Source organism: Furipterus horrens, unplaced genomic scaffold, assembly GCF_987537825.1.
Source record: "Furipterus horrens unplaced genomic scaffold, mFurHor1.1.pri manual_scaffold_12, whole genome shotgun sequence".
NCBI lineage: Eukaryota > Metazoa > Chordata > Mammalia > Chiroptera > Furipteridae > Furipterus > Furipterus horrens.
This window is the reverse complement of record NW_028327182.1, coordinates 91,765,645-91,909,823: the sequence shown is the minus strand read 5'-3', so window position 1 is coordinate 91,909,823 and position 144,179 is coordinate 91,765,645. Positions and strand designations below refer to the sequence as shown.

At 47.1% G+C, this 144,179-nt stretch overlaps 1 protein-coding gene and 1 long non-coding RNA gene across 7 annotated transcripts; one reads left to right on the top strand and one right to left on the bottom strand.

The window, feature by feature from the left end:
- Positions 1-48,944: 48,944 nt before the first annotated feature.
- IRF2 (interferon regulatory factor 2) lies at positions 48,945-122,469 on the bottom strand. Of its 2 annotated transcripts, none has more exons than XM_090258007.1 (9): positions 122,280-122,469; positions 86,529-86,624; positions 78,863-78,962; positions 77,419-77,595; positions 77,088-77,134; positions 68,780-68,897; positions 58,111-58,281; positions 51,552-51,598; positions 48,945-50,282 (listed from the first exon to the last, which is right to left on the bottom strand). In XM_090258007.1, exons 2-9 carry the CDS (start codon positions 86,613-86,615, stop codon positions 49,974-49,976), a joined length of 1,056 nt encoding a protein of 351 aa, XP_090114133.1. In that variant the 5' UTR covers positions 86,616-86,624; positions 122,280-122,469; the 3' UTR covers positions 48,945-49,973. The 2 variants fall into 2 exon arrangements, with proteins under 2 accessions (XP_090114133.1, XP_090114134.1); XM_090258008.1 differs by lacking the exon at positions 122,280-122,469 and adding an exon at positions 121,880-121,934.
- A 168-nt stretch (positions 122,470-122,637) lies between these two features.
- Positions 122,638-127,574, top strand: LOC149996594 (uncharacterized). 5 transcript variants are annotated; one of them, XR_016507461.1, is made up of 4 exons: positions 122,638-122,714; positions 123,034-123,278; positions 124,248-124,388; positions 124,968-127,574. It is a non-coding gene; the product is annotated as an uncharacterized LOC149996594 (long non-coding RNA). The 5 variants fall into 5 exon arrangements; XR_016507458.1 differs by having other exon boundaries at positions 124,124-124,388; XR_016507460.1 differs by lacking the exons at positions 122,638-122,714; positions 123,034-123,278 and having other exon boundaries at positions 124,066-124,388; positions 124,968-125,053; positions 125,547-127,574.
- The last annotated feature ends 16,605 nt before the right edge of the window (positions 127,575-144,179 follow it).

Sequence of the window (144,179 nt, the reverse complement as noted above, 5' to 3'; positions counted from 1 at the left end):
ACTCACGAAAGGACAAAAATTGTACAATTCCATTTAAAGGAGGTACCTAGAGCAGGCGAACTTAAACAGAGACAGAAAGTAGAACAGACGTTACCTGGGGCTGACGGGAGGAGGGATGGGGAGCCATTGCTTGATGGGGACAGAGTTTCTGTTTGGGATGATAAAGAGTTTTGGAAATAGTGGTGATGGTTGCACAACACAGCGAATATAGTTAATGCCACTGTATTGAAAGCTTAAAAGTGGTTAAAATGATAAATGTTATGTTATTTATATTTTACTACAGTAAAAAATACAAAACATAAAAATGAATGAATGTTGGGATGCCTTGGGCCATCGAGTTTCACAGGATTCTTTTGCTGCCAGGACAGATAAGACTGTGTTTCCAAAGCTTTTCCTGCTAAGCTTACAACTCTGCTTTTAGTCTCAGCCCCATCAGGAGAAGCTTCCAGAATCAGAGAAACACATTCTGGGGAATGAAGCCTTCATTTTTGGTTTTCATCAAAAATTTTTAAATACCTTAAAAGCAAAATTGCTATTTAAAATAGGCTAAAACAGGCGCTGGCCATGCAGCTCAGTTGGTTAGAGGGTTGCAAGTTCAATCCCCAGTCAGGGCACATAAAAGAATCAACCAATTAATGCATCAATGAGTGGAACAAAGCGATCTCTCTCTCTCTCTCTCTCTCTCTCTCTCTCTCTCTCTCTCTCTCTGTCTGTCTAAAATCAATCAATCAATCAATTTTAAAAAGGCTAAAATATAACCGCAGCTTTAAGGAAAGTTCATTACACATGGTGTTGATGGCTAGCCCATGAGCAATCAATTTTCGTTTTCCCTTTCTCTTATTTCAGGAAGTAAAAATAAAATGGCTTTGCTTCAATATGAAAACCTAGCCTCTCTTCTCAGCCTGCGTACCCGCTCGTGTTAGACGGTTTGCCGAGAGGCCCCAACAATGCCTGTTGCCAGGGAGCTTACACAATGCCCGTGTTCTTTATAACCGCCCACTTCAGGCTTGCCTCTTAAGTTCCAGGAGGCAGAAAGTTCCTTACAGATTTTCTCTGTGAATAAGGACCTTTTACACAGCACTGATCACACATTGCACGTAACACAGCTTTTGCCCAAGGTGAGCACGCCTGGCTTGACCTTGACTCCAGGCCAACTATAAACCCACGCCGAGAAGAACCTTGGTGTGATAAAAAGGAGTGTGGAGTTCGCAGTGAGCCAGGGATGACAGTGACTTTATGTGTCCAATGGGCTAGGCCACAGTACCCAGACCCATTATTACGCGTGTCTCTGTGAGGGCGTTTTGGGTGAGATTAACATTTAAATCGGTGGACTTTGCGTAAAGCAGACTGCTCTCTGTAATGTGGGTGGGCCTCATCCCATCAGTTGAAGGCCCAAACAGAACCAAAGACTGCCCTCCCCGCAGCCAGGGAGAATTCTGCGGCAGATTGCCGTTGGACTTGACCTACAGCATCTGCTCCTTCCTGAGTCTGTCGGCTCACGCTGCAGACTTTGGACTTGCCAGGCTCCATAACGGCATGAGCCAATTCCTTAAAATAAACCCCTTCTTCTATATACATACACATCGTTTTGTTTCTGTTTCTTCTGGAGAACCCTCCCTATCCCACAGAACTAGGGTCAAATTCTGGGTCCCCTCTAATGCATTTGCAGAATGACTTCCATAAGCCAATGAACCTCAGTTTCTTCATCTGTAACATGGAGATGTTTACATTGCCTTGAAGCGTTCCAAGGGGAGTGAACATAAAGCCCGTGGCATATCATGGGTGCCGAGTAACAGGTAGCTTTTACGAGGGAGGATGACAAACATCAAACTAAAGAACCCATTCACCTCACTTCAGTAGCTTGTACCTTTGCAAGAGAGATAATAACAATGGGGGGAGCGGCATGCCAACGCGCAGGGCAGTGCCACAGGTTTGTGCTCTGGGGTATGAAGAGGACAGAACTGCGCCCCACCCCCCAACATTACCCTCCCATCTAAGGGTTGTTCTGAGCTGAAGGCAATTCGCTCTCTGCCCTCTTCCTGTCTAAAAGCAAGACATAAATTTCCATTTGTACAGGTGTGTCCTCCGGGGAAGAATTGCTCCAAAGACAGCTCTTAGCCCCTGGGATGACTCTTATTTACATAACAAGCCTTACTAACCAGCCCTCTTTATACCTGTCCTCCTCTCACCCTCAAGTCCCAAACTAGCCTAAGATGACACAGAAGCCTCCAGCTTCTAACACAAATTCTTACAAAAATTAAAATGGTGGAATGTCTCAGAGAAATGGGGAAAAAACCAATACTCCAAATTGTGTGTTCTTTAATAATTATTTAAATAATCTCTGAAGGGTAACTCACTGGTTCCTCTCTGAAATTCCCAGCAGACTGTCTCTCTTAGGAATTAACTGCCCCATAAAGCTCTTATCCCCTCCTTCTGTAGGCATTCCTTGAATAAAAGCCCACAAAGTTATTTTGAAAAATGAAATGAAAATAACCTCCTCCTTGAGTCATATTCCTTTGTGAACTCCCATGCATAGGTACATAACTGAATCTTTTTTCTCTTGTTAATCTGTCTTTTGTCAATTTAATTCACAGGGTCCCCAGCTACTGAATACAGGAGGTAGAAGAAAAATGTTTTTCTTCATGTACAGTATCATTAAAAATATAGGAGATCTTGCAAGGATCTGCTCTGAACCAATACATTCCCAATCTCCCATCTCAAACCTATGTTTTCCTCTGCCTGAATTGATGGTGTCTTTAGAAGGCAAGGGCAAAGACATTTGAGAAGGTCACACTGGCCTCCAATTGGGTAGAATAGATGGAAAAGTCCATTTAAGAGTGAAATGATCCATAATTATAGGTGGATTATCACCCGGTTTTTATTCTTGCTAGATGTTGAAATTAGATGTATTGAATAAAAAGCACGGGGCTGAAAGTCTGAGGAGCTTTCAAATGCTTTCAAATATCAGCTATGCTTCCTGGCAGCTATTGGCACTGGGAGAGTTATTAACATATATATTCTCGGAGCTTCACTTTGCTTATCTGTAAAATTCAGTTGCGCCGGAGTCATTGAATACGTGGAGAGGTGAATGGTTGACTGTCATTGAATCGAAAATTGTTTACCGAGCCTGGGCTTGAAGGATCCGCGACAAAGATAATGGAGCCTGACAGAATCACATGTTAATGGGATGACAGCATAAATGGAAAATAAGAGAATGATTCTGGAAAGATTGAAAGAGCTCAGAAATACTGAGAGCCTCCTGACGAGGAGGGCTTGTCGAAGCTTTTAAACCTCAGAGTAATTTTTCAGCCTCACTTTTAGTCAAGGAAGGGCGTTACAGTTAAGAGAATAAGAGAGAAAACCCATGCCCCTGTGAACCAGGATAAATCGAATTTCGACAACCTTCAAGGTGACCAGCCCAGCCGGGGAAGCGCCTGGGGTCGGTGCACCGGAACTGCTGCCCCCTGCTGACCTTAAGTGGTTCTGGGCAAACCCATGGAATAAGACGTTTTGTCAGAATCAAGTTCAACTATGCGGACCTCAGAGAGCAGGTAACACATGGCTGTCGCTGCAGGGGCCAAGGAGGACTCAGTTGTGCACACGTGTTTGTACGCACAGACGCGGGATTCTCCAAACTCAAGCCTGAATATTGATCAGCAGATGAACACAAGTTGATTTCTTGTGGGCTGATTTCTGTCCTGGAGCATACAGAGAGGGAGTGACAGACTCCCTGGTGGACAGGGGATTCCTGCATTCGCTCTCCATTTCTCACTTCAGCTCAGGACTTGGGGCTTTCTTAATCGAGTCAAAGGTGACCTGTAGGCTGTCCTCAGAACTAAGAGGAAGTTCCCTTCTATTAGCACTGGGTTGTTTTTAAGTACTTTTAAGAAGTGTCATTCATTTGATAAAAATTTAATACACGCTAATTTCTTATGCATATTGCTATTGATTTTTTATTTTAAAAAACCATAATATTAGGAACCTACCCTCAAGGATTTTTACAACCTGCTTGGGGAGTCAAACATAAAAATCATATAAGAACCATACACAGAGGACACGTATATTTTTAATTTTAAGATAAGCGTGAGAGCACTAGTTTGTATTGAGAGTCAGTCCCAGGAGCTTTTACTGTGCCAGGTACCGACGTAGGTACCTTCATTCATCCCTCTGACTCAGCTTCTCTGGAAGGTGGAAAGATACTATCTGCACCTCACCAAGGAAAGCTCTAGGCTCAGGATGGTTAAGGAACTAGATGAGGGGTTTCCCACCCAGCGTTCTGGCTAAAAATCCAGGAACCTTTCTACTACACCGAGCCTAATCACAAACATTCCAAGTTTTCATGAAAGAATTACCACTGGAGTTGGCTGCACCCAGAAACTCTCCTTGGCCTTCCTGCCTTGCACCGCTCGCAGCTGGGTAACAGCAGGCCTTATAAGTACAATTCCTCTGCGTTCCATTGGCAGATGTCCCAGTCAGCCAGTCACCTCCCTCCCCTCCCCGTCCCCATCCTCTGGCCTTTCAAGAAGAGGTGACCGCCTTCCTGAGGAAACTCTTTCTTCCCCCACTAACAAAGAGCAAAGGCCCTTTCTGAAAACCCCATTCCCTCTCCGGTAGCTCCTCTATGGAATCATTTAATCCAGCACAATTTCGTGGTGGTGTTGGTTTGGTTTTCAGAGTGGTCCCGAAGCCTAGTTGAAGGCCAGGAGAGAAAGTTAAATTGATGGTCGCTTCCTCAATAGGACTTTTCATTGTCGTGGCATGAAAGGGTCAGCTTTCTCTCCTGTTCTGTGGTGTGCGTACTTGCACACATTACTCATCTGCACACTGATGTGGCGTTTCTCAGTGCAGATCAGAAAAACAGAAGTTTCTCATTGAGAACTTCATGCAGACAGGGGCTTGGTCACTCTGAACACCTCACAGATAACATTCAAAACATCTCATATCATAGTAATGCTTTGGCTCTCCACTGATGCTTTTGTTCACGTGAGGACTAGACAGGAAAGGTGGCCTCAGGAGACTGGAATGTTAGCAAGTCTAAGGACTCCTGATGGCCTTATTTCTTTTATTGGTGGGGTTCCCAAGAGGGATTTCACAGTGTAGTTAACAGCAGTAGCAAGCATTCTCTTACTTAACCAAAGCTGACCAACACAGAGGTAAAGGGTCACTCAGTGAGGGGTATATAGTACAGAGATGTGAGATTGGGGGACTTCCAGAAAGGTAGCAGTATGAGCAGACATGGCGCACCTCTTTGCACAACCACATCAAACTTACAGCTAAAATATAGAACAACCATCGCTCAAAACCATCGGAAACTGAGTTGAATGGAAAACTGACAGCTATGGAATTAAAGAAATCACACCTATCCAGATGGGTAGGAGGGGTGCAGATGCCAAATGGGCTGGTCCCACACCCATGAGTGGTGGATAAAAATTTGGAAGGGGTATCTTGGGAACAAGGAGTCCCAGCCCCACACCAGGCCCCCCAGCCCAGGGTTCCAGTGCCAGGAAGATCAGTCCCCACAACTTCTGGCTGCAAAAACCAGGGGGGTTTGAGTCGGTGGAAGAAACTGCTGGAACCCAAACAGTTTAAAGAACTGCTCATCTTCAAGAACCCACACATGAACTCACCTCCCAGACTTGCTCCCTCTGAGCTCCCGCACCAGGGCAGCAGCTTGAAAGGCACCAGTGGCACACGGGGAGGAACTGAAGTGGCTGGCATCAAGGTCATCAGAGGCCATTGCCCCTTTTCTAAACCCTTCCCCCACAGAGTCACCAAGCCTGCAAGCCGGTGCCATATCTAAGGCTCTCTCAGCCTGACTAACACTATTTGACCCACCTGGGAGATCCCCAGAGATTCTGCCCCATCCAACTTAGGGGCCCACCCAAGTTGTTTTTCCATAGGAACGGCTGGTCTTGGCTCCTGCTGCACAGCTTCCTAAATCCTCTCAAACAAGCAGCAGCCGGCCTCAGTGAGCCCCAGGGTCGGCGCTAGCAGCAGCCAGCCTAGATTCACAGCTTGGCTTCCCCTGGGAATCTCTAAGCCCAGCACCAGTAGCAGCCATCTCAGGGTAGAGGGAGGCAAAGGGGACAAAATCAGGGCAACTGTAATAGTATAATCAATAAAATATAATAAAAAAACAAAGATGGGATATTGGGAACAGAAAAAAGCACACCCCACTGGGGTTGGCACGTAAAGATATAACAGAACGAACAAGTAAAATAAGTGACTCCATGAAAAAGGATCCTGGAGTGCGGAAGGTTTTCTGTGCCTTTTGCAAGTAAAAAGAACACTGGCCTGAGGCCAGGGAGGAGAAGAGGCAGCTTTGGGGGTGCCCAGTGGGTGTCTTGCAGATACAGGGTTACAGCCTTAAGGGTCATTCAAAAACTGAAACTGATTCATCCACACACCCTACCATAGACACCAACTCCACATTAAAAGAATGACTTGTGGAACAACAGGGTCCTCCCTTCTAATTCGCCTCTGGCTCAGCATCACTTAGCTAGTGTTTGTAAGTCCTTCCAATAAAGGAACTGGGGCAGCTTATATGAAAGGTTTAATGGTGAAGAACCAACATGTAGAAATAGAAGACGCCATACATAAAGAACACCTGCTACTGTTACAGAGCGGGGTCCCCAAAATTCCCCAGAGCCTGCGGTTGGGAGGTGGGGGAAGGGAACAGCTTTCAAGATGCCTTTGCATGTCTATGGCTGGTGGTTAGGGTCTTAATTGTGTAAATGGATTTGGTTCTTCCAAGGCCCCACGGAGATGGAAGGGGTTTGGACCCTGGAACGGTGAGGAAAGAGCATACGGGCCTGCGCAAGGTGCTGTGGACAGTCAGAACCGGTTACCCTGCCCACTGCGTCACAGGCCACAGTCATGGATTGAAAAATCAGGCGGCAGCCATTTTTCAGAGAGAGCAGCTTTCGGTTTTAGAAGGAAAGAGAGACCCATGCAGCTTTGATAGGGCAGAGGGAGAACCATGCGTGATCCAGTGCTACATGGCACATGTTTTTCTGGACTGTCATATGGAGGCTGGTGACCTCGTACCCCAGATCATGCAGGAGACAGCTGATAGATAAGGGGTGGGGAACTTCTGGGCCTGGTTTTGGCTTCTAGCCTTTTGGGGAGCAAGGGAAGTGCTGGGTCCCGTGGGAGAACAGGGCTCTGAGCTGAAGTGCTCACTGCCCTCCCCAGGCTGGAACACTGTAAATAAAGGCCTGTTTTCCTCAACACTGGTTGTTGGGTTTTACACCGATGCGCCACGGGAAAGACCCCCTTTCACTCGGTAACACGACCACAAAGGTCCTGACAATAGCTCCCTGCTTTATTGGAGCCGCGGAGCTTCTGAGCGCTTCCCCAAACTGAGGGACCCAACATTCCAATATGGGCATATGTGGGCCCAGGTGCCTGCTGTAGAGGTGGGTGAGAGCTATGAGCGTCCTCTCCTCAACTCCCTTACAGGTGACATGGGACAATGAAAGCAAGTCTCAGACTGAATTCAACCGTAAAATAAACAACGGGGAGCCAGCAGGCACAAAGGAAAGTTGTGCAGCTGGTTCCGTAGACTCGATGCGGTCCCAGCTCTCTAGTGGCACTTCGGCAGAGGCCTTGCACAGCAGACTCACTTAGGGCACACGTGACAGCAGTGTAGCAACAAGATTTAGCTGACCACTGAGTCAGAGGCAGAGGCGAGAGCCCTCTTGCACACCGTGGGGACAGGCATCTGGAAGGACAGGTGCTATTAATGAGGCTTTCTAGACCATAATTCCCTGCTGAGGTGAGGGCAGGAGAGTCTAAGACAGTTTTTTTAACCAACTCGCATATGGTAGCCCCCTCTTATCCAGCGGGGTACGTTCCAGGGCCTCTGGTGGATGCCTGAAACCACAAATAGTGTCACACCCAACATATGCAATGCTTTTTCCTGCACACCCAGACCCATGATAAAGTTTAATTTCTAAATTAGGCACAGTAAGAGGCTACCAACAATAATGAAGTAGAACAGTCATAACCATATACAGTAGTAAAAGTTATAAGAATGTGGTCTCTGTCTCAAAGGACCTTCTTCTAACATGAGATGATAAAATGCCTTATTAAGTCACTAACTTTTACCTTTTCGGTTAAAGGAAGCACTTTACGGCTCCTCTTTGGCATATCTGAACTGCCAGTCATTCCACGTCTAGATATTTGCTTCAGAGGAGTGAAAGCTTATGTCCATACGATACCAGTACATACATGTTCATAGAAGTTTTACTTTGTAATAGCCCCAAACGGGACCAACCCAAGTGTCCCTCAGCAGATGAATGGATAAACAAACCGTGGTGTATTCATGCAATGAAATACTCCTCAGCAACCTAAAGGAATAAGCTGCTGATACACAAGACTCTATGGATGAATCTCAAAATGATGCTGAGTAGAAGAAACTGGAGGAAAAAAAAAAGGAGTGCATAATATATTATTTCACTTACATAAAATTCTAGAAAGCGCAAGCTAATCTCCACTGACAGAAAGCAGATCAGGGAGAAGGAGAGAAGTGTGGGCAGGAGATAAGGGGGAGGACCCACAAAGGGGCCCAGGAAACAAGACTTTGATGGTGTTGAGTATGCTCATCATCTTCATTGCAGTGATGGTTTCATGTGTGTATGCATATGACAAAACTTCCCAAACTGGATACCTTAACTACGTGCACTTAAATATTGCACGTTTTATTGAAGGGCATCAGAGTTTGCCACCCCAAAATATGCCTCTTTGGGATATTAATTATTTTAAGCTGGTTATTTTTAATAAACAAAAGACTCAGAAAAAACCTTTGACCTTCCCCCGAATGCCTAAAAATATTTAGATGGAGCGCCTTCTCCAGGAAACGAGCTATTGTCCTAAGTAACTAGAGTTTAATATGAAGTAGGTGTGATAGACAGTGGGGAACCTAGCAAGGCTCCTGTCATTTTTTTTTTTATTGATTTGAGAGAGACAGAGAGAGAGAGATTGCTTTGTCTTCCCACTTATTCATGCATTCATTGTTTCCTGTATGTGCCCTGACCGAGGATCAAACCCACGAACTTGGTATATCAGGACGAAACCACCCAAGCTAGTCAGTCAGGGCCGTGGCCCCTTTGACCAAAGTCTTCTCTGTGTCCCATTGTTAAAAATGGCCCAGCAACCATTTATTTACCAAATATTTGCTTTTCAATCTCCATGTGAATTGCCTTCCTGCCCTTTGAAGTCCCAAACCCCTACTGCCACCTGCCCCTTCTCCTGAGCTCAAAACAACACACAAGCCTTAACTGACTGATGTGTCCTAGGGTCCCATATTCTTATGGAAGCCCCATATGTACCTACACAATTAAATTTTGTTATTTTCTCCTATTAACCTGTCTCATGTCAATTTGATGACTAGAGCGGCCAGAGAACTAAGAGGAAGAAGAGGGGAATTTTTTTCTTCCCCCACATTATCATATGTCAATTATACTTCAATAAATCTCAGAAAAGTTCACCAGTGTGTGCTCAACACACTATTTCTCCAGTTTATAAAGTCCCTTCTCTGGTTACTGCCACCCTGGTTATTGGGTGAGAGATTCAATACTGAGGTCAAGTTACAGCTCACAGCTGGATTATTGGCCCTTCTAAGTGCTTGTTAAGGAAGGCCAGGCATCTTCAAGATGCTAAAATGACAGAGGGAACTACATTGGAAGGAATTAAGGAGGCACTGTGGATCAGTGAAAAGTGGGTGGGAAATATATGGGTTCGAGTGGGAGTGCTGGTACTCACAGAGGCGTGACTTGGAGCTAGCTTCTTAATCTGTCAGAGTATATAACTTAGGGGCACTTGGTCATGGGCACCAGAAACTGACTCAGGCTAAGATGTGAAACAGATAAGAACCATCTTAATAGCTGGACTAGATAGGTTCGCCCACAATTTTCTCCCTCTGGTCATGAATCAAAGTCCAGAGACAAGCATCCACTTGGACCATTTTGATTCACGTGCCTGCCTCTTGACTAGGGGAGGGATGAGTGTCTTATTAGCAAGTACAACTAAAGGGACTTGGGATGCTATCAGCAAAGGTAGAATAGATGCTTAATGCAAAAACAACAAGTGGACACTTTATCGATTATATATTGCACATAATAGATTTAGTGGCTTAAGGCAACAATGACTTATTGTCTCTCACAAACCTGTGGGTTACCTGGGTGGTTCCTCTTCTAGTTTTACTTGGCTCACGCATGCAGCTGCATTCGATGAAAGGCAATGGATTGGAGATCCAAGATGGCCGTGCTCATGTCTGGAAAAAGGTACTGGCTGTTGGCTAAAGCATCTTGCTTCTTCTCTGCATGGCCTATCGTCCTCCAATAAGCTGGACCTGCTGCATTTAGGGACATTTCAGGACAATGTTCCAAGTGAATGAAGGCAGAACCTGCCAGACATCTTGAGCCTGACTCTGGATCTCACACGTCTCTTCTGGAATATTCTTTAAGCCAGAGTAAATCAAAAGGTATTGCAAATTTTTGGAAGTGAACAAATAAACTGCACTCCTGGATGGGAGGAATGGCTAGGTCACATCGCAGAAAGTATGCATGCTAAAAAAGGCATATGTAGCCATTAAACAATCAACCAGTGCCATTAAAAATACCTTATTTTCCTCATATATGAAATAAAAATAATAATACCCAACTTCTAGGGTTATTATGATAATTAAATAAAATAACATATTTGAAAGATATTTTTCACACCCCCCCCAAAAAAAAACACTTGGTGAAAGGACAGCTATTATAAATATCATTATGAACTAAAGTTATAGGCGGGCAATCCTCAAAGGAAAGTCTCTTGTTTAAAGTATTTTTTGGGTGAAGGCTGTAGTACATAGGACAAGAAGCCGAGTTTCGTTGTCAAATTTTAGGATAAAACCTTGCTTATCATTTCCTTTCTGTAAACTTCAAAATGAAAAAACAAAAACAAAAAAAGAGTGGAGTAAGGGATTAAACACATTAACATTTTAATTTGATTTGCCTTCAATTTTTGTCTTTAGCTTATATGTGTGTCCTGGTCAGCGTCCAGTGAGCAAAACAGAACTACAAGAATTTCAAATAGTGGGGCGTTAACACAGGAAATTGGCTATGAATATTGAAAGCCTAGAGCAGAGGAAAGGAAAGCTGAGCCCACCCACAGATCAGTAACTGCAGAAAGCTGCTATCATCCTAAGGCTGACAGAGCCAAATCAAAAATGGTGCCATCCGGAATCCACAATCGCTCTGCCGCTGAGGCTGCTGGAAGCCCCCTGCTTCGCTTCTGCTGCGGGAACATCTTTCAGGAAGCCAGGAGGTTGAACTCCTACCCGTGGTGCCTGCTGCTGATTGTGGGGCTGCTGCCAGAGCCAGACCGAGACTCCAGCAATCCTGCGACGCAGAGGCTGCAGGAGCGCCCGGCCTCCGCTGGCGTGAAATTCAACTCCCTGAGCCAAAACCCACGTTCACTCAGTGCTGCTGCGCCATCACTGCCAGAGGTGGCAACCATTGGCTTCTCCCTCCCAGCTGCCTCCTAGTTTCCCACCAGTGTCTCCCATTAGCAGAACCTCATTGGAAGCTGGCGCACTGGGTCTGGGAAATGTACTTTGCAGGCTTCTAGCCCCCACAGAGAAGGTCAAGGAGAGTGGGAATGGAGCTGAGAGCCTACAGAGAAATAGCCAGCTCAGTGTATGACTTCTGCACAGATGTTCCACACAGCGCCACTGCGTGTGGGTATCTCCAGATGTTTTCTGTTCAAGTCTGTTTGAAGCAGAGAGAACATATGTTGACTGTTTCAGAACTTCTAATAGAACACTATCACAACACATTTAACCATCTGACGATCAAGCCCCTCTTCCTCTTGGCCATTAAGTCCTTTCCACCTTGGGTTTGGCTGGGGACATGCAAATGCTGGCAGAAACCTGCATTTCACACTCCACTTCGCAAAATGCCAATGGAATCTTTCTAGTTTCCTGTCTCTTATCTGCTCAAAAGTGCTTCACCAAACAACTGATACATTGGGTATGTTGTATGGGACATTTTATGCAGAGGGTTGGCAGATTTCTTATTATCCCTCTGATGGGCCCACAAGATGCTCCTGGTTTTCTCTTCAAAATTGTTCACAATCCCTTATCAATGACTGCACATGACAAGTAGCAAAGTGTGCTACTCCAAAATATGACTGCAGAAGTTCAGGACATGCCCCTCCAAAATATGCTGCTTTGCTATATTAATTGACTTAGACCATAGGCACCTGAAAAACAGCAAATGCAGGGAAAGGCTGTCTCTAAACTCCCATTATCTGCCTGAAAACAGAAGCTCCAAGAAGAACTCAGTTGTTGTAAATGATCTCCTTCTGGAAGTTTCATCAACCAGGGAGGACTGACTCTTGTCACAGGAGAGGAGGCTGGATGTTGACACACTCAGACACACTTTGTCACAAACTATCATAACTCCCATCTTTTCTTCTAGGGACCCACTCACTTTTCCTAAAAATCATTTCCTCTCCCCTAAGATGCCTATGTTCCCCCTCCCCTTTCTCTATGAAACTGGTATGTAAGCCTGAATTCTAAGCCACCTCTTTGAGTTACTCATTTTTCCCTAGGTGTCTCCCATGGACACACGAGGTCAATAAAATTGTGTTTGTTTTTCTCTTGGTAATCTGTATTTTATCACAGAGATCTCAGAAAACAATTCAGAAGGGTAGGGGGAAAATTATTTTTTCTCCCCTACACACATGAAAGCTGCTAGATCCATAACAATGCAAAGGTTATTCTATTGATCTAGCAAGGACTGTCTCCTCTGAAACAAAGTCACTTCCTCCTAAGACCTGAGCACTGGATTCATGAGACTATTCTTGTATTTTTCTCTTTAATCAAGCCTGGATTTTCCTTCATGGGCAAAGCCATGCTGTTGTCTATAAGGCAAGCCCTAGAGAGGGGAAGAGTGTGATAGGCCAGAGTCACATGACAACTGAGACATGGTCAGAGGTCAGGAAAAACTCTACCCCAGAATTCACGTCACAGGAGGAGTCAGGTCACACTAAACAGCAAGAGCAGTCATAAAGATGGGGAGTGAAGCAAGGCTTGTTCTGGAAGTGGCAGTCCCGTGGAACCTCAACTCAGCCTCCATACCTCACTGAGTCATCCACGTGACCTCATCCTCAGATAATAACACAGAATGCAGCGGTCAGTGGGGTCCTCTTGGGGTGAGAGGACAGCTTGTTACAAAGATGTTTGAAGATGGAAACCAGCATTCATTGAGGTCCTGCTCTATGATAGGCATGCTCTATCACTTATGACATTATCTCTTCCTTAGAAACAGAGAAACTGGGGGGACCTCACATCTGGGAAGCAACATAGCCAGATTCAATGCCTTATCTAGTCTGTTCATAATTCAATAGAGGCCAACCCCTCGGACTGGGTTCCCCTAAGGGGGCCGAGGGACACGTAACCTTCATTGAGCCCCTGTCATGTGCCGAGCACTGAGCTGTGTGTCTGGCATTTATTATCTCTTGTACTTAACTCTTTCTAAGTACTCTGAAGAGTAGGTATCGGCACACCTAATCTACAGGGTGGGAACGTGAAGTCTAACATCATAAATGAGTACACAAAGAGGATCTGAACGCAGGTCTGTCTTACTCTAAAGCCATATTGTTTCCATGGGCCAGCAGCCTCCCAATCTATTTTGGGAGTGAAGATGTAAGCATCTAAAGATCAGGAAACAGACTGGACAGAGGAAAAGGGCCAGTGACTGGTTTGGACAGAAGTGTGTAGAAACAGAAAGGAGAGAAAAAGCCCTGGGAGCTGGGATGGTCACGCACTAGTCACAATTGTCTTACTTTTTATGTTCCTATGCCCTGCCAGCATCTCTCAGGGGTCAGGAAAGGCCTTGGCCCCTTCTTTTATTTTTTTCCCAGAACCCAGTATGAGCTTGAATTTGGGGTCCCAGCCAGATGTTTCTGCTGATCTCCCCTGCAGAGGGCCTCTCTGCTGCCAGCCGGCCCCTCTGCTTACCCTCCGGCCTGCTGGGCTCTGCAGAGTAACCTCCTCTCATTACAAAGAGGCCTCGTTTCTCTAAGGGTCATAAATATAGCTGGGCAGGGCCCACGCCTGCTCTTTAATTGGTGCCCCTGAAGACCCATTACATCACTGTGCACCCAGGCGATGGCCTATAAATATCTCCTGGCCAACTAAAACACACATTAACCTTTAAAATAATCCCCAGCGTTTTAGAAAAGGCATGACCACTAAAGTCAATTTCCTGGGCTCGCGTTGGGATTTTCCAGCAACATTTTGGGCAACTGCAAAGCATGAAGATGTCAGTGACACCAGACAAAATGAAAGAAGTAAATCATAAATATATTGTCATTTCTCCAATCTCTTCCTTTTAAAATATGGTGTGACGAGACAGAATTTTCCTGCCTGGGTGGCTTGTAGTCATGTCGCTGCCCTACGCACCCTGCTCTCCCCTTGCTCCTCGTCCTCCTTCTCATCCTCCTCCTTTTCTGAAGAATAAGGAGGAAGAGAAGGAGGAGGAGGAGGAGGAAGAAGAAGAAGAAGAAGAAGAAGAAGAAGAAGAAGAAGAAGAAGAAGAAGAAGAAGAAGAAGAAGAAGAAGAAGAAGAAGAAGAAGAAGGAGGAGGAGGAGGAGGAAAAGGAGGAGGAGGAGGAGAAGGAGAAGGAGAAAGTGGAGGAGGAAGAGGAGGAGGGGGAGGAGGGGTGGAGGAGGAGGGAGAGGGGGAATCTATACTACTGGGAAATTGCTGGCTAAAAATTCCTTCTGTCTCAGCACTTAGTCCTGCTAACCCAGTTCTATGCAAGGTCTCAGTGGTCAAAGCTTTACACATTTAAGCCAAACAAAACCCAGAAACAGACAGGAGAGTGAGAGAAAGAAAGTGAGACAATCTGAGGTCATAAAATAAAGCCTTTTAGCCCAGTTTTCCACGCTAGGTAAATGTCTTCTACAGAAAAACTTTTTACACACCATTTTATGAAAAAACAACTCTGGGATGCCATGAACAAGGGATTTCCTCTTGACAAGGGATGTGGATCTACTTGTGGTCCTTCACATGCATCACAGTTTCAGCAGGTGATCAGGAAGGCAATAACAGTGCTGGGCAAGTCCTCTATCTACAACGGCTATAAGACAGACATCCCAAGAGTCTGAAAAACTACATCGCTAATGGTGATTCCTAGGAGGATTTAAAGAGAGATTGCTTTCTTACTCTCAGTGAACTCCAGAGGCATTTCCAAAATGTCGCTTTCCTGCTGTGAGTTTTAGTTCCTCTTTCAGGGTAGACCAGCAAATGTTGTGTCAGAAGTTACCTTCTCCCACTGTTCTGGAGTCTTTGGCTCTAAGTAGGAATAGATGGATGGATGGATGGATGGATGGATGGATGGAAATGTGAATAGATGCACATGATCCTCTGTCTCTGGGCCCAGGGTCCTGTGCTTGAAGGAGCTAGTTACTTCTCAGTAGTGTCAGACTTCCGTTGACTCAGGAGTTCACCCAGAAATCTGGGGAAACCTCTCTTGTAGGGTGATACCAATCCCTCCTCTTCCAGCTTATTGACTGGGCACTATACACAGCAAGGAAGTCACAGTTTAAAAATATAATTCACACATAAACCATCAGCCAACATGCAAATCTTAATCTGAAGTCTCACGGTGTTCCCCAATGTCATTAATGATCACGTGGATATCCAGACACCTTGAGCCGTCTCCTCTGAGCTGGGGTCTTCCTGCCGCAGCTGCCCCAGCAGAGTCTGTGGTGTTGTCTTCTGCTAAGAGAACCCCGCCCATGGCTGGCTTTGAGTCCCACACCCACGCCCCTGTCCATCTGCATAGGGATAAATTCCCAGGCTTTATGACAATGTCAATAAACCTCCTCAAGTTCCTTGGAAGTTGCTTCCTGAACACTAATGGTAGATGAAATAGCTTGTCATGGAGTCAAAGGAACTTTTACTGAAGTTTCCGCTCTTCCACAAAATTACTCAAACAAAGGTTTCCTCCTCTGGATCCTGTCTTATCTGATAGAGGTTCTCTGGGTGTGGTGCAGTCACACTCGGAGCCCAGAGAAGCCAGGATGAGGCTCCAGTGTCTCCACCCAGAGAGAAAGTGGATTTTAATACTTTCAAGTGAATGAACTTTTCCAAACTGCCCTTCAATAAAAGGTGGCCCAACATCTGAAATGTATATTCATTTTATTTTTTTTTTATATCACTTCCTGGTAATAGCCAGGGCTTGTAATGATGACCGGCTCCTTTTTATAATTCCCCAGTGAGTCTTAATGCCTTTCCTGATGCCTCAGTATGCAAGGCTCTGTTACCCAGAGGTCCCTGTGAGGTCAATGGCAGAGCTATCTGGCACCCAAAATGTGGAAAGTCATCATTTGAATCCACAGATCATCTGGGTCTGTTAGGAGATCTCCATATGTAGTTTGGTGCTTCATTAGGTAAATTCTTTTTCTGAACATACACTCCAAATCATCACTCCATACCAATGAAATTAAATCAGATGCCTAGCCCTAGCTATGCCTTTACAAATATTACTGTATGCCTATTCATAGAATCAGCCCTTCCCCAATCCTTCCCCCCTGCCGCCCCTGGCTAATGTGAATTGTGTATTTACTTGCTGACTGGAGTTCTCTCTCCTGGTTTCAGAGTCCACCTCACCCTCACCCCCACGTCAGTGTTAACACTTGCATAAACAACCTTATCTTTTGGCAGGAATTTTTAAAGCACAAGTCCTTTCTTTTCTCTCCATTTCCCCCGCCCACCCTGGGCTGTACTAGTACCAATTTCCCCAGATTTTCTGTAGAGCCTTGTGCTGGAATTGGCACCTGGCAAAATACCACCTGTTAGTTTTGCTCATGCAGGGGGATGCCTGGAGTTCAGCAGTCATGGGGCTCATAGCTCTGTGGTGTTAATTGAAGGTCAAAGTCCATTGTACTTCAAACCCTTCTTTTATTTTCTTATTATTTCTTTTTAAACGTATATTTTATTGACTATGCTATTATTGTTTCAATTTTCCCCCTTGGCCCCCTTCTGCCCCGTGCCCCCCTTCCTTCCAGCAGTCCCCCACTTAGTTCATGTTCATAGTTTGTACATATAAGTTCTTTGGCTTCTACATTTCCTATACTACTCTTAACACATCTCTGTCTATTTTATACTTTCCTATTATGCTTCTTGATCCCTATACCTTCCCCCATTCTCCCCCTTCCCCCTCCCAGCTGATAACCTAGAAATGATCTCCATATCTATGACTCTGTTCCTGTTCTGGTTGTTGGCTTAGTTTGTTTTTTTAGATTCAGTTGTTGATAGTTGTAAATTTGTTGTCATTTTAATGTTTATAATTTTGATCTTCTTCTTTTTCTTATATAAGTCCCTTTAACATTTAATGTAATAATGGTTTGGTGATGATGAACTCCTTTAGCTTTACCTTGTCTGGGAAGTACTTCATCTGGCTTTCCATTCTAAATGATAGTTTTGCTGGATAGCGTAATCTAAGTTATAGGTCCTTGCTTTTTATTACTTTGAATATTTCTTGCCAGTCCCTTCTTGCCTGCAAAGTTTCTTTTGAGAAATCAGCTGATAGGCTTACGGGCACTCCTTTGTAGGTAACTCTCTGCTTTTCTCTTGCTGCTTTTAAGATTCTCTCTTTATTTTTGACCTTTGGCATTGTAATGATGCTGTGTCTTGGTGTGGTCCTCTTTTGGTCCGACTTGTTTGGGACTCTCTGTTTCCTGGACTTGTATATCTATTTCCGTCACCAAATTAGGGAAGTTTTCTTTCATTATTTTTTCAAATAAGTTTTCAATTTCTTGCTCTTCCTCTTCTCTTTCTGGCATCCCTATGATTCAGATGTTGATATGTTTGGAGATGTCCCAGAGGCACCTTATACTCCCCTCATTTTTTTGAATTCTTTTTTCTTCTTGCTGTTCTGGTTAAATGGTTATTTTTATCTTATGTTCCAAATCATTGATTTGAATTCTGGCGTCATGTCCTCTACTGTTGGTTCCTTGTAGATTTTTCTTTATTTAATTCATTTCTTCCAGGGTCTTTTTTATTTTGCTACTTTACTTAATGAGTTCTTTGAGCATCATGATCACCAGTGTTTTGAACTCTGCATCGGATAGATTATTTCCATTTCATTTAGTTCTTTTGCTGGGGTTTTGGTCTGTTCTTTCATTTGGGCCATGTTTCTTTGTCTCCTCATTTTGGCAGCCTCCCTGTGTTTGTTTCTGTGTATCAGGTAAAGATGCTTTGACTCCCTGTCTTAGTAGCATGACCTATTGTAGAAAAGGCACCCATAAATTGTGTGGGGTGGAGCATTGGATAATCACCAGAGCAGGGCAACCTGCTTCACCGATTGTGGCTGTGTAGGGGAGGGCTTTTGTGGCTGTGTGGGGGAGGGCTCAGAGAGGAGACAACATTGCTGCCTGGCTTCTGGAGGTTTGTCTGGTACTCAGCCTGTGTGACTGATGCACTTCCAGCTGTTTCCCTGGTGCTGAATCCCAGAGGGGGTGTATCTATATATGTTTTAAGTCTGTGCGGGCCCTTTAAGTAGAGTCTCCTGAAACTCCAGCAATGTCTTCTGCCACCCCAACTCCCACTGGTTTTTACAGCCAGAAGTTATGAAGATTTATCTTCCCGGTGCTGGAACCCTGGGCTGTGTGGTCCGGCCTGGGGCTGGGATCACTGGATCCCAGGGTATCCCTCCTGATTTTTATCCACCACATGGATGTGGGACTGCCCACTTCAACGCTACTGCCTCTTCACACGACACCACACCATACCTCCATGCCTCTCCGCCCACCCCCACATCTCTGCCCCTCCTGCCTGTCAGGATGAACGTGGCTTCTTTAAATCCTTGGTTGTTGGACTTCCATACAGCTCGATTTTCTGATGGTTTGGGTGTTACTTGTTCTGAGGTCTAGTTGTAATTCTTCCTGTGGATGCATGAGGAGGCGAAGTGTGTTTACCTATGTGGCCATCTTGACCGGAAGTCTGTTATTATTTCTTTTAAATAGTTCAAAAGCATAACTGTATCTCAAAACTAAAACACACACCAGGCAATGTTCTATATCTTGAAGATACAACAGCAAGCAAGATGAATAAAAATCTCTGTCCTCATGGGACTTGCATACAGGTCATTAGTTTATTATAAAAGGATATAACTTAGGAACAGCCAGATGGAAGAGCTGCAGAGGGTAAGATGTGGGGAAACCGCCTGGGCTTCTGTGTTCCCCGAACCACTGTCCCAGAACCTCCACGTGTTGACCAACCCAAAAACCTCCCCTTTAGAACAAAAATGCCAATATCCTTCTCACCAAACCAGCTTAAAACTTGATTCCTTGGAAGCAGGTCAGTGTGGCCGCACAATGACTCGCTGGCTGGACCAAGAAGCAAATGTTTATCCCTGCAAGGCTGCTGCCCAGCAGGTGGGACCGAGGGCCTGGCCCAAGCAAAGGTGCCTCCAGGGCTCCTTCCTCCTCTTGCCCCATTGACACTAAATTGGATTGAGTCTCTTTTTAAAGCCTTCTAGAGAAGAGCTCATCATTGCCCTTGATGGCGGGCCTTAGTGGATTTGAATCTAATTCACTTCTGTGTTCAATCTGTGCCTTATCGGCACTCACTAATCCATTATGTGTTGGCCACTTCTCATTATGGTTTCTTGAATAAGTGAGTGAAAGTCTGCACTCGCATATCTCGTTCCCTTTGCTTCGGAGCCCTCCCGGCTGGCGTCTCAGGAGCCCCACCTGTGAATCTGGCTGCATCTTGTTGACTGCGGGAAGGGCCTTCCCATTCTCCGCAGAAGACCCACAGTCACGAGCCGCTAGCACCTGCCTGCTTCTAGTCTGTGCCACCTCAGTTTCCCCCATCATCTTTGCAGCTGTCCTTTGAACACTCTTAAGAATGTGTTTCTCTACCAACACCTCACCCTCTGAAGGCCAAGTTTACTCCTGAGTAAACAGCAGGCGGGAGAGTCTGAAAACGCTGTCATGAACGTGCAGCCCTTTAAGAACAGAGGCCAAGGCCAACCCTGAGTCCAGGAGGCAGAGCGTAAACAGGACAGGAGTGGCCAATGGCAATGGCAAGGTCAGAAGTCAGACATGATGAGGGAGGAGTGACCTGGGGGTCACACACAGGGCTTCGCAGCTGCAGCTGGAGACTCACAGTGCCTTCCCACTGAGTGTCGCCTTCAAATGCGGGAGTCGGATTTGAAGGGCAAAGAGGAAAAAGAGACACAGGGGCGGGCAGGGGTGGGAGTAGCAAGGGGAGGGGAGGGGAGAGAAAGAATTGACTGCACAGGAGTGGAGCGTGAGAAATAGGCATGGATTAGGAGCGGCTCCAAGGTTGAGAAACAGGTATAAACACCTTGGACACAGTGGTACACAGGAGGCCCTAACAGCTATGGGCAGGTGTGCACGGGAAGGCCCACCTGTCCTATGATTGGTCAGTAGGTGAGGCCTTTTCTCTCCATGTTCTGCAAGAGGCAGAGTCATCAACATCATTTGAAGGGCCTTGGCTGGAAAGATTGGGGAAGGACGCATCTCTAGAACCTGCTCTTCTGTATTTTCACTTCCTCCAGGGATGCCAGGGGCATAGAATCACAGGAGGCTGCTTTAAAGGGGACATTATGGGGGCCAGGCAGCTGGAAGGGTGCGAGAGAAGGCTGCAGTGTGCGGGGGTGTAAGTGGGGGGACGGCACTGTGTCCCTGAGAGAGGCTTCTAAAGGCCCGCAGGCCAATGTCATGAGCAGCAGCCACATGCTGGGGAGGACCGCTACCTCTAGGCATTCGGACCACACCTGCTGCCACCTGGGGAGGGGGACCCACCAAACTCCTTGCTCTCACGCAATCCTAAGAAGATCAACGTTTTGAAGCAATGAGAAGAAGAAAGCCTTCACAGAATGAAATAGAAAGTTTCAACACTAGATGAAAACTTTCTGCAAAAACATCTGAATATTTTTGAAGAAGTGTCTTCCACGAATGCCAAGAGGAGGTGGTTTCCTGACTTTGAGAAATTGGACTTTCTGCTATGTTTGGGGAAGTTGTAAGTGACCTTTCCCCCAGTGTTTGAAAAGCAATGATTGACCAAGATGGCTTTTTTAGGATCTTACTTTTAATTTCAGAAACCTGTGCCCTTATACATATTCCATTCTCCATTCTGGTGAAAAAAAAAGAGCCAGGGTGTGGAGCTGCCAAGGATGGGCTGACTGATGAAGACGCAGTGCCGGTGGAGATTACTGTACTGATATTTTCATTAACATTGTTATTAATTTTATTAGTGCTTTGATTGTAAACGCCACCAGTTTTTAATAATCTGCCCTAACCCTCCTTTTTTCATAAATCCAACTATATGTCATGCTTGATTTTGCAGAAGTAATATTTTAATTTGGCGGGAGGTGCATATATGGCATTACCATAGAAACCTCAGCATTTGGCCATTTCCGATTTATTGGCTTGTTTTCTGGATTCTTGTCTCATTTCACGTCACTGTATTAGTTTCCTATTGCTGCTGTAAGAAATGAGCACAGATTGAAAAAACTCAACTTTGTTATCTTACAGTCTAAAACCCAGAAGTCCAAAACAGGTCTTACTGGACTGAAACCAAGGTGTAGGCAGGGCTGTGTCCCTTTCTGTCTTTTCTGCTTCTAGACACAGCTTTCATCCCTTGGTTCACAGCCAACAGCCTTCAAAGGCAACAGTGGCAGCCAGGTCTTCCTCCTGTTTCATAACCCTGATTCTTTTGCGCTTTCTCTCATTTATAAGGAGCGTTGTGACTACAATGGGCCCCACTGGATAATCCAGCCTGATTTCCCCATTTTCGAGCTTTGATTTAATCATATTTGTAAAGTCCCTTTTATCATGTAAAGTAACAGATTCAGAGTTTCTATGGATTAAGATGTGGACCTTTATGTGGTGGGGTGTGGGGGGAGCATCGTTCTGCTACCAGCCTGTCATCATTCGCCTTTCCTCATGTTCACGCTTGGCCATCCCCGATTGACTGGGGGCCCACTGAGAGGGGTGACTGCTCTTTGTCTTATTCCCCACAGCAATTGCCCAATTCAGATACTGAAAGGGTATGTTAATTAACTTTCCTTCCTGATTCTTGATTTAAATAATACCCAGCTGTACTTCCAGGTATATGTGGTGTTGAACCAACTATGGTATATTCTCTTCTCGCTAGACATTGGGAATGCAAAGCTGATTAAATATTGCCCCCACTTTCCATAAATTGGTCTTGAAAAATTTTAAGATGACTCATTAGCATCTAGGGCATAGGCTTTTTAAAATATGAATACCACACACAATTGGAGGTAAAAATAAGTGTGCTGCTCTATCCAGTGCAGTCTTACAGAGCAAGAAGAGAGCTGGAAATAATGAACATGTCAACCAGGGAGAGAGTCAGTGGACCCATTCCCTCTCCATTTTGCATAAGGTAAACGGGAAATCAAAGATAAAGTATGCAAAGATGTAACAGTATGAAAACGAGAACCCAAAAGATAGCAAAGTACATTTATACTTAACTAAAAAGGCCTGTCCAGAAAGTATCCAATCATGTACTATGAAAAATAGAGACCTCTACAGAAGAAGATACACAACACAAGAAACATTGTATATAGGACAATGACGCCTCAGTCCCCTTCAAAGTAGGCACCTTGGGACCTCACGCAGTTCACCCAATCGCCATCAGCTGCCCCATCACATTTTCCTGGGTCTCATCGATGTTCTGAAACCTCTTCCCTTTCAAAGGTGATTTTAATTTTGGGAAAAGCCAGAAGTTGCAGGGCACAGAATCTGGGCTGTAGGGGGGCTGAGTCACCTGGGCGATTGGATGTTTCACCAAAATACTCTGTATGAGATGTGATGCATGACTGGCCACGTTGCTGTGATGAAGCTGCCAATCACCAGTTGCCCATAGCTTTGGCCTCTGTATCATCTGAATAATTTCCATGGGGGAATGTTTAAGCTTACTGTAAAATTTGAGGCAGATTTGTTGCTATAGTTTCTCAGTCATTTTGAATGTGATGGCCACACAGTACAAATGCTCACTCAATGGCATCTATTGCCCCCGCTGACTAGTACAGTGAAGTCGTCATTGTTCACTCATGTGCATTCTAGTCCACTCTCCTTGGCTGCCAGGTCACATTGATGTGTGAAAACCATTCTTGTTATATTAACAATGGTTGGACTTTTTCCAGAAAGACCTCATATATCAGAAGAGCAAAGGAGTTCTCACCTTATTTCAAGTGGCACAAATAAAATTGAAAAATGCAGAGACTACTGGAGTTTGGGGGAGAGCAGGAGGAGCTGATATAAGCAGACTTTGGGGTCCTTTGCTTTGTCATTCAAATGCTCAAACAAACTTGAACCCCATCGACATTTCAAGTTTATCTCCCTCCACCCAGCCCTCTCCAATACTTTAAGTATAATGATGCAGTTACATTGCTCCATACTCCCCTACCTTGCTGTATGTAAAACTACAGTCTCCTCTTGTCTGCCTCATTTTTCCTGGTTTAGCTAAAATACAATCAGATTCATCATGGTGAGAGAATATTTCCCTCCTCCTGAACCCAAGGACTCTTTGTCTGCAAAGTGCAGAGCACCAAAAGTTAAAAAAAATTTTAGCTTTAGTTATAGTTAATAGGCTTAGTGATTAATGCCTGTAGAAAGCTGTTGCTCCAAGAACAACATGATGCGGCCTACCCTGACCCCAGGAGACCCATGAGCATTCAATTTTTGTGTCCTAGGAGGACTGTAAGTGATGGAGAGGGTATCTGAGCCATCATGCCTCAGGGAGGGACACTCTGCCACCCAGGATGCAGATGAAGAATTACTGGTCAGCAGATGAAGAGATGATAGGAAAATTGCCAACTGCAACATTATCAGATTAACCTCTTTCCTGAATTCCAATCCCCTTACCTACTTTTTCCTGAATTCCAAACCCCTCGCCTGCCCTTTTCTTCTCCTTATAAAAAGGTCAGCTTCAGATAAGATGTTAAGATGATTTTTAGACTACATAATCCTCTGTCTTCTCAGATGGTTGACATCTGTATAAAGCGCCCATAAAGATTCAGTCCTTGTCTCTATGTATTGGTTCTGGTAGTGACAGGTAGTACAAATACTGGCTTTTCTGGTTTCACGACCACATGAGGCTTCAACTTCTGCAACATAAATCCCCTTTCAACCCCTAAAAACAGAATCCAGTGTGGCTGATTGTATTTTCCAAAGGTGAAAAGATCACAACATCTCCCATCCAGCTCTTTTAGAACTTTGTCACTATGTGAAGACATAGAGTTGAATTTCCTTTTCTTTGATCAGGGCAGTCAAGTGACTTATATATTTTATTCTTCAAATTACTGTTGGCCATGATAACATTTAACACATGTTTGTATTACATTGTTTGGCAACTAACAAGCATTTGGAAGAAATCATCTAATTTCTTTAATATGCCCTCGACTCTGTTACTGCATCCCTATCATTGGTGATGCAATAGGACGCTTCCCCTTTATTAAAGAGTCAAGAATTATACACTTGAAACCTTATAATTTTATTAACCAATGTCACACCAATAAATTTAGTTTTAAAGAATAAATGCTTTTTTGTTGACCAGGTCTATAGAGATAGCAGTTAATGCTGAAATTTATTAAATAGCCCAAAATTATACTTGTGGACTATAAAATAAATTGATTACTTAATTTCTATGGAAAAATGCAGCAGAAATGATACTGCAGGACTTCTAGGGCATAAAGGTCATTGGGCTTTGGTCTTGCCTGCTGGTGTACTTGCACTTGGAGTCCTGAGCTTCTGTGTTAGAAGTCCAAGTGCCTAAGGCTGCCATGCCATGAGGAAGGTACGCCACACAGAGAGGCCTGGGAAGGGTCACCTTCAAATGCTCCCAGGCCCAACACCAGACATATGCACAAAGGAGTCTTCAGATGACTTTGTCCCCCAGTTGCTGGATCATCCCAGCTGTCTTGATCCCCAATATCATGAAACAGAGGAAGGCCTTTCTGCTGTCTAACTTCCAAATCCACAGATCCCATGAGCATAATAAGGTGGTTGTTTTAAGCCACTGAATTCTGAGGGTAACTTCTTATGCGGCAATAGTAGCTGAGCCACAGGTATGAATAGCAGGCATAATTTTCACCGAATTTACTGTTTGGGAGTGTTCTGAATCAGTTATGGTGGTAGCCATTATGGTACCAGATAAACTAATACCCAGAACAATTAGATGATAATTACTGGCTTCTCCAGAGTCTCAGATATAGTGCTGGATGAGGAAAAAACAAACGGGACAGAAATCAATTGTAAAAGCTACTTAACTGGAAACAAAAAAAATATTTTGAGGGATTAAATTACTTTTCTAGAAGAGAAAATGAGCAGAATTTGGGTGCCTAGAGACCACTGAAAGTAGGCCCAACACCCTTTCCCCAGTACCCTCCAGGGGGAACTGCCCTCCTGGTATAGGCTAGACCAGCACCAGCCCAGGCAGGAGAGGCCCCTGCAGGGAGAAAGCAGCCAAGGAAGCTTCTCAGACAGGTGAAGAACTGCCAGGCAGTCTGGGAAAAGCCTTTCTGCTGCCTCATCTATATACATTATTTTCTATGCCACATTATGGGTCACACACACACATGCACACACACACACACACACACAACTCAGCTGAGAGTGGACAGGACTTCCTGGTGGCTGGACAAAGTAATTGTTGCTGGGAAGAGAAAGGAAGTGCCCGCTTCCGGTGAGTTTTGCCTTCTATGGCTGAAATATGAGGAACTTGGCAAACTTCCCAGTCTAAAGTCTATGTGACAGACTGATAAGGAAAGGAGAATAATCCCCGCCAAAGCCACTGAAGTAACAGTGAGATGTCTTTTTACAAGACCCTTCTTTATATGGGGAAGGCTTACAATAAAAAACAAAACACAGTAGATTCTGTAATATTATCTTGACAGTTAATAGTCATCCGTAGATATTATTGAGACATTTAGGAGTCCAAGGGATTATTATTTGGACTATTTTTTTCTTTGCTTAAGACATCTGAACAATTTTGTACAAACCAGGATGGGAATATAGTTTTAAGATTTTCTTCCCCAATTAAATTAATTCATCAACAAATAATTACTGGGAAGGTAACTCCAAATATGTTCATTCAGATAAAGAAATTCTAAGAAAGGACTTTTAAAAATCTGTAGTAAATGAATGTTTACTTCTGTATTAGCTGGGGCTTATTATTTATTATAAATTTGCTTAACATTCAAGGCTCCAGACTTAAATTTCAAATATCAGGTTTCCTTCTTTTTGTCCTGAACAGGGTAAACACGCACTGGCTGTTGTTTTAAGGTACATTGGTCTTATTTAGTGTGATCACCCATTAGGCACCCTCAATGACCTGGTCACTACATGGCAAAATCTCCAGCATCCCTGGGCTGACATCTGGGAAAAAGTCCATGACATCATCTTGTATTAGTTAAGACAGTGCTAGCGGCTGTGAAACATAGACCCCCAGAGCTCAGGGGCAAAATACTATTATTTATTTATATGAAATCTGAAATTTTGCTTATGAAACTTATTTCCCACTCACAAGGCAAGGGAAGGCAGAGTGCCACTCTGTATAATCCCATGGAGACCTCAGCTGTAAAGGGCAACACCATCCTCAATGCGTGATGGCGATGCTGCCGATGGCCCAGCCAACCTGCACAGGGAGAGCAAAGGATCATGTCGGCCAGGGCTGGACACGTCTCCATCCATTTGCCCATGTCCTCAGGGCCAGAACTCAGGTGCATGGCCCAAATTAGATGCAAGTATTTCTGGGAAATGTCATCCCTGGCTGGGCATCCACTTCCCAGCAGCAGAAAGGACTATAGTGCTTTGGTGAAAGACCAACCCTTCTGCCACACATCCCAATTCCACTGTGGATTCTATCCATCCTCCAGCCTGTGGCCGGTGCCATCAACCGTCAGGTCAAGCCTAGTCCCACCAAGACCCAAAAGACTCATGCTCTGCTGTCTTGGTCTGCATCACATTTAGCTTGGGACAGTGCTATGGAGCTGAGAGACCGTCCTTCCCCTGCGGAAGTAGCACCAATGGATGAGGTTATGCTGGCCCAGCTCACAGTCCCGCACAGTAGTGCTGCGAACTTCTGTTTCCAGCGTTCATTCACCCAGGGAATGCTGAGAGGACCTCAGGAAGGATGAGAGTGTTCCTTGGTCCACGGTGATGATAGGTGGGGACCCCTAGGCCAACTTTGGGAAGCCAGGACCAGTTGTAAGAAGATTTGCTATGGGACTAGGCCCTGGCTTGGATTTCACTTCGTAATAAATTCTAACTGTCCTTGTTCTTCCGTGAGCAGCTACTGATGATGCCATGCCCAGGGCAACCAGGCCTGTGCAGAGTTGTCACTTACATGATAAATTGGCCTGCTCTGTGGCCTGGCCACTCTCCTTGTAAGTAGCCCTAGATTATTTTTCAGGATGGAAATGTAAACTATCATATACTGTTATCCCATTATACGAGGCACTGTGCGAAGTACAGTACAACTTTTTATCTACAATAGTAACAATTGCTCTGCTAGATAGAAAGAAATCGGTTTTCCATTTACACTGAGGTACCTCAACAAGGCTAAGTAGCCCATGCTTCCTTTTTAAAGTTGGGTAGAAATAGAATTGTTTTTCTTTTTTTTTTAAGTAGCTCATTTAAAGTAAATGATGAGTGGCTGAGCTGAGATTCAAGTTCAGACCAGTGTAACTCTAAAATCTGCTCTCCGTCCACCATGCCGTTTGAAGAGTACCACCAGCTCCCTGACCCCTGTTCCATGGGGTGCTTACCACCAGCTTTCAAGAACAAATGCTTAGCACACACACAGAAAACAACCCATTCATTCCTGCCTGGCATGATTCACCCAAATATGTTTTCTCAGCTCGCTCAGGGCCAGCCTGAAGCCTTCCCCTTGACAGAGTAACCCCCACGTGCAGAAAGTTGGAAGACAATGTATTCATTGGAAAGTGAGATTTCATGTACAGGGCTGAGAATAACAACAGCATAAAATCTGTGGCCTCACCCATGCTAAGGCTAGGCTGTGGAGACACACGTGTTTTATATCATTGTAAGTGTTCATGTCAACAAATACAAGGCTCACTTCCCTTTACATAGCTGCTTCTTCACAGTCAACAGTGAGCTACCTCCAGAGATATGACAAAGGCAACACGGATTCAGAGAGGGACCAACTGGTCACCAAGACAACCTGTTGGCCAAGCCACAGAACATTTTATTTACTTATTTTTATTGCTTTGAGAGAGAGAGAGAGAGAGAGAGAGAGAGATCAATGTGAGAGAGAAACATTGATTGCTTTCTGATTCCCAAACCCACCCTGACCGGGGACCGAACCCACAACCTAGGCATGTGCCCTGATCGGGGATTGAACTGCAACCTTTTTTTATGTATGAGACAATGCTCCAACCAACTGAGCCACACCAGCCAGGGCACCACCGAACATTTTAAAAGATAGTTACTAACGCTAAGAATCCATATGACTTAGGAGCACCTTCTCGAATCAGACATTTTTGTGTGTGCATCTTTGGCGACTTTAGGCAAAGGCACAGCAATTCGGTGTTGGTGACCATGACACAGAAAACAACACCACATGCTCCCTTAGTGGCATTATTATAATAATGGCTTCACTTATTAGAGTACTTGAGATGGCCAGGCACTGAGCCAGATGCTTTACCCACCTTGTCTTATTCAACATTGCTGATGTTCCTAGCAAGACTATAATAGTGTTACTTCTGTTTTACAGAGGAAAATAAGACCAAGATGAGCGTCAGATTAAGAGCATCACAGATAACCGCAGAAGAACTTGAGCCCAGGTTCGGCTGGCTATCTCTAAAGCCTGGGTTCTTCCCTGCATCCCTGCCCACCGAGAGACCCAGAGCTGCTCACAGAGTGGCAGCCAGAAGGCCATCCTGGCCCGGGGTGGGAAGGCTGTGCAGCACTCCAATGGCTGTTGTGCAATTTGGAGGAAGGGAACACAGTGTTCTGAGTTTGCACAAGGAATGTAAACAAGACAAATAAAATCTCTCAAAATCGGTGCTAATCCCTTGCTGAAGCAGGATTCCAGAAAAAGCTTTTGCGTTACATTCGATTAGGGAGCTTGGCTCCCAAGTACTAAAAAAGTGGGGAGCGCAGTGCCTGAGTTTTAGAAGTGTCTGTGCATTTAAGGTAAGTTTATTTCTTCCTACGCAAACAGTTCCTCTGCTTCTATCAAGTCTCAAATGCTTGCTAAGCTCTTTACAAATTCCAAGGAAGACTAGAATTAGCTTTTATAAGGAACGTCCCAAAGGCCTACTTCTGTTGATGAAAGTAATTTCACGAGGGATCCTAGCACGGCCTTGGTCATTGATAGTAAATTCCAATGTCATCTATTTAAGATTTGTGAGCACTTGCGGGGCAGCAGGAGGATGAAGTCCTGTGCAGGTCCCCTGCCAGCACGTCCCTTCCCACACAATAAATAAAGAGCTCGAGGTCCCGGCTCCCCAGAAAGGTTTCAATTGCTTCAAATGAAAGTGCCCAGGTAAAAAATTCATGCACCTGTGAACCAAAAAGTCGCTGGTTCAATTCCCAGTCAGGGCACATGCCTGGGTTGTGGGCCAGGTTCCCAATTGGGGGCGTATGAGAGGCAACCAGACATTGATGTTTCTCTCCCTCTCTTTCTCCCTCCCTTCCCTCTCTCTAAAAAAATAAAATAAATCTTTAAAAATATATAATAAAATAAAATAAAAGATATAATTAAAAAAAAAATTCATGCATATCCCATTTTATCTGTACCTGAGGCTTTAGGAAATTATAGGTACAAACGAGTTAAGTCCTACAGTTATTATTTCATCCTGACAACACCTGGGAGTTTCTGGGGACAGGATTCTCATGTCCACTGTACACACAAGGACACTGAAATTCCAAGAGGTTAGAGGTTTTTCTCAAGAACACAGAGTGGCTGAGCCCAGATTCAAACCCAGGTCTCTCTGCTTCCAGAAACAGGCTCCTTGTAACTTCTCTGAATAAAAGACTTGGAGTTTTCTAGCACAATTACGCAACTACTCTTCTGAGAGACTACAGGACCTTGTCATCACTTTGAGCTTCTTATTCCCCTGAGGCATCTTAAGAATCTTGGAGAATAGGAAACAGGTGATATTTACATGTACCTGTAGATTGTTGTTGTTTTTTAATTTTTTTGTACACGCATGGTCCTTTCTTACTGACATACCAAAGTCTCCCCAAAGCCTACTATCCACTATGAGAAGTAATACATAATGTCATCAATCTGAAGGTCACTTATTTGGAGTCCCAAGAATTTGCCCATAATTTCCTATACATTGCGGGATTGTTAGCTTTTCTTAAAGTCCCTTCACACTTCCGTTATCTGGGTATACGACTTCGAGACTGAGTCCCCGGCCCCTTTGACCCTGTCAGCCTCATTCTCCTGACTCCGTCCCCGCTGGGGCGAAGGCAAGTGGCATCACATGCCCTGCTCTCAAGCCCCTCCTCGCATGCTTTTCTGCCGTCTGACCTCATCCTTCAGTTCCCGAAAGATTTGATCACATCGGAGACCACAGACTTGGAGATGTCACCATTAAATCCCATTCCCTGGTAATTTCTGAAAATGTTCAATAAAACCAGCTCCTCGTGTTTACAACTCCCAAGAGACGCTGCTGTCCACATTCCTTTGTCCTGGATGCACAGATGGTTTAAAGACAGGAAAGAAAGTTCCCCTCCCTCGATCCAACACCCAAGATAACTGTTGTTATCTGTAACGTCTGAGAACTCATAGCCTTCTCCCCTTTATTATCTTGACACTTACTTACTGTCCCCTCCGCCCAACTAAAGATTGAATAAGGCACACTTTCTTTCTAAGGAGGATGGCCTCCCTCCAGATAACAGCTCACTCCTGCTCTGCCTTCAAAAGACCAAACCCAGGGAAAGCCTGGTGGTAAGGTTTGCCCTGGGCTACAGCATGAAAGAAGGACAGACAAGGTGCCCAGCTACCTCTTCTCGGGGCAGGTGTTCCGTAGCGGGAAGTAGAGGAGGCAGTCATAGACATTCCAGACAGCTTTGGGCAGAGTAAAGAGGGGAGGGACAGAAGCGGATTCAGGTTTTGTGATACCCCAAAGTTTATATAAGTTGGGGTGCCCTTTGAAAGAAAAAAAATGCAACAGTGTAAATATAAAACTAGGCATGAATGTCAATAGAGTGAGAAAAGAATACAAAATGAGATACAAATTTAAAACTGGCAAATAGCACAAACATCAAGAAGTCTAGAAAATTAAGATTTTTCACTAATTAACTGCTTAAAACACCTCTACTGTACTTTTAACATACCTTTTTTAGCTACCTATTTTTAAATATTTTATTGAAAGAATATAAATATAATATAGCATTTTCTCTAGCTGGTTGGAGAGTTCCTCCCCACTTTACAAGTTGTTATTGATAATATCATATAAATATTCAGGATTGTTTTCAAGTTTGGGAAAACCTTTATGGTGTCTCTTTCACATAGAAATTGTTTCAGATGTAGTCACTATTTATAATACTACCCACAGGTTTGTGTCCCATAAACGTAGAAAGTCTGACAAATTGTACTTCATGCAAATTCTATATAAATAAATAAAATGTGTATATGGTGAACTTACAGTGAAATACTCTGCATTGCCAAGGTCGTTCCCAGCTGGGAGAACTGCCCTTTGAGTATGTGTCCCTGGGGACCTCAGCCTCTACGTCACAGGTGTATGCTGGAGGACTAGGGGAGTTTCCCACACGCTAGCTTCAGGCTCATTCAGACATTGTCTCCCCTCCATTCCCCACATGCTCGGATGCCAGGACAAACTGTTCTCGGACTCTGCACACCTGTGTCCTCACGCTGGGGTAACCCAGCCCAGTGGGCTGGGGGCGTATTCCTGGAAGTCATTCCCCATCGGTAAAGTTATTAATAACCACATGTGACTCAGTCTCAAAACCACATAAATATACTCCATTTAACCCAAACTAAATATATCTCCAACTCAAACTCCATTAAAGCAAATACAAACAACACCCAGGACCACTCCCAACACTAACTCAAGGAAAATAGAAACAGAGAAGATGCCAGACTGGGAAAAACTAGCAGTCTTAATGTGCGGCTTAAATGTCTTACTTTTGCAAATTTTATAAACACATGGTCTTTGAACTCATTCTTAGCTTCCTTAAGGGAACTTAGAAGAGGCCGGAGCAAGTCAGAGACCCTGCAGCTAAGCTTCAAGAGCTTCATGGTCAATGGCCCCAGGCGGTTCCATTTCGAGGAATACCAGCAGAGGACAGAGAAGGCTCTTTGTAACCTGCAGTCCTCAGCAGTGCTGGGCACTGCATCACCCCCAGAATCCTGGGGCTTACAGAACACCTGAGGAGTAAAAAACAGAAGGAGAACCCTAAAATTCAGTTTACACAAAAGAGGCTGAGTTGAAACCTTCATTCTGCCACTGAGTAAACAGAGGGCTTGACAGAGTGACCAAACAATTGCGGAAAAGTAATAGGTACTGTATTTGCCATGAGATCTGTAATCTGTTGTAAAGTGTACCCCCAAATTCGTGCCTCCCCAGAACCTCAGAATGCGACTTTGAAAATAGAGACTTCGAAGATGTAATTATATAGATAAGGATTTTGAGATAAAATCATCCTGATTTGGGGATGCGCCCTAAATCCAATGACAGATGCTGTTAGAAGAGGACACAGGGCGGCACACACAGAGGAGGCCATAGGAAGACAGAGGCAGAGACTGAAGTAAGCCCCACACCAAGGAACCCCTGGGGCCGCCATGAACTGGAAGAGGCAAGGACGGAAGCCCGGCCCGGCGACACCTGGGTCTTGGACTCTTGGCTCCCGGCTGGTTTGTTGCCTGGGACATCTGTACGTGTTCTGCGCAGCACGCCAGCTGCAGGCCACTTGGGCTACTTACAAGGTGGCTCGGGGCTCCAAGCCTTCCCAGACGACAAGGCAAGACTGTAGGAAGGACCTTTTGTGACCTGGTCTTGGAAGTCACATGGCATCACTTCGGTCATTCTCTAATGGGGAAAGCGGTCACAGGCCCAGCCAAAGTGCAGGGCAGAGGACGCAGACCCAGCCTCTCAACGGGAAGAGGATCAGAGAGCGTGGGGTCACATTTGACACCTGCCATATTGCATGCCGTCCTTTCACCCTTTCCTTGGACCCAAGCAGAGCCCCGAGGGACGACACTGCTCTGTGCAGAGCTGCACAGCGGCCCCCTCTGTCCCGCCCACACGGCGCTGCAGAGAGAGCCACGGCGCCGGCGCATTCATGATGTAAAGCGCCGTTTCACTGAAATCTCTGTTAAGTGTTTATCACAAAAAGCCTGTTGGTGCACCTGCATCCCCAGGCTTTTTGAAACCAAACTTTGGAAAATAGGTAGGTATCGCTTCTTTGTGTGATTATGGCTCAGCCTTCTGCAGGCTGCGGTTCTCCTGCAGGCTGTTAACATTCCAGCTGTCAATCATCCTGGGAAGAGATCGTTTCTGGGACAAGAAATAAAGACTCTGAACTGAGACAAAGGATGCAGCTTCCTTCTCTCTGGAGCAATGGCTTAGTCTGGTGCCGAGTGTGAGGAGGGAAGTACCCTGAGCATTTCCGGTAGTGGGTATAAGCTGCTCCTGGTCACATGTGAGCAGGCATGAAGATAACAAGGTAGCAGTCTGGGGAGAAAACCCTGGGCAGATGTTAGCCTGTGCAATTTATGGACATTATATTCTGGGAATATCTACATCTATGTGTATGTCTGTATCTGTATTTACCTATACTGATATCTATATTTTCTGGGAGAAATACATATGTGTATATGTGGTTTTATGTTTCTTTCTTTACCCTCGAACCTCAAGTAAAACCTGTTGTTCTGCAATCTCCTTGGGAACTTCCGGGGTGAAATCTGAACCTGGCCCCTGTAAGCAGAGGGCAGGGAGAAACCAAAGCAAACAGCCGAGCCTTACAGATTGGTAGGTGGCAGGTTTCATAAACAAGGAAACTTACCTACAAGGCTTGTCCTGGTGAGTAGTTTTCCACACCCGCCCGCCCAAATCTTCAGAGTTGATACAGAGGCTTTAACTGAGGTCAGTTACATCCAGCGGAGGCCTTGACTGGCATTAGTCACGTACCCAGGCCAGATGGTCTCATCAGCACATGACATTCTCAAGGCTGTGTCGTTGGCCAGCTTCTAGCATGGGGATAGCAAACGGAGCGCATGTTCCAAATACAGGGGAACACGTGGCGGGCCTCCGATCGCCCAGCTCCAGCTCACAGGTCAGAGCACAGGTCACGCCTTCTTGATGACCTTCCCCAATGCTTGTTAAATATTATAATGTGGCCTCAGCCCTGCCATGAGGGACTGATGAAAATCCAAGCCCGTGCAGTCGGAGTGGAAGCCCCTCCCTCAGGTTGCTAGTGGAAGCAGCTGACGAAGGAGGCCAGGTGTGCCCAATGGAGATGTGGTCTGTGGGAGAGCTGATGGCAGTGTGACCAGGAGGTCAAGGTGGAAGGCTCTGAGAGACCTAGATGAAACCTTGGGGAACAGCCACCAATAGCCGGCAAACACCTCACAAAAATGAGCGAAAGGCCGTGTCATCGGACACAGAACCCATGGACTTCTTGTTCACTGCTGGTCAGAGTGCAAAATGGTAGCACAACTTCTGGAAACAGTTTGGCAGGTTGTTGTTTTTTATAAAAAGGTCCAATACACACTGTCTTAGTCAGCTCGGACTACCTTAACAAAATATCATAGGTTTAAACAACAGCTATTTATTTTTCTCCCGGTTCTGGAAGCTGAAAGCCCAAGATCAAGGTGCTGGCAGGTTGGTTTCTGATGAGGGCTCTCTTTCTGGCTTGCAGGCAGCCACCTCCTCTCTGCCCTCCATCTAGTCCATAACATACACTTACCCTATACTCAGCACTCTCAGCCCTAACTACCCAAATGAACTTCACACAAAACTTACACACAAATGCTTAAAGTGTTTTATGCGTCATCACCTAAAACTGGAAACAAGCTAAATGTCCTCTGAAGAGGACCAGACCATGTCACCCCCAAACACGCTGCTTTGGTATAAGGATTATTCTGAGCTGAAGGCATCTGAGAACTGGAAGATGAAGAAAAGCATCTTCTCAGAGCCTCCTTACTCGACTAAGAGCAGGCACTTCTGAGAAAGGCAGAGTGCCATGAAGTCTCTCTCCTCCGTTTTATGACCACGAAGTCACCACGAAGATGGAAAGTTGGCACCGAGACAGGCCTGCACAAACACACTTTGCTAAACGACCCTTTTCTTCCATTCGTTTCCCTGTATACTTACCTTCCCAGAACTGACCACCCATAAAGGCTCAAACCCTCTTCTTTCGTCTTCTCCACAAAGTTATGACTTTCTGCTAAAAAGGCAGAGAAGCCTCTTGGGCTGACAGCCCTTCTAGGCTTTTGATTTCTGTGAGGGCCCCCCCTTATGCATATTAAGTAAACTCCCCCCCACCCCCCGCTACCCCGCTGTTAATCTGTCTTTTATCAGTTCAGTTTCCAGGACTCCAGCTACTGAACCTAGGAGGGTAGAGGAAAAGGGTTTCTTCCTCCCCAACCCTGTCAATGGCTGAATGGGATCCATCCATAGGATGGAATAATGGTCACAAAACAGACACGATTGAATAACAGGGTCGAATATCAAGTCCGTCATGTGAAAGGAAAACAGCCAGGCACAAAAGGCAGTGTATTGTATAATACCGTTCACATGACATCCTGGAGTAGGCAAGGCTTGTAAGGACAGAGAGCTGATAAGGGGCCGCCAAAGTCTGGGAGTGGGGGAGGGGAGGGCTCCAGAGAGGCAGGAGGGAAGTTTCTAGAGTGCAGGAAATATTTCATTGTATTTTATTTTTTAAGTATATTTTATTGATTACACTATTATAGTTGTTCCAATTTTCCCCCTTTGCCCCCCTCTGCCTGGTACCTCACTTTCCTCCAGCAACCGCCCCCCCCCCCCACCTTGGTTCATGTTCATGGGTCGTACATATAAGTTCTTTGGCTTCTCCATTTCCTATACTATTCTTAACTTCCCCCTGTCTATTTTTCACCTACCAATTATGCTTCTTAATTCCTGCACCTCTTCCCTCATTCTTCCCCTTCTCCCTCCCCACTGATAACTCTCCAAATAATCTCCATATCTATGATTCTGATTGTTTGCTTAGTTTGGTTTTTTTTTTTTTAGACTCAGTTGTTAATAGTTGTGAGTCTGTTGTCATTTCACTGTTCATAGTTTTGACCTTCTTTTTCTTAAAGTCCCTTTAACATTTCATATAATAAGGGCTTGATGATGATGAACTCCTTAGTTTCACCATATCTGGGAAGCACTTTATCTGCCCTTCCTAAATGATAGCTTTGCTGGACAGAGTAATCTTGATTGTAGGTCTTTGCTTTTCATCACTTTGAATACTTCTTGCCAGTCCCTTCTTGCCTGCAAAGTTTCTTTTGAGAAATCAGCTGATAAGTCTTATGAGAGCTCCTCTGTAGGTAACTAACTTCTTTGCTCTTCTACTTTTAAGATTCTTTATCTTTAGCCTTTGGCATATTAATTCTGATGTGTCTTGGTGTGGTCCTCTTTGGGTCCAACTTGTCTGGAACTCTGTGCTTCTTGGGCTTGTATGTCTATTTCCTTCACCAAATTAGGGAAGTTTTCTTTCACTATTTTTTCAAATAAGTTTTCAATTTCTTGCTCTTCCTCTTCTCCTTCCGGCATCCCTGATTCAGATGTTGTTATGTTTGGAGATGTTCCAGAAGCACCTAATACTATTCTCATTTTTTTTTTTTTTTGAATTCCTGTTTCTTCATTCTGTTATGGTTGAATGTTTATTTCTTCCTTATGTTTCAAATCATTGATATGAACCCTGGCTTCCTTCCCTTCACTGTTGGTTCCCTGTGGACTTTTCTTTATTTCACTTAATGTAGCCTTCATTTATTCCCTTGTGCTTTTGCTATATTCAGTGAGTTCTCTGAGCATCCTGATCACCAGTGTTTTGAACTCTGCATTCGATAGGTTGGCTAACTTCATTTTGTTTAGTTCTTTTTGTGGGGTTTTGTTCTGTTCTCTCATTTGGGCCATATATCTTTGCCTCCTCAATTTGGCAGCCTCCCTGTGTTTGTTTCTGTGTCTTAAGTAGAACTGCGTTGACGCCCTGGCTTGGCACACCTGTTACATTGTATTGGGTGCAGCCTTAGGTAATCACCCAGGTGGGGCAACCCGCTTCACCACTTTGTGGCTCTGTATGTGGGAGAGGGATTGGAAAGAGGACAATGCCGCTGCCTGGCTGCTGGAGGGTTGCTCGGTATTCACCCCATTTCCAGTCACTTCACCCACTTCCCATATGGAACTGGCACCCCTCTAGCTGTTGCCCTGGTGGTGGATCCCAGAGTGGAGGGTTTGTGAACATTTTAGGACTGCGGGCCCTTTTAACAGACACTCCTGAGAGATGGGCAGTTTCTTCTGCTCCAACCCCAACTGGTTTTTACAGCAAGAAGTCATGAGACTTTATCTTCCTGGCGCTGGAACCCTGGGCTGCACAGTCTGGTCTGGGGCTGGGATCGCTCACTCCCCAGGTGCCCCTCCCAATTTTTATCTACCACACGTGAATGTGGGACTGCCACTCTGCTGGCCACTGCCACCTTGCCGCCACCACACTGTGCCCTCTCCACCCTGACTCTCCATCCCCACCCCTCCTCTCTGTCTGGGTGAATATGGCTTCTTTAAATCCTTCACTGTTGGACTTCCAGACAGTTTGATGTTCTGGAAGTTCTGGATGTTTTTTGTTTTGAGATTAGTTGTGATCCTTCTTATGGCTGTGCAAGGAGGCAAATCCTCTGTCCCTATGCCTACACCTTGACCGCCGTGCAGGAAATATTTTACATTGTAGTTGTGCTGACAGCTACATAGCTATACATTTGTCAAAATGGAATTGAATGCATTTAAAAGATTAATTTGACTGCAAGAAAGTGATATGTCAATCATTTTTTTCAATGGCGTAAAAGACAATGACACAGAATGAAGGCCAAACAATTTCTTAAAATATAAAACCTTATTCCCATCCGTCAGAACTTGTTCACATTCGATGGAACATAGTTTGTAAATGGGGTTTGAAATCACAGATTAGGCCTTCAGGGGGTCACACCAGAATCCTTCATTTATTTATTCATCCCGCAGACATGTAGTGAATGCCTACCATGTGAGTTGTTCTAGATGCTGGGGTGTGTCAGGGCAAATTAAAAATAAGAGACTAAATTCTTCCTGTTGAAAGAAGGAAAGGGACTGCTTCCTTCTCCCTGTTCTTTCAGAATTTCTTTCTCTGTCCTCTACAAATTTAAATAAACCTTTTCAATAGCCAAATAAGCCTTTTGCGAGTCTCACATCTCAAGAATGTTTCTCAGGGACCCCAGAGCTACCTTTTTGAAATGTAATCATGGTAGAAGAGAATGCTCTATCTCCTGGTCACCTGACTCAAACCACAAAACTCTAGCTTATTTCAGAGACTAAATATTCTTCCAAATCTTTTTGGACACCTGCAGTAGCCACAGCTTTTTGCTGCTTTTCAGTCATGTTTAAGAACATAGGCTCTTTGGCACTCTTAAGATTGACAATGTCACTTCAGGGCGTCATGGAGAATCCTCTTTGGTTAAACTTATGATTTTGCTTTCTCTTCTTCTTCTTCTTTTTTTTTTTTTTTTTTTTTTTAAGATAAACATTAATCAGCTTCTATTGAAAGTCATTAGAAACCTTTGATTAATTTTGGAGCCTGAATAATTTTCTTATGAGGCATGAAGCGGTCACACCCACTTCCCTTGGCTTTGAGGATTTTATAGTTTGCTCTGTGTGATGAGGCAAGTTGCAATGCTTGGCATCAGCCAGGCACTTACGCACACACAGTGACTCCTGTTTCAACACAGTAAAGCAGTGTCATCTTTGCGAAGACATTTTCAGAGACTGTCCGGGTCACAGGTTAATAGGGTGTGGTGCCACCAATTCAGATAATGACACAAACTGACTAAGAGGGTGGCAAGATGCTCCTAGGCTGCCTACGTTTGTGTGGCCGAAGACAATGCCAGCCTAGCTGGCACCTCACTCCTCTGCCCAGCCGCTGACGTTTCAGGTCCTAATTTCATAAACATTAACATGTGGAAAAAAATGAATCTTCAACGAGAGGAAATCCGGCAGTTTCCAAAAGTCCAAGACCTGGAGAATTCTATTTTGCCCACAGAGCTGGAATGTGTCCGCCAGCTAACAAGTTTGGTCTATCTTTGCCCTTCCTGCCATTCCAAATCCGTCTTCCAGCAACAACCCTGAAGATAATAGAGTTCAAGTCCCAGCCTGTAGGGAAAACCAATCTAAAAAGGAAAAAGGAGACAATAGTTATGCTTAAGTTTCCTGCCTGAACAACCAGGAGGCCAATCTCTTCTAGATCAGGCTTCATTTCCTGAAGGCTCCTAAGCATATGCATGTCTTCATGGCACGGATATAAAGACTCCCTGTTCTAGGGCCTTTAACCTCATTTGAATGAGTATGGACATGCAGCTATTACAAAACACCCCTCACATCTGATAAAGAAATTACAAAATTAATCCTATTAAGGTATCTTGTAGTTTCGTATGCTCATGTGTGTGATTATTCTTGCTTTGGGTGTTTTTTTGTTTGTTTGTTTTGTTTTGTTTCTTTCTTTCTAATGAAGTTACAAAGCAAACAACCTGTTAATCGTGGTTACCCGTTCTCACACAGCAAAGTCCCTCCCTTCCTGTTTTGTCTGGCTGCCTCTGACCAAACCGCCAGCTTTATAACAAAGACTAAGTCCCCAGTCTGCAAATAGGTGACAAGACCCTCACAGGAGGGCAGAGCCAAACCAGGCCAAGATGCACATGTCTGCAATGAATTTACTCAAAGCTCTGGAAGAAGTCACTTCGTGTGGCTTTGGTGCCTGTCTCAGCCAGAGCCAGTCCAGGGTGGGAACAAATGAACCCCGTGCGTCTCTGCAGCTGCCGCCCCGGCTGGTGCACGCAGCGCTGCCGACCCATGGGGCCAGAGGACCAGCAAACAGGACCCTGGGCCTCCACTCCCCAGCCCTCACTCCTTGCTCCTGTGCTGGACAGGAAAAGGGCAACCTCTCTGTTGGGGCAGCTAGAAACCCTTCCCTCTTGTTTCCAGACATGGACTCCTCCACTTTTACCCCCCTCACTCATCACGTAAGCTTTCAGATATTGGACAGCTCACTTTTGCAAGTTGATTTTTGGCGAAAAGTCTCCTTTTCCATTCCCAACTATCTCTGCACTGAGCTCTTGGAGGACTGGACTTTCCCATCCACTGGAAGGACGTGAGCTGCCGTTACTGAATGAAAAGAATTCGTTTAGAAGAACAGACCTTTGATCTAAATAAAAAATCATCAACGTTTCACAGTGCTATGTTGATGGGAATGCATCTTTTGCAGCTGCTTAGGTTAACTAGCATAATCTCAATGTAACTACTACCTTTCGAGATCGATGCTGATCCTTGTTTAGCAGATGTTGTCCCCAGGTGTTCTTGTGGTCAGTGATATCACCAGGGTGCCTTGCTGGATAATAAATATCTACAAACATTTTGTGCAGATTACATCTTCATCATCAACTTCCTTGAGAAGCAAGAGGATAGTAATACATTTTACATTAAACATGCACTTTTTTAAAAACCGTGTTGCCAAAATAAATAGCTGTGGATTGAGACCATCTGCTAAATGAACATCCCTGCAGCAAGAGCGTTAGGGTACTTTGCATACACTGTACGGAAGGAAGGAATGCTCAGCTTTTCTCTGCACGTATTTCAAGCACAGCGAACCTCGGATTTCCCATGTGTCCCTCTGACCTTCCTGCTTGACAGGTGAAGGCATTGTTCATGTCACAGATCATACAGCACCACCAAAGGGCAGGCAGAAGCAGCAGCAAATCCCTCTCCAGAGGCCAAGAGACTCGCACTATCTCTGGACGCTTGTGTCTGAAAGCTCGTTGTACTTTAAGCAACCCGGACACTGTTAGGCTGTGCCTGGAGATGGTCAGAGATACGTGCTGAACGGAGAACTGTTTTCCCCACAAGTGCGCCTCCCACTTTGAATAAGACCAAGGAGATACCACAGGAAAAGCAGAGACGCACCAAACTCATTTAGGTTAAGTTAATGTGACCATAACTGTGACTATATGGGCAATTTTTTTAATGACCCATGTTCATTATCATTGAAAGGAAGATATTTGGGCAAAGGATTGAATATATATCCCTAAGTTCTACCTTGTTTATTCAGTGGTTTAGAACACATAGCTTTGTTCTCTTCCCATTGGCCCTGCCATGCTGGGTGTGACATGAAGTCCCCTGTTACTAGAGTGTTTCTATCTGCTTCTGTTCTCATCTCACGCCATTTCTGCTTCATGCTGGTGGCTGCTGTGTTATTTGGTCCATAAATGTTTGTAATTTATCTTCATTGTGAGTTGTAGTTTTCAGCCTTAAAGATTTTGTCTCATTTACAGCCTTTTGGCCTGGATTCACTTTATTTGACCAAACAATCACGACCTTGCCTCTTGTTATTTTTCTAGTATATCTTTGCTCATGTCTTTAGTTCTGGTATTTTGAATCACTGTGTTGAAGGCGTGTCCATTAAATATAACATGGGCTCAGGTTTTGCCTTGTGAGCCAATTTGAGAATCGGCTCATTTGTCACTAAAAGAGAAGAAACCAGCAGAGTCCATTCCATTCATTGATATGACTCATGTTTAGTCTCAAGACTGTCACATTATTTTATGTTGTAATTACTGCCTGTGTCACATGTTTTTTTCTTTCTGAGAGAGAGGGAAACATTGATGTGAGAGAGAAACATGGATAGGTTGCCTCCTGTAAGCACCCCAACCAGGGATGGAACCCTGCAACCTTGGTATGTGCCCTGACTGGCAATCAAACCTGTGACCCCCTGGTATACAGGGCGACGCTCCAACCCGCTGAGCCACTCGGCAAGGGCTGTACGTGTTACATTTAACATAATTCCCTATTTGGCATATTTTCTTTGCTATTCATTTGTTCATTTCTTTTGGCATTTCAGAATGTTTCGATGCTTCTTCTAGTGGTTGTTTTTGTATTCGTTCCATTTCTCGTGCCCGTAATCTCCCTTTTTTCTTACTGAAGCTTTACTCTCCGGTATGTTCATGGATATTCTTCTCCTTTACCTATTGTCTATGCAGCTGTCAATATTAGCGTTCTACCTTCGATTTCTCTCCCTTCCCCTCTCTTTGCCGGTAGTATTTTTACTTTTCCAGAACATATAATATATAGGTAAAACAATTCATGTCCTCACCCTTGTTTTAGGCTTAGCTATGTAATTAATGTATAATTATATAATAAAATATTACATTTATATGTAAGTATAGAACATAATTGCATAGTTATAAAATGCATAATATATAAATAATATAATAACTATCATGTGATATTTCAAAAAATTGCATCATAAGATACATTTCTACCACCAGCCTTTTTGTTAAAGTTTTTCCGGTTATCACTTGGTTAGATAAAATTCCTCCCTGAGAAGAGTCCTATTGTACATGCGTACAGGGTCTCTGAGTTGTTGAGTGTTGAAACCATTTTGTTTCACCTTGATCTTGAAGGACAGCTTGGCCAGATAGAATATCTTTGGCTCACATTCTTGCTCTCTTCAGAAGGCTGCCTGCCCCATTATTAACTGGCTTTATAACTTGCTCATGAGAAATCTGAGGCTCGTTTAATATTCTTGCCCTTGTAAGTAATTTGACCTTTCAGTGTGGAGGCCCTGTGGTGCATTAAATACTAGCTCCGAAAAAGATACATCCATGTCTTAATCCCTGGAACATGGGAACATTGCCTTATTTGGAAAAAAAGATCTTTACAGATGTAATTAAGTTAAGAATGTTCACATTAGATCATCCTGGATTATCCAGGTGGCCCATAAATTCAATGACAAGTGTTCATTTAAGAGAAAGACACGGGGCCACAGATTTGAGACAGATGGTGGGGCAATCATGTGGAGACAGAGGGGCAGCCGTGTGAAGTCAGAGGCAGAGATTGTAGGGATGATCCCACAACCCAAGAACACCAGGAGTCCCAGAAGCCGGAAGAGACAAGGAAGTGTTTTCCCTTAGAGACTTCAGAGAAAACATGGCCCTGTTGTCACCTTGATTTTGAACTTCTGGAGACCAGAACTGTAAAAAAAAGTAATTTATGTTGTTTCAAGTCACGAAGTTTGCAGTAAACTGTTATAGCAGACCTAGGAAATTAATACAGGCCCTGAAGATTGTGTGTCTGTATGTCTGTCTTTAAAACCTAGTCATTTATAAGGAAGATGTCCCAAAGTTGTTTTTATAGATAAAATTTCTTACTGGACCTTTTTGATATGTAGATTTATTTTCTCTTCTTTCTGGAGAGTGTTCTGGAGAACTGAACCCAGGTGCACCTGACTTCAAAACCCTAATCACTGTCCACTCCCCTAGAGTGTGCAGGAAGATTTCAATCTCTGGGCATTCTAACAAATCTAGCACCACGCTTCCTAGGCTTTCTTGCCACGGGGCTTCTAACTGTGAATTAGGTTCAACCGGTGACATGCACTTGCATGAGGTTGGAAGTGGGCATTGAAGCAAAAGCCATCCTCCCGCTGGTTTGGCGGTGACTGTTGGCTGTCCCGACTGAGGTGACGTTGGGACTTTCTGAATCTGTGTTGCAATGTTTGGTCCCTCATTTAATGGGTGTCGAGAGAGAGTGACGGTGGGGACGACAGGGGCTTCCTGATTCTCAGATTTCAGCTAAAGCAGCATGTTCTGACCGTCAGTCCTTCAGTGATAGCCTCCTGATGCCCCACCGTCATGCGGGTGGCGAGGTGGAAATAGCCCTCGGTGCCGTAAACACCGGCTTCTCTGTATTCAGTGCCTTCTGCTTAAAATAGCCAGAGCGGTTTCTGTTTCCTGCAACTGAACCTGCTGATACACACAGTTTCCCTCTTTCCCACTAACTGCCGGTCTTTGCAACTGCCGACCTTTTCATTGATCCTTCAAGTTCTGAAATGGAGGCTTTGAATGTCAACATCACTCCCTATCTCCCTTCTCCGGCTTTATTTTTCTCCATACTCCTTATTGTCACTCAGAGAATATTTATCGACTACATGCCCACCCCTGCTAAAATTTAAGCCCCGGTAGAACAAGGACTGTGTTCTGTTCACCTCTGAAAAGCTCTCTAGCACTTAGAACAGTGCCGGCAAATAGAAGGAACTCAATAAGCAGAGCTGAATGAAGAAATCCACTTTTCTGAACAGAATCCTGCTATTAAATTAATGTATTGGTAACAGGCCCATCAATAATATGCCCTCAATAATGCCTCCTCACGAAGGTTTCACCCAAGTTTAGGAACTCCTCAAAGAACTCAGAATGACGTGCATTCTCTGAATCTCAGCACTGAATTTAGGGGAACCAACTCCTCCCAGTTTGCCATAGACTCTCCCAGTTTGCCAGAGACTTTCCCAGTTTTAGTGTTAAAGTCCCACATCCCAGGAACAACCCCTTCAGTCCTGGGAAAAGCAAGATGATTGCTCCCCCTGATTAACTTCATGGGGTGCTGATGAAAGGCAATTGGAATTAGGTTACGTTAAGTCATTTCTGCAAATGAAAGTTTGCAAACACGAATCTATTCAGCCAGCCCGTGATTTCCTTCTCATATCATAGCCAAGTTGCAAACGATCCCTGAAGCCATCAGGTGAAATTTGAGCAATGACTCTGGGCTGCATTTCACACTGTTCCTCGAATTTCTATTTGCCTATACCCTGAGTATGGTAGGGCTCTCAGCCTGTGAAATCTCTTCTGAATTTCAGAGTTACATTAAAAACACAATCCATGAACTTCCCAGAGGAAATGCTGCCGGTTTAAGTTTATAACCTGGTTGGAAGACCGAAGAGGAAAGTTTTGTAGAGTTCATGCTTCTCAATGTTAATTCTAGGGATAGATAAAGCCTTAGCCATCAGGAACCACAAGCAACTCACCCCCTGTAGCTGCTAAAATTACCCTGACGTTTCACAGTGTGCTCAAGTATAATTTGTGGATTCAAGATGTCAATGCCTTAGCGCTGGCGCATTAGAGAGTTTGGAGAATCGGAGTATTCTCAGATCCTCGACCCAAGCTTCTGGAAGATGGAAGGGTCATCGTGGTATTCTCTTTCCTGACGATGCACGTGGGTGGAGGTTTGGGTATTCAGATTTTAAAATGTTCTTCTCAATCAAAACTGGAACTGAGAGATGCTGTCACCCTGGAATAATTTCTGCACCTGCAGAAACAGTCGTGTTACTAAAATCAACTGTTTTTGCTGCACAGGCTGCTGCACGTGACGGTGGGGTTTCTCCAGCCACGTGGGTAAGGGGTTAACCGAATGGCGTTGCACAATCCAGCACAATGCATCCCACAGAGCCAGTGCCCTCTGTTTGAACGCGTTTATAAAGCAGATAAAGAGAAACTGACCGGCCCCCCAGAGGGCAGCTTGCTCAGAGGAGCAGGAGCACACATGCTGCCGCTCTTCTTCAGAAACGGGTCCGAGGACCCCAGAAAACGCTCTTCAGACCGTGTGAACTCGGAAACGCTCTGCATCTTGATCCTTCTGCAGCATGACTCAAGTTCTTGGACAGACTGAACATTTTTGCTAAAACCGGCTATTAGGCCTGGCCACTTCCTTCCTCCCAAGGCAATATTTTCAGTAGCAGAGACAGGGGCTCCTGCCACCTGTTGTCACCGTGGCTGCAGAAGGAAACCTCTACAAAACCCTAGTCTGGGTGGTCTCTGTGTCCAGAGGGCCATTGGGGCCCAGAGGCCAGGCAGGGGACCATCTTACCAGCCACCTTTTCGTGTGGGCACAACCGGGGCCTCCTCTCTCCAGGTCTGCAGCTGGTTGTGTCCCTAAGGGGAACAACCAAGGGTCCCAGCCTTGTTCTTTTGACACTGGTGTGATGATCCCGGGGAGGAGGAGGAGACCCTAGGGTGACCGCCTGCTATGGAGCCAACCTCGGTCCAGGTGTTGGGAAGTAAAGGTGGCTGAGACAGAGCCCGGAGAAGCTCGCAGTCTTGAGGGCTCTGACAGCCTGGGGGAGGTGTCTCCTGCAGCCTGGGAACAGATGGGGCGCTGGCTCCCAGCCCAATGGCTGGTCAGGTGCAGGTGCCACTGGCTCTGGTCACCTCGCCCTGGGTATGCCACTGGCTGGAATTTCAGGATGGGGTAGCTGGACACCACCGGGTAAACACCAGTTTCTGCCTCCACTCTCCTTCCAAACCCAAACTGGTACCGAGACACTGGATAGCGGTCATGGTGTGCCAGGGACTCATCTTGGCTATGGGCTTGCAAGCCTCTTCCCAGCATGCCTTTTGTCTTTCTTCGGCAGAAATTTGGCAGAACGGTGGGGTTCTTATTTTCACCTTTTATCTGGGTCTGTTTGTCCATAGCTAGAATAACAGGGCTTTTTAAAACCGAATGAATGCGACGTTCAAAGTTCAAAGAATGGCCTCAAGCAGATGGAATGTCTAATGTTCCATCTCTCCAGCTTAGAACAGCCCATTTGGGGCTTAATACCTTTTTTATTCACTTGCAAAATACTTATAAAAGCACCCAGCAAATCACTAATCTTCCTTGTTCCTAACATTTCCATCTCAGCAGCAGTTACCTGATCGTTTAGTACACTTAGCTTTGGGGGAAAAAAAAAAGAGAAAAGGTTCTATTTGGGGATTTTAATTTCCAATGGATCTGTGTTGTGTGTATGTCTTACCCACGTCTATGTTTTCTTCTCTAAAAATACATTTAAATAGACTAAACACCTCCTTTGGCAGTTACTCCGCCAAAACATGGAAAATCTGCTACGGTTGAACATGGATCTGTTTAGAGGCTTGCAAATAGTGATCTGGAAGCATGTGCTGGGTTCTCGCAACCTTGTGCCACGGCAGAAGTTCCTATTCCTGGGGTCCCAGTTCACAGCTGTACCATGTTCCTCATTATCAGGGAGGAACCTCAGCACTGGTTGCAGAGAATGGAGCCTATTGTTCTGATGGCTGTCCCACTGCACTTGCTCCTTAAAATGCACACACACACACACACACGCACGCACGCACAGCCAAGCCTATCCTAAAAGCATATCAGCTCGTCCAGATGCCAGCCTGAGGAAGCACGTGTCCCTAGGACTTCCTGTAACTGATAGCAGGGGCTGAGGCCTGCATCCGTGACGCACCCCCTGGCTTTGCTGCCTCCCATCGACCCTCAGCATTGCACGGTACCCCGAGCTTGTTTTCCGACGCTACTGGCAAGGAACCCTTAGCAACAACACAGCCTTCCTCGGGAACCATTTCAACGTGATTGTGTTTCTCACGGCCTTACAACCCACGGATGATTGTTGGTACTTTTGAGCATGCTTTTCCCAATCCTGAGTTTTCTTTCACCCGGCAAGGTTCTGGGAGCCTGGTCCCAACCAGAGGGGTGGAGGAAGCCAGAGGATGAAGTTGGGGACCAGCAGAGCTCCTGAACCGGCAGGCTGTGAGCTGGGTGCTTGGAACGGGGAACAGGGGGGCACCCTTAACCCTTCCACCGCCTGGCCCTGGGACTCAGGGCTACCTTCTGTTATTGTTTCTTTAAGTTTATTCTAAAACAGGGTGGCTCAAGAGAATGACTTAGATGTTAAGTCACAAAGAACTGGGGGAAGAATAGGGCTTAGCTGAAGAGCAGGCTGCTGAGGAGGCCGGGAGCCTCTCTGTCCTCAAGACGCCTCCTTCCACTCAGACAGTGAGGTTTTCCTGTGAAATTGAGGTAAACACACGGTCAACAAAGTGCTCCTCCCAGGACCAGCCTACCATCGATAGGCGGCATTTCAACGGCAACACATCAAGCAGTGAAATGCTTGTTAATATTTGCTCAGGGCTGGATCATTTTTATGGCCCCTCATTATCTCTGCAGCCACACACTGAGAGACGCAGGAAAATAGCCCTTTGTCCTTTCACTGAGGGAACCTTTTCAAATATTAACTTAGCACTCTCCTCCGTAACCTGCCCCCTCCCCTCCCCCCTACACTCCCCAGGCAGTAGGCAGGCAGTGAGGTCTCAGGCCCGATTTAACAGACTCATGAGCGTGAGTGTGTGAGGTGCATGCAGTGGAGCCTCTTCAAGGTCAGGGGTACACCCCAAAGTACCCCGAATGCGTGAAGTCTGGGGCCCTTGAATTCACCCTGCTCACTCGAAAAGACATGCCCTCAAGTTCTGAGACCTCTGTCTGAGGCCCCAGGTCCTAGAAAGAAGATGGACTTAAAGTAGGACCCCAACAAATATTGCCTATTCTTGAAGACGTCTTGTCCACGGGCCTAGTATGTGACATAAATACAGAATTTCAGTCACACGTAGAAGGTTCTGATGAGAACAGGAAAAGCACGGGGTGGGGGGTGTTGGCACGTGCTCACAGCAGAGGAGAGCGGCACAGAGGAGTAAAAAGACACGCCCCATTGTCACACCAGACCTGGGCTTAACTCATGCCCTTGACTCTTACTCCCTGTGACTTTGAGCAAAGGCATTTTCATTTTAAGCCTCCATTTCCTCCATGGGAAATGGAGATAAATCCGCACCCTGTACATGACCTTGACCACTGCAAAATATAACTCCTATAAAACATTCAGCACAGATCCTGACTCAGGATGAGCCCTCATGGAGGAAGCCATTCCTGTCCTCACAGTAGGGACCTCTGGAACGTCTTGTGGTAGAAAAGGGAAAAATGTTCGGTCCCCAAGAATAAAAAGTTAGTCCCGTCCCACAGCTGTGCTCTAAAGCAGACACAGACAAAGCAGGCATGATGCCCATTAAAAATTTAACTATATATCATAATTCATTTATTATCAATCCACAGGATAATTTCATTGCTACATGAGCTCATAAAAGCTTTTTCACCTTTACAAAATTTAAAAAAAAAATGTGCCACAAGGATGTAATAACAACTGCTGATAAACAAGAAAAGGAATCTTAAAATTATAAATTTGCTGTAGAAAAGATAAAAAACAATTATATTTTCTTTAGAATTTTTACCTTGAATAAAATATTCCCCTGTATAAAAAATAAAAAAGCTTGCTCTAGTTAGAATTAGAGTATTTTTTTTTTTTTGTCTTCAAATCTGGGAATTTGCATAAGGTCTCCATGATAGTTTTCCTTTGTACCGCGTGGCATTCAAGCATAGCAGATTAGAAAGATTTTTCTCTCTCTTTTTTAAAAGCAGTCTTAACATGGAACATCTGTGGAGAAGTTCGTTTTCTTCTCCTCCTCCCCAGGGATGTGGAGCCCCTTAGAGAGGAAAAGGAGGAAAGGAACTGGGAGGGATGGGGCGGGAGGCGCGATGAAGGGCAGGGAAGGGGTGCTGAACGTGCTGGGAAGGAGGGCAAGGTCACGGGAAGGTCTATCTGTAAGTGCTTTAAGATAAGGTGCAGAAGCCGACTGCGACGTCGCTAGTACTGCCCTATGTACATATTCACAAGAATAAAAAATTCCAGCTAGTTCACATTTTCTCTTCCATTCTGAGGCATCCACTCCACCATGCTGGCCTTGACCGCAGGCAATGCAGCACCTCGCTGCCCGTGCGGGTGTTGGTCCTATGACGTCCTTGAACTTGAGGGAGCAGCCCTGGGAGATCCAGCAGGCTCTAGAGATACGTGTCTACCAATGGGCTGGAGTCCTGAGTTAAAATGCAGCTCCAGTACTGGAGTTGGACACAGCGATCAATGTTCTACTGTAGGCTTTTCCCCTTAGATTTGTCTAAAATAGGTGTCAGAGAGAAAAATAAAATACAGACAAACAACAAAACAAAGCCAAGAAAAATCCCAACAACCACCAAGGGAGGTCAAAGGCTTAACAGCTCTTGACACGGGCCTGGGCAATATCCGACGTTTTCTTGATGACGCTGGCCCGCGTCTCCCGGTCTGGCCGACTGCTGCTGGGCGCCGGGGCGACAGAAGACGTGAGCGGGTGGTCTGGGTAAGGGGGCCAGGAGCTGCTGAAAGGCATGGGATAGTTCTCTTCTTTGATGGTGACCTGGAGATCTGGCTTGTTGGAGGTCACGAAGGTCGCCATGCTGGGCAGCAGGTAGGTGCTTCGGGTCCCCATGTTGCTAAAGTACTGCTTGCCTTCAATGTTCCTCTTCCGCCAGGGCGGTCGTCCCTTTCAGAGAAAATAATTAGAAGAGATTTTTCTTGGCCTTCTGTTGAATGGCTTTTTTAAAAGACTGTACCACCATTCCCATGTGTTAAGTGTTTAACTGGATTTCTTAAGGGCTGCGGAAGGAACGGAAGCTTAGCTGCTCTCTGTCCCTCAGCTGAATCCCATGCCCAGCTTGTCACACCCCAAGCCATGGTTTCTCTTCCCTTTTCACCAAACCCCACGTGCTTCCTCCCAGAAACACAGCCCAGACTGTCCTATGCAGGCAGGAAAAGGAGGTGGCGACTTGGTTTCTGGCTCCCTCTGCCCTGGCAGCCCAGCCTGCTCATGGGGCCGGTTTTAAGCCTTGATGGCTGGTCTGTCATGGTGACTTGGTTCCTCATGGGTGGCCCCATCGGATCTTTTGAGCCGACTTGCATTTTCAGAAGGAGGGAAGTGAGGGACTCAGGACAAAACAGTGAACGCCCCTGGACTGCTTTCAGATGGGTGCCGCTTTGCGACTCAGCGTGCCAAGCAAACAGCCAGCCTCAAGGGTGGCTTCCTTCAGAGAAGGAGCCGATTTCCTGACCTTAACGAGACAGGGTCCGCATGTGTGAGCTTCCACATCTAGTTCTGTCTCTTCAGGATTCCTGGGCTGTACTTGGAAGCATTTAGTACGCTGGGAAACCACTGATTCACACAACCATCAATGTCTCTCTCTCCCTCTAACACAGACACAAAGCAGGCTTCAGCAGGAATGCTTGCCGTCACCAGGACAGCCACTTCCTGCCATTGTGTGAGCCCAGGGCTGAAACGGAAGCAGGTGAATCACCATCAAGCCTGGAACACACACCTGGCCTCGGGGGAGGGATCACCAGGGCAGGGGACTGCAGGTGCAGTGGGGACACCTTTGCTTAGCACTTTCTGACGACTACTGCTGGCCCTGGCTTTTGGCCACCTGGCCCTTCCATTTCTGCATGTGAACGAGGCTGTCGATGGCAGTAAGAACAGCCACGCTGCTGGCCTGACCCCGTTTCCTTTTCCTGCCTCACAGCCTCTCTTCCCGACGTTAAGGAATGTCGTACTCCCTCCTCCCGTTCAGTATCCAACGCTTCATTTTGTAATTAAAAATCTGCATATACGGTAAATTTTATGTTCCATATACTTTACCATCAAAAAAAAAAAAAAAAAAAAAAAGATCCAAGAGTAACACTCATGATCAAAAGAAAAGCAGCCTCAGCAGCAGCGGGGACCCCGAGCGCATGGGGCGGGGCGGGGGACGGGCACGCTTACCTCGGGGCTCTCTTCATCACTGGGCACACTGTCCGTAGTTTCGCTTTCTGTGCACAGAGAGAAAAACACAGGGCCGTCATTTCTGCCACACCCATGACTTCGAGGCTCAGGCCCTCTTCAAAAGTGTACGGACACTTCTTTTTTCCAAGAGAGAAAGGGATAACTGAACTCATGAGGTCCGTCCCCCTTGTAAGGTCAAGGACAGTCTAACCACTGCTCGTGTGAATGGGCTGCCCTCCAGAGAAAGGCTTGGCAGCTGAGGGGTGGAGCTCACTCTCCGTGGGCCACGGCGGGGTGCCCGTCGCTGCGGTGCCCGTCCGCTCCCGCCCCACGCCCTCTGCTCGCTCCTGCCTCCGTGCCAGGCCTGGTCCTCACCACTGCTCTCTCCGATGCCCACTCGGGTCCACTCTGCTGGTCCAGGTCAGCTAGCTCACTAAGTCCCAACTCAGAGTCTTCCTACATCACCCCAACTGGGCTCCGCTCCCTCCTTTACTTACCCCTATAGTACTTATATCGTGGACTTAGAAGCTGCATCTTCCACCACTTACTGTGTGTGGACAGACTCTGGGGTGGCCCCCATGATCCTTATCCCAGTGACTCCTTTCCTGTGGGATTCCCTCCTTATAGGAGAGTGGGTGGGACGCATGACTCGCTTTAAACCAACAGAACACAATGGCAAAGGGGATGGGCTACATGTGATTATGTAACGTAAGGCTGGAACCTGCGTCTTGAGGAGATTCTTTCGTGGGAAGGGTCATAGGACAAAGAATAAAGGGCTGCTTCCAGCCAACAGACAGTAAGAAACAGAGGCCTTCGGTGGGACGAACTGCAAGGAACCCAAGCCATCTGAGCTTGGACGCAGATCCCTGCCCCTGCCCTTCCATCCTCAGAGAGGACCGCACCCGGACCGCAGGTCTGAGCTCAGTCAGGCCTGCACTCCCGAGTCCCAGAAGCAGCAGGATAATACAGCAGTCCCTCTCTACATCGCGGTTCACTAATCACGGCCTCACTGTATTGCGGGATTTTAAAAATATTATATTTAATGATTTATCGCAGATTTTTCGCTATATCATGGGATTTTGCGGTCCTGTACAGTAAATACTAAAATAAATGTAAGGTTCCTACTTCGCGGATTTTCACCTATCACGGGGGGCGTCTAGAATGTAATACCCACGATAATGAGGGATCCCTGTAAGTGTGTGGTTGGAAGCCACTGAGTTTGTTGTTAGACTGTCACGCAGCCACAGATACTGAATTCTGTTACCGTCCTGATTCAGCCTAGCAGCCACTCCACTTCACTGACCTGCCGTATCCTCGTCTGCAAAATGGGAGGATCACACCTTCCAAAGAGGCCTCTGTGCTGACTGTGTGAGAGGCGAGGGACGGGGCCTGGACAGGCCCTGGCACACGGCTCGCACTCAATAAAGGTTACTGCGCCTTTGAACCGAGCCTTGGTCAACCCTGGGTTTGCACGTGCTGGATTAACAGAGTCCAAGTCAATAGCGCGTGATTACGAATCACCTGTACATACAACACAAGATTTTTTTTAAGTTGTTCAAAGTTCACAGCTTTGAGAAATCAAAGCTCAAAGGGTAGAACTTCTGAAACACACAGACCCTTCGAGACCCCTGAGGTTGGGTCATTCACTTTACAGACGACCCCCAAAGAGCAGCCGTCCCAGGGAAGAGGCGCGGAGCACCGCGTGCCCAGGCAGGGCTGCGCCTCGCTGGCCTCCCCGGGATTCTGCATTGGGAAGCAGTGCTATCGTCCTCCCACGAAGCAGAAGAGCTCCCACGCCCTCGTGCCTTCTATGCCCTTTTGCCTGACCCTGAGGACCTGGTCTCCAGCTTCACAGCTTGCTGGTGGCACAGCTGGGACAGCCCCAGCGCAGCCCCAGCCAGCCCTCTGGCCCATCCAGAGTCCTGGGCACAGACCAGGCCCTCGGTGACTGGAAGGTGGCACAGCACAGGGCCGAACCGAGCCTCCGTGGGTTTCCTAAGCAAAGACAGCGAGTGTGCTGGCCGCACCCTAGAGCCTCTCTGCAGTTTCTCGGCCCCTGTTCTCCAGTGGCTTCTCCCGGACATGAGTGAGGGCTGACAGTGACCATGAGCAACTGGAGGATGACCTGTCCTGTCCTCGGACGGAGCAGGCGGCCCCGAAGCTTCCCCGGCTGCGCGCGACAGGCCCTTGACAGTAACAGCCCTCACTATCACGCCCATGGCTCCGTGCTCTGACAAAATTTTGAGACTCGCTTCCCATTTTTATGCTCAGCTCTCCATGTGCTGGGCAGAAGCCAAGGTTTCTCTTCCTTTCATATATGTCTAGGCCCTTCCACTCCCAATTACCCTCCATAAGTACTTCTCCCATTCAAATGCAAACAAAACAGATGCCCTACAGGCATGCGTCGGGGGCTGGAAATATGCAACATGAGCAGTTCACACAGTGTAGGCACACCCCGGGGGACGCCCCTCGGTAACGCCTGGCACAGCGGATCAGAGCACTAACTGCCTTCCAGCACCCAGTGTTTCAGCCTCAGAGAAACAGTTGCAGACAAGGAAAGACACACATGTTCTGCACTCCTGTTTCAGCTGACACAAATGTTAGCTGACAGCATTGTTTCTACATTAAGATCAAGGCTTCTGGAGTGGTTATGAAGACTTTCCATGTTGGAAAACTGAGATTTCTAATGTTGTTTAAAAGGATGAGTTTGAGTGCCTTCAGCTAAGAGCAGGAGATGCCCGAAGCTCCAGCCCGAGGACCCAACACCCTGCTCTCTAGAACAAGCGTGGTCGCCTCGGTCACCCCTGTATCTCTGGCACACAGTGCTCCGTGGGGGTACTCAGGCCCGTTGTCCGGGCTTTACTTCGCCTTTATTGCCACTTTATACAACATGAGTTACTTCATTTTCCATTTTGATTCCTTCGGGTTTGGTTTTTTATTTACTTTGAATTAAAAAAAAAAATTGGGAGTTGCTTCCCCAGCACGGTCTGAATAATTCCTGAAAGTAATCACAGATACATGAGTAGTAGTCCATTTCATCTTTCTGGTCTCAGTTTCCCTGAGAGCAAGGGGGTCCGGATTAGATTTTTTTCAACGATTCTCCTTCTACATCTGCAGTCCTAGGATGGTGCTGAGCCTTGGTTCATACTCCACTTCAGTCCAGTTCTTACTGTCAGACCATCTCAGACACCTTAGGGGGCGGGGAAGCAATCTGTTTTACAGTAAAGCCTTTCTGCCCTCTGACATCCTGTACATTTTCTGGAAGACTCTTGCTCAACAAGTTTTACAAAGGTTGACAGGATTGCTTCCCTCGATCATTTGCTCAATTACTTCACTAGAAGGCTCGATAAAAAGGTTCCAATCAGAGTCATCTTCATCTCTAGGAACCTTTTATCTCTGCCTCACCCAGCAGAACACAGTGGTCTCCATTAGGGACCCAACACCTTTTTTTTTTTTTTTAAGATTTTACTTATTTATTTTTAGAGAGAGGGGAAAGGAGGGAGAAAGAGAGAAACATCAAATCAGTTGTCTTTCACAGGCCCGCAAGCAAGCACCTGGCCCACAACCCAGGCGTGTGCTCTGACCGGGAATCGAACCGGTGACCCTCCAGTTCTCAGGCCAGCGCTCAATCCACTGAGCCACACCAGCCGGGACAGGGACCCAGCATCTTTACTGCTGGTTGTGGGTCAGCAGGCAGTCTCTGTCCTCTCACTTATAACCAGCAAACCCTCTGCTCCCTTCTGCAGCTAGACTCCTTCCTCTCGTCCAGCCTTCTCCAGCATGCGCTTGTGAAACTTGGACAAACCTGTCAACAACCACCTAATGCAATCCTGGTGTCACACATCAGGCAAGAGGTCACGTGATAGGAGACTTTTAAAAACAAAATGAACTCTCCTCTGGTTTCCCAAGTTTGGGCTTCGGCATATCCCTCCCTGCGATGAAAGCTTTACAAATCCAACTAGAATTTTATGCTGCCTTCAAGCACACCATGCAAGTCCTTCCCCCCAAAGAAGCTCTCTCTCTTCTTGCTCACCATCACATTTAGACCAGAGTGAAGACAGACTTGCAAAACTGAATGTGGTTTTGTAATCCTGCTGGGATTATATTTCAGTGATCAGTAGGGGGAAAAAACAGCTAACAATAGCCTCCAAAAACCAGTTTCCTAAACAAATGAATGGAAGTGGTTAGAGGAGGTTGAAATTCAGTTGAATAATCAAAACAAACAAACAAACAAAAACCCGTCATGGAAAACAGGCAAACAGCCAATCCCACTGGGGAACACAGGTAGAAAGGTGAGTACAACCAACAACCAAACTGCTTTTCCCAGCAGCATACTCTAAAGCTCCTAACTACATAGCCGTGGTCAGTAACGGATAAGTTTCTTATGAGAAAAGTTACAAATGATGAAACATTTTGGCTTCAATCAATAAGCCTCCCTCCAAACGGTTCTGAAGAATTCAGACAATGAAAACAACAGAAAGAATGAAAGGCCAGGCTCCAGCAAAACTCCGCTGCCCGGCGGCCTGGCACGGAAGTCCTTCTTTCCAAACCTATGCAAATGTCCTGAAAAGGGTCACGGAATTTTCACTTCTCTCTGTGTGAATCAGCTGTTCTCGGGATTCTCCTGCTAAAGCAAAATGCCCCTGCTGGCAGAACAGCAAGGAGAGGTCTTTCCAGAATCCCTGAGGAGGCTTCAGAAAAGTCGTCCTCAACCCACGAACAGGAACGTCTATCCTAAAGCTCCAGCCCTTCAAGAAGGCCACGTGGGGAGTAACCGTGCAGCCACACAGCTGGGTAAATGGAAGCAGAGCGGCTTCGTGGTCAAGCTTCAGTTATCTCTATGGGGAAACTGAGGCAGGAACCTTCTGCTCGGCCTCCTCTGGGGGGCTCTCCGAGATCACGGGATGTGCCTGCGTTCTGGTGGAGGAGCCCACACGGCCGTCGGGGCAGCGTTCAGGCAGTAGGGCTAAGAGCGGGCCCTTTGGCATAAGCTACATGTGGGTTCTCACTGTGCTACGTTTTGCCCGCCCCTCATATACTGCTTTATCCACGTGGGCCCTGGATTCCTGATTTCAAGGAGGAGGGGATGATGGTACCCAAGCCGGCAGGATTATTCTGATGATGATAAAGTCGATGGATTCCAGGAATGATCCCCCGGGCACAATAAGCATACAATGAAGGACTCCCACGTAGGAATTCAAAACCTGCTTGATGATTAAATAACTGACGACAATCTTGTCCTGCTGGATGGATTCTAAGCCTCTTGTGGCCAAGGCTGTTCTCACATTGCTTTAGTGTCCCCAGCATACAAGAGGACCTTGAGGGCACTGTGCTAAGCGAAATAAGCCTGTCACAGGAAGGACACATGCTGTATGGTGGCACTCAGATGTTGTACCTGGAGTAGCCAAACTCACAGAAAGCAGAATGGTGGCTGGCAGATGCTGGGGGGAGGGGGGAAGGGGAGGGGGGAGGGGGAGTTAGTGACTCCAGTTCTGGAGATGGATGTGAGGGTCGTACAACAACTCTAATGCACTTAATGCTGCTGAAGGAGCAACACCGGTACATTTCACGTCATGTGTATTTTACCACCATGTTAAAAAAGTTAACAAGACGGTTGGGGTTCAGGGGAATTTGGGAACTGATAAGTCACCAACAACCTATCACTGGGGTGGCTCCTTAACTGAAGGACACTCAAGTTGGCAGCCTACAGAAAGGACTCTGGGAAGAATTCCCGAACCATATGTCAGAGCTGAGTAGAGTGACTCAGGATAGGGCCTTTGCTTTGTCTTTTTGATGTTTGCAAGCCACGACATGGACACTGACTCGGAATTTATATTTCCTAATTATAATCGAGTCCCCCGACATTAAATGGAGATCACTGAGTATAAGATGATGTCATGTTGGTGGGGAAAAGGAGCCATCCCTATATTCTGTAAGGATGGAAAGCCAGCTGAGTCAGGTTCTAGTGCTGTGACTGTCTGGGCCAATTCCTGCAGTGACTGGCCGTTCCCTGGGGACTTAGAATTGGGCTTCGTTGCCTGGCCCAATTAGAAGCTGTACTGAATTTAAAAAGAAGGGAAACATATGTGGGAGTCACAAGTAACCCCGGTGGATTGGAATGAGGCTCAGGGGGGTCTGAAGGTTTAGTTCAAATCCTGACACAAACACTTATTGGCCCTGGGACCTGGAATAAGTCCCTTCACTTCCAACAATGAAGGAACTAGAAGAAATGATCTCTAAGGTCCTATCCAGCTTGGTCAAACTCGGATTCCATTATACACACCCTTGAGAATTTCTGAGTTTGTCCAAATAAAATACTCAGATGGACTAGTTCTCCAAGGAAATACTCTTATTGGTTAGTGATGCATGAAAGTACAAAAAATGCTGTGACTCCATCTTCTGAGAAGAAAGGTGTCCAAGACAGGTTGGTTGAGGAGATTAAAGCCAGGACAATTCCCAGGAGGGAGGAGACTGCTGTGTAGGGACAGGGGCAGCCCTGGATGAGAGGACACCCCCCTCACTCGCCCCTGAGTCCCCGAGCTTCCTCTTGTCCCCTTACCTGCGTAGGAAGACACGGGGGAGATTTGCAGAGGGTACAGCTCACTCATGCTGACCGGCTGTTCATCGCTCTCAGTGGTCACCTCCACCACTTGGCAAATATCTGGCGGATTAGTGACAATCTCTTGATCCTCAATGTTGCTGTTGCTGTCCAGATGTGACTGTCCTACAACTTCAAAGAAAACAAAGCCATCATGTGCCCATGTCTCCTGATTTCAATATTCTAAAACATACTCTCAAGACAGAAAATCTTCCCCCGAAAAGAGCCGAATAGCCAGGAGTCAGATTCTCAGTCACCATGTGTCATCTGCCATGAAACTGAAGAACAAGCCTTAGCTTTGAGTTAATGTCTCCAGAGGAGCAGCCTGCCAATGACCTGGCTCCCCAGGACTCTTTCTAGCAGGTCTGCCAATGGTGCTTACACGTGACAATGTCCCAAACTTAACCAGTCACAGTCAAGGCTGTAGGACCACACACTGCTCCCAGCCCCAGCCCCAGGCCCAGACAGACCATGCTTTGAACCTGACCCATTTCTGTTCTCTGCTCTCACTCCGAACGAAGCTGTTGCACTGCATTCTGGGTTCCGGGGTTTGGAGAGACATGATCAAATCCTAGTAAGAAGGAAGAACCACCCCACTGTGTCATTCCAAGCATGGCGCCCTCGTCCCGCTTTGCAGGCCACGAGCCCACTGGTTCACAACAATAAGACCACAATCATTCCCCCGTCCTAACACACATTCTTAGTAGCATCGACTCCCCAGAACACCGACAAGATGACTTCTGACCTCCTGGTTCTGCATCCTGCCTCATTGTTGAAAATCAGACTTTTAAATGTGAGCTTACAGGCTCACAAACAGTTGTGAGCAATAATACAGAGATCCTACATGCCCTCTGCCCACGTTTCCTCCAACGGTGGCACCGAGCAGAGCCACAGCGGCGTCCGCACATTGACAGCAGTCTGCGCCTCTAGTTCAGCGGTCCTCTGTTTCTCTTGCGTTCTTCCTTGTGTGTGTTGATGCGTGTGTACTTAGTTCTATGCTATCCTAGCATGTATGTAGCGTCACACACCCGCCACCATAGTCGTCCTCACAAGCATCTGCCATGTTATTTTCGTAACCATAGCCACCTTCCTTCAAACCCCGCCCCTTGTCTCGAACCCCTGACATCTACTAATCTGTTTCCCATTTCTGTAATTTTTGTCATTTCAAGAACATGTCACACACACTCACACAGGAACCTCCTGAGACTGGCTTTTCCCGCTCAGCCTAATTCCCCCGAGATGTATCCATCCAAGTTGTGTGTATCAATAGCTGGTCCCTTTCCAACGCTGATTGCTGAGTAATATTCTATAGCTGGGAGGTTCCCACCGCCTAACTGCCACCCTCCGAAGGATGTGGGGGTCATAAGGCTGCTGTGGACACTTGCACATGGAATTTGTATCAACATCAGTTTCCACTTCTCTGGGATAAACGCCCAGGAGTGCAGTTGCTGGATCATATGGCAGTTACATGTTCAGTTTTACAAGAAACTGCTGAACTGGTGTCTGGAGTGGCTGCACTGCTGTACGCTTCCCGCAGCGGTCTTGGGATAGCGCACCTTCTTGTCAGCTTTGGCCGTTGTGATTGACAGGTGTGGAGGAATAGCTCGCTGTGGCTCTAATTTCAACGCCTCCAATGCCCCTGCCCTACTTTTAAACAGAGCTGACCTCATACTTCAGTTGGCAGTTAATTAGATGGAATAGACCTGGAACTGGCACCACTAAACATGTGGGAATAACATTGTTTTCCTGGGAGCCTCAGCCCTTTGCCATGATCACTAATGTTTTACTCCTGCTTCATGTCTTAAGTTATTTGAACATTCTATGCTATGAAATTGACAGGGGAAACCATCATTATCCTGTTACAGAGAAGGAAACTCAGGCACAGAGAAGCAGAACAGCCTGTCCAAAGTCACACAGTTTGGGGTATGTGTGGGGCTCTCTGTCCCTGACATTTTCTCGGCCACCTGCAAAATGTTCAGGTCAGGCAGGACGGTGGCCGCATTCCAGCCTCCTGGAGAAGTCAGCCTTCGGGGACAAGTTCCTGTTTTCGCTGCTCCAAGTATTTTAATTGCTTGAATATTTCTGTTTATAAATGGGTTCCTGTTTTGATTGCTTTTGGCGGAGGCCTGAAGTGACTAGCCTGAGGTAGGGAGAACATTACCTGATTTCTACTCCGGGAAGGTTTGAGAAGGAGTGAGAACTCGCGAGCTCTCTAGTGACGATGGGGAAGGCAGGCAGAGGCTAGGAGGGGGGAGCTGGGAAGGGGATGAAGGAGTCCACAGAATGGAAGGGGGATGGGTGTCGCCCAGGTCTTCCTGGGGGGGACAGAATCAAAGACAAGGCAGGCAGGCTAGATCTGGCAGGCGGGCTCCGAACGCTTACTTTGTCCCTTGGACTGTCTATCTGAGCATGAGAACATTGATTATGCAGTTCACTAGACACAGACTGAGCGCGACATTGACCTCTCTCGAGTTTCTTCTGCCTCTTCTCCCAAATAAAATAAGACAGCAGGAAAATGAGATTTCCCAAGTGCTCAGAAGCCGTTAGTGGGTGGAGATAGAAACCTAACAGGGGATGAGAGCGCGCGCGTGCGTGTGTGTGTGTGTGTGTTTGAGGAGGGGGCAGGGATAAGCAAATACCCACTCACAGGCAATTAAGGTCTTACACAAATTTGATTTATACCAAAGCCACTTTAACTTCCGCCAGCGCAGAGTTCACTTCTCCTTTGCACTGTCATTCCAAAGAGAGAAGCAGCAAGCAAACCAGAAGTATAAACAGGGGCAGCAGTTCAAGCATCTTTCTAATTATATCCCTTTGTTCTGACCAAAAATTCTGTCCCACATCGTTTTTCCCACAATGCCCCAACTCGGTGATTCAATTAGCAAAGATTTATTGATCACCTCCTTTGTATAAGACATCGTTGTCACTGTCAGGTCCTGGGAGGGGCCGAGAAAGATCGATGTGGTCAAGGGTCTGGGGTGTAAGAAGTCCAGGAGTGTCCCAGGCCAGCGCGTAATAACAAGAGTAAGTTCGGCACAGCAGTGAGGAGAGAAAGAAGGGGGAGGCGGGCAGAGGCCACGTGGTGTGAGCTGAGGAAGTGGAATGTTTTTTCCAGTTCAAGGAATCAAAAGCTTCAATGAGGCCACGGGGAGGAGAAGGAGGGCCGGCGAGCATGGGCAGTCCTCACAATGCCGCTGTTTCTTTGGAGTCTTTTCCTGACCACCCCAGAACAGATCGACCTCTCTTTCCTGGTGCCTCTCACTCCCTGTCCCCGCTGTGCAGCCAAAACTACAATGTGACGCGACCTTGTGACATGTCTTGACTTTCTGCCTCGCACTGCAAGTTAATGCCACCTATCCTTATTTCACTTTTGATTTGTGTGTCACCTCCAATCAAATGAGGGCCCCCGAGAGAGCTGAGGACCTGCACGAGGACTTCTGAGCCCAATCACGGCAGAGGGTCCCACCTTGCCCCCGAGAGCAGCTCGGTGAATCTCTGCGGGATAAACAGAGATGAACAAACGGACGGGGGCTCGCTGACCGCGGCCAGAGACCTGACCGCTCGCAAACACTGTACTCAACAATGGGTGTTTTCTAGAAAATCTCAAGACGTCTAGCAAGTGGGCTCTTTTAGACTGGGAGGAAGTGATGGAGACATAGCGAGCCACAGTGCCAGAAGCTGAGGGCAGGGGAGGAAATGTCTGGGGTTATGAAAATGTCTTGTGTCTTGACTGTACAGTGCTTACACAACAGAGTCCATCTGTCAAAATTCACGGTACTGTACGCCCAAAGGGTTAATTTTATACTGTGTTTCACTTCATATATGTGACTTAAGACAAAAAAGTATACAGGCCCCTCTACTCAATGGGGTAACATTGGCTAAAAACGTAATGTAAATTTTAGGCATACAACTACATAATCCTACACCTGTCTGCTCTGCTGTGTGCTCCCCATCAGGAGCCTAGTCCCCCTCCTTCACCGTAGAGTTAACCCCCTTTACGCTCTTCTTCTGGATGCTTGTGACTGGGATTCAGAAGTAAGTCTCTGTTTCCCAGGCTGCGGTCTGGACCCCTAGCTAACACCATTACATTCTCTCTAGTCCCCTAGGACTGTGTCGCTTTATTCCTCGGGCAGGGATGACCACGTCTCTCCACCGGAACATGGCCGTGGACACTTTAGAAAGTTCCCCACTCAGAGTCACAGGCCCTAGAGAGAAACCGAAAAATCCCCACATTGGAGATGTTCTCTGAATGCGCTGTAGGCACCATCCGGAATCAGTCTCTCTCTCTCTCTCTGTCTCTGTCTCCATGGAAACGCATCTTCCTGGACCACCGATCTTTGCCCCCAGTGACAACACATTCAGCACCATGACTCGTGACAACTGAAAAGTCACAGGAACAGCAAACTCTTTAGCGATCTACTCCAGCAAAGAAGGTCTGAAGCAGCTCCCAGCTAGGTTCTTGAGTGTCCTGACTGATAAATAATAATAGCAAACCTAACATTTGCCTCCCGCAACACTCACCGGGCCCCGCACCCCACAACGAAGGTTCAGTCATCATCCTCATTTTAGACACAAGGACAGACATCAGGGAGAGAGAAAGAACTAATTCTAGGCCAGACAGCTAAGTGACCCCAAAGCTCAACTCCAGTACCTCACAGCACGGTCTCCCCACCAGGGAGTTAATAAGTTCAAACTGAGTGACTCTCGGTTTTCTAAGCTCCTCTTAGGATAAGAACACTCCATTCTCACCTTAATGAGACTCTGGGCTCATAACCAATAATGAAATTGCTTTTCAACTGTTCTATATTGGGTGCCAAGGAACGTCTCCAAAGGTTAGAGGAGCTAGACACAAACTCACTGAGCTTCTCCAGCTTATTAAGGTCAGCACATGAGGAAGAGAGTCACCCACAAGAATGCAATTTTATCTGGACCTCGTTGCTGAGAATTACAACAATATTATTCATGGCTGGTTACTGATGAACCGGTTTGATTCCTTAAAAGGTCATGCTGACTTTACTAACAATTGTTGACCTAACGGAGGGCTCCCCAAGAGGAAGCCGTTGCCCCCATGCCTTGGAGAAAGCTCTTATTAGAAGCAGAGACTGTTAGAAGCGGAAAGCTCTTTGAAGCTGGGTGAGTCCTACTGCTTTACAGCTGAAAAAAGCGGAAACCCAGAGAGGTCGGGAAAGTGGTCAAAGTCACCAGGTAGCTGCAGGGTCAAGAATAAAGCTTACCCCTGGCTGGTGCGGCTCAGTGGATTGAGTGCCGGCCTGTGAACCAAAGGGTCATGGGTTTGATTCCCAGTCAGGGCACAGGCCTGGGCAGTGGGCTGGGTCCCCCAGTTGAGGGAGTGAGAGAGGCAACCACACCTTGATGTTTCTCTCCCTCTCTTTCTCCCTCCCTTCCCCTCTCTCTACAAATAAATAAATAAAATCTAAAAAATAAATTTTAAAAAAGAATAAAGTTTATTTGGGGGGTAGGGCATATAAAATCAGACCAACCCCATGGTACTGTGGAGAGAAATGTCTTCTTGACCCGATCTGACCCAATCTGAAAGTCTGAGATGTGAAACTGTTCCTACCAGCCCCAATGACACAGCCCAGAGGCAGGCGACTTTTCTGACTGAAATATAGTATAATACAGTTTGATGATTTCATGGTCAGAATCATAGTATTATTTTACCACCTTATAACCGCACAGCGATTTTTCCATTACACTCATTGGATCCTCCTAACAACCCTGTGAGGCAGGAAGGATCAGTATTATTATTTCTGTTTTATGAATGAGGAAACTTGAGTCTCTGCCTGGTTAGGGAGTTTGCCCAGGGTCACGTGGCAGAACTAGGTCTAGAAACCAGGTGTTTTGAACCTCTGATCTAGTGTCCTGAAAAAAATCATCATCATCATCATAAAACAAAACATGGCCTTGGGTTGGTCTAGCAGCCCAAGAGCAATGACAGTGTCTGTGGCTGGTCATTTCAGAGAAGGGGGCCCTGTCCTTACGGGGCCGGCTGCCCCCAACAGCAACGGGCTGAAGCAGGTGCCGGGGAGGCACAGGGTATACTCCCCTCCCACCCTCGGCCCCAGCTCTGAGAAAACAGCATCACACACAGGAGAGCAAATAAGATGTCCCAGCAAAACTCCGCGGAGTGCATCACCACGTCTCCAGGGTCAGCGGTCTGGGGCCAGAAACGCAGGTGAGGCTTCTCAGACCGGCCGCCGAACCGACCGGCGGACTGAGCTTACCGTGCGGTGTCCGCAGAGCCTGGGTGGCCGGCCCCAAGCTCAGAGCTCACAGCCAGCCCCGCTTTCTCTCTGCACGGGCACCCGGGAGCCCAGCTGTTAGCGTCATTCCGATTCAAAAGCAGCTGCGGAAGAGGTGGGCAGAGGCCCGCTTGCCAGGACCCGGGGGCCACGGGGGGTATTACGGGTCTTTCCCGGGGGCGATGGTGACAGGGTGAGACTAGCGTTCTTTTTTTTTTTTTTTAACCACTCTGTGTGGAGTACGAACGGGGAGCGGACAGAAGGAAGGCAGAGCTCAGGCGAGGGGACAGGGAGGAGCACCAGAAGTGGAAAGGAGGGGACAGATTTGAGAAATACAGTGCGAGAAGGTGGAAGGATTTCACAGTTAATTATAAATGAGGGGGGTGGCCAGGGAGAGGGGGAAGGAGAGAACATATGTCGCCTCATAAAAAGATGGCAAGTTTCTTAAGTAAATAAAAACTTCTTAAGGTTGAAAACATGAGAGCCCACGACCACTGCCTGGGGCTCCCGGCTGCGCACAGGGACTGAGCGTCCCAGGCAGTCTCGCCTCTGACCAGCTTCCCGGGGTCCAGCCCACGGAAGAAAAATAAGGGGTGTCATCGCTTCTGAGTCTGGGTCTACTGTGATGTCTTGGCTCACATCTCCTAAGGAGCTGCATGCTGCTCTGAGTTTTCTAGGGGTTCCGGCAAACTTGGGCGCCTTGTCTCTGGCCCCCGGTCCTGAGGGGTGAGCAGCTCCATGCCCCCCCCCCCCCCCCCGCCCAGGAAAAGGCATGGGACACAGCCCACCGAGAACCTGCAGGGGAGACCCTCTGCGCTCCCTCTTAAGAGGTGGTGCCTTTCATCTAAAGATCTACCCAGAGCTACTCTTCTCTTCATCTTGCAGGTGGAGGTTGTCATATCTTAAGCACCAGGAAAAATGGCAAAAACAACAGGGAACAAAGGAGCTGGAAGAGAGGAAGACACCGTTCCACGGCCTGGCATCGCCTCTGGCCACCCTCACGTCATTATGAGCTCCGGGGCGGGGGGCCTCGGTGGGGGCCCTACGGAGGGGTGGTCTCTACAGTGTGAATCGGTTCACCTGCATCTTCACTCCTCCCTGCGGACACCTGAGTACCTAAGCTCGCCTAAAAAAGCTGCTCAAAGTTTACTTTCAAGTTAGTCAAATTGGGAAACAATTACCAGAAGAAAACAAAAATAGTACATCCCATAAGGTATATTCTGGGCAGCCAAAATCAAGACAAAATCCAAATACCTCTGTTTCCTATTTTCTGTGTCTCTGGTCACTGAGGACTGCTTGACTTACTCCAGAGAACAAAGAATGGCCTCCCTTGTTCCACAGCAATCTCTGCTTTATTGAAGGGTGGGGTTACCTTTTATCAAGAAGCACAATGCGGTTACAAAGCGCTGCCTGGGCAGGTCAGACGGGGCCCGCACCTGCATGCTTGCACACTGGCCGGGGGACCATTTCAGTACAGCTCAGCAGAAGCGGGGCCCGCGGGCTGCAGCCAGAACAATGCTGCACACTGCCGGTTCCTTCCGCTTCCTAAAAACAGAAGTTGCCACACACACAGAACAATGCAAAGCTAAAGAAAAGTAAAAATAAAAAAGAAGCCGTTTTCTCCGTCCCCTTAAAGGGAAAGCAGGGTCAGGGCTTTGGGGGTGCTAAGCCGTGCATTTAACATCACAGAGGAGATGGAACCTTAAACCCTGAGACGTCACTCTCCTTTCGTGCACAGCCAGCCAATGCGAAGGAACAGTCGGCTGCTATGGGCTAGGCCAGAATTCAGCCTGCTAACCCCCGTGAGCGTGTGCGCGTGTGTGCGTGGGTGTGCATGCATGAGCACGGGTGGGCACACATCGTCTTCCTGCCTTGATTTGTGACAAGAATTAAAGGAAAACCCGGCAATCCAGCTGGAGTTCACTTGGCAGGGGAACGGTGTGCCTCACGTTTTGCACACTTCCTGGATCCTCCCACCAAACAGCCACCCTGTCCAGAATAAAATGTGCTGGGCGTCTGGTCTACACCGGATTCAGTTAATGATTTTCGCTCTATTGCACCGAGCGCCTGCAGACACCATGAAGAAATACTACCGTGTAAACTACCCAGGCCCAGGCCCAATCCTCCCCTACGACCACATGCTCATAAAAGCAGAAGGAGAGAACCTTGAAGCTTCCATCTTGGTGCCTAAACACAAAACTGAAATGAACTCTGTGTTTGGAAACAAATAAACTGAAAGAGAGAAACTGTGTTATTGAAAAAAACAAAACAAAGCGGTTTTAAGGTGACTCAGATCCCACATGGTCTTGGAATCAGAATCCCTGTCTGCAAACCCCAAAGACAGGGGTGGCCCAGGAAGGGTCATGGGGGGCGTGTAGACAAAAGCTCGGTGGAGGGCTCATAATCAGAGGGGGTGCTACTATGAGCAATGACCACAAACCACCCACCCTTCTACATGCGCATACGGCTCCTCTTCATCTGCAATGATAAACCTTGATAACGGCCACCAACTACAGACAGCGAGCCCCTCAAACTCATTTTACTGCCATCCATTATTATGTTCGTATTAAGCCAAGGAAGAGATTCACTTAATCCAACAGGTGATTCTTAACCAAACCTGATTCATCTTGGCCCCAGAAGGAATGACTCACTGAGTGAGCACCCAGCCCATGTGGCATGCATCACAACAGGGACAAAGGACAATCTCCCTGAGAAGTTCCCTACTGAGACTCAACCAAAATAAACAGAAACCCCTGCTGCCTCCATGAGAGGGCAGAGAGTCAGCTTGTGGCCGCACCTCGGATAAAAGGGCTCAGGAGGGAGGAGGGCTGGGCTTCCGGTCAGGCAAGAGCCTCACTCCAGAGGGGAGGGGAAGTGACAAGAACGCTGGGTCTCCATGACCGCTCCCAGCTCAAAATGGCTGTGGGACGAACTCGCTCCATGCAAACGTGCCCCGTGTCACGTGAGCACTGGGGGAGGCAAGGCCAGGCCTGCCCTGCGACACAGCCCGCTCTCGTCCTTCTCTCGGCATTCGGCCAGACACCTCCACGCTCGAGGGACCCCCAGATACACGGTTCCACTTCCAAAACTCCCAAAGGGAGGGGAACGAGGGTGATGGATGCCTGCAAGGCCGCCGCTTCCCACCTGGACCCAGCCGAGAAGCAGAAACCAAGCCCCTAGGCGGGAGGCCTGCTCGCGGAGCTCCGCTGCGCTCTGCGGTTCTTCCCAGCATCATGGAGTTTACAACGCCGAGCAAGGGGAAGGGCCCGCAGGCCCGAGGGCAGCCCCACTACCAGGTTCCGGGGCTGTGGCTGGGTCCCTGCTGCTGCACAGAGTCCCCGCTACCGCTCAATGCAGCATCTCTGCGAGACTTTACTGCGCTCGAATGCACACCTGTCACCGTCCTGCCTAAAAGCTTCCAAACGGTGTGTACATGGTGCTGGTACGTCAAACATTCGTGCACTTGACTGTTACACGTGACGTAAGAATAAATTTTTTTTTGGAGAACACCTTCCAGCATTTTGGAAATAAAACCTTACCCCCTTCCCATGGCCTGCAAAGGCCCCCTTGCCCTCCCGTGCCTCTCCCCCACCCCCCGTCCGAGGGGAACCGCAGGCTGCCACTATGCGGAGTCACATTAGCCTTCCGTCTGGGCCTCCCTGCCTGCCCCCCACTGCCCCTCCTCACTGCCTGACTTTGGGGGCAAAACACTCCACCCTGGAGAGGCCTCCAGGCTAAATCCAGTCCCTGCTTCTCTTAGTCCCCATTCTTGTCCTTTGCAGCCTTTGTCACCCATGGCTTCGTTTACCGTCTCCCCCGTGAAACGAGGAGTTGGGTGGGCTGCCAGCTCCCCAACCTAGTTCTTGCTCATAGTCCCGAGTCCGGCACATCGAGGGTGCTTTGTGGAACCAAAACATGCCTTTTGGTAACATGTCTCTGTGCCTCAGTTTCTTCGTTTGTAAGATGAGCCCCACCGTTGTGGCAGATCTGCCAGGAGCAGGTGCTCAGGGGACAGGCTCCCCTCTCCTTGTTCCCAAGTTAAATAAATAACTTTGTCCCCGTGAGCAATTGTTGAAAGACTGAGCAGTGCTAATCATTAGCCACCTGGGAAATAAAACCATTTGGTCTCCTTGGACTCTCTGTCACTCTTGGCCTATTTTCTTGAGGCTGAACCAGCGGGGCCCCGTTTATCTGATCCTCAAAGACCTTTGTTTTTCAACCCTGAAATCTGGGGGCTGGAATGTGCATTTTGAGACGGCTCCAAGTCCCTCTCCCACTGCCTATGTTGTTTCAAATTGTGGTTTACAAATCTTAGACCCCAGAGGGCGGCTCAAGTGTATAGAAAATGAGATGTCAAAACAGTTTACCTATGATGTTCACCGTACTATCCACTTCATGTTTTATAGCTGAAGCCAGGACCGCATACTCAGGAGAAAGATCACTTACTCCATTACTAAGCCCCAAAGATGACTCAACTGGTTCTTGCTAGGAAGAAGAAAAGAAAAAAGAATTGAGAACACTTCCTTCCCCCTCCCTTTCCTCAGCTTAAACTCTACCCTCTATCCACTGTCTTGAAGGCTAGGGTCCCTCCTTCATTCTGCGTAGTGTTTCTCCTTCGAGGACATGGTACCAAAGCATCTGCCTGCCTTTCTGCAACGCTTACCCCTGCAGACAGTACTCTAGGGTTAAGCAGAGCTGCGTGGCGAGGTCAAGTGCCATGTGCCTAGATGCCAAGCCGTCCTTCTCAGAGGGAGGGAGTGCTCAGAAGGGTCAAGCCCTGGCTTTCTCTCCAAGTGGGGAACCATACCACCTCTTTTACAATTATTTCTGAGGAAAAGCTCTTTCTTGTATTTCTAAGGGAAGGTGCCTCAACCACTTGGCCTACGGATAGGAACGTAGAGGGCACCGTGGATGAATTCTTCTCGGATATGGTTTGCCCCAGACTCTGGCCACTCGAGCACCCCGCCCCAGGTGGGTGGTGGATAACACAGGCCAGACTCACAACCGAAGCCTCCCCCCTCCCCCATGGAGTCCAGCCGAGCAACCCCATACCCGCAACTTCATATAAACACCTCTCAAGGGCCTGAACGTCCCACGCAGCCCAAGAGGCTGCACATTCCCACTAATGAAACAATGAGACCGATCTCCTTTTCTTTACGCAGCTCCTCAGTTCCACCTTATTCACGTGCCCCACAACCTTCCCATCTTGGAGGATGCCGGCCACCCCTGGGAGACCCAGCCCTGAGGGACGTAGTGACTTTTAGCATTTTGTAAGACTGCCTTCGTGTCTATGACATCAATCAAGCCAGACAAAAAAAAAAAAAAAAAAAAAAAAAGCCACACAGGACAACTCCTCTGGAAGACAAAATGGAGCGGAGGCTGGAGGGGTGGAAAGAACACAGGGCAAAAGCATAGGATCATGTGAGGTTGGTATGACTGTCCTTAGAGAAATCCAGAGTGTTGTACACCTCTAAGGCATGTGGGGCATTGTTATCAATTTATTTTTGCGCTGCTTGGTATCACTGATGAACCCCCACACACGAGAGACTTAGGGAAGGAATGGGAAATGACCTCCTCCTTCATGATCCCACCTGGCAAGTTCCTACCACGACAGCTATCACTTCAAACACATCGCTTCACTGTAACAGCTCAGTTCTAAAAAAAGAAAAAAAGAAACCGCACGCTGCATGGTCGACCAGATGTACCAAAGGGAGAACGTAAGGACGGGTCCAGCCTCCATGGGCAGAATTGTTCCCCGTTTCCTCCTGCAGCTTCTCGCATCTTCCCCTAACAAGTTGCCAATAAGATGTCGGTCCTTTCTGGGAAAAACTCACATGCTGGTGACTCGGGTCACCATTTTTTCTCTTCCTTTAGAGCCAAACTTCTGAACAAGTGCCTGCCTTCCCCACCTTCGCCTTGGTGCCCTGGTCAGAGGCTGCGGTCTCGCTCCCTCTCCACGTGAGGACTCAAGCTTCTGGCCCGCGGGGGCTCGGGCGCAGGGAGAGACTGGCATGGCCGTGCCGTCACACAGGCCTGGGCTCGAAGCCTGGCTGCTCCCCCTCTCACTAGTCACAGGACTTTACCTAACCTCTTTCAGCCTCGCTTACGGCACGGAGGGCAGCTGTCCACGGAGGGAAACAACAGGACCCATGTCATCAAGATGAGATATGCAGACTAAGTGAGATAAACATGCACCTGGCGCTCATTTAAAAAATGCTCGCTATTATCTATAGTGGCCAATAAAACTCTGCCTGGCCCAGTACAGTGACCTTTCCTCGGGGCCCTTTCCCTTGATACCAAGGCTCTGACACCCAACAGGAAGACCTGCACGCTGCGCCGCGACGAGATGAACGCCCGATGCTGCAGCAGGTCTCCATCTTTCCTTTGCGCGCGTTTCCTCGATGGGCCCTTTGCACGTCCCCTCCCCCGTCACATCCCTGTGTTTCAGTCCTGCCGTGTCTTCAGTTCTCTCAAAAGCAACTGCAGAACATCTAAAGGAAGCACGGAAAGAACTCTTTTTTTTGGATTTCTCTTGTTAACTTATTTTTTACTCATTCAGCTCCCAGGTTTCTTATGAAAGTGGTGAGCCAGGCAGACGTGCATATACTTAACAGCCTAGATGGTTCTGATTCCTCAATGGAAGACCTCTCAGTGTTTCACATGATCTCAAGTATAACCAGTGGCAAAGTGATATGTTATCACTTTACACTTGAGAAAATTATGACTCAGAGACTGAATTAATTTTCCAAGATCACAAGAGCATTGTGCTACTACTTTTAGCCTGAAGAGACCCGGGGACTACACTCAGTCTTTGATCGTGCAACATGGTCCAATTCCAGGAGCTTCCATCTGAGCCAGCCCGGCGTCCTGCACTAATTGCAGCAGAGACTGAGACAGAGCTATGTTCAATACCGTTGACTCCCCCGTCCCGACCTTGAACCCCGCATTGCTTCTGTAACAGAACAGTGGGGTCTACCATGGAGACCGAGTGTGACTGTTCTGAACATGGTTCTACTCCTCCCATCCCCACTTAAAAAACAGCCTGCCTATTTCAAAGTCTTCAGTGCTACCATGTCATTGGTACAATCACTCTGGAAGGACAACGTAGTACATTGTACAGGGAGATGTACCCAGTAGCACCCTCCCTGTAAGGTCTCTATCCGGGGTGCAGAATAGCAGGGATCTTCACTAGGCTCAGTAGAAAGTTTTAAAATGATTGGAAGAGGAATATCTAAACCCAAACTCTCTCTCTGTTTCACTACACTTAAAGCAAGGAACCCCAAATAAACACAGGGTGTACAGTTCCCTATGGAACATGTGTTCAGAGATCCCACAGGTCACGAAGAGCCTTTGTCCACAGTGTCTCCTGGTCCTCTGTGTGCCCACTCCTGCCCTGCCCTGCCCCAGCTTGATGTACCATAACCTGGCCTGGTTAATTGTGAATCAGCCTCCTCTTGCTGTTCCTTTCTTTCTTTAAATACAGGCTCTTCTCTCAATCAAGTGGTCTTGGTTTCTAACCCTCTCAGCTCACCCCCCCAAAAAAAAACCCCAAAAGGAAAAGATGGTGCATTAACACTGCCAAACAGTTATGCCCCCAAATCTCCTTTGCTCGTTATAAAATCCAAGGTTTGGCCTACAGTTTAAGGGATTTTAGAAGAAAGCAAACCAGCACAAGAGCGAGTTCAGGGGCAGGGCAGCCTTCTTTAAACCGCTAAATAAAATGCCATTGGTTGGTCCCAAAGCTACGCTTGCTTGGGTCACAGGAGAGCAACAGCCACTCATGCTTCCGCTCCAAGCCCATTCTGTCTCACCCCTGTGCCACAGTTCCTTGTCTAGATGTCCCCCTGCTGAGACCAAATATAATGGCCATAAATGGCCCACTTCCCAGCCCAACCCACCCCCAGACCCTAAGTGCCCTGATTCATCAGTCAAAAGCCAGTCTACTCGAAGCCAAATTTAAGAGCATCTCTAGGTCTCTCGCTAACACAAACTTCAAGCTGACAGTCGGGCTTCATAAACGGAGCCTACAGGATGCATACCACACTCCACGAGGCCCCTCGGAGCCGGAGCTCTGGTAAAACAAGCGGAAGCCCCCTGCCTGGTCCTCGAGACCCCTTCCCTCCTTCCTTCTTTCCTGGGAACTCGACCGTCTACATTCGCTTCCTCCCCATTCTCGCTGCTACTTCCCCTTTGACTGTTCTTCTTGCTCACTTTTCTCTCCGTCTTCCCCTTTGGTCTCCGTCTTCATCACATGCGGCCTTTGTTGGTGCTCAAGGCCTCTGATGGCATCCTGAGTGAATGACCACACCTCTGTCCGCCTGCCAGACGTCTGCTTTAGAGCCTCTCTGGCATGATCAAAGTCAACACTGTCAAAGTTAAACTCACCCTTCTCCACAAAACATGCCCCACTGCCGACAGTCTCCTCTATGAGGGTTGAGAACTCATGGCTTCCCCGTTGACCCACTCCTGACTTCATCCTTTGTGTCCTCTTCCCTCCTCCAGAGACCTGTCTCCTCCCCCCCCCCCGTCCGACCGCCACCCGCTTCACCTAAACCCCCCACCGCCGTCTCTCCTCCCCTATCCCGTCCTATCTCTGCGAGAAGCGCCGGCCTCAGATACCCACCCCGTCACGCTCCACATATTCCCAAGGAGCTCGGCTCTGCCTTATTGCACAAAATCGCCCACCGAGGTTAGTCAGCCAACCAGCTTTCAGGCTGTGCTCTGGGGAGGCGCTCCGTTTGGTGAAGGTTTAAAAACTGAGGACCTCTTGCAACCAACGAAGGGATCACTCCAGGATCTGCCCTGACAGGTGGCCATCTGGCCTGTCTTGGGACGACAGTGACAGGGAACGTGCTGTTTTAGAATCTAGCGCCAGTCACTGCTAGAACCCACGGTTCTATCAGGAATTCCTGCTAAACCATCCGCTTTCTGTAACTTCTACCCGGAGGCCCGCACTCAGAACTATTATAGGCCAGCCTACTCTTTGCCCAGCGACTTTAGCGGTCCTCCTAGATTCTATTTTCCACCGTAACAGCAATTCTTTGATCTGAAAGCTCTTTATAATTTCAAAGCGTGCATCTTTCATCTGCAAACAATCCTTGGAGGCAGGAAGTATTAATTTCTGAGCCTCTCTACCTGCCTGTCTTTGTTTCCCATTGTTCCCTTCCACAAACTCCTGCTCTAGACGCCCGTTTCCTGACTCATCCACTGAAGGCCCAACAACTCTAGGCTCCAGGCCCTCGCGTAGGACAGTCCTGGGTGCTGGAGAATGAGCTCCATTTTATTCAATCCATCCCCCAGGGCATGGCTCAGATCCCACAGCTCTGTGTGGCAGGAGGCCCTGAGTGCGGTGACTGGGGTTAGACTCACTGAACTCCAGCTCCATCAAGCAGTGCAACCTCAGGAAAATTACTCAACCTCTCTGTGCCTCTATCCCCTCACGTGTGAAAGGGAGAGAACCTGCCCATCACAGGGGGCACTGAATGAGATGAAAACTAGAGCCCGGCACTTGGTAGCAACCCCTAGAATGTCAGCTACTCCACCTGTTTTACTCACCTCTGTCTCTATTGATTTTGACCTTGTGACATTTTTGAAACACATATATGCACTGATAACGTACAATCTATTATTACTCGCTGCTGTGTTCCTTATTTTTATGTCCTTAGTTACGTCCGTGCAGGCGGGCTGGGTGAGAGCGGCTCACTGAGCACACAGGATGTACTCACTAAGAGAAGCCAGGGAACTCAGAGGCAGCATTTCTGCCTCTGTGACGTGGCCGGTGGGCCTTGGGTCTCCCAGTCTCAGGGAAACTGTGTGCTGAGAGGACACAGAACATGAGACAAACTGCCTGCGGGACCCTGGAACAATCCTGACAGTTGGTCTGCATGCTCGGAACATCCTTTGCTCATTAAAACTCCAATCCACCTTGGACTGAATGAGGACTGGGAAGAGTCTGCCTCGACAGCAAATCTTCACACCTAGTTACAACATACAAGCCAGACTTTCTCAGTGGAAGGAACCTACCTAGTCCATCCAGTGGCAAATTTGCACAGGACACATGAACTCTGAGCTTAGCTTTTTTCATACACAACAAAAGTAATGTATCACCAGCTCTGGGAGGATAAGGTCCTGTAATTATACAATGCCAGACCACCCGGAGAGTGAACTTAGGAAATACTCTACAGAGCAGTAAGAGAACACTAAGGCATTGGCAGCCACAGGACAGAACCGGAGGCCTATCCATGTCCCACTGTAGGACAGATGCATGCAGATTTAAATTCAAAAGATGAAATCACCTGCTTTCTGCAGAAGGAACAATGTTCCTTTAAGAGGCAAGTTTCCAGTGTTGACCATACCGTCATCACAGCAAGATTTCACAACATACACTGGCCGAGATGGAATTTGACCCGCATGGTTGCGCCTGAGAGGAGCCCTGTCACCTGCCTTCCTGGGCTGATGTGGTCGAGGTTCCCCCAGAGCTGTATCTTCCACATCTTGCTCATTTGAGTGGCCACGTGGAAGACACTGCCATTGCTGATGTGACTGGAGTGTCCTTTGCTTAGGAGGACACCATGTGTCATCAATTCTAAGATGCACATGTCCACATCCCTGAAAAAGGATGTGCCTTCTACTCGATTATGTGTTGTGGTTTCATTGTAGGCAGTTTTTTCTGCTTAGAGACACATAAAATAATGTTGAAAAGATAGCATCTGTCACTCCATTATTGTTCCTCCATTAACTACGTCCTAAGGTAAAACCCTACTCCTACCCCACGAGTTAGATTTATCTGTGCATCTACTTGGTCAACAAACACTCAGGCATGTACCCAGTGATCGAATATGTACTGATCATCTGTTCTGTACCAGGCACTGAGCTAGACTCTGAAAACAGCAGTAAATAGGATCTAGTCATATTGAAGATTATAGTAAATTCTTCAAAAGTCACCTATTTATGGGGAAGTTATATTTTTCTCACTAAACAACACTGATCAAAACATAGACCATAAAAAACTCCAAACTATGGAAGACTTGATACAATGAATAACTAGTTTTTTTTCAATTGCAAGGACAAATAAAAAAAATTTTTAAGTGATGTAGGGGCAAGCTATAAATTAAAAAGTACCTAAGAGACATATCCAAAATCACAATGTGGGCACCTTACACGAATCTTGATTTAAATAAGTAGTGCAAAATTTATAACATTTATGAGACAACTGGAAATCTCAACAATGGATATTTGATGATACTGGGGAATTCAAGACTGCCTAACTTTTAAAGATGTATATTGACATTTTTATGGAAGAAACGATAGGATGTCTGGAATTTGTTTCAAAATATTGAGCTAAACTATATGAAGTTGTTTATGTAGGTCAAAAATGATTAATGTTGAAACTGGGGTGATGGTCTACAGAGCAAATTTTTCTCATTTGTCTCCTTCACATGTGTATAAAATGTTTCTACAATAAAAAGTTAAAACAAAATTGGGCCTTACTACTGTGCTATATTTAAAGGAAGTCAAAATCTAAAAATACTGAAAATGAAACTAGAGGTATGGCTATTAAAATACTCTGCCTAAAATATTTTTTTTCCATTATAGAGGTAAATATGTCTGAAACATTAACTATTTATCTAAGTTTTCCCTCAAACTCTACTCTCATAAGTCTAACTTTGTATCTGAAGTAACTTTTTAAATGTTTTTTCCTCCTATTCTGACAAACTGGCTTGTTTTTTAAACACCGTACTGTCTGGACAGTTTGGTTTTCTTCTTCAACAGTTATTCTAGACTAGAAATCAGAACACTGGGCATCTCCTTTACGTTCAGTTCTCAATAACGGTGTGCCCTGGGTCCCATGTTCCACAGACTTTGGGTCCACATCACCCAGTTTCTCCAGCTGCAAACAGCACATTGAACCAAGACAGTTTTCCCTCTGCCGGTCTAGGGATCTGGGATCACAGAGCCTGCTCTCTGCCTAGCAACTGAAGCCCATCCTCCGTTCTGCACGAGACACTTGACTATCCTCTGGCTAGTAAGCAAGGGCCACGAAACCCTCACACAAAGACACTCACACTGCAGGGGGTTCAGACCACGCAGCCTACTGCAAAGCTCACGTATCCCCGTGGAAAGCCTTTGGGATCGACGAGAGCTGGCTTCAGAGTGAAACAGGGAAGACTATCGAGAGCCACACCAACATGGTGTTTGCTCTCGGCTGGGTCCCCAACCTACTGGCCTGTCACAAACTATACCTATACAATATAGGTAACACATTCTAAGACGAGTATGTAATATTTCATATAGTACTTCAAAGTATATCGAATAGCCTAAAAATGTACTTCCTGTTGTCAGATCGTCGCGGGGTGCCGGAGCTTAGCCGGTACTCAGTGACAGGCTGGCAGCAGTGTGGGGACCAGAGGGAGGCTTGAGGCTGTCCAGCTCAGTGAGACTCTGTGACTCACTCATAAATCTCTCGGTGCATCTGGATGACACAGGGAGAGGTGTACTTGAGTCTGCAGGTGGATGCGTGCCAACGAGGAGACGCATAAAGCACATAAAACACAGTAGCCACAGAAGAAAGGCTCAGTACTTCACAGGGGTCACAAGGCTTGCTTCTATGAGACAGACTGTGAATTACTAACACGGTCACAAGCTTGGCCTCTTCCCTGAACAACCAAAGATTACCTTGATGTGCTTAACTCTGTCTTCCTTTTCTGTCTTTGGTTTCTTTCCTGTGGCAACAGAAAAAAGTTTTGGATTAATCCGTGAAGAACACACAGAGAAATGTTTCTCCTAAGTTTTCTAAAACTCTCCGTGCACCTGGACATGCCTTAGTCTATCCATGGACAAAATTCTGAATGTGTTACTGCCTTTGGTGACCTGAGAGTCATTGTCCCCAGCCAGCTAAGGGCAGAATTATCATCCACAGGGTGAATTACAATGTAGAAATAAATCCTAAAGGTACTCCAGTATATATTGAGTGATCATTGTGTTAGTCATAAATCTCTTTCTCTACCTTTTTTAGAAGGCCGCTCGGATAAGGGCAACATCCGGTAGACTCTGAAGGCGTTATTTCCTTTCTTTATACTTTTATCCTTGACTTCTTCAATATCAGGCAAGGAGTTCATGGCACACCGAAAATTCGCCTTCCATGTTTTGGGATCAGGTTTATCTACTCCTGGTTGATGCTTTCCTAACAAAGTAGCCAAAAGAATTAAGGTTAAGGAAAGGGGGCAGGGGGATGAGATACAGAATAACCACTTCTGGTAACACGGGCTTGCTTGCCAGCCAAGTGGTGCGGAGAACCCTCTTAATCCCAGGCTAAGGCCTATAGAGACCCATGGCCTGGTGGGCCTCGGACTGAGCAGGTTCTTGAGATGCGGGAATTTTTGTTTCAAAATCTGGACAGCTCAGGGAAAATTGGTACAAGCTGGTCAGCCTGAGTTTACCAAATGGCTTGAGAGAAAAATTAATAATGGAAGGAGAATGGGGAACCAGTGTAAGTAACAAAGAAGGCCGGGAGGCCAATAAGCACAGATCACTGGGTGTCTCTTTTTCATGGGACTTTCAAATATTAGGTAAAGAGCCCCTTTCACGTAGATAGCTCCCTAGTTAAATTTTGTTGTGAATAAATATGTTCTTGACTTCCTTTTGGAGAGACAAGTTCAACCAAGTTTACAGCTGCAGAACAAATAAGTTCTTCATCGCCCTGGTACACAGCCGGGGAACTTGGGATTCTATGCCGTAGGAGATGTAATGGCTGTGTTTCTGGCTGTGTTTCTGTGGGGTGGGTAGAACACCACTTCTGAGTGATGGAGTTTGTACCCCCTGTGTCCTGAGTGTGCTGGGGAGAATTACAGGGTTTTGCAGAGCTGTCTTCATGAGACCATAATCCAGGAGATTTTATATATGTAGTAAAAACAAAAATAAACACTGTATTATATAACTGAAATTTGCTCAGAGGGTAGAACTTCAATAGTCTCAGTAAACAACACAAACAATGAAAAGGTAAATATGTGAGGCAAAAAGTGTGTTGATTAACTCGCAGCGGGAGCGTCTCTTCACAAGGATTGCAGAGATCAAATTATAACTTTAAATATCTTACAATTTTATTTGTCAATTATACCAGAATTATTATTATTTTTTTATTTTTAGAAGACTTGTTTTTAAAGAGAGGGGAAGGAAGGGAGAAAGAGAGGGAGAGAAACAGATGTGAGAGAGAAACATAGATCGACTGCCTCTTGCACACCCCCCGAATGGAGACCAAACCCACAACCCAGGCCTGTGCTCTGACCAGGAATCGAACTGGTGACCTTTCACTTTGTGAGATGACACCCAACCCGCTGAGCCGCACCGGTCAGGGCACTTACACCACAAGTACAAGAAAAAAGAAGGCATCAAAACAACAACAGAAAAGCAATGGAGCCGCCTCTATAAACGATACAGGGGAGTATCAGTACCTGTGTGGATTGCCCAGTTTCTAAAGAGTGGTGCATCTTTTTCCACATCCCATCCGTGTCTGGCTGCATGCATCCAGGGGATCTGAAAAATCTTCTTTTCCTGAAAAAAAAAAAAAAAAAAAAAAGGAAGGAAGTAAGATCTACAGCCATGGGTTTCAGGCCCCCATCGAGGAGCGTCCTTAAGTTCTAGCTAAGATTCCCCACTAAGTCTCACTGGGCTTGTTGAGTTTCCACAGTAAAATCTACAGCAAACCAAACCCACTTCCCCACTGGAGCCCAAATCTTGACGGTCTACCCAGGTGAGAGTCAAAGTCATGCAGAGTCTGGCAGGACAGGAATGCAATCCAAGGTCACAGGTGACGATCTGGGACGTGCCATGTGAGTTCCGTTCTCTGTGCCATTTTTCTTGAAAGACAACAGGCCCCCAACGGAAACTTCTTGTGCTTATTCTTATCATTTATTTCCATAATTTGGTAAAGAGGAACTCCAGCTGCCGCAGTAAACAGAAAATTAGGCAACTCTCCAACAAGACCCATTTGGGCTGCGAAAGGGAAGCTGGATATACGAAGTCACCGTCACAGATACCGAAGGTCTCAAGGGGCTGGGGGAGCCCACATGGACAGAAGCTTCTGTCTAACATCCTAGCCTCTGTGAGTCTACTAGCCTGCATGAAGTAGCACAAGGTACAAAGACAGATTGATCACATGGCGGTGACATTCCATCTTTAGAGCAAAATCCCTCAGTAAGATTCTTCTTCTATCAGACCTTCCCATCTCTCTCACAGACAGAGAAGTTAACTCAAAATTGCTTCAATCAACCCCGGCAAACACATGACTAAGAAACCTGTGCTTGGGAAATGAAGTCACACTCATAGCAAAACCACACACGTGGAGCCTGGCTCGACTGGCAGCACCAGCGGTCACTAAGGTCCTTACAGAAGACTCCACAGGGTCTGTTCGTTTTTTGTAACAACCTAATGAGCAACATATATGTTATCATTTCCACTTTATAGTTGGAGAAGCGGAGGAACAGGATTAAACTATTTAGCCAAGGAACACATGACAGAAAGAGTCTGAATTCTAGAGCGCGATCTGGCCACGCTGTCTTCAATCATTCATCACGGCACACCCCGTCTCCAGGGTTGGGATTTACAGCCGTCCCTCGCTATATTGCGGTTCACTTATTGCAGCCTCACTGTATCGCGGGGTTTTAAAAAATATTATATTTAATTAGTTATCGTGGATTTTTCGCTATATCGCGGGATTTTGCGGTCCTGTATACGTATGTTGTTGAAGTTACGTAGGTTTAAGAGTGTAGAATAAATGTAGGGTTCCTACTTCGCAGGCGGGGGGTCTAGAACGTAAAACCCCTGACAAGTGAGGGAATGCTGTACAAGATTTCCAGATTTTTGACAGATTTGCTGACTTGGATTCTGTGGTGATTAAAGCCCAGGAAAATGTGTTTTTTTTTAAGTTCTATAGGTAGTTCTGGTCATTCCCAGGTCTGGGGATCCCTGCGCTATACGCAGGGGAAGGTAAGAAAAAGTGAGGGGGATTTTCTGCCACTGCGGTCTCACCAGGGAAGATAGAAAGGTTCCCCAGGCCTGGAAGGGCTCAGTGCTTCTGCGCAGAACCACCTACAAAGCGTGAGCTAAGAGTGTTTCAGGACCTTTGAGAGTTCCCCAAACACTGGTAAAAGGGAAAATCGTGCTGTGTCTAAAACTCTGTAAATGAGGAAGGACCGAAAGCCAGAGACTTTTCAGAGACCCTTCCTGTTCGCTCTGCATCACCCGCCAAAAGAGCAGCATTTCCGGGTAGCCATTTCCCACAAAGCTGTCATCAGAAACGGGCTGAGTGAGTGTAATGTTTAATGTAGATGACAATCAGAGAGGAAATCACCCAATGCAGCTTTTGACGTTCACGTGAAAACGAAGGAAAAAGAATGAAAACGCACTTATTTCAGCGAAAGCACTTTCCCTGGAGAGCACAGCCAGAACCTCAACGTTTATGCTTCAACATCCAGACCCTTCAAGCACTGGCTGCTGGGCTTTTTTTCCAGGTCAGAGGACCTCTGGGGTGACACAGTCTGAAATCGATCTCATGAGACACCAGGGGGACTCTGATAAGTAGATCTTCCGAGCATCTGCGTGCATGCAGGGTGACACACGCACACAACGTAACCCAGCGTCACAGAAACTATGCCAACCTCACGCAACTATGGAAGTGCTAACTGACCGCAGCAATTATCCACCACGGATCCTCTGGAAACGGGCAAAGGACCCGAGAGGACCAAATAAACGGCCAATGAACACCTGAAGAGATGCTCAACATCACTCTCATCGGGGAAATGCAGATCAAAACAGTCATGATAGCATTTCACACCCACTAGGATGGCTAGAATAAAAATAACAATAATAATAATAATAATAATAAAGTGTTGATGAGGATGTGGAAAAACTGGAACCCCCATAGAGCGCTAGTGGGAATGTAAGTGGGGCAGCTGCTGTGGGACACAATTTGGCTGTTCCTCAAAAAGTTAAACACAGAGTTATCACATGACCCAACAATTCCACTCCTGGATATATACCTAAAGAATTAGGAACGGGTGTTCCCATAAATACTTGTACGTGAAAGTCCCTAGCCACACTACTCACAATAGCCAAAAGGTAGAAACAACCCCAGTGTCCATCACGGACGAATGGATAAAGAAAATGTGGTACATGCATAAAATGAAGTATTATTCAGTACTGATACATATATGCTAGAACATGGATTCACCTTGTAAATATTATGCTGAGTGAAAGCAGCCAGAGAGAAAATGCCACATATTCTACGATCCCATTTCTGTGAAATACGCAGTCTAGGCAGATGCGCAGACACAGAGAGCGGGCTCGTGGTTGCCATGACTAGGGGAAGGAAGTGAACAGTGACTGTTTGATGAGTACAGTGTCTCCTCTTTGGGGATGAAAACGTTTGGAATTAGACAGAGGTGATGGCTACCCCACATTGTGAATGTACTGAATGCCACTCTGTTGTGCACTTCACAACGGTAAACGGAGAAAAACTACATGGAGGTGGCCGGGGCAGCAGAGAACAACGGGGGGAAATGGGACAACAGCAATAGAACAACAATAGAAAAGAAATAACAAAAAAAGAAAAGAGAATAAAACATTTTCTAGAAAAAAAAATTACATGGAACTTTTAACTAGTTTTTTCATATAGAAATTTTGAAAAAATTAACCACTAATAAATGTATCCCACATTATCTTTTTTGAAAAGACCATGTTGAAAGGTAAAGGTGAAATTCATTTTAAAACCAAAGCAGATTCTGACCATTAACGCTCTGGTCACAGATCACTGTGGCCCACGGGGCAGTGATGGCATTGCTCTGCATCTCTGCAGACTGTGACGTCAGTGTGCACCATCGGAAGCCTCGAGTGCCCAGCCGGCACACGTGGTGACTGTACACACCGTGCAGGGAAGGACTCGCGTGCCGGAACCCACTCATGTTTCCATCCAAGGGCACGAGAGGTAAGCACAGCCTCTCCTCTCCCCAATACTTATAAGATGTTCCAATTTCATTTGCTATTTTCGTTTGAACTCCTTACCCTGTCCAAGGTGGTCTGTATTTACACAAGCATGAGCCTGCTTTCAGTGAGGAGGAGGGGAAGGTCTGGACCTGCCAGCTGACCGCCTGTGCTTAGTGCGTGACCTGGCCGGGTCCAGGCAGATCTCCGACATGAAACAGGAACACTGATGACCAGAGTGGGAACTGATCGGAGCCCTGGACGTGGCTGCCTCCTTCCCTCCTCTAGAAGCGGCCCAGGAAAATCACGAGCAAGCATCTGGACAAATCCAGAGCTGACCTGGTCCCTTCAACAACTCAATGCCAAGAGGGCAAAAAGGAGGGCGTGTGATGTTCACAATCTGGAGAGACTTCGAGTCACAACAACCGAGGACAATGCATGGACCTTCTTTAAATTCTGACTGAAGAGATCAATTGCAAAAGGATATTTTGGGAACACTCAAGGCATTCTGAATATGAAAGGGGCAGTGATGATACTAAAAACTTAGGATTAATTTTTCTAATTGACAACAGTATTATCAATACCTGAGAAAATGTCAAGTCTTAGAGACGTATACTGTCAGGGAGTTGCTCTAAAATACCACACACACACACACACATAAAGATAAAACTAGACGTTGTGAATGGTTAAACCTGATGTGCATGACTAAATCTAGGTGGGAATCTGCTCTCCTACGCTTTCTAGTGATGAGGCTATTCAAACACGCTCTGCATCTTTGCAAATACAGTAAGTGGTCCAAGCTATGGCCCCGTTCATAAGCCAGTGATAATGCTGCTTTGCCCTCCTTCCTCACGGCTCCTTCCCAGGAACCCAAAGGACCCATTTCCTCACCACCTTGCTCTCAATTTATTCAAAATAAGAGAAGGAAACAAAATGTAATGCGTTAATTAGCCACTTATTTGCTCGCAGCTAAGAAGGTAGTGGATTTGGAGGACCATCCATGGGAGAGAGAGGTGATGACTGCCAACCCGGTGTGCTTGAGTCTAGTGACCATAACAGAACAAAGACAGAGCCCCCAGGGCCGGTCCCCTTCGTGAGCGCATCATTCACCCATCTACTCACACGCCAACCTTTCCCGTGCCCCTCATGTCAGGCAGGAGCCTGGACCAAGTGTGCAGTAATGATCGAGACAGTCAGTGGCCCCGTGGGGCTTCCAGGCCGTAAACACCAACACACACGTGGTGACTGAGCCCATGGTCAGAGCCTGTTTTCTAAGAGCCACAACAGGCTGCAGTGGGGGAAGAGCTTTTGGAACAACCTCAAACCGCTCAGAACACAAAGAGGGATTCTTAGGTAGAATGTTTGTGAAAGGGAAGACAGTAATATTAGCATCTCTGTTCAATACTTACGTGAACAAATGCCAACAAGCCTAAGGTAGCAGAAACCTATAAAAGGATGCCTGGTGGGGGTCTGGATATGGGGAGAAAACGTCCTGACTCCATCCGGGGTCTACAGGGACATTGGCTCTGCTGTCCACACGCACAAACACAGATGGCCATGCCCACTTGGCTAGGCCCAGGTGGAGGCCCATGGAGCCCCGTGCCAGCGCCCTCCTGAGAAGCACTGTCCGTGGCAGCCATGGGCACGCTCTCCTGCCCTCCCTCCAGTGCCAGCAGAGGAGCCGGGGCTGGCAGAGGGGGCTCCTTCCCCTCCTACTAGGGCAGAGAGCTCCCGAGCCGCGGCCGGCTGAGTGAAGAGCGGTGGTAAGGGCCACCTGCGAGGGGCCGAGGGTTCTGCTGCGCTCGGAAAAAACCCATTTCCTTTCCAGTCCTCCATCTGAAAACCGGGGACAGAGTGGATGGAAGAAGAGTTGTCTCAACAGAGAGTCCCAGCCAGGAAGCAGCTCTAAGAGGGGGCATTCATTTCCTAGGGCTCCCATACCAAAGTGCCACAATTTGGGCACTTACAACCCCAGTTCTGGAGGCCAGAAATCCCAAATCAAGGTGCCGGCAGGGCCACATTCCCGTCACAGGCTCCAAGGAGAATCCTTCCTGCCTCTTTCAGCTGCCTGTGGTCCCAGGCGTTCCCTGGCTTGCGGCTGCGCCGCTCCGGTCACTGCCTGTGCTCACACGGCTCCTCTTCTGGGGGCATCTGCTCCTCTTCTGTGTCTTCCAGGAAACTGTCATTGGATCAGCCCAGCTGGGTAATCCAGGCGGATCTCATAATGAGAGCCTTTCCTTAATTATATCTGCCAAGACCCTGTTTCCAAATAAAGTCGCATCCACAGTTTCCAGGGGTTAAGCTATAAACATATCTTTGGGGCGAGGGAGGGGGGCATGTAATCCAGCCTACCATAGAGGACAGCTAACTGCAACGTAAGTGTCTATTTGGTGCAAGAGACACGATGCATGGTAAGTCGGACGAGCCAAAATCTGTGGAATAGATGCTTTAATGTCACACTCTGAATCAATACAGGCCATGTTATCTTGTTCTTCAAAATATAATCCTACTTAACCTCTCTGTGCTTTGATTTCCTTGTGTGTAAACCAGAAAAAAAGAGGTTATCTACCCCATAGTGGAGATTCTGTGAGTTAAGGTATGTATGTTGCTTTGAGGAGTACCTGGCACTGAAGGAGTATTATTTTCATTATTATTGTTATTGTTATTGAGAACTCTAGGTCTCTTCAACCCCCCTTGACGGCCATCTCCCCTTTCCTCAGACCGCCCGCTAACTGAGCAAGCCCAGCCACACCTCACTGCTTGTTTGCCTCTTGGGAGAGACTAATTGCAAAGCCCTGCCAGGATGTACATCCAAAAGCCTATAGACACCGCAAGCCCAGAAAAACACACTGTTGGCCATCCGGCCTTAAGATGCATGACAGGTCACCTGAAAGGGTCATATCGTTTCCTTGAGTTCCTTCCACTCACTTTGTACCCCACCTCGTTTCAGAGAAGACTCGCTGAAACAGATCCATGCAAATACAATACCATCAAATGAAAAATAAGGGGAAAAAATAAGCTGATAAAGGAAAAGGAAGTGATAACTAGTTTTTAAAAAATTATGCAGCAATAAATATCCTGTTCGCTTGTTAGAAGCTGCCCCAGTCTGGCCCTAAACTCTCAGCACGGTATACAGAGATAAGGCCTGAGCAGCGACATGATTCACCGCGTCCTTGAGATTAAAAGTGAGAGGGAGGGAGGTATAAGAGGACAAGGAGAACTGCTCAATGCCGGTGGGGGGGGGGGGAGCCTCCCTGGGACTCTCTGAAAGAAGGCACAATCTATGAGCGTTGGCTGCTTTGCTCCATTAGAACTACATAATTTCAGGTGTTCTTTATTTTTACAGGTACTGTATCTTCCTGATTCACGCCTACCAGATAGGATCAATGACATTGAACGGGTGAGGTGGATAAAGTAAAGAGTGCTCATGCCTACACGGGGTGGGGGTGAGTTGGTGAAAGAATGCTTCTTTTTTAGGACAGGTGGGCACACGAACAAGGTTTCACAAGAAAGATAAAAAGAGAAGACATTTTAAATCACTGTGCTATACACCTGAAACTAACATAATATTGAAATTCAACTGGAATTCAAAAATTTTTTAAAGAGAAATGAAAAAAAATTTAAGAGAAAACGTTTTAAAAAGACAAAAGTTTTCTTCAAAAAAAAAAAAGAAGGAAAGAAAGAAAGAAAGAAAGAACGAACGAACATTGGAAAACAATCAATATGCTCCATTTCCAACATAAAATCCGAGAGCCCCCATGTCCTCTGATCCTACAAGGCCAGGGGAAGCAAGCAAGGGATTTAGAGAAGAAAGAATAAGAAAAATGCAGACAGAAGCATCCCATCAACAGTCCTCCAAAACACCAATGGCGAGCTGAAGCCGTAAGTCAAGGGAGGCTACAGTCTGAGATGACAATAAAAATCTTTACACAATAACTATCTTCTTATGACCATTTATGCTTGGTTGATTTTTTTGCAATTAACAAGTATAAGATTTTAGACACAAAGAACAAATTTACTTTCAGAGACTCACATGCACATGCTTTGAAAGGACCTCACGCACACACATGTGTGCACAGACATGCACACACATGCACACACGCACACACAAGGACACACGTGTGCACCCATCGCGCTCACCTTGTTCAGCCACTTCAGCCCTGGTATCGTGTTGGAGTTGATCTGCTCCTCCAGCCACGGGCGCATGCGCATCCTTTCCACCGGCATGGTGCCCCTCTGCGGAGAGAAAGTCAACATCAGGCACTTACACTGCTGACGGTCCCGTCCACACCGCCTGACCGTCTCCGACCGGCCCCTTGCTCATAACCACACCGCTTATGTGTCCATGGGGGTTGGAGCGCGGGCACAGGAGGGGCTCTGCCCCGGCTTGAGCAGTGCGATCAGCCAGAGCGGTGGTATCCGTGGGGCCGTGCTGCGGCCCTAACAGGTTCCAGCGATGGAGGCTGGACTGACAGACACTCAGCTGCCCCTAGGGCCCAGCCGCCTCCCGGTGACCTTGCCTAAAGCTAGGTCTTACCCGCGCAAGCAGGCTGTGTTTACAGCCAACACCTTCAACGTCACAGGCCCTCAGAGCACCGGCACTGCGCGACACCTGCGGGTATTACCCTCCTGAGCACGAAGCGGGGACAGGGCAAAACAGCTGTGGGGAAGATGTATTAGAGCCGATTCTTTCCTTTGGGGTGTCTGGGTTACAGAAATGCATCGAACCCCCAGTATTGCCACTTGAAAGCTCTAAAGAAATCTATTTACTTGGGTCCAAGGTCTTGCGCCAACTAGCATTCGGTCCTGGCAGACTCCATCTCCCCTCGGGGCTCACCAGCATCCTGGTCTGGCTTCTGTCTTGCTCTTATCTTCAAGCCTGCTCTCTGCCCCTCCCTCAAGGACTCTGCTTCATCCTCCCCTCTCCTTTAACTTGCTTTCCCTCTGAACACTGTTGCATGAGCTGAGCACCTCTTCTCCCCCGGCTCACATAAGGCTCTCCCCTCCTTCCACACACATTCTAGACAGTCTTTCCGCCATCCATCACAATACATCCAGAGTGGAATCACTAACGAAGTACTGTCTACCCCTCCTCTCCATCCTATTTACACACAGATTTCAACTGAATGCGATTCAAAAGCCAAGGCGATGCCTATTCAAGCCTCCATCCTGTAGGACTTTGTGGACAGTGTGACATAATCCTTTCAAGGCTTACCTGTCTCTTTGCTTTTACTCATTTTCTCTCTCAAAAAAAAAAAAGAGCTGTGAAGATTCTATTCAGATGAATTGGGGCTGGGAGGATCAAAGTCTCATTAACTCCCCCTTTCAGCTCCTGAAGGACAGATGTCCTCCCTCCTCTGTGCCCTGCCCCCAGCTCCAGCCACAAGGAAAGCATCCTGAGTGAACAGAGGGGCTGCACCCTTTGCCTACTGGGACTAATTGAATTCTAGAACTAAATTCTAGGGCCCGCCTCTCCCTGTTCTGATGCACTCACTGCTGCAGATGCCTCCTGCTCCTTGCTCATACCAAACCCGCTGCTCCTCTTTCCCAGGCCTTGCCAATTCCTACCCATCCTCCAGGGCCCAGCTGCCACCTGCCTTCTGCACAGGACATGCCAGGCCATGCCAGGCCAGGCCAGTCTGAAGGAACCCCTCCTCCTCCAACTCCCACAAGACTCACTGATCTTACACGCTCACTGGAAAATCAAACCTGGCTTTAGGGAAGCGATCGTAAGTTGTCTTTATTCTCATCTAGCTCTTACCTTAACTATAAACTTCCAGCTGTGTACACTCTCCCTTCCTAACCAAGTGATAAGCTCTTGGAGAATAGCGACTCCACCTCTTACAGGTCTTTTTATCATCTTTCAGAGCCCAAATGCTGCCTTCAACCCAAGAGACATTCAATACAAGAACCAGGCCGGTTCTGAAGATCAGCCAAGGTGGGTTGACATTGCAGGTGGGCTCCATCCACCCCTCTGGTGATGAGTGAAAGGAAACCTGAAGGGCAGTCCAAAAGGACATGGAATGACACGAGGAGCCCCACATACAGCTGCTCTTGGTGGTTCCCAAGTCCCAAGTTGTCCCACTCATTCATTCATCCACCTATTAAAAAATCATTTATGAAGAAATACACTCCAGGAGCAGGAAAAGGTAAGACACTCCCTGCCATCTGGGAAGTCCTTGCCAAAGAATAGATAGGAAAGAAGAGAATTCCGGACCCACACCAAGAGCCGTGTTCACAGAGTGACCAGGAGTGACAGGAGAACTCTGGGAGCATTGGGAAAACTGGCCACAGAACATCCCCCGGGTGACTGACCCCTGGGAGGACTCTGCCCAACAGGGTGATGACTGCCAACCCCATCTCAACATCTCAAGACCCAGAGAGGGGACACGTAAGCACAGAGCAGTGAGGAGAGGAGAGAGAGGAGCAGGAGCAGTGGCCGTGGTCGTCACGAGTTCTTCTGAGGGGGCAACATGACAAGCAGAACAGCTACGGACCACTACCGTCCTGGTCCACCCACACTTAGCAGGATAACAACGGCCCTGCTTCCAATTCGTCATTATAATCGTATGCTATTTCCTCCCAGATTTTTTCCACAAATGACCCATTTAGGGAAAAATGATCACCTGAAATATTTCAAAAAGCTTTGTCTTCAAAACAAGAGCTTACACGGGGAGGTACCATCAACCTCGTTATTTGCAGATTCCACATTTGCAAAGTTGCCTACTCACTAAAATTTACTTTTAACACCCAACTCAATACTCGGGGTGCTTCCCTGTCATTGGTAGACATGCACAGAGAGCTGAAAATTTTGGGTCGTCCAACATACAAGTTCCCAGCTGAGGACTGACAAAATAACATTCTGCCTTATTTCAGCTCCCAGTATAAACAAGTGTCCTCTTCACTGCCTAGTTCATGCAACATTTTCCTCATTGTTTTGCTCTGTGTCGGTGATTTTACTGTTCAAGATGGCCGGCAAGAATGACCTGTCTGGAGCACAGACCAGTGTCCCTAAGTGCAAGAAGACTGTCCTGAGCCTCGTGGAGAAAAAGGCATGAGTTACAGCATTGTTGGCTGGGAGTTCAATGTTAATGAACAGACCGCTATTAAATAAGAACATTTTTAGGGAAAGCATATAGAACAAGATCACTACTTGGTGGATGACAGTGCTGGGATCAGAGGCTCACAGGAACCTAAATGTCCTTGTAAGACAAGGAAAATCTGGACGGAGACACACACAGACAATGCCACGTGATGACACAGACACAGAGGGACGGTGGCCGTGTGAGGACAGAGGCAGAGACAGGAGTGACGTTGAAGAGGCAAGGAAGGGTCCTCCCCTAGAGGCTTCAGAGAGAGAACAGCCCTACGAACACTTTCATTTTGGACTTCTGGCCTCCAGAACTGGGAAGAGAATCACTGTCTGTTGTTCTAAGCCACACAGTTTGTGGTACTTTGTTATGGCAGCCGCAGGAAACTAACACAGGAGGTACTCTGCGTCAGGTTCACAGGGCCACCACCGAGACCACGGGTGAAGGCATCCCAAGGCAGTGAGAAGGAGGAGAAGACAAGGCCAAGGCCCCGGGCAGGAGGACCTGCTGCCGGGAGGCATCAAGAATAGGGAGCCAGAGCCAGGCAGACCCGCAGGGCCCAGAGAAACACCCCTAAGGTGCTCCCATCATCCCAAGGCTAAAGAGAAAACTGGAGACTGACGTAAATGAAAGATAGGATCAGTTTTATTAACAGTAAGGGTAAGTGCTGGTTACAAAATCAAGACCAGCGCTTGACCAACTTTCACAGGCAGACAAATCTCAGTTCAGTAAGTCTAGGTCAGCCTTGTGATGAACAAGCTCCCGGGCCCTTGGTCCACACTGAGGAGCAAGGCTGTAGCCTAACTGTATTTTTGCAAGTCACCTGGCTCTTCCGTGACTTCCTGCGAAGTCTGGTCCTCCTGGCAGACTGACCTCATTGGTGTCCACGTCTGATCTGGCTGCATCCTCTATCTGCTGGCCCTGCCCTTCCGTACATACCAGCCTTTCTAACTAGGATGCAGCTCAGCCAGGCCTGAAAGTTTGTCACTTACCAACGAAAAGACTAAGGAAATCACACGGGCAAAATCTGTTCTCAATCTTATATCAGGACTGTCATTAATGATAAGCAGATTTTTAGGAAGAGCAAATAGGGCAACTATCTTATCAGAGAAGGGAAACCCTGGTATAAAGGCTTCACTTGTTTCAAATTCTGTTTTTGTTTTTTGTTTTAACAGCCAGGACATCCCTGAGGAAAAGCCAACCCTTTCACATGAAGGCACTTCCTCTTTTTGACTCAATTTTATAGCAGGTCCCACCCCCATGCTGAGCAGGTAATGAATTGTCAGTGGTCTTGGCATGTGACGCAGAGGACAAAGGGTGCAGTGTGACATAGATTGCTCATGATGATCAGAATGTGAGTGTGTACTCTTAATTCTGTGAAAGAAAACAAAGGTAGAATTCTACGGGGAGCCTAGGGCCAGAAACTCGTCATTTAGGTTGGCACTAAAAATATATTTCCAGAGATTAGAAGGCTGGGATGACAGTCACAGAGGGTCAAGGGACTGAGTACCGAGAGTACTGAGTAAAGAAGCTCCCTTGGCAGGTGTTTTCTAGCTCCCACCAATGAAATCCCAAGTGACAGATGGGTCTCCTTTCTAGAAGGCAAGTTTCGCACAGGCACCAATGCCCCGGCCACATGAAACTTGAACAATGTTGACGAAGGCATGCAACTGGGTAGAAAAGACACAGAGAATCAAAATGCACTAGAAACCAGAGCACCTGTGTTCTCGTCCTGACTTTGCCATCACTACAGGTGTCCTTGGGCCTGTCACTCAGTCTTTCTAGTCCACCCTATGATCTTAATCTAGAAAAATGAGAGGCTTCAAAGAGATAACTTCTGAGGTTACCTAAGATTCTAGGAATCCTTTTGTCACAGGAAGGCTCATTATCTGATATATCTTTTTTGTAAGCTTTTAATCTCATGCACTGCGTTGTTTTTAGAAGTGAAATGCTAAAGTTGTATGATTCTATAAATCTAAAGTAGGAAGTATCTACCCTCAAGTCTGACAAAAGGTGCTTTCTAAAACCATCACGCCTTTGAGTTTAGGGGTTGGGATCATCTTCAAAGCCAATTCAGCACATGGCAGCTATTGAGAATATTGCCAGCATCAGGGCTGCTGTGTACAGACATGTAGTGGATCACTGTGATTCCCAGGGTGCGACTCACGTGTCCCATAAAGTTGAACAGTGGCACTAACAGTGATCTTGAATTTTAACCTAAAAAACTGAGCTTGGATCTTGGTATAGTAATTGCAATGGCTATTATTTATTGGGCGCTCATACGTGCCCAGCATTAAAACCAGGATTTCTATGAGATTTTTGTTTAACGCTTACAGGGCTAGGAGGCAGGAACTTGAGGGAGCCCAGGCTCTCATTCGGGTCTGTCTGAAGTGCCCAGCTCAGAAACCCTAACCTGCATTCATTTCTCTTCAGGAAGCAGTTGAGACGGCCTTTTTGCTGTTCTTACTGAGCCTTTCCTACCTCCCCTCCGTTTTGCACACCATTGACATATTAATCTTCCTAAAATACCTCTGAAATCATGTTACTGTTCTGTTCAAGAGACTTCCAAACACCCCTGCTGGATTTATGATAATAAAACCCTTGGCTGAGAGAGGAATGCTTCTGGTAAAACCCAGGAGCCTTACAATGACTACTCGACAGAAACAATGGAACAGAGAAGACAATGGAAAGATGTCTTTAAAGTACTGAAAGAAAGTAACTGCTATTCAAAAATGTTATATACAGCAGATATTTCCTTCAAGAAGGGAGAAGAAATAAAGGCATCAAAGAAAAACACAGAGAGTTTTCCACCAGTAGCCCCATAGCTCATTAGTCACAGGAGACAGGTCACATCCCAGGCTCACAGGACACAGGTCAAAACTGGGCGAGCGTGAAGGCACAACTCTGGGCACTGGGATGCCAAGGACAGGGCTAAAGCTTGAGTCCGTGTTGCAGAAGCTGACCCCAGCGGTGCGTGGCCCCATCTCTTGCAATTGCATCATCTCTTATAAATGAACCCTTGAGGGTTCTTGTCACCTCGTCAGCCCTCCCTACAGAGCCATGCGCCCACCCCTCTTACCAACCTGCAGAAACGTTACCCTCCCAACAAAAGCTAGCTCGAGTCTATTTTCATCCATGAAAACGTCTCTCACAGCTCTAACCACGGGGCCATCTTCTCCTACAGCATGTACTGTCTGCAGTATCCAGTCATCCAGCATAGCAACAAATGTTTGTGAAACACATAATTATTACAAAAGGAAAAAAAGAAACACTGTGGCCCTGGCTGGGTAGCTCAGTTGGTTGGAGCATCGTCCCAATAAGCCAAGGTTGTGGGTTCAATCCCCAGTCAGGGCACATACAAGAACCAACCAATGAGGGCTTAAGCACGTGGAGTAACAAACTGATGTTTCTCTTTCTCTCGTCCTCGCTCTCTCTGCCCCCTTTTCTCTCTCTCCCTTCCTCTCTCTCTCTCTAGAATCAATAAATTAAAAAAAAAAATTTTAAACTGTGCTAAGTGCAATGGAGGAAGGATTCAAAGATATGTACAACATGATCACTAGCCTCAGGGAATTAATAAGGTAACTGGGATAGGAGACATACATCACATAAAGGAAACTAATAACATTATAATTATAATAATAAAAGGCTGCAATAGAGATCAGACGGCAGTGCATGATTAATCGCCAACTCAGCGAACCAGCTCATAAAGAATACATAAATCAATGAGACGGGTCTGTATGGGGAAGCTTTACAGTACAGAGCTCACGGGATGGGGACGAGCTGCCTGGGCAGAGAGGGTAGCAAGCCAGCCGGGCAAGGCAAAGGCTGGTGTACATGACCAAAGCAGGACAGAGGAAGCTGTGTTGGCTGACGTGGACAGAGCACGTGACTAAGACACCAAGGTGGGTGGAGCTCCGTGAGAGTCAGCTGGCGTGGGAGAAGCACACGCTGCATGTTTTACATGAATCATCCCTAAGCTTCACAACAGCCCCAGTCAGTCCAATATTATCATCCCCATTTTGGAGATGAGAGCGCGTGTAGCTTGAAAAGGTAACAAATGAACAAACAAACAAACAAACAAACAAAAACAGAAAAATGTATCCAAGCCCCCATACGAAGAACCAAGGTTTGAACCCCGATCTTTCTGGAAGGTCTCAAATGCCCAGCGAGAGACTGAGGTTGTTCACAGAGGTAAAAAAACACACACACATGGTAATACATTTGTAGGGATGTAATGGCATATTTTAGTAGGATATATAGTAATCCTTCCCAAAACACAAGTTCCTCCTACGTGACATCCTACATGCCTCACACTGATGTTTGTGTACCTTTTTTTAGCAAAAGCAAGAATTTCAGCAAAAAAAATATGTGAACTGAGAGGAAACTGAGCTGAAAATTGAAAAATCACCACCACCATCATCCCCATCACATTCGGTCAAGTGCTCCCCCTGCATTACTGCATTTAATCCTCACACCAGCTACATGAGGTGTAGCAGCTTACCTCCTTCCTACAGATGAGGACATGAAACTCCTTCCCAAGCAGCCGAGCTATTAAGTGGTAAAGTCAGGATTCAAATCCAGATCTCCTGACTCTGGAGAAGATGTCCCAAAGCTCTAGACCCGTGTTTTTCAAACCTCAGGTTGTAATCCATCTGGGCATCATGAAATCAATTTATTGGATTAAGAGCAGCACTTTAATGTTAATGTACGAGAATACAGAATAGAAACTATGTGTCCCCCAAATAAGAGTGAGTATTGCTTAATTAAGGTTTGGTTTCAATTTTAATGTATACTGGTGCTGCGGTCACAAAAGTATACGAAGCTTTACACTGGGCTGGCCAGACGTGTAAACAGTCGTGTGTGAACATGTGAGTGGAAACTACTAAGCAGAGAAGAAGCAAAGCCTCAGAGCTGTACTGACTCCCGGCAGACAGCAGTGAAATGCATGACCAGTTCAATACCATGTTCAGAGCTAAGATACAATAGTATAACTCTGTATATCAGGGGAGGGCTTTGGGATGTCCCCTGAATACTTCTCTGCCCACAGTATTCAAATCACAACACCCTCCCATGGGACCCTGGAAGATGAAGTCAACACTTAGGCTGAGTATGAAATCAGAAAGACATTTAACATTGGGATGGCATGCCAGACACAGAATAAAGCATGCCTCTCCATGTACATACTATCCACACTGATGCAAAGCCAGTTTTTAAAGTTTTATTACACAGCCCGGGCTGCTATGGCTCTGTGGACTGAGCACCGGCTTGCAAACCAAAGGGTCGCTGGTTCGATTCCCAGTCAGGGCACCGACTGGGGCCGGGTCCCCAGCTGGGGGTGTGCAAGGGGCAATCACACATCCATGTTCCTCTCCCTCTCTTGCTCTCTCCCTTCTCCTTTCTTTAAAAATAAATAAACAAATAATTAAAAATAAAATAAAAACCTAAGTAAAAACAATAGTTTTATTACATTTCAGGAGAGTTGGTAAACGATGGAAATCAATTGTACGATATCAGTTGTATCCCTGATGTGATATTTATTTCACGCACTTACTGTTTTATTTTACTGGCCTTTTAAAAGGATGCGTGTCATAGATTCATTCAAGAATATCAGTCTCTAACCCAATTTTCCTCAAGGTTTTAAGCAATTCAAGCAGGAATTCTCCTACCCTGTGGATTTTTTTAGAAACCCAACCTTGAATGATGTGGCAGGAAGGCTGTAAATGGTTCCCCTAAATATGTGATAATCCACAGTTACACTTTTCTGTTCACCTAAACCAGCCTCTCCAAACTGGATGTGCAATGCTATTACCTGGGGAATTAAAAATAATAATAATCCTGGCCCTACCCGAGACCTACTGAGCAAGAATCTGCAGGGCTGAGGGACCAGGAATGCTTTATCATCCCGGGGCAATTTTGACATCCCCGGGATATCACTGCCGTTCAGTGCCCATTCGCCCAGAGGTCTTCCAGATTCCACATTTAGTAAACATCTTCTATGGAGTCATGGGAAATGGGGAGACCAATGGCGAAGAGATGTCATTATAAATGGAGATAAATGCATATGAAATTAAAATCCTAAAATGCTTTTAAATGCCACAGAACAGGTGTCTCATCCCAAGAATCATCCCAACGAGAGTTTTGCACATGCGCCATTCTACCCACAGTTCTCTTATTCAGCGTGTTTTCTATTCCCTTTTAGAAGAGGTTATAATACCCTGTCTCTGACCACAAACGACCCTGGTACCTGAAACTCCGCGATTTAGCCTCTGGTAGTGACTGCCCCGAGACACCACTGAAGCCAACAGAGAAACTGACATATGGCCTCCATGTGTGGGCTCCAAAGACACCAAAGTATCACTGGTGTTCAGTATTGTGGGTGACCCAGCGGGCCTTCTGGGAAACCGCGCTCCATCCAGGAACGTGTCACGTCTATGAGGACGTGCACTTCCCCCGGGGGCCCCAGCCTGCAGTCCACCCTGCCCAGCGAGCCCCACTCCCCCGCCTGCTCCCTGCAGTGTCCCTTCTCCGACCCATTCCCAACGCTCACGTGCAGCAATTCACGACTGGGATGAACAAGACCCGGTCACAACCCCAAGGCCGCGAGCCACTTCCTGGTGCGTCCCTCACCTGTGCTTTCAGGCGCTGCGGGCCTTCCCTGCTTCTCCCTCATCAGCTCCTGTCCCCGGTCCCCACAGGAGCCATTTCTGATCCTTCCGTCCTCACACTCGCTCCCTCACTCCCACACTCATGCGTCCCTGCAGGTGATCTTGCTTCCAACTTCAGAGAGAAAAAGAGAAGCCATCAGGTTCTTCTTCCCGACTTCCTGATACCCTGGCCTCTTTAACGGCGCCAGGTGTTTCTGACGTTTCTTCCTTCCGACCAGCTGGGTAGCGATGCCTCTCTGCAAGTGGGCAAGGGGAAGGGGGAAGGGGACATGCACTGAGATTCGTTTCAGATCTACTGAGTTTGAAATATCTTCACAATGTCCAAAAAGAGGCACTGGGTGGGCAACTAGGTATGGGAAGCTCAGGAAGCTAGCCAAGCACCCCTTTAGCTATTGTTCAAATGCCACCTGTTCCCCAGCCTATCATGGCCAGCGCAAAACCTCCCTTGAATTTATCAAACATGCTGCCTCTAACATGTATCTTATGCTGCCCCCCTGTCATGTTTACGTCCTTACTCCCCTGAGACCAAAGCTCCTGTCCAGCTGCAAAACGACTGGAAACCTAAGTCAATATTGCTACAAAAGTCAACTATGACGTCTTGTACTTTGCACCCAGCAGGCACCCAACAAACACAGAGCAGCCCCATCCGCAATGCTGGACACGTTCTCTAACCCCCAGTCCCGCAAGGTAGCCCGCAGCCACGTGTGGCTCCTGAACACCTGGAAGGTGGGTAGTGTGAATGAGGAACCGTTTGTCCCAGTTTCAAGGCTGGTTCTAGTCTTTGCAAATCACAGTGAGTGGCCAGGTATCTGGTCAAAACAAAGTATCCACAATGAGCACCCCTCTGGGGTTCCTGAAGAGGTGGGTTTCCCTTCTGACATTGAAACTGTTGTATTTTGAGAAAAACCTGTTTTTTAAAAGCCTGACTCACACTCTTCAAGCTTAATCCCCTTTGGAAGGCGTCCTGTTGGTGTGTGGGAAGCTTCTGTGTGAGTAATTCTTATCCTGGTCTGGACCCACAAAGAGCGTGAGCTGGCAGGCACACAGCACACACGCCGTAATGATACGCACCGCAGCCAACAAGTATTCAGTGGGTACCGGTGATGGCCAGGTTCTTAGCTCATCATGACCGTGAGTGCCCTAGATTCACAACCACCCTACAAGTCAGGTGCGACTAAAATCCCCATTTTGCAGGTGAAAAAACTGAGGTACGTAAGGTCAAGTAACTTGCCCAAGGCCACAGAGGTACTGAGTGGCAGAGCTCAGATTTGAACAGGAGTCTTAGGCCCCTATTTAGCCTGTGGACTTTGCAGCCAAACTGGGGTCTGCTTAGTGAGGTATCAAGGCCCCATGCCTCCCAGACTGACACAGCATCCCCACTGGGAGCCTATGCTGAAGGGGCCCCGGGTAGGGCCAAGAGTTCCCACAAACACAAATTCCTGGTCACGGATGTTCAATGGAGCATTACGTGTAACAGCAAAAATTTTAAATCGATCCAAATACCAGACAGTAGGAAGATGACTAAATACAATGTGGTAGATTCAAATAATGGAATATGGTGCCTATAAAAGACTATTTCATTTGTGTGGGAAAATGCTCAGAGTATTAAGCTAATATAGAATGAATATATATAATTATACAGTCTACATATAAGTTAGTATAGCTCAGAATTTAGTACAAGTTAATAAATAAGTGAAAACGCAGGAAGCGAGGGGGCCATTGTCCAACCATCGGGGCAACGGACTTCTAGGACATGCTGGGCTGTGGGTGGCTTCCCCACGGCCGTTCAGTCCCGGTGCGGACACAGTATTCTCTCCTTGGGCAGCACCGATGACAGCGGTCACTAACACAGCGCTGCAGCCGACTCTGATACAGCCAGCACTGTCTAGTACGGGACTGACAATGGGCAGCTGGGGGTGGGGGGGATGGGCACCCTAACCCCAGGCAGCAGCGCATCAGGTGAGGAAGTTTCCTGAACAGTCAGGGTAATGGGCTGCAATGCTTTCACGGCCTCGGGTGTCTTGAGGGGCACAGTCCCCGTGAGGAATCATCAAGTCCTACAACATCCCGGTGCGTGCCATCCTAAACCATTTGGGGGGCCAGAAAGCAAGGAAGTGCACAAAGAACACGGGGAACACATCGAGAAGCCACAGAGGCCACTGGCCAGACCTGCAACAATCAGAGCCTCCAAATAATGATAAAAACGTGTTCTGGCCCATTGAATAAAACTGGGGCCTATGAAAAAGGAAACAGGGAGAAAAGAAAGCTTTTCCATAAAGCAGAATGCCGATGACTAAATGCAGAACGATGACCAAATTAGGAGATCGCCATCTGGCAGCTATCAAAGTCGTCATTATTCGGCCAGAAAACATCAATGGGTGCTAAAAGCAGGGGGTGAAAGGCTGATGGGAAATGGGATGCTTACATGGTCTCAAAGTAACGCCCACAAATTATTTTTTGTTACAAAGGGAAAAAGAGTCACTTGATCATCGAGAAGCCTGACGGAGATCTCCTTAATGAAATGGGCAAAAGGAACAAGTCCACATCACATACCACTCCCCACTCCGGAGAGGCTGCAGTGAGAGCCCGGCATCACGTCTGTGATGTTCCCATGGAAAATAAATAACCTGAGTCTCATCACGAGAAAGTCACCAACAAACCCCAACTGATGGATCCTCTGTAAGATAATGGCCTCGTAATTGTCAAAAATGTCAAGTTCATGGACGTTAAGGAGAGATTAAAGGCACATGACACCTGCGCCCAAATCGATTTCTTCTACTACGAGGGACATCATTGAGATGACCGGTAACCCTGAATGAGGCCTGTGGATTAGATGGGCCTAAGTTACCTGCCTGGCTGCGACGGCGGTGTTGTGGCCACACTGGAGTGAGTCCTTCTTGGCAGGAAAGACACACTCAAGTGTTCAGGAGCGATGGGACCTCCTTTCGGCAAGTTCACTCTCCGACGGCTCAGAACCATGATTATTTGTACTGTTTTTGCAACTTTAGTGCAAGACTGAAATCAATTGCAAAGAAAAAGACGTCAAGAGCAAGACATTAGCAAAGCACCCAAGTGATTTATACACAGTCCAGAGGGGAAAGGGCAGCATTTTTGCACGAACAATAAACTCTAGAAAATTCCTTCTTGTGGTACTCCGATTAAACCGTTGGCAGTTTTTTTCTTCATCGCGGTACCACGACCGTAGTGAGTACACACACCCGGCACCGTGTGCCTCCATCCACGAGGGGACAGCGCTGTCAAGCAACGACTCTGACATGGGAGCCCTGAGACTTCATTTCCCGGGAAAGACGAGGAGTGACGGTCCCGGATTTGTTTCCAGTGCAGGCCACGAAGAGGAGATGACCGCAAAGCTCGCCTGCCTGCTCTGAGGAAGGCCCGCAGACGGGGGAGCATCCAAGATTCCTTCCGGGCCACCTGCTGCACCAATATGTAACTGAAGGTACTTAAAGGTTCAAACACAAGGCCGCTCACCAAGTCAATTGGTCTCACCTCCCAGGTTAAGTCAGAGCAAAAGAAGGAAGTGAGCATGATATTCTCGAGACACATCTATATCGTCACAAACAAGACAGACGGACAAAAACTCAAAGACACAGACAACAGTAAGGCGGTATCAGAGGGAAGGAATGGTGGTGACCAAGGGCACAGGAGGCAAAGCTATGGGGAGGGAAGACTGGCCTTTGAGTGGTAAACCCACAATGCCATATACAGATGATGTATCATAGAACTGCACACTGGGAACCTATAAAATTTTATGAACTTACGCCACCCCAATACACTTAATTCTTAAAAGTACAAAATGATTAGGGGGGCCAACTTTACGTTATGTGTACTTGACCCAACTTTTTAAACTTTGAAGAAGAAAAAAGAAGTTGGGAGCACCATCTGTGGGCTGCCACGGACGGCGTTTATTCGACACTCAGCCTTCCGAGGCCCGAGTCACACCCCCGTGTCCTCTGGAGGACATTTCAGGCCAGCGCTGGGTTGTCACCAGAGCTCCCCGAACTGGCATTCCCAGCATAGTTTCCTTTTCTTTCATGACAGCATTCCCACTGCCACAGCCTTTCAAGAGCTTGGCTCAGAAACGGCCCGCCGTGAGTAAGGGTTTTTTTGCTTTTTGTTTCTCACTGACAACTCTCCCTCCTCTGGCAGAATCGGGGGCCTGAACCGCCCTCAATTCTACTTGCTCTAACACGGCTGAAGATTGCCGGAGCGACTCTGGCCTCGAAGGAACACGAGAGCACATACTTACCATTCTGCAGAGAGTAACCAGAACACTGTAAGAACAGAAAGTGAAACCCGTGGGTCCAAAACAATCCCTTCCCTCAACACAGCCGTCCCAAACAGCCATCCTGCCGGCTTGTCCCACCCCCGATGCCAATCTGTGACCTGCCCTACAGTGAACAGCACAGACAGGATCTGCTCAAAGGCCACTGCTGGGCATGCCAGCTGCACCTCCCTCCCCAAACCTCCAGCCAGTTAGCTCCCTGTCCCGAAGCCTCTGCACCTACTGCCCCTTAGCCTCAAGAATGTCTCCTTTCACAGGCTCACTTGGACATTCTTCCGGTCTTAAGCTTCAAAACCACTTCCTCAGCAAACCTCCTGAGTCTCCACAGGTCAGGCCAGGCCCCAACTAGACGTAACGCTAATCCTAACCCGTGATGCCCAAGACCAATTCTGTCTGTTCACCACTCGGCTCCCAGGGCCTAGACTGTGGCAAAGGCTGATGCTTAATTCATCAACTATGAATTGACTATGTCTGCCAGCACCATGATCATCCAAGGGGAGCACAGCCTTGTAAAGCGGTTACAATGAGGAAAACGATGATTTGCCACAGGGGGGAAAAAAAAAAAAGATACATATAAACACAGCAGGGAATTCCATTTAAGAAAGCAGTGGGGTGCACGCGTTAGAAACTCTTTCTCATAAACAATGCATTATATTATTTTAGGTTTTCAAGACCTCATCGGGCTCTTGCTTACTTCAAGGCTTTATATATGGGAATTCACTAGGGAAGGACTGATGCTTCCCAACATGGCGTCACCCTTTACCAAGAATGCAAAACGGATGCTCGTTACGGTGACCACATCCAAACGGACCTCCTTCAAGTGGGAATGGGGCCTTACTTATAGTTATACCTTGCCTGTAAGTGGATGTAAAGAGGGACTGTCCCTGAAAAACCCAGAACGGCATGGTCCTCTGGTTACAGGAAACGGCTGCGCTGGGAACAGGTTACCTTTTATTGAAAATGCTTGGACTGGATGGGTTTCAGAATTCAGACCTTTTGGGATTTTGACGAGATAATATGGTGCATGTACCATATAGAACATCCCAGCCCCAGCAATAGCTAAGGCAGAATCCTTTAACCCAATACGGCAACATATCTGCAGTAAAACGTGAACATTCGCACTGACTGGGATTAGCAAAATCTATGAAGAGCTTTGCGCCAACTCAGGGCAGCCCGTGTTGCCCCCCGAGTCATGACAAAACCCCCCATTTTCGGAGCTATTTGAATTGCAGATGAGGGATCTGGGATCTGTAATTGATTTCAAGTTCTTTCTATCCTTGGAAAATATCATTGTTCCCAAGTTAGACAAGAAATTCAGCATCTTCTTCCTTAAATCGTACTTACATTATAAATCAATCTGGCACACACTCCGTTTAAATTAGTGAATAACAGTACATTTTTAGTCCTGAAATGGAAAAGTTTAATGCAAACTGCATTTGCATATTAGAAAATGGGGAAATACTGTTGCTGAATATTTTTATAAACTCTGAAATCTTCAGTTGCCATTTAAAAATTATTCTTGACTTTAAGTTAGACCTGCCTAACAATATGAATACATGCTGTACTCTGCCAATCTAATACAGAAAGTATTTATTTATAAAGGAACCCTTTCAATACGATTCAAAATTTCTGTTAAATATCTTCCCTAATGTGCCTTTACAATGACATTGTTCCTTTACAATGATGTTATTCTGTCTCCTATGCCATTTTAAATTTTATTGCAAAAATTAAACTTATCACAGAGAGTCCTTCTATGAGCATCTAGTGAACTGAGCTTGTTAGTTCATTGCTGTTTACGCAGTATGAACGAGAACTATGGCATCCGTGGAAGTGGGTACAGGAGTCGCTCTTCATTTAATAGCATAAGCCCTACTGCTCTGCGGAAACCATGAAGTGAAACAAAAAGGCTACGTGTCGTGGCCCGAATGTAAGTGCACTCAAAGAATTGTCCAGAAAGTTCACCTCCTCCGTTTTTGTTATCCCTTAAAACAGTCTTGAACAAACGGGCCAATGGTCGCTGCAGTGCGAGACGTAATGGCACACACTGAACTGCTGAGGGGACCTGGGTAGAAACTCAGTTCAGAGGTCCCTGCTCCCATACCTGGCAGTGTGAAGAAAAGAAACATGCTGAGGCCAGCGATGGTCAAGATGAAGGAGCCGCAGGCTCTACCTTCCTGCGGAAGGGCCAAGCCTCGTAAAGCAGCGTTTACATTCACATGCACTGAATTGAAGTGCTTATAAATATATGCATAAAAAAGGCAAAACCTGCTTCCAAAAGAGCAGTCTCCTGGCCCCTCAGGAGCTCAGGATGGTGGCGGAGGTGACAATGGCAAGGATCGTGTGCATAGCACCCACGCTGTACCTGGTATTAAGCTCTACACTTTATGTGCACTATCTTATTTAACCCTCGCTATAACCCCGGCAGGTAGGTACTACATGTCCTGCTTGGAGAGTAGGAAGCTGTGGCTTAGTCTGTGTCCATGCTGACTCTTTGTCACGCGGCTCCGTTATCATGAGAACAAGTGCCCAAATATAGGCTTTCGCCTCGAGGGGACAGCATTCACTGCCATGTGTCCTTTGGGCCCTCAAACGTGAACGCTAGAACACGGGTGTTTCCCAAGCTTTCCTGGGACAGCATGCTACTTCTGACAGGTACTTCCTCACGTGTGGAACGTTTCGGGAACATGAGTGTCAAAGTGCCCAAGGCCTACGGATCAGAGAAGTTGTGGCATTCCCAGGACTTTCTATTTGAGTGGGTCTTTGTGCTGGGAGAGGCACCATTAAGAATACAAATCCCCCACAAACACGGATGGAGCTGAGAGATAAGTAAGTGCAATGTTTGGGGCTTTTCCTAAAAGAGGATGCCTTTTAACCCTGGATGACCCCAGGGCTGCATTGATGAAAACGTGTGTGTGTGTGTGTGTGTGTGTGATTGATTGATTTCACCCAATCCGGCAGCAAAGGTAAGTATGGCTTTCAAACCTTAAGTCCTTAAGCAAAACTTTGTAAAACCTTCACATCTTTGTTTGACCTCCCCGCTGGGGTGATGCAGGTGACCACGTGAGACACCCCCCATAGGCATGGCTGCCCCCAACACTGGGGGGAGTCACAAAGGTAGAAGGTTTAACCTGCCTCTACCTCCCTTAGCCTGCAGGCAGCAGAAGAGGGGTCAGGGAGAACTAAGGAAAGGGGCTGTTCTCCGAAGGGACTGCGGCTTCTTTCTGAAAGAACGCATTCCAGGTTTCATATGGAACTTTGCAAAGACCACAGGTTTTGCTCAGGAAAACCATCTGTTGTTATTTGATGAATCATGACTGGGAGTGAAAAGAGATCAAATCCATAGCCAAGGACCCCCCCAGAAGGGAGACAAGCTCTCAAGGCAGCAGCCCTGTATCCTTTTCCTCAGACTTGCCGTCAGGGAAGCAACAGAGCAGAACAGGCAACAGTGGGGGCCGCAGAGTCCGCTGTGGTTCCAAGTCCCAGCTCCACTTCTTATCAGCAGTGTGACCTTGGGCAGGTTACTGACCCTATCTGTCCCCATGGGACTCTGCGAGGTCAGATGAGGAAACAGGTCAAATATCTAGAACAGTGCTTTCTATCTTACAGGTACTGTGGGCTGGAGTAGAAATAGGCACAAAACAAAATTTCTAGGCAGCAGCTTGGCGATAGGTATCAAAGTTTTTTTTAAAAGATTCTAAAAGATTTTTTTAAAGAGAGTAGGAGAGGGAGAGAAACATCAATGTGTGGTTGCCTCTTGCGCACCCCCAACTGGGGGCCTGGCCCGCAACCCAGGCATGTGCCCTGACTGGGAATCGAACCGGCGACCCTTTCGTTCTCAGGCTGGCGCTCAATCCACAAAGCCACACCAGCAGGGCAAGCAAAAATTTTAAATGACATCCTTTGACCCAGCCATATCACTTCTAGGAATGTTTCCCAAGGAAGTTAATCATGTAGGATGCATGTTTCCTTTAAAATAAAATTCTTCAGTAATTGTTAAATCTAATGCAGATACAAATGTAATATTCTGTCTTATAAAAAATAAGAAGAGAAAGCCTTATGAAGATGAGCAGATACTTTCCAGATACACCTCAGTTATGAAAATCTAACAGCATGTTTTAAATCCATCACCTTTTTAAAGAGCATTTTCTAGATGAATTCACTGAAGTTAATAAGGATCTAAAAAGGTAGACTGACTTTTAAAAATATTTCATAAGTCTGAAATCATGCTGGGATCCCAGTACCACGATGACAGGAGATTCTGCAATTCAGCAAAGCAAGAATCATGCACAGATTTCAAAGCATATGGACTCAGGCTCAGACCTCGTGTTCAGACTTTCTTCCCAGATGGAAAATGGGACAAGAAGGAGCTCTGTTCACGCCTGAATCAGCATGTGCTCGGAGCCTTCCTTTGCAGGTCAAGAGTAAAGCAAACTTTACTCTTGAGTTAAGTGGAGAGTTCAATGAAGACTGTCCCTCTTGCCCTGACTCGCAAAGTGAAAGGGTCGCCACTTGGATTCCCAGTCAGGGCACAGGCCTGCGTTGTGGGTTTGGTCCCCAGTTGGGGTGAGTGCGAGAGGCAGCCCATGGATGTTTCTCTCTCACATCGACGTTTCTCTCCCTCTCTTTCTCCCTCCCTTCCCCTCTCTCTAAAAATAAATAAAATCATTCTAAAAATTTTTAAAAAAGGACTGTCCCTCTTTCCACAAATAAGTTGGCATCCCTGGACCGTCCATCCAAGTCAGTAGTTTGAAAGCCTGGAAAAAGACAGCTTTGTCCTCATGGAAACTGGGAAAGTATGAGAAAAGTGAGCTAAAATGGTGCAGGTGAGCAAAGTGTGGACAACTGAGTGGAGAGATGCCATGCACACTAGCGTGGGGAGGAGGAGCGTGGTGGGCAAGGGGCAGGACCTGAATGAGGCGTTTAAGTCATCCAAGTCACAGAACTCCTTCCACTCCCAGCCCTACAGTGGGTGTATTCTGTCCCGCTAGGAACACAGCAAAGACAAGAGGACAGGGGAAGGCGGAGATGTCAATGCTTCTAGGTACTTAAGTTTGAAAAGTCACGTGACAGCAATTCTTAGAAGGGCCAGCATACGGGAACCTTCTAAGAAAACCTATTTGCATAAAATGACAAAACTGTTTGCTGCCATCTGTTTTCAAATCCATTATGGGCGGGTGGACTCTGCCTTCTGAAAAGACAGCTGCCTGAAAAGAACCTGCCCTGAAAGGCTGACCCTGAAGGGGATTGCCTATCTTTTCCCCTGGACAAGAAAAAATCAATTCCCTCCCTCACACCACAGCCACAGGCCAGGCCTGAAGCCCTGCTTCTTGCTGTTGCTGCCACTGATCCTTCGGGGATTTCCTCTGAGTTGTCCCCTCTGCCAGGAACCTCTCAAAAAAAGACGACCTCATATTATTATTATTATTACTAAGCCACTCAATTCACCTTTTTATATGCAAATCAGGCTGATGTCTGGCACATAAACTATAAATGTATGCACTCCAGTGCTCATGAGTTTGGGTCTATCCCTGCAATAAGCCATCCTAATTACCCAGGACTTCCAACTAGAAAAGAGAGCGAAAATTGCTACCCATTCTAAGTACAGGAACACCTGTGATGCAGAGAACCATCTCTCCTGGGCAATGCAGAACTGTCTTCAAATATTTTTTAAGGTTACTGCTGCTAAACAAGTTTCAAATAGTGCCTAGAGATTGGATTTGGTGTTCACCATATTGTCATTATTTCCTCCCTCCGCCATGCCTTTCCAGGGCCACACTGGTTTCCTTCCCTGTCCTTGTGGAAGCGGAGTGTGCTGGAGACAGCCCAGGTTTGGAGTCAAGCAACCCAGATTTGAACCTGCCCTCTCACAGCCTCCAGCGTCCCCAAATCTTCGTGTCCTCATTTGTCAAGACATCTCAATGGCAAGTTGGCAGAGCTACTATGAGCAAGACCTACAGGGCAGTTTATACGAGGAGGGAAAGTATGGGGTGATTGCTGTGGTTTCCCCTAAGGCTTCCACAAAGAAATATCCAATAGCAGAGCCAGTGCACCGCCTGGGAGCAGGGCGGGCCAGGCAGATTCCCTCCTAAGGAGCAGGAATGTGCCCAGGTCCGTCTCCTGGAAGATTAGCTTCGTCTCCCCTCCGCACGGCGCGGCCAGATTAATCCTCCCAACATCTTCTCAAAATCCTTCAGTGGCTCCACAACACCCAAAATGTGGGCTCCCAGCCACAGGAACTCAGCCCTGTCCCAGTGACCTCACTGCTTATCCCACTGAGTCCTTCCACCTTCTAAAACAGCCGATGCTCACAGCTTCATGTACTTGAAAACAGACATATCTCCGCACAAAGTTCCTGTGAGCGGGAACCCCTCTTGTTCATCTTTAAACCCCCCAAAATGTCAAGCACACTGCCTTGCCCATACTACATAGTAATTATTAAGAAAGTGTATGAATGTCTCCCACAGAACCCACTGGGGGCAGATGGTGGGTGACCAAAGGCAGAGGACATGAACTCTAGGTTGTGACGGATAAAACTTATTATAAACAAGGGATAAACCGGAGGGAAATGGCTGCAGAAACATGCGACCTAAAAAAGAATGATTTCACTATTGCCAAGACCTTTTCCAGGTGAACCAAGCTGGGTCTAACACACTTTTGAATTACACTTATTCCATACTTTATTCAAAAAAAAAAATCTTGAGTCCAAGATTGAGGGGGCGAGATGCAAAGATAAGGATGTGATCTCTGTCCTCAAAGGTCTGCCCTATAACAAATACCCACTCCAAAACAAGGTGTCGTGTCCTGAAGCCGACAATGGAGAAACAAACCGAGGATGATGAAGCTTCAGATGATGCACTTTATGGTACAATGGACCCCGTGCAGACTGAACACGGTTTTGGGTCTTGGTTAACTTTCTCTGCATCAGATTCACCTCTACCATTTCATTAGCCTCACAATTAATGGGACTGTGCATTTCACATAGGTGAACTGCTTGGAAGGCATTTGGGAGGAGTTTCACTATATTATATAAAAGCCCAGAAGAGAGAAGAAAACTCTGGAAGGCTTCAGAGAAGAGGGGGCATCTGCACGGGGCCTGGAGAGGTAAGAGATTCTCAGGTGGTTGACAAGGAACGGCATTCCACACAAAAGTAAGAGTCACAGCAGGGTGGGCAGGGGGAGTGCGCAGAACCATCCGTAACCCCAGAAGCTGTGCCCCTGGGCAAACGAGTGCATGGGGCAGAGCAACAGCTGGACTCAGGCAGGCTAACTAACAGAGAGCCATCTGTCCTGGAACCTTAACAGGGTCCTGTTGTCTGACAACACCCCAAGGCGTATCCATTGTGGCTGTAGGGCTTCCCACTGGCTCTCTGGTCCTGTCCCTTCCTGGAGAACACGGCACTTGGGCTCTGGTAGCTCTAAGATACTACAGAGGGGTCGATGTCTGGACAGGAAATAACAAAGGGAGAACGAGGTCCATCATCATAACTTAACTCAACCAAAACTTACCGAGTCCTGGGCATTGCTGGGCCCTCCAAAATTTATAATGGGGTCAAAAAGGCAGTCATTGATAACAGAGGTAAGTGTGGTATACTGAAACACGGCAAAGAAATATCCAGGGCCTTTGAGTAAGACCTTCAAACCATATCCCTACAATGACGTGACGAGCCCAGCAAATATCCAATCAATGCCACCAGCGCAGCTAAGGCCTCCGCACCGGACGGTGATGCCATCTCACCCCAGGCGTGCTGTGGGAATGCCCCCGGCTTGCTCGGGGCTTCCTGAGTCCCGGTGGTTTTGGCCTGACCCTAAGGTTCCACGAACTGACCCTTCCAGGGTGTCACTCAGAGAACCTCGCCAGGTGCACCTCCCACCTGGGCAAAGGCGCCTCCCAGCCCAACGGGCCGGTGACGCTGCTGAGATGCCAGCCAGACCCAAGCCCTCTTTGAGCCGCGAGGACGCCCTGCCCTGAAAGCGCCTGCGTGGCTTCGGGGCACCTTGCCGCTCTCTCAGTTCCCTGACGTGGGTCTCTCCTCGGAATTAAAGACAACTGTCCGGACCTCCACCTCCCCCGAGTACGCGAACCTATTCATAATCCCTTCACTCTGTAAACCAAGTCCAAACAAGCCAAAGAGACTACAGCGTCTATTTCTGTGCCTGGACATCACTTCCTCCCAGAAACGTGGGAAAGCACCTCAAGGACAGGCCTGGTTCTCTGCAAAAGCACAGCCCGTCTACGCACGAGTGGAACGTGGCAGGCCCACTCCCCCTTTTCTCCAAAGTAAGAGGCAAAAGTTTCCAAACCCTCAATAACCATCTCCCCCAAAAGCTTGCTCTGCCCTCAGACCCTCAGAACCAAGCCCTTCCTTTCTGGTAAACACAGGGACATGGGCCCTGAAGGGAGTATCTGGGCCACCAGGGTCTGACTCTGACACTTCTGTCTGCTGCCACCACACTGGAGAACTCCCCACGCACCCAGCGAGGAAGGAACTTCCCTGTCTTCGCTCTTGCTGTTCTTTCAACGGCCCCGCTCACCCGTGTGCCACCAAGGGACATTCCCTCCTCCTCATGGCTGGTGGCAGGTCAGTGGCGAAGCACAACCAGCTTCTCAGGTCAAAGACACACCTCCTCTGCCTTCCCTCCCGCAGTCCTTCCCTGCTGGGCTGCTAGGAAGCACGTACGGATCGCGGTTCACTTATCGTGGCCGCACTGTATCGCGGGATTTTTAAAAATATACTTAATTATTTGCCGTGGATTTGTCGCTCTATCGTGCAATTCTGCGGTCCTGTATACGTGTGTTGTTAAAGTTACGTAGGTTTAAGGGTGTAGAATAAATGTCAGGTTCGCAGTGGGGGTCTAGAACGTGATACCCGCGATCACTGAGGGAATGCTGTGTTTCACTGTGTCTGTCCCTACAGGGGACGGCTGCCCTGCGTGCCTGTCGCACAAAATGACAAGCTTCCTGTGAATGGGAGATTTTCAACCCCACCTCTGCACGGCACCGAACTCGCCACGGCAGGTCCAAGCTGTCTGCGGAAGGGACTAATTCTCCTGGGAGTTTTATTTAAAATACTTGTTTGCAGAAAGAAGTCTTCAGCGTAATTTCATCATTATCCTATTTGTTTTCACAGGACTTGAGGCCAACGTTAAGGGCGTTTTGTAAAGCCTTGGCCCCAAGCCCGAAGGGAATACAAATTTTTGCAATTCCTCTTACCCTTCTGCCTTATGTCAAACGCAGACATTATATATCTTCTTTGCAATTATTTATAACTCATTCTTAGTTATAACCCATATGTTATCTTCCCAGGCTGTATTATGCAACAAAGACCAACTTTTCCAAAGGATCGTGAAATGAAAAGGCTGAGCGGACCGTGAGAGCTAAAGCAGTAACGTTTCGCTTCTTTTACACAAGCCCAAGTATTGAAGGTACCACGTGAGCAGTCGCTACAGTTAATTCGCTACTGTATCCAAGCACTGCTAGACACTTTAGGAGTCATATACAACAGATAAAAACTAATTATTTCCTACAGAGCTCAATAATACATATTAAGTACTTACTTTGGACACAAGATCCTGGCCAGGTCCCTTGATTTCTCCAGCTGGAGATAATCTCTAAGGAAACCTCCAATTCTAATACTCTATGAAAAGGCTAAGCATGTTTATCTGATCCACCATTTACCGATCCACTCTGACTTACGTTAGTCAATAGAACTCAATTCCTCTGTAGGTCCTTTATCAGCTTTACGCCATCTTAAAATTTTAAAAATGTTTTTGTGCCACATGCTACATATGCTGTGATGAGAGGGAATCTTCGTTAGTTTCTCAGACCATATGAGTATGTCATTTTGGAGCCCACAGAAAGAATGGCTCGGCCCTACAACCCAACAGCAACAACAACAACAAAAAAAACCCACCACAAATAATCAACTCAAAATGGGCAAAGAACTGGAGCAGACACTCTCCAAAGAAGATATGTAAATTGCCAAGAAGCACATGAAAAGATGTTGAAAATTGCCAGCTATTAAATAAATGCAACTTAAAACCACAATGAGATAATACCCTATACCAATTAAGATGGCTATCAAAGGGGAAAAAAAAAAGACACAGAAAGTAACAAATTCGGGGAGGATTTGGAGAAATTGGAACCTCTGCGCATTCCTGATGGGCGTGTAAAGGGTACAGCCACTGTGGGCACGTGTGGCAGCTCCTCAGAAGGTTAAACTAGTGTCACCCTATGATCCACTGGATTAAAAGAAGTACACGGAAGAACTCACACAGAAGCTTTTACACTAACATTCATTACAGCATGATTCACAACAGCCACATGTAGGTAATAACCACCCAAGAGCCCATCAACACATGAAGGGGCCAAGAACATGGTGGAATGTTATTCAGTCTTAAAAAGGAATGACGTTCCGGCACATACCACACCACAGATTAACCTGGCAAACATTCTGGCAAGTGAACTAAGCCTGTCACAAAGGGACAAATGTCTGATTCCTCTTATATGAGGTGCCTACAGGCGTCGAGTTCACAGCGACAGAGAGGGCCAGGTGGCGGTAGGGGCGCTGAGGAAAGTGGGGTTGTTGTCTAATGTACACGGTGTCCGCCTGAGATGATGAAAAGGCTCCAGAGAGGGACGGTGGCGATGGTGGCTTAACACTGTAAACACTCTGAGTGCCCCTGGAGTGTATCAGGCTCATGACAGCGGTCAACGGTCTGTTATGTTACATAACTTTTACCACAACAACAAAAAAGGAATTCACTGCTAGCTGCCACTGTTTCCTCCAGTCCTGCTGTGGATAATGATTAGTCTTTCATTCTAGGCCACGTGAAATGTCCCCTGGCCACACACACACACACACACACACAGAGCAGAGAGAGAGATTAGGAGTGAGTGATGGACTTCCAAAATTAAATAGGGGCTCATTTCCCCTGCACAGTGATGTCATCGCAAACTATGTGAGCAGAAAACCTCCCGGGCTCTGCTGGATGCTCCCAGCATCGACCTCCGACCCCGACCTCCGGGGAGGGATTTCTACAGCAGCAGTTGTTTATTGGTGCACTGCTAGTCACAGTCTCTGCCCTGGGCCGTGGGGAGGGAAGGAGACAGCGATCAGGATTCACCCACCTGATTTTCCTGGATGTCAAAGGACACCAGCCCGCAGCTGAATTCTGCCCAACTAAATGTGGAGGAATTGTCGGAAACCAGCAACAACATGATACGTTGTTTCATGCCTGCGATGTCACTTATTAACAATCTGACTTTTAGAAAATAAAATGTATACCGTGGGCCAAAAATCTGTCATATTAGCACTGTGGCTTCCCCTACAACCTGAGACAACCCTATGTGCCCACAGAAGGACCGAGAAGAACCCTACAACACCGATACCTAAAATCACCCTGGACCTGGGGTCACAGTTACTAACTGCTGGATTCTGTCCCATCTTGCTTCTCGAAGAGGCTCCTAACACTAAGCCCCCACCTAGCCAACTCAAAGCCAAGCAGGGTACTTCTTCACCTTTTAATACCTCTCTCTACCTAGAGTTAGCAATGAAGAAGGATCTGTTGAGTAAATGATCGAATGAATGAATGACCAAAAGTCCAGTTGAGTGACCTGCTCTATCCCTTCCGCCAAATCGTAACCGGCCTTTGAAGAAAAAAGAAGAAAGAGAGCCTAATGCATTAAAAGCACCTGTAAGGAGGCAAATCCTCTCCTATAATATTTTAAATTCATCCTGACTTCTCGAATCCCCAGTATGACCACACCCCAAAGTGGAAATAGCATCTCAACATTCCCTACGGGGGCCTCCCTTCCAGGCTCCCCAAGTTTCTAGTAACAGAGAAGAGAGAGGGGAGCAGGCCCATGAGTATGGGGCCTTGGAGGTACCAAGAACACCCCCCATGCCCAGGGCATCCTGTTGGGACAACAGCCTCCTGTCTGGTGTTCTAACCCTGCTGCCCTGAGGACAGTAACTTTAAAGGTCAGGAAAACAGCGCACGTGAGGTAAGTTTTTCGACACCAACAAAATCCCTGAAAACGGTCGATAAGATTTACCTCCAAGATGACTAGTTCACAGTGAGATTACACTTGGCCGTTCTTATGCCAGTCGCAAATCCCCAGACCCACCAGAATTCACTCCGAACATAACTACAGTGTTTTTGTTGGAAGAAAGCGATCAGGCGAGAACTCTGAGCCACTGAGCAGCTGCGACTTTGTTTTGCCGAAGGTTTGGGTTAGTCTTTATTTTTCTAGCTGCTGGCCTTGCTAACACGATTCAGTGAAGGTCGTATTTAATCTTGCAGAGAAGTGCTACCTAAGCAGTTCTTAGGTAGGCTTCAGTAAAAATAAATTGCCTTGGCTCTGTGGAGAAGTCTGTTGCTTCAACCCAACAATTACAGTCGAGAGGAACACATGCAGGCAACTGCAAAATACCGTATTTGATTTCAAAAGGATTTTACTGCAGATAGGCTATGGGCTGAGTGTTTGTTAATAACAACGTTATTGTTAATAACTAACCAACCCACCAAGAAAGCAGCAGCTCCCAAATGTTTATCTCCAGTTTATCAGCAAACAGGGCTTGTTTATATGTCCAAGGTCATTAGTATCACTGGAACTTAAATGTCAAAGGAATGGACTGATAAAGTTTTTTTTTAAAGGCCTAGGGACAAATGAGAAAAAACAAACAATTTTGCACTCTGTGTGTGCTGAACCCCTAATACAAAGTGACAAATCCCAAAATTTACGCGCTCAATATGTGCCATTAGGTTTCTACCCCAAAGTAGATCTGCACCATCTGTGACGAGCTGGAATTCAGCCTCCTCCGCTAACCTTTGTGTTACAGCTAAAAATCAAATCAACAAATATTTACCTAGTTCTCGCTGCATATCAAGTTCTGGTGGGAATGCAAAGAAATCCGACACGATCCTCGCTCTCAAATAGCTTGCTTGCCACGTAGGTGTTCTAAATAGAAAAATCCAAGGACCTGGCGATTTTCGGAACAGTTCAAGAGGCCAGGAGAGAGTCACACACTACCACAGGGGTGGCACATGCAGCGTGCTGCCTCTGAGGACATTCGGAGCCTTTCATCATTCTAGGCTTCAGAGACCAGCTAAGGTTTGTCGGCGGAGGCGCAGGGACACGCAGGGACACGCAGGCAGCTGTAACCAAAATGACCACTCCAACCCTGCTTTCCTTCCATCCTTCTAGGTTTAGACCCCAGGTGACAACTTCTCTCCATACTGCTGTTCACACCTCGCTCGGTCTCCCAGTCCCACATCGTCCAGCATGGCAGCCCCCCGCCACGTGGCCATGGCGCACCTGAAATGTGACCGGGCTGAGCTAAGATGTGCCGTAGGCAACAAACACACAATGCATTTTGAAGATTCGGTATGAAAAAAAGAACATGTTTTGATATTAATCACACGTTGAAATGACAATTCTGGATATACTGGGTAACAAAATATTATTAAATTAATTTCACTTGCTTCTCTTTGCTTTTCTAACATTGCTACTAGAAATCTTAAAAAATAGACATGTGGCTCATATTATATTTGTGTTGGACAGTGTTGTGCTAATCAATACTTCTTGTTCTCTTTTTGGCTGTGCTTTGGCATCCTGCCTCTGAACTCCTAGCAGCTCCACCCAGCCCTCATCTCAAAACAATCCAAAAATGTCTTCAGTATCCATAAAGGGATCAAAACTATTCTAAAAATTTCTTCAGACCAACCTTATGAACTTAGAGGCTTCTTCAGTTATGAAACATCCGCAGTCACACTCTGAGTCGTTGAAGTCATTCTCCAATAGGACACCTGTAAAGGTTGAGGGGAGGGGGACACAACTTCCCTGAGTCCTCCCTGCTCCTCTGACACATTTTAGCTGCCTGGGACACAGGAGTGTCCGTGATGTAACACCGGGGACGTCTGCCTTCCCTGCCTTTAGGAACACTCACTCTTCACATGCCAAGAAATGGATCAGTAGCCATTTGTCCACACTAACTGCCCTGATCCAAGCTCCACTTCTCTACCTCCTCAAGAGAGCCACGTGGTTACAGACTGGGTCCCCAGGTTAAGTTCCCAAGGTGCCAGGAAGACCCATCTCTCTAAGCACATCTATGTGAAAGGAGATGAAGCCCAGACCCTTGGGACACCTCTAGCTTGTAAGGCTTATACTGCGAATGCTTGGGATGAGCACCCATAGGGCATAGCCCACACACGCGATCTGTCTGTCTTCCGAGCATCAGCTCTAGACCGGGGCCCGGTGTCTTCTGTGTTGGCAGCATTCACATACATAAAGCACATGTCTGTGAAGCGGTTTAATGACACCTCAGACCCTTCTTCACAGTCCTTCACAAAACAGCGTGTCCCGAGCTCATCAAGTATCCTTCTTCAATCAAAGGATCCCGAACGAGCGAGAGCTGGGGTGGGGCCTCCTCTTGTCACTGGCCCGGAAAGCCCTGGTTCTAGAGCCTGGCTTCATGAGCAAGGCAGAGAGAGCTCCAGAACCGCCAAGTCCCGGCACAGCCTCCTTGCCAGGCACAATCAGGTCACTCGTCCTAATCTTACATCTCCCGGGGTACGCAGGACCCTTTAGGGTGCTCTTGAGAATCTTCTGCTTTTAAAAGTAATGGTGCTGTTGTGTCAAATGTGGGAAATACAAGTGTTTCAAGAAGGGAAAAAGGCCATACACCCACAATCCCGCCATCCAAATGTTTTCTTCCAGGTTTTTTTAAATGATGTATATACAAATATACACATACATTTTAAAAATAATATGAAGGTCACAATCAAATATCCTCTTTTCTCCACTCAACACATAACACAAACCTTTCCCCATCATTAAATGCCAAACCATGAATTTCATGAGCTGTTGTATGCTCATGGTCTGAATGTGCCATATTTCATTTCAATGTGTTCCTACCGTTGGGTTTTTAGGTTGTTTTCATTATAACAAAAGCTAGTTCATTAAACATGCTTGTATATAAATCTTTGTTCCATCTCTGGTTACTTCACATGAGCAAGCTCCTAGAAGTGGAATTACCGGAAGAGGGAGTTTAACATTTTTAGGACTTTAAGTCTATCACACTAAATTCAATTCCAGAAAGTTAATTTCAACGTACAAGTCCAACCACAACACGGAGCGCTTCGTTTCAAAGTCAGGGACCTGCAGCACCCAGGACCGGGCACGGCGTTCCCAGTTCAAGGTTAACTTCTGCCGTCTGTTCTTCAGGGAAACGCAGTTTGGTGGTTTCGTTCTGTTTTTCCTGACTCCCCGGCCCCCTCCTACAACCTGACAAAAATAAAACAGCAGCAGAAAGACCAGCACGGCGGGTGTAAGAGCGTGAGTACAGCATTTCTGATCTATTTTCTCAACACGTACCTTCCTCTCGGGGCACGCGGTTGCCTCCAAGGGCAATTCTGGGTTGAGCACGAGGCCTCGGGAGGGGGCATCGGTTCCTCCATCCTCCCCGGCTCTAACCCGCCCTCTAAGGTGGCGTCAGTCCCGCCCACATGACAACTACTCAGCGCCTCCTGCTTACTGGACTCAAGTTGGCCGATGTCTGGCAGCTTTCCCATCCGATGCCAGCATCCCATGGGCAAAAAAGGCCTAACCCCAAAGTCGGAAGTGGAGGGTTCTCAAGTGTTCCAGCTGGCCCTTGGGTTCCTATCAATTAACTACCAACTTGTTCGCACCGGCTCCTAAATGCTTTCCATGACATTCGTAGCAAAACAAAAAAAACCTGCCTGCCTGATCGCCTCTTCTCTCTCTCCCCCATTCAGGTGCTCAGGGAGCACCAGCCTACTCTCCACCCCAGTCTCTGTCTTCATCACCTCACCTCCCAAGGGTCACCGTTCAATGTCAGTCCACCCCTCAGCACACCTGCTAACACCCTTCCGAGGTGGCAGGACACACTTCTTACCACTGTCACTTTTCTAGTCTTCAATAAGGAGAACAACAACAAGAAAGCTACCTTCCAAAGTAACACATTAGATACCACTTGCAATCAAGCAGTGTGCATGCATTTCCTTCTCACTCAGAATGTCGATCTCACGAAATGGGCAAAGCATCAGGATTCCAAGCTTACGGGGCCAGGACAGTGCATTCCATCTAAAAAGGAATTCCTCGGGTCCTACAAAAACCTGACATTCATAAGCTCAGTAAGAACAAATTAAATCGGAAGCTCAGCGTGCCCTTGATCCCATTAGGTGTGTGAGTTTCGAGCGCTATTACACAGAAAGCAACAGATTGCTCAGTACGCCTGAGAATAAATTATTTGTGAAAATTGCACAGCAAGTAGTTAACTCTCAAAAATGTTTGTTTAATGCAAACTGGACAGGCTTTTATCACACAAACTCCTAAAGTAAGATACTTTATTGAGCTACCTTAGTCTTGCCCTTAAGATTAAAATGCTTAGAATCCACCCTCAGAAGGAAGAGCACAGCCTTGTTTCTCGTTAAAATGGGACACAAGACAGGCACGTCAGGCGCAAGACATACAGAGACATTTTTGTTCGGCTCTAATTCTTCCTTGCTTATCAAAGCTAAATACTACATTGAAAGGGAGACTATAAGCCCCAACACAGACACACAAAACAGACCCCCGGCTCTTTACGTCCTTCCTAGACAAAGGGATGTACCCATAACACAAGGACTTGCTGGCCTCTTCAGAATGAAAAATTCAACGTTTCACAACCCTTAAGATACTACCAACGTTTATATAACAAGTAAGGTCAACATGGGCAGGGCCAGCAGGGAGTGACCAGATTCCCCCATTCGAAGCAAATGTGGGTAACAGGTTCCATCTGCTTACCTTTCCGCATGACGCAGCCTCTGAGCCAATGAAAAAATAAAGATTTGCCTCTGGGAAGAGACCCTTGATTCAGTGCTTCTCCACCTTTGCTCTGGCCCACACACCTGAGGGGCAGGGCCCCAGGGAGGGACGCGGTCCAGGACACACTAGTGACTATCAGAGGCTTACTGGAGGAAGGGGTGGGGGTGGTAGGGGTCCCTTAGGGCTGGAGAAGCAAGAAGAGGAAGAGGCTGTGGATAGTCCCAAATCTGAAGGTTCCTGCATGGCTTCTCACAGCCCCCTCCTCCTAGGTGATTTTGATACACACGTAAGTCCCATCCAAAGATGACAGAACTATGCGGGCCCATTTTAGAGATGTGAAAAACTAAGGTCCAGAAAGGGGACCTGACTGGCAAGTTAATAAAAGAGCTGAAAACCAACTCCAGGCCTCTGGACTCTGGACTTCATGTACCCCCACTACCGCCCCCCCCGCCCCCACTACACAGAGCCTTGGACATGGATGCCTGTCACAAATACTTAATAAATAAATGAAGTAAGAGGGCCTTGTGTGCATTCATTTAATAATATAATCACCTGGGTTCCACAATAGCTCATAGCCAGGGGTTCCTGGATCCACAGCAGAACTCAGAAGTTACTGACAGCAGTGGGGGGTCCCTGGGCTAGTTCCAAAACCTCGGAAAGCCTAAAAGGACTGTGCATTTATGTAGAAGGCAGCTGCTTGGGGCGCCCAAAAGATCCCTTTCTGGCTGGAATTAGATCAACTAGATTTGATGATTCTAGTTCCCTCAAGTCAACCAGGAGCTCTGACTGGAAGCCTTATGTGCTTCTGAACAATAACAATGGGCATATGAAGTCTTTGTTACGAAATGCAGCTTGTTTCAGAGACACTGTGTCAAAAGGTGGGGCTGGTGAGGGGGAGATCATTTTAAAGAGATCCCTGAAAGTAGAAGGCCAGCAAGCAGGGCCTCGCGCACGAGGCCAGGCGGAGTCCTGGGGCCCGTTACACTCAACCACAGGACTGGTAACCTGTGGGCTTCGTTTCCTGCCTGCGTGTTTCCCCTTGGTATTTTACATAAAATATTGGCTTCAGGCTTAAATCTAGACCCTATGGGTAACTTATGGTTCTTTGCTGAAAAATGAAGATTTAATCAAACCTCCTTGCTCCCATTCCCACCATGAGGACCACTCCTCAACCCTGCCTTGGGCAAATATTGGTCACACACACTCAGGCCCAATGCAGTGCACAAATGGGTCAGAAAACCCTGGCCTCCCACCCAGGTAGGAACGCACATGGTGTCCTACGCAGAGGAGAGAACTTAATTATTGATAACTGAAACTTCATAGCCATTCATATTATGTTTATATACTATTTTATGTATATTTATGTTAGGTATTATAAATACATACTATCCTATTTGTTTTTGCATATATTGTCACATTGTTTTCACATATACAGTGTTGGGCACATAGTAACCATTCAATAAATACAAGTTAACTGAGTCCCTTGAAAGTTGTTAAGAGCAAAATACTAAAATCAATTAACGGCATACACATAACAACAGATAATGAATTGAGTCTGAAACAATGACAAAGAAGATTCCAACTAAAGCACAGGGAGTTTAAGACCTTTTTCTGATCTCAAGGGGGAAAATACATTGGTCCGGGCATCATTTCCATATCGCCTGGTCTCCATGAATACCATCCAACTTTCCTTCTCACACACAAAATAATTCACTGACAATATCATTTCATTGTTAAACAATTTGATGCTTTTTATGAAAATTATTCCATGTTAAATTCCTCAATATTATTATATATTCTCAGAATAAGTAAAATCTCTTCTTGCTGAAAATTCTATATGAGAAATTGAGTGTTTCATCCGTAGTCAGAATTTCCTGGCTTTTTAAAATTAATAATAATCTGATAGAATTCTGTAAACTAATGCCTTACAAGGGGTGGATTGCTGTGACTTACACAACTTTCTTTTCACGGGTATTAGTATTACCTTCCATAGGCCTAACCCCTAATGACGATGACTGTATTTGTTTTTTAGTTGTGTACTGACGGCTCACTAACTAGGATGCAATATCCCCAGGGGTGAGGACGCTGTCTTCCTGTTCCCAGTTGAACCCACAGAGCCTAACACTGCGTCTGTGGCACAGTGACTGTTCTGGGGAAATTTATGAAATGAATAAAGCCCTTATTGTGTACAGCACATAATGGAACTATGTCCCAGATACCTTACTTAAGAGTTCAGTGGTCTGCTCCCTATCAAAAGGGAATTGTATGAAAATTCTCTACAAACAATAGAGCTTATACTCCAGAACACTAAGAATAAAAAGTACAATATCCTTAGAAGCATTTGAATATCAATGCACAACGAATGTTAAACATCCCGAGTTTCAAATTTTCCACTCCTCCATTTGAACATCTCTTAACTAGCTTTGATATATTGACTATCTGCCTAATAGAGTATTTCAGAAAGCAGACGAAGTTCAAGACAACCATTTGTTTGCCTTAATTTGCTTCCAATTTAACTACAAACCCTTACTTTTGATTATGATGACATTTTTACAGGTAATTCAGTCAGAGATATGTGGAACTGTCCCTAACTTTTCAAAGTCAACAGAAAAAAAAAAAAAGACAACTCATTGAGAATGAAATATGTAAATGTTTAATATCAAGAAGCAGTTACAAATCATAGCAGACAAGAACTCTTTGATCTCAAAGGCCAAAATCTATCTTCTTACACAACAGGCGAAGTTATAAATTATAATCATTCACTAATTACAGCGAAATGCCAGACTTTGCCACATCAATCAATACATGTTCCAAGGTTACCCCTTAGAAATGTCAGTTTAAGTTCTAAATATTCCATCTCCTGAAGTTTCCTTTAAAAAGACAGGTTTTTCCAGGATATTTTGTTTCTTTTCCCAGCTTCCCTCTTGAAAAGGGAGGGGGGGCGGGGGGGGGCGTTGAGAAAACTAGAAAAGCCCGAATCTGCCCGCCTGATGACGTTCGTCAGAGATGGCCCTTGATTCCTGGCGTGGGAGGGTGCCTCTGTCTGACATCAAGTCCATCCCCCTTCCGCACTCGGTCTCCAGACCCCTTTCTGCACCTGCCCCTTTGCTACGTTCCAACGTTATTTGCAGTCAGTCTGAAAAGTAATAAATGCCTGCAGGCTTGACAGCAACCTTGGCGATTCCTGAAAACCCACAACAGGAAATGTAACTATCCTCCGCCCTCCGGAGCCATTCGTCAAAAGCAGACCCGGTCACAGCAACCGGGAGGCCAGGGGCAGAAGGCCACTGGCACAGGAAGATTCTGCATTTTCTCAGTCCCCGACCAAGGACAGGCAGCAAGCACTGTCCGCCCTGGAGGGAGGAGACTGAAGAGGCAGGCGACGGGTGAAACGTCCCCAAGTTCCAAACTCTATACTGGGAGGTCAAAAACCGAGGGAAAGCCAAGCCACTAATAGGCGGCAACCTCCGCTGCCCGTGCCCGGAGCCCCACTTGCAGGTGATGAGCACGGGCCCCTAACTGGCGCCCGGAACACTGTCTTAGCGCCTGGCTCGGGCTGCCAGCCCCCTTCCCTTTTCCCCTCTAAAGCGTCAAATGCCCCAAGACCTGGGGCCAAAGAGAGATGCCAGTGTGTCCTGGGAATGGAGGACGAGTTCCATCCCGGGGCCCTCAGAACTTGGCAGGGCTTCCCGAACCGACCCCCCAGGCCGTGGCACTGAGAGCGGCCGAGCGCCACGACTGGCCGCGGCGGGCAGCGCTCGGGGACGAGCCCGGCCGCCCGGGCGGAAAGGAAGTGGCGGCCGCGGCTTTGCACCAACCACGTTGGGCCGGCGGGCCAGTGCCACTCGGCGCGCCGAGCGGGGTCGCAGGGCGTGGGGCGGGCACGCGCGTCCCCAACCCGCCGCGGTCCCGGGTCCCCCAGGAGACGCGGGCCCCCGAGCGCGCCAGCAGGGCACCGCTCGGTCCCCGGAGGCTCCCCGCCCCCACCTCGCCCGCTCCGTAGCCGAGGCGGGTCAGGCCCAGCGCGCGAGGCCGGCCCGGGGCGCCAGCGCGGACCCGGAGGCGCCCGGGGCTAGGCCGCGGCCAGGGCAGATGACCCCTGGGCGCCGCGCCCTGCAGCGCCGCGCCGCCAGAGCCCCCCGCGCGCCAGGACAAGTGCAGTGACAAAGCCCCAGGGCCAGGCCGGGCACTGGCCGACGGGAAGGAGGACGCGACGTCCCTCCCGAGCGGCGGCGCAGCGGCCCAGCCCCGCGGAAGCCGGGCACCCCGGCCAGGCCCGGCGCCCAGCCCCGCTCGGAGCCCGTGCGCCCGCCACCCTTCCCCGATCCCGGCGGGCGGGCGCCCCATCAAGTTTCCTCCGGCCCCGGCGGGCGGCGCCTCTCCCTCCCGGGCGCCGGGCGCAGGCGGCCGGCGGGTTCCTGCTTATTTACGCGGGAGGCTGCGTGCGCAGGGGCCGCCGCTGGGCTCCCACCGGGACCCGCTCCCCGCCTTCGGGGCCGCAGGCGACGCGGCCGCGCACACGCAACACTCGCCCCCGACAGATCCGCTGTAAACGGAGGCCCGACTCCAGCGGACCTGCGCCCCCACCACCACCACCGCACCTGGGGCGCGCAGTCACGCAGAGCAGGTCGGCGTCCATGGAGCCACCACCCGCATCTGCAAATCCAAAAGTGAAATTAAACCTCCACCGACCTCCTCCTCCTCCTCCTCCTCCCTCCCTACCTCCTCCTCCTCCTTGCAGCCTCAGCAGCCCCGGCAGCAGCAGCTCCAGCGGCAGAACCTGCTTCCCCTAAAATCAGATGATCCATAACAGCGCCGACTGTTCCTCCAAAAATCGGAATTAATATTTATGAACCCCAGCGTTCTCCGTCTGCAAAACACCATGTCAGACCATCTGGAGACGCGCACACACACAGACACACGTCCCCTCCGGTCCTCATTAAACATGCCCTCGAGAAAAACACACACGCACAGTCACAACTATTATTTGAAAAATGTTACCTCTCGAGTGTGCTTTTTCACGCTACCAATGCAATTCCGCAAGGTTTAAGTGTTGCTAGGGTGTGTGAAATGGAAATGAAAGCCCGTCAGTTGAATAATCGCAGGAGCAAAACTAAAAGTTACTCCCCGGCTTGCCTGAGAACAGTCCAGATCGAAAGCAAAACAAGGAGAGGAAACTGCGAGGAGCCGCGGCTGGAAATCCCCCCGCCCCCCGCCCCTCTCCGCCCGCCTCCCTCCGCCCTTCCTCCCCAGTGTTTGTTTCAGGCTTGTGCAACCGGGAGGTGGGGGCGGAGGGCGGGCGAGCGGCGGCCGCGAGGTGCGGAAGTTCGCCGCGGCTGCTCATTGGCAGGCCGGGCGGCTTTCATCATTTCTCGAAAAGTCTATTTCATTTTCACTTCCCCACGTCGCGGCAGCGGGAGCAACAAGCGGCTGCTCGTGAGTCTGTTGTTGGCACGTGGGGGCTCCCACGCGCCGCGCGAACACGCGCGTGCAGCGGGGTGGGGGGTGGGGGCCCGCGGGGGGCCGGGCGCACGCCTGGGGTCAGGGCCAGGCGCCCGTGGCTGTCGGAGGGCAAGGCGGGAGCCTGCTTCTCCATCCTAGGGGGTACCTGAAGGTTGGGAAGGGGGAGGGGGTGAGGACGTCCGGGAAAGCAAAGGGGCCCTTGCCATCTGTCCAGGTAGCGGGGCAGGTGTAAGTGGTGTTTAGAGACTTTGTAGCGCAGTCCCCTACAAGGGACAATTAACTGCCCAAACAGCGTTCCTTAGGTGTTAATGCAAGAACCGGGTCCGGTGACTGGCGTCCTTTTGAGCCCTTATCAGCGGTTGAGGGAGGAACCCCTTGAGGGGCTGGGGCTGTCTCTATCTCGGACACCACCTGGCGCTCGATCACCCGCTGTCCCAGACGGCGATAGGGACGGGCCTCCCCTCGGAAGTCAGCAGGAGCACCGGGCAAGACTGAATGATCTGCCGCCTGTGCTAACCCCAGGACTTGGGCAAGGCTGTGAGTTAATTCTGCTTTAAAATGGCTTGGTCGTGGCAGGACCCAGGAAAGAGGCTTTCTGCTGTGGGACTTCCAGGCAGGCTCCAGTGTGGCCTCCTTAACTTACACCCTAGCTGGGCATCCTTGGTGGAGTTTGCTAACCCCAGGGCTCAGTTTTCAGAGCTGCAAAATGGGGATAATGAGAGAAGGCATCAATACAGGTACAGGATCTGTCACCTTAAGGGATGTTAGTTCAAGCTAATACCCTTCACCTACTGGGCTTGGTTCCTTGCTTTAAAAGCATTGATTCTCAGCTCATTATACCTCTTTTCTTCCCCCACTTGAAGTTTCATCCGGCTTCTCCCAAACTTCTCTACTCAGAGAAGGTCCTTTCCGGAGAGGCCGCAGCTGTTTAGATGTAGACCCTTTTCTATAATAAAATCATAGCCCCAGCACCCCTCTTTGTCACAGAAGTATCGCATTCCATCTACAGACTGGAAAAAGGAAAAGCGCCCAAATGCGCGGGTGTGGCGATGAGGCAGAGGAGGGTTTGGGATTCTGCTTTGTGGGCGTCTCAAATAGACCTCACATACACGCGCTTCTTATCCCCTTTCATGTGCCCTTGTCTGGCACAGTCACTTGTTTATGTCGGATATCGAGACCACTGCCAGCGATCAGAGCCACCGCCTACAAACTCTGTAGGGTCGTTGTCACTCTGCCCACCCATGGACCCATATTAAAAACCCATCAGTCAGTCTCGATGTTTTCTCTCCCCCCACTAACATCGTTGTAGACAGATTCTGAGAGTAAGTGGAGCCGCGTATAAGGAAACCAATTTTATCATAAGCTAATTGATATAAACAAAGGTTACGTTCCTGCATCATCTCATCCCCGTTACCACGAAAGAACATGGAACCAAAGAGTGTTATTCAAGGACCTGCTGTGCTTCCGATCAGTAGCATCTTATTGACCTGTCAATGCTATGCCTAGATGTCTCTAGACCTGGACCTTTCACCCCACTGCATGGCTCCGTTCACTGATCGCAGTGGCTCTGCCCCGTGTGTCTTCACACGGACACCTCCAGGCTAGCAGCCACACGACTGTCCAAGTGAAGTAGAAAATTCACTTCAGGTAAGACACATCCAACCCTCACTTCACCCCTTGATGAAGTCCACATTATTTGCCAAGATGTAGAACGTCTGTTATAATCTGGCGCCAAAGCACTTTCCTAGCGGCGTCTCCTGCTCTTGTACTCCAGGAGCCCTAACCTAACCCCTTCCCTTGTCGAACCAGTGGCCTCACATTTTGTGAAAAACAGCCATTCTCACGTTCATCATTTTGTCCTTAGCATGGTGCCCAGCACATGTGTCCTCAAATACTGGTGGATTAATAATTACTCGCCCTTGGTTCTCATAAAATATTTTAGACTTTATATCTATCGAGTAGTTTTTTAATCCTCATCCAAGGACATGCTGATTGATTTTTAGAGAGAGGGGAAGGGGGAGGGAGAAAGAGAGGGAGAGAAACATCGATGTGAGAAACAGCAGTCCATTGTCTCTTCGACACCCCCTACCAGGACCCACAACCTAGGCCCTGACCAAGAATTGAACCTGAACCCTTTCGGTTTATAGGATGACACCTCAACCAAATGAGCCACACCGGCCAGGGCTTATTTTTTATATACAAATGCAATCCGTATTGATTGTACAGAATGCAGAAAATACAGAAAAGTGGAATGAAGAAAATCCGCCACCTCGAATCTCCTCCATCAGGAATAGACTTGTTGCTATTTTTAGGTATTTCCTTCGAGTAATTTTTCTAAAGGCCATTTCCACTCCTCATCTGCTCAGTCCTTTATGTAGCATTTTAAAATGCCCATTGTGCTGGCATTTTCCATGATCCTTCTGTCCAGTTTCTTGTCTGGCTCCTCTTCTGTGGCCAGCCCCCTAAATTACCATGTTTCCAGACCTCCTGACCTCAACCCTCCCATTTTCTCATTCTGCATCCCGTCCTTTGCATGTTCTCACCCATGCCCAGAGTTTCACATATCACTGTCTGGTGAAAGCTCCAAAATGCGTAACTTCTGAGCTGTGGATACAGTACCTCCTAGATGTTCCTCAAGTGCAACAGATGAAACGTATCTAAGACTAAACCCAAAACGTCTTTCCCTGCAACCTTGTCTTTGTCACTTCATTAACCAGCCAGGAAACTGGGAGGCGTCACCTAACTTCAGCCTTTCCTGAGGCCCGGGAGCTCGCTGAGCCATGGGAATTATTTCTACTTTTCCAGGTCCCTAAGCTCCTAAAGCAGAGGATGAATTTCACTCTGGTCTCAGGCCCTTGATGACATCCACTGAAGACCAAAAATGTAAATACGACCCCCAAATCCACATGGTATTGATGTACACAGTCAAGAAGTATTTCTTAGCCCTTTGATGAGATGCATATAGTCATAAATCTGTAGGAAAAAAATGGATTAATGGAGCAAAATATAACTACTTTGAAAGTCTCTAGGAAAGGTAACCTGTGCCGTTCCAAGGAAACCTGACCAGACACCTTGGTCTAATACGAAAACCATTGTTGGAGCAGTCCGATGAAACCGGAGTGACCTTCTGAGCGCAGTCGCTCTGTGTATGTTCCAGCTGTGGGATGGAATGTCCTAAAAGAAGACCTGCCTGGATGGATGCATTTGGACCAATTTCTTTCCAAGGGAGTGGAGTAAGGACATGGTAACATGGCGTGACGACGGCTCTCTCCGTGAGTGCATCCCCACTAAGGAAGAAATGGAGAGATACAGTCAAGCTTAACCTCTTTCGAATGCGTTTGTAATGTATTTTTTCTAATCAATGAGACTCGCTTCACAAACTAATCATTCAAGTAACGAACTTTATTACGTGCCCAGGAATGTTTCCCGGCTGTGGGAATGCAGCAGGGAACAAAATAAATGAAGGTCTCCGCCTTCCAGAAGCTTTCTGATGGCCTAGTAAACTGGCAGGTCACTTGCCACCATATCGTCCCAGGCATGGCACTGAGGTCTCCTCCATCTGTAATCACAGCTGTACATTCCAGTTAAGGACGTGGAAGGTGATGACATACCGTGAAAGTGTCCAGTACTTACAGCTCTGATTAAACCGGTGGCCCCTCCGCCAGCTGATGCCCGAATTTTCTCCACAGTATCACGGATGCCACGTCCGTCCTGGCCACGGAGGCTCTCCTCCTCGGTGCTGAAATTCAGGAGGGGGTACAACCATGGAGCACAAGTGGGCTATACTTGTCAGAGCAGTTAGCCAATACAAAGCCAGAGATGATAGTTCTGCATCGCCAAGGCTATTCTTGTGAAGTCCACGTCGAATAAACATACAGCCACGTTAGATTTCAGTTGCGACCATAGAATTGTAAAGACATCGAAAAAGCCTTCACAGTTCAAGGATCGTAGGCATCAGGTTGGAGAACTTCTGGATGATGACTTCTCCCATTTTATTAGAAACCCTGAGATGAAGTTCATTTGGTTACAGCTCTTCTCTGAAAATCATGAATTTAAATTGAGTAATATCGGAGATTGCCCAGTCCTTAGTAATAAATATAAATTTTGTCCTCCTCTTCTGATGAAGGAAGGGAAAAATCCTCTTTGAAATGTGTTTTGCTGTGATTTCTCTGTTGCATCCCAAATGGCTTTGAAATATTCATTAGTTCTCTGAGGTGATAAAATATAAAGTAGAGCTTTCATTACTTTTAAAGTCAGAAGGAAAAAGCATTTATAGCTTTGCCTTGAAGTTCTTGAGAAAGAATGACTGTAATAATTTTGAGTATCAAAAATATTTTAAACAGGAAATAAATTTCAAGGGTGCAACGTAAACTCAGCGAACCCTATGATTCACTGCATCTGAATCGTTGAAGGATTTTTCGTTAAAGCTTGCACCATTTTTCTGTTAGCTCCTCACAGCATGTGAAGGTTGTTGATGACATTCAGTGTGTTCTCTTCATTCCTAGACTTCCTAATGTTTGGAAATTTGCCAACCAGAAAGACAGAAGAGTCTCATAAAACAAAACAAAAAAATTGAGAGTATTTTTAAATTCCCTCACTTTCTGGAAAAACTGTATCTCCGCTAAATCCCAAATGTGAGTGACAGTTGATATTCACTCTTGGCAGTTCCTCCTGGGCCTCCAGTGCAACTCCCAGGGATCCCCATCCTCTTCCTTGAGCACCTCAAGGCGACGGACACTGAGGGCTGCTGTGAAGGTGGTCAGGACAGGACAGGAGCATGGTGATGTCCACAGGTAGACAAGCAAGCAAACCAATAAAATAGTCACAGATTTCTATTTGTGTTGAGCTTTGATAGAAAATACCGGCAGATCTAGATGGTCCAGGAACCTCGGACAAAATGACTTGTAAGCTAAGACTTGGTGAATGAGAGGATGCTGGATTAGTTTCCTAGGGCCACCGTGACAGAGCACCACTGATCAGGCAGCTTAAATAACGGAAATGTATTGTCTGACAGTTAATAGAGGCTGGAAGTTCAAACTCCAGGTGTCCTCAGGGTTGGTACCTCCTGGGGGCTGGGAGGGAAGGCTCTGTCCCCTGCCTACGAGCTCCTGGGGGTGTGCTGACCCTCTTGGGCTTGCAGTAGCGCCACCTCGATCCCTACCTTCATGTTCACATGGTATTTTCCCTGGGTGGGCGCCTGGGTCCAAACTTTCCCTTTCTATAAGGACACTAGTCCTATTGGATTAGGGGCCCAGCAGACTCCAGCATGAACTCGTTTTAACTAATTATATCTGCAAAGACCTAAGATCACATTCGGAGGTACTGAGGGGTTAGGATGCCAACACACGAATTGGGGGTAGGAGGGGACACAATTCAACCTGTAACAGGTACCAGGTGTGCAGTTGAAGCCCTTAGGCAGGAGAAGGAGTGGGAACAAAGGCCCTGAGAAGAAAAAGGGCTTGGTAGATTCTGGGAACTGAAGGAAGGTAAGTGTGACTTCAGAGCTGTGAATGAGGGTAAGAGGGACACGGGCAGAGGTCAAGTCCAAGAGTCTGGAGGATATTCTAAGAGCAATGGGAAGGTTTTGAAGGGTTCTGTGATTTTAAAAGTCCATGCTCTAAATTTCCCTGTTGTCTCCTCACCGTTGTCCGAATCTGTGTATTTCCTAGAGGAATTTGCAATTCTTTCATTGCCCGCTCTGTTGGTTACATGGAGGGTCTGCTGAGGAAACACAGCACAATGTAGGACGTCCTGAAACAGTTTAGTCTGTTCATATTCCATTTTTTGAATTTTTAAGGTAAAGCATTTATTTTTCTTTAACTTTCTCTCTTAATTTTCATCTGCACAAATAAATCAAAATTTTACTTCGTTCTTTTCAATCCCCCAAAATTTTACTTAAGAAAAAAAAAGCAGCATGAAAGATCTATTCAGCTAGGATCTGGACACATAATATTTTCCTCAGGCTGTTTTGAGGGAACAGGATGTAATATAAAGAATGAAAGTGAAGATGCAAAGAAATGTTCATATCATGATCTCCTTTTCCCAAAAACAAGAGTGACCCCCGCTCCCAGAAAAAATGTTTATGGATTAAAGGGCTAAAGTCATATATGTGAAGCTATTAATATTGGTCACCTTCAAGACCGGTGCGTTACTAATTTATTTATTTATCTTTGTATCAAGTAAAAATGATCATTTTAAAACAAAATAGAAATTTGGAAATACAGAGCATATTAAAGAGAAAAATTAAAACCACTTTGACATCTGCTTTCTATTTTATTGGTGTGTGTGTCTGTGTGTGTGTGTGTGTGTGAACTGCCCTGGATAATTAATTATAACTAAATCTTTCCTGACTGCCCACTATGTTTATGTCACTTTAGGGGCCTTCTGGCAAGAGTGCTTTAAGCCAAAGCCACCCAACAGCCCATTTTAAAGCAGGCAGGCATTGCAGTTCCTTATGGGATCTGCCTGTTCTCCCTGTGGAAAGGGCCCATTTAGCCCTGCGAGCAGAAGGGTGAAGAAGAGTTTCCCAGAGGGCACCAGTGTGAGAATAAAGGCCCGTTGCGCTCCTGTCCGCATGAGCCCTGCTCTCACGAGGAGCTCTCTGCTTTATACTGATCGTTCTACATCATCTTAACCAACGCAGCTTCCTCCCTGGCCAGCTGGATGTACTCAGGAAGGAAGCGGGCGCAGTCTGGCCCACTGAGTACATTTGAACCAAGTGCTGTGTACATTTCTGCTGCACACCAATGGCAAGTCCCTGACGCCAGTTCAGTGGCCTCAGGAAAGGTGGGTATCTTAGTCCAGGTCTCTTTGTACCTCTTCTGAAGAATGTTTCACCAGGAAATAGATGTCCATTATCAGCATGACACTTTCATCAGTCAAGGCCAAAAGGAAACCATTCCAGATAGAACACAATGAAGGACTACCAAAGGGGAGGCCCAGCGGCCTTCCCCTGGGAATGGGATTTAAGCTCTACCTTAACAAATAGGTTAAAAATAAAAAGAATAATTAAAAGTAGATGTGTGAGCATGTGTGTGTGTGTGTGTGAATGAATATGTGTGTATGTGTGTGTAACAGCAGCTTTCAGGCTTTATAATGTTCTCTCATCCCACAGACAACACCCAGCTAACAAATGCATCTGGTCCTCTAGTCCAAGCAGAGTTCTGTGTTTAGGCCAAAGGGGTTTTATTGAATTATACATGATATTGGTGGCATTAGGAAAATAGTTTTTTCAATTAAAAATTGGAGATGGGGGTTGGGGGGATACTCATAGAACCAACATGTGGGATAAATATGTACATTTAATAAGACCCTAAGGCAGCTCTTCAGCCTCTAAAATAGATTGAAAACTGCTTCCTTGTGATATTTCAATGGATTACTTAGGCGTGAAGGAGAAAAGTTAGCGTCAGCACATCAGGGTCTGCAGATGTGAATTCCTTGGACCCTCTCAGGCACGCCTCGGTGGACCGGCTGATGTGGGGATGGCGGTGGATCTATTCATGGCCACACTCAGGATGTACAGAAGAGTAGCCTCAAGTTACTTGTTAAGTCAGCATTCCCCACACACGGTACTTTAATTACGTGGCTGTGTCTATTCTGATGTAAAACACCTGGTGAAAACTAAAGCAGGAACTATCTCATGTCCAGATGTTTCATTTCTGGTCATGGAGGCAGAACACCTGTGCATTCAACTTGTATTTTATCCAGATGTTTGGGGGGGGTGCTTATAACCCTTTTGCTATACAGTTTATTTCTTCCGGCTAGCCAGTATAAAGCCCACATGGGATTAAAATTTAGTTTATCTCCCAATTTAGGCTTTAATTAAACAAAAATAAAGGGATTATAAGGATTCGTGATATGGTGAGTCATGTTTTCTGCTATACAAACGTGAGAGCTGCTGTTTTCAGAAAAGCCGAATAAAGACATACCCACCCAACCACCTTCTCTCAAAATGCACAAGAAGCTTTAAGGAGGACAGGGAACAGAAACGCATATCTGTCACTAGGAAACTAACGGATGTCTGTACCCACAGTAAATGGCGACAGAATTTCAAAAGAGGAACAAGAGAAGGAAGGTCAAACTTTAGTGCGTGCAAAGGGCCTTGGAGGAATATCTGTGAGAAGCAACCAGATTCTCCAAACAAAAGCCAGAAAAGGCCCAGGAATAGAAAAAACGGGAGTGGAGGTGAAAGAGGAGGTAAGGGGGATAAACAGTACTGGAAAAAAATACAATTAAAAATAGTTTACAAAAAGCAAAAAAGCCTGGGCAGAAGGCAGCAGGATTAAACTTAAAGTCTGCCTAAGGAGCAATGGTAGCCCTCCAATTCTCTAACCCCACCCAGGCCGCACACAGTTTGTTGACTTCTCTCCCTCCGTTCTAAGGGGTGCAGCGCTGGAGTTTCTTCCAAAGCAAGAGGATTGAGGGAGTCTGTGCTGAATCAACAGTGGAGTGTCCATCCTCTCTTCGCTGCTCAGACTCAGAAAACCAATATTCAAAATAAAATTGCCAGAGAGAAGATAGGGGGCTGCTACTCCAGAGAAAACACTTGCAAACAGTGATATGAGGAAGGCCTCAGTAAAAATAGCAACTGGTCCCCCAGTTTGCCTCAGCGAAGACCACCAGTGTTTAAGCCAACATGGGTCCACAGAGCTTCTGGTCAGGTCAGACCGATGATGCCTTCCTCTTCTGAGTGAACACCCGAGGTGTTAAGAGACACTCTAAACAAACAACTGAGAGTTCAGAGGAAGCAAAGGTGGGGCAGAAAACTTCAAAAAAAAATTTTAATTAATATCATTAAAGGTGTGAGAGAAGAAACTGACTTCATTTATAAAATAAAAACAAAATGATGTAAAAAGAGAAGAAAAGGGTCCTAGAAATTAAAGATATGACATATCTTAGTTTTATAGAATAATTGGAAGCTAAAATCTCACATAAAGTATAATTTTTAAAATGGACAATAGAAACAAAAGAAAAGTGGATCCTTCATCCAAAAGATCCAACATCTAGTAGAAATTCTAGAAGAAGAGAATTGCGATAATAGTAGACAGGAAATTAGTAAAGACATAAGAAATTCCCTCAGAAAATGTTAAGGAACATAATTTTTCACATTTACAAAGCACCCTGATGGCTAGCACATGTGAATAAAGATAAGATGTGAAGATCTATATCAGACTCTCATCACAATTGAGAACCAACGGGACTGTTTGGCCATGAAAGAGGAACAAGGACTGGACTTGACCTCCTATAGTAAACGCCTAGAAAACTGAACCAAACACATGAATCAACTGTTGTTCTCGGGCATGGAGCCAGCATGGACTACGATCCTCGAGAAAAGGGAGACGAGTGTCAGGAGCCTCTGTCTACCTCTGCTTTCTCTTGGAGGCAATGTTCATGCTGCCCTTGCAGTAACGGGGGAACCCAAATAGAACCGAGAAAGGGAGTGAGGAAACACAGATCAGAGATCAGAGAGGCTGAAGCAGCTGGAAGTTGTAAGGCAAAGCTCTTAAAAAGATGTAGTTATGCAGAAAATGAGTTCCAGAAATTTGTAGGGTGTCTGCTGCGTACTGGATCAGACATGTGGAAACCAGTACTTCAAAATACTGGACAAGAAAGACTGGGGCTCGGTAAACTAAGTATTCCCAGAGTTCACGCAGCCTTCGGGATGATTGAGTTCCCAATAGCCAAAGTGAAGAGGCCCTGTTTGCAGATCATCCAGCTCTCTGGTAGGGCTGAACAGTCCCTGGAGTGACGGCTACTTCCTATGTGTCTTAGCAAAGCTTTGAGACAGTTCTTAATGGGATAAAGCTGATGTGCAAGTAAGACTGCCTAAAAAGAGCCCCAAACTCATCAAAGTATGAACAAAAAAAATAAATAAATAAACCCTCCAAAACAAAAAACATATACACACAAAAGCTAGACGTTCAACAACATAAAATGTACAATGTCTAAAATACAATAAAAAAATTACTAAACATGCCAAGAACTAAGAAAATATGACCAATAATTTTAAAAAATCAATAAATCAATTGGAAAAGGCACAAATAAAAGCCACAGATGATGAGATCAGCAAAGAGGGATGTTTTTGCAAAAGCTCCTATAATTATGAACACCTATTTAAAGGAAAATATGAACCTAATGAGGAAATAAACGAAAGACATTGAAAACCAAATAAAATTTCTAAGACAAAAGTACACTGACTGAAAGGAAAGTTTCCCTGGACGAACCCAGACGCAGCTCTTGGTTTCCGAATCCACTCTCCAGCGAAGGGAGCCAGGGCTCCTTGGGGAACTGATGGATTCTAGGGCTGGGCTGAGGAATGCACAAGGTGGGCCTGGCGCCAGCAGGTAAGGGTGTCCTCAAAAACACAATGGAGGAGGTATGTGGGAGGGACCCAGGAGCCAAGCGAAAGGCCTATGCTGAAACAATTTGAACAAGAAATATTAGATTATAACTCAAAATATAAATATCTATGAGCCCTTGCTGTGCACATCAATGATGAGAGAGAGAATAAGACAAATAACCCACAGAGACGAATGTGACCTAATTTTATGTGGGCTCTGCTCCCTCAAGGAGGTGGAACACAAATGTTACCCCTGAAGTGTGGGATGCACGTAGCGTCTTCTGTCTAAAGAATACAATATGGAACTAAGTGGGAAAGTAACCTTACAATGGATGAAGCTGACAAGCACCACCTCAGACAGGTGATCAAAGTTACCATCATCAGACATGGGGAGGCTCCGTTGGTGGGAGCGTCATCCTGTAACCAAGAGGTTTGATTCCCGGTCAGGGCACATGCCTAGGTTGTGGATTTTGTCCCTCGTCGGGGACAAATAGGTTGCATACAAGAGGCGACCTATTGATATTTCTCTTTCACGTCACTGTTTCTCTCCCTCTCTCTCTTCCTCCCTTCCCCTCTCTCTAAAATCAGTAAGCTTGTCCTCGGGTGAGAATTTAAAAAGAAAAAGTTACCCTCATCAGTGATCAATCATGCTGGCAGCATGTCCCCTTGTTATGATGTGAGGAGAATGACACTTTACCTCTGTGGTCTTCCTTCCCTAACCCTGTAAGTCCAAGGTGGCAGGCAGAATCAAGGTGCCCCACATGTCCACTTTCTCAACCTGAGAACCTGTGAATATATTACTTTATGGCAAACGGGATTTTGCAGCTGAGATTAAAGATAAAGACCTTGAGATGGGGAGATTATCCTAGATTATCTGGGTAGACCCAACCTAATCACATGAGTCCTTAAAGGAGGAGTGAGCCTTTACTGGCTCTGTGGTGAGGGGGGTAGGGTGACAGTGGAAGAAGAGAGAGGCAAGACTCGGGGAGGGGGGTTAGCTGGGCTTGTAGGTGGTGGAAGTGACCACCAGCCAGGGAACCATCAGTGCCTACAAGCCGGAAAAGGCAAGGAGACAGAATGTCCCCCGCGCTTCCCAAGAGCAGCACAGCCCCGCTGACAGCTTGAGTGTGACCCAGTCGGGCGTCTACCTACAGAATTGCACATAATTAATCTATGTTGTTTCAGACACTAAATTTGTAATTTGCTAGTGCAGCAATAAAAAACTAAGAGATTTGGTCTAACCATGAGAAAAACATCAGACAAACCCAAACTTTCTCAACACTGTCAAGGTCATCAAGAACAATGAAAGTCTGAAAGACCTTCACAACCGACTCTTAAGGACACATGATAACTATATATAATATGGCATACTGTGTGTAAGAAAGGACATTCGGTAAGAACTAAAGGAATCTCAATAAAGTATAGGCCTTAGCTAATTGTATCGATGTGGGTTCACTGGCTTTAACAGATGTCCACGGCAATGTAAAACGTTAATAATAGGGGAAAGTGGGTGTGCAGTGTACAGGAACCCCCTGTGCTGTCTGCAATTGTTCTGTGAGTCTGTGACTCTAAAATCACAGTTCACTTAAAAATTGTTACTGGATAGGATTAGCAGCAGATTGAACTAAAAAGACCAGGGAATATGAAGTCAGAGGAACAGAATCCAAAATGAAGCCCAAAGATAAACAGAGACTGAAAGAAAAAGTAAACAGACTGAGTGACCTTTGGGACAATGCAAAGCAACCTGAAGTCCCAGAAAGAGAGCAGAAGGGAGGCAAAAAAATACACACACACACACACACATGTCGTCGTCGGCGGCGGCAGCCGTCCGTCTCGAGAGATGATGGTGTAGCTTCTTAAGAGTCTATCTGCACCGCCGAGAATGGCTGTGCAGTCCGACTCGGGAGTGACAGGGTATCTGTCTCCTCCCGTGTTGAATCGACATCTTACGATGACGCTGGAGTGTCCTCTCCAGTGAAGCTGAAGCTACAGAGCCTGGGCAGGGTGATATGGAGGGTCTGCTGTTGCCCATGCAGCAGACCCCCCCTCTCTTCGCAGCTGAAGGGTCCAAGGGAAAGACGGAGTCAATACAGCTTGGCTTCAGGTGCGCCGCAGGAGTTGCCGGTGTTGACTACAACGTCAAACCGCCTTAGGGACTCCGGCTCCGGATTTTCTGTCGGGGTTTATTCCCTTAGCCTTTCCCCTGAAGAGGTATGCCACAAGGCAGCGGAGGTTTTTTGGAGTCAGAGTTTTCCTTCTCTGATGTGCCCTGACTGGAAGATCGAACCAGCGACACTTAGCTCGCAGGCCGACGCTCAATCCACTGAGCCAAACCAGCCAGGGAATACACACATGTATGTATTTGAAAAAGTGATGACCAAAACTTTTTTAAAGTTTGATAAAACCCACAGATGTAAGAAGCTCAACAAACCTTAAGCAGGATAATCAATTAATTAAATAAAGCACACTAAGACATATCATAACCAAATTTCTGAAAATGAGTAGAAGAAAAAACTTGGAAGCAGCCAAAGAAAAAGCCATTGCATAGCGGAAGAAAAATAAAGGTGACGGCAGACTTCTCACCAGAATTTTGCAAGCCTAGAAGACAATGGAATGATACCAGTTAATCAGGTTGACAAATTCAATTTTAAAAGCCCTGTTACTGGACATAAAACCCAGAACTTAGTCAAAGAGGTAAAATTTGCATATTGGAAACAATGAGAAAATAATCCCAGGGCCATGTGTTACCTCGTAGGTTCCATGTAGGCAAATTACATTGCTAATTTCCTCATGTAACCTTTTGACGAGGACAGAGTTCACTGTTGAATGATGTCGCCCCCAAAAGATACATCTGTATCTTAATAACCAGAACCCGTGACTGTCAGTTCAACCCCATCTCTGTCCCATTGTAGCCAGGGAGGCAGTGTGCACAGCCCAGAACTCTTGGTGTAATTTGGGGTCACGAGAACTACAAAGACAATGGGGCTTTCTACCATCACAGCACAGGAACCACAGAAGAGGACAGCATCCCCCTGGCTAGGAGGCAAATAAATGTCGTCTGCGATATAGTCAAAGGGAGCAGATCTTACCTCTCCAGGCGCCCTTCTCCATGGCAGCAGCAAAGCGACTCGAGGCACGTGCGTGCCCTCTCTGAGCCGGCTTCCTTGTCTGTAAAATACCCACGTGCCTGGTTTCTTAGAGATTCCTAAGGATCAAAGAAGAAAGCATTTGTAAAACTGCTTTGTGAACTTACATCTTAAGGAAATGTCAACTTTCCCTCGCCCTCTCTTAATACCGCAAAACAAGAATGCCAAGTTCTACTTGATAAATCCCACTGGGACGACCCCCACGACTTCTGCTCTTAATTTTAAGACTCTGAGTTAAACTGGTTTGTCCTTCAATGTATCATTTTGTTCTTAAAATATGTGAAGAAAAGATGTTACGGAATGTCGGCTTCAAATGCTGATCCGTTCTGTGAGAGGCAGCGGCGATGTGTCAGGGCAGAGAGGAGAAGGGGGGATTCTGAAAAGGCGCGGCCGGGATCACAGGTCAAGGCCACGTGGGAGGGAACAGCATCAGCACCTCCTCTCACGTTTATGTGACAGTGGATTTAGACACTATACTTCTCAAAGCAATTCAGGGACAAGGGTTCACCCTCGGAGTTGTGTAAGTGTAACTGAGCGTACCCAGTACCAAGGGAGATGTCATGACGGGGCCGCCGAGTGCACTTCTGAATTGGGAGTTAGAGGAAAGTGCAGTGAATCTGTACGGAATGAGGACAGTGCTGGGCTAAGACTGGTTTTAACGCAAACCTGTTTCTCTGTGCAGGCCCGTGCGGCCCTGGAGTCAGGAGCCCCGGGCCCAGGCCGGCACTCTGACATGCTCTGGCCGTGGGAAGTTGCTCTCTGGGAGCCGCTTTTCTCGGCCATAAAATCGGGAGTATGCGCACGATCTCAGGGCCGTTGCGAGGAGCAGAGATAACGGACGTAAAGCAGCTTGCACTGTACCCTGCTCAGCGGGAGCTGCTGTTACTGCTGCCACGTCCGGGGTCAGTTACCGGAGAGGCTGCACAGTCTTCGCTGGGCCGTCAGGAGGACCGGATGCCATGACTTATCAGAAGCTGATGCACCCTGTCTGGGGTACCTGGAGGTGACCGGGATGGAGGCACTGCCCGCGCAGAGAGAACCCTGTGCTCCCACAGGCGCCGCGGTAGCGGTGAGACTCTTCCCTTGGCTGAAGGGATGCGAGCGTGGGGCCTGCCACAGGGCTTGTTCAGAATGGACGTCAGAGCCCAGGGGAAGAGCCTGACCATAGTCAAGAAGGAAAGCCAGACTCTGAGCGGAAGCAGCTGCCCCGAGCGTTGGGCTGGAAGGGTAGAGCAGGAAGCAGGCCAGGAGCCAGGCGAGGCTGGAGCAGGAGTCCGCAGGAAGGGCGGTGCGGGGCACCGGAGCGAGGGCGTGGCGGGGCTCGCTCTTCCACTGCTGACTGCAAGGCCGGGCACCCAGTCACCCACCCCCACCCACTCACACCTGCCCGCACCTTCCCGGATGGATCCGTGCCCGGCTGCTTAGCAGCACGCCAGGGGCCCCCGCAGCGCAGCTCGTTCCCTCCCCTGCAAAGACCACGAGGACAAAGGGGAGCAGAGTCTGCGCCAGGCGACAGGCTCCTCACCGTGGCAGCAGCTCTCGGTGAGCCAGGAGCCTCCAGGGCCCTAGAAATCTGGAATGTTCTCCCAGCCCAGAGGGAAGGGACAATTCCATGTTCCCATTTTCAAACCCAATTCGCCAAAAGAATAGGGTTTGAACAGATCTCTAAAGCAACTCTCCCAGAATCCTCGAAGTCTGAAGCTTGGAGGTGGTGAGGGGCGAACACGGGTCCTGGGAGAGACCAACCTGGAACTCCGAACTCCTGAACTCGCACAGAGAAAGGTCCAAGACAAACCTTCTCTTTGTGATCAAAGGAATAAGGGTGGGAATCCCAGCGTGACAGTCACGAGGGAAGTCCTCTGGTTGTGTTCCCTCCTAACCTATCTGCTTTCCAGCCCCAGACACTGTCTGACTGGGACCACATGAGAGACCCCAAGCAAGACCTGCCTACCAAAGCCAAATCAGCCCCCACAATTGTAAGAGATAATAATAACTGATGTGTGTTGTTTTATGTCCTTGAAGTTGGGGCGGTTTGTTATATGGCAACAGGTCACCAGAGCAGGGACCATAAAACAGCTGCTTTGGTTTCTTCTTCATTGACTCTCAGACTTTGTCCCAAACTATCACACTCCCTCCTGCTTGGAACCACCAGCCCTACATAGTGTTTGCTAAAGTTTCGGCAGCCTGTGGTTCTCACACTGTGATGTACACGTCTCCTCTTGGTCCTTAGGAAGTTACCCCTCCTCATGGATGAGGGAACTCTATACCCTGGACACGGACCCGAGGAATTGCCTCCAAGGTCCACCCTCAGCGACCTCACCCATCAGGTGTGGGACCAGCAAAGGAGGAGAAGGGGCCCGAGGTGGGGAGAGCAAGTCTAGCTAGATCAGAAGTTTAGTAACCCGTCGTGAATGTGGGGAAGAGGAATGCGTGTCGTTGCTGTAACTGAAGGGTCACATTATGGAAACCTAAAGAAATGTGGTGGAGAAATACAGAATAGTAATAAATGGAAGAAAGAAAATAAGAAAAAGGCAAAGGAGGAAATTAAAGGATAACGGACAATAAATAAATAAATAAGTAAAAGGAAAAAATAAATACAGGGTCAGAGTTAGGGAGGAAAAAGAAGATCAGGAGGTAAGAAATAGGAAATGAGAAGCATAGCCCTGACCGCTGTGGCTCAGTTGGCTGGGTGTTGTCCCACAATGTGCAAGGTTGCCGGTTCAAGTCCCAGTCAGAGTTGCAGGTTCAACTTCCAAAAGGGGTGCATAGGAGAGACAAGCGATCGATGTTTCTCTCCCTCTCTCTCCCTCCCTCCCCCTCTCGCTAAAAATAAATAAAAAGGAAAACGAGGCGAGGAAAGACCAAGGACAGTCCCTGATACTTGACAGGTATATCAGAAGGACCTGCTGAAGGCTAGAAAAACGAGTGAAGTTCCAAGACAGCCGGTCCTGTACAAAAGGTGTACTGGCCCTTTACGGTATGTAATCTATACGTTGTTTAAAAAGTAAAGAAGAAGGAAAAAAGTACTAACTAGACTGCTGTCTGCTGATCATAGATCTCTGCTGTTTATGGGGACAGTCAAGTACGTTATTATCTGTTAACAAGGCAAGGCTACGAGATCTGGGGATGGGACCTAACGTGTTCTGTCTATTACAGGAGGAGACGCTATGTGGTCCGTGCAAGAGGGTTGATAGAACATATCGAATGATGCAGGTTGGCTTCCTGACCATCTGTTAGGGTGTTAATCATTAAGGAACAAGGCGCGCTATATCATTAACTGAATCACGCTGGGAGAAGACAATCATGATAGATACGTAATAACGCAACGAATACAGTAGAAGCCAGCAGCCTACAGAATGCATCCTCACTTTACACGAGGACACCGACGCAAAGAAACGCGTTCTTTTCTACCTGGGGCCCTTGTGCGAGAAGCCAGCACTGTAAAATGGGCCACAAAGGGGAGCTGGGAGCGGCATCTCTGTTGTTGGATGAGAAGAATTAATTATTCTACCGATCAGAGATAGATCCTAAGAAGAGAATATAACCTCATCTAGCTTGCTCCTGGTAGCACCCTGCTTTGAGAGGGCTTGTGACGGGACATTTCAGGCAGGGTGTTATGGGTGGGCCAGAATATTGAGTCCCTCTTCCCCACCTGTTGTTCTCACGATACCAATATCACTTTGCACTGTTACTGTTCTCTATATGGATCCAATGACATGGAGAACGTTGGAAAACCAGATTGGAGTTGGAGTTGATTCTTTATTGCAAGGCCTTCATGTGGGTGACCAAGTCTACTCCCAAATTCACAGGAGGAAAAGTTAGAGTAAGGTAGGGGAAAGGTAATGGGGTGAAGGGCCATTTGTCCCTGATCAGCTAAAGAGCCTTGGGCAAGTTACAAAGATCACCTGATGAAATCCCTTCACTGAATGGATGAAGAAACCTAGACTGAGATTAAATAGCTTGAAATAGCAAAGGTATGGCTTGTAGCAACCCCAAGACAAGAACCCCTATTCTTTCCCAGACCAGTACAGGGCTTCTCCTGCCCTTGAACTAGACTACTGCTACAAGTAAATTACTCATTTCAATATAAGAAAAAAGCACCCTGTCCCCTGTCACTAAGGGAGACCAGCAGAGCTGTGGTCCAAGGAGACTGGCTGTCCACCATACAGGACAGTCAAAATGGGCAAAGGCCTTGGCATGCTCATCACATTTAAAGATCAAGGTTCTACTTTGCTGACCCAGAACCCCCAGAATGGGTTACATCACGGGAGGATACTCATACCCACTCTGCCCGGAGACCTGAACTCCAAACCAGAAGTCAGAGCACAAGGCACCCCAGCCCACAAGAGGGGATTTCAGTGACTATCACTCATATCCTTCCCCCCAGCTCCCCTTCTGAATTCCTACTGTCTAGCTCCTTGCTTGAGAGGGTGGAGGTCCACCATCCTCTCCTATCAACTGTCATTGTTCCCCAATGAAGTGAACACAGCTGGTCTGTTTCTCCAGATTAACAACACTTCCTGTGTTCAGTTTCCGATATGGTAATATTCTGATACAACACACTGATTAGTTCAGGGCATTCCCACCTCCTTAGTCAATAATCTACTGACTATGCTTCAGTGTGACCTTATGCACTATCTTCTGATACACCCTCTTTTAGTCCCAGAGGTGAACTTTGCCTCAGAGCTGTGAGGGTTTCACTGTTGTCCTGTGTGTGGACGGGAGCATCTGCTGACGGCGATGCCCAGGGACTAGCTGTGGTGCCGACCAAAGAATTCCCATGGACCATATTTTGAGAAATCCTGACATCTGGCACATATCATTGCTATGTAATATTTTTATCCTGCGGCACCTGGGGCTGATTCTGCTGCACTGAACCACACTTTAGCATAACTCGCTAGTTATTCACACCTGTTAGTCCATTTTCCTCTTCTTTTTCTTCTTTCTAAACCTCTTGGTTCCCTTTCCCCCCTATACTTGTGCCGGGACACTCACACACAGGTATTAGCTGTTCCTGACAAAATGTCTCGGTTCCTCCTGGACCACAGCAAAGATTAAATCCTTACTTTCAGGGCCGAGCTTTACCGCCAGTCCTCTGCCATGGGGCCTCTTGGAGCCCCAGTGTCCTCATCAGCACGATGGTGACAGTTAACTTCTGTCACCTGTTTACTTCCCAAGATGGCTGTGAAGTGGGAATTGGATAATGTAGGTAAGACTTGACAAGCCGCACAAATGTAAGAAAAACATGCAAAGAATTTGCAACAAAAAAATAAATTAGGCATTCACATTTATGTGTTGAAATTTGGCTTTTTGTTCCTTTCTTGCATCTAATTAAACTTAAAAATGTCCAGATTCTTAGCAACCAGGATTATGGTTTTGCTGGGCAAAGAAATATGCCCTCAAGTGCTTAGGGGACATAATTAATTTGGTTTTTCTGTGCTTTAAGATTAAAGCCCTATCTGAAATTCTTCCAGCTTTTTATCCTTCCAGTCGTTTTGATGCTAATGTAGGAAAGTTCAGGAGGGATATTCTAAATATATATTACTTTATTTAACGAGTGTCTCCATTAATAGTTAGGGCTCATCACATGACTCACTTTCTCAAAAGCAAGAGTAGGTGCATGGCAAGCAAACCCTGTGCTACCTTGGAGAAGAAAAAGTGGACACCCAAATACATGAATGTAAATTAGACAGTCCACGTGGAACGATTGTGGGACGGGCACGTTGTCCTCGCCGTGTAGCCGGAGGGCTCTGTCCTGGTGCGCCACATTTCAAAGGCCAGTGTCCATGGGTACCGTAGATGCTTTTGCAGATTCTGTGAGGTGGAGCCATTTCATTTTAAATAAAGAATGTTCTCCAGCTCCTGGAATTACCTGCAGCTGTTCGAGCACTCCATGCAGGAGGCTGAATGTCATGCATTGTCCCTGGAGCTGCTTCAGACCGAAGCAAATATTTTCCACTTCCAAGAATCGGCGAAGGGCCACCTCTCTGTGGAATTTAAAATATTCCTCCCATTAAGCTCCAGACCTACGGAGCCAGTTTTGAATGTGAGAAGAAGGATGCAGTAAGTTCGAAGTGTTGCTCTTAACAAAAAAAAAAAAAAAAGCTGGGCTGGAGATGACAGGTGTCTGTGTGAAGCGGCCCCCAGCCCTCTTTCTGAGCAAGGAAGCACCTGCGTGCCAGGAGGGGCACGAAGGCCCCCCCGGCCCCCACGAGCAGACAAGGAGAAGAGTGTGCGGGTGTCTCAGGACTGTTATCTCAGGGCCCAGAAAAGCTTCGTCACGTGCCGCTGCATTTCGGGATACTGATTTTCAGCTGTCTCTTAAGAAACAAGATTCAGAAAGAATCTTTTTGAACTTCCCCCCTTTGCTGCTCAAGAGATTCAAACAGCGAAGTCTGCTTCCGGAGGGGGAGTCATAGGGCTGGGCCTTCGCTTACTTTGAGTGAAGGTGACAAATTAGGAGGGTTTTGGGCAGCGGCCTGTTAGCTCTCAGTACCCCAGGTCCCGTCGTTCCTGAGGTGCCTAGCAAGAATTTGCCTGCAGTGTGGGTTCCCCTGGTCCTCAGCTCCCTGTACGTCACTCTTTCTGCCTTCTGATCTAGCACCCGCCCCTCCCCCTGACCCCTTCCTTCGTGCCCAAAATGTCAATACCCGGTGTCGCCTCACGGCCTTTGGAACTTGCTTGCGTATGTGAATTCCCCATGTGCATGTGTTCAAATTTAGTTTTCTCCCGTTAATCTGACTCTGTTCATTTGACTGTTAGCCCGGATAGGAGAACTTAGAAGGTGGGAGGAAAATACTAATTTTCTTCAGCCCCGCCGTTTACGCCTCGAAGTGACTGCCTAGCTAATAAGCGGGGTACACAGTAGACAGACAATGTTAGTTGAACGAATTAACTCGTGCACCCTATCATTTTAATAATATTTAACTTTAGGGGGCATTTCCTTTACAGAACTCCACCAGTCTGAGTTGCTGCTTTTCCTTAAAATTCTAAACATTCCCACTTGCAGGAGTTAGCCCCACCCTGGGAGAGACACCCATCGGCATCTGTACAGTGTCCTCATCGGATGGCGTTTGCCGAAGAGCCAAAGGGCCTTTTCCTGTAGAGTCGTCAACCATGAAGGGAGTGACAATTTGGGGTTTTTGTAAGTGCACGAAGAGGGTAGATCAAAGAAGGAGGACAATGGAGAGGAAAAGCAAACCTTCCCCCATCTGCTCCCCTCACAGCCTCGCCAAGGTGAAGGACCACAGCACCCTACGAGATCCAGGAGCCTCTTGGCGCAGCTCCCGCTTGAAGATGCCCTTGCCGTCCCGAATGGTTGATCCAACCCGGAACCCCTCCCCTTTCCTCCTCTCTGCATCTCTGACCTCTCTGAGCTCCTTTCCAGGGAGATCACTGGTCTTAGAGCGGTGCTCATGGAACCTAACCACATTGTCATGCCGCTCTTTTTTTCAGTTTCTCTTTATGACGAACTTTTTCCGCCTAACACACTGCAGGGTGTGGTGCATAAATGTTCATGCACAGTTTTTGTTTGTCAGGACTGAGGAAAATGATGAAGCAGTCGGGATGTCCTAGTTTTGAATACAAAATATCAGCAGATGCTTCCATTGAACTCCACTTCAAAAGGCGAGATTCTGTGTGCTCCAGCCTCTAGAATCTTGGCAGCCCCTCCCCAGCCACTCCTGGGAGCTCAGATGGATGAGCAGTCCTCACATTCTGTCCCTCAGTGGAACCGAGATACTAAGGGACAGTTTTGAAGTGTGGAGTTTCCTATTCAGGACTTCCCAACTCATTCCTGTCCCACCCCGTGTGGGGGAGTAGATACTCTCGCTTGCTAGCATGGTCAGGCAATGCCCACAGCTGGCCAGGCTGAGCTGTTTCTGAAGTTCAGAGCCGCTGTGACTCATCCCTCCTACAGTCCGTTAACTTCCCACTGCTCTCAGAACCTGCTGC

Excerpts from the sequence above, each read along its gene's own strand:
- IRF2 (XM_090258007.1), bottom strand. The coding sequence starts at position 86,615 with ATGCCGGTGGAAAGGATGCGCATGCGCCCGTGGCTGGAGGAGCAGATC. Across the intron at positions 77,596-78,862 it reads AAACTGGGCAATCCACACAG|GAAAGCATCAACCAGGAGTA; the intron begins GTACTGATACTC and ends CTACTTTGTTAG. Across the intron at positions 58,282-68,779 it reads TAGTACGGTGAACATCATAG|TTGTAGGACAGTCACATCTG; the intron begins GTAAACTGTTTT and ends TTTTCTTTGAAG.